Raw genomic sequence first — 142873 nt, 5'->3', positions numbered from 1 at the left:
CTCTACTCCCACTTCCACAGCAAGCAGTCACCTTAGCCCAGAGTCCAGGAGATGGCCTCAGGGTGCTGGGCCTGGGACTTGGCCCTGAGGAATAGGTTGTTGTTTTATTCCTTTTTGTTTCTTTCGGATCTTGTTTTATCTTAGAAGTCAAAGCATAAACCCTGGTAGTGGGCAGTCCCATGAACTGAGACTTCAGCGGTTGGATATGTGCGTGTGTGCACCACTCACTGTGCGCCTGCGGTACCCACAAGGGGCCCAATCGTGACTAATGCTTTCTGGAGTTCATCCTTACGTCTCGTCACCACTGCATGCTTCACGGATGTAGTTATTCATTCACTGGAGAACCAGCCAGATGCCATTCTAGGCAATGGGGACACAGTCATGAATAAGATGGGCAAGGTCCGTGGCCTCATGGAGCCCATGCGGAGGTGGAGAGAGACCCACGATAAACAGAGAGAAATGCGTGTTTAGGGTGTTTAGGCTGTGATGATTGCTGTGAGGAAAATAAATCACAGGCAAGGTCAGGAGGGACTTGGGGGCCAGGGCACTTCCTTGGGTGTGGTCAGGACAGGGCACATTCTGTTGAATGGGCAACTTGATGTGGCAGAGATGGTCCTAAGTCCTTTCTCTTTAATAGAAATACACTTCCACGTGTAGTAAGGACAGTAGTAACAATGAGCAGTGCCAGGTTTGCAAGAATCCACTCATCTAATCCCCTTAACAGTCCCACGAGGTGATATCATTATTACCCCCACTTTACAGATAAGGATACCGAGGTACAGAGATGTTAAGTAACTTTCCCAGCATTGCACAGCTAATAACGAGTGAAACAGAGATTTGAGGGTCCCAATGGATTTATGAAAATTATTGCTTTTGGGGCGATGGTAGAAGTATCTGAACTGTCACTTGAATAGTTACACTCGAGAAGGTATACTTCATTCAATTTGATCCATTTTCCAAATGCATTTAGTAATTTGTAGGTTTTTATTTCATCTTAGTGAAGAGAGCTTCCCTTGGGAAATGGGAAGCTGGTGGTTCAAGGTGATTTGCAGCTTTTAGGGCGGTAGAGAAATCACAAGGCCATGAGATAGGAAAGCCGCAAAGACCGCAGAGACAACCCGACCCAGGGCTCTCGCTGTGTAGATCAAGGAAGTGAGTCCAGAGAGGGCCATGAGATGCCCAAAGATGTGCGCATGCACACGCACGTGCACACACACACACACACACACACACACACACACACACACTCCCATATATTTCGGGTTGCCCTATCCCCAGCCTCCCATACATTTTGAGGAACTTGTCAGATTCTATTAAGAGTTTCCATGCGCAGTGTTCAAACATGGTTTCGGCCTATTTATCCAGGGACACCACAGCTTTGGAGGCAGCAAACATGCCCATTTGTTACTATTTGCAAAGATGGCATACACCAAACATGGGCTTTCTGTAAACAAATTAAAAAGTAATAAAGTGGCCCCATCTGCATACTGAAACACCACACTTCCATTTTAATGAAGCTTGCTATTGCAAAGCCATTTTGATGGCTTGTCCAACATGCTGAAGCCCATGGCTGAACATGGAAATGTGCTGTCTTCCCTTCCTGTGGGCCTTCCTCCCTCTAGTGGGCATAGGGCATCTGCTGCATGCGGATGGGGCTGTGAGGAGCTGGGCCTAGCCCTAGGCCTTCTGCTCTGCTACGGAGACATGATATGTACATGCAATATCATTAAATATCAAGGTTCGACATCACGAGATGGTCCACATAGGCCACCAGAGCAGTAACAATAGTAATGCTATCTAACCAGTGTTTTCCAGATGTCAGGGTGCTGGCTGTCTTCTGCCTGCTCCTCTAAATCCTCTGTCCACCCTCTTCTGCCCTGCACTGTGCCTCTGGGACGCTGACGTCCGGGAGGATGTGCATTGCACCCCCAGTGGCCGCCCTGTTGGCTATGCTCAGTGGGAGGTACCTCTAGGAGACGAGGGAGGGAGGGGAGCCAGGCTGAGGTCGGGATTTTGGAGGCAGTGGCTGCTTCCTCAGGGCTCAGGTGCCCTCCCCTACAGCAGGGTTCTCATGACTGCTGCCCCCCACTCCTCTTTAGGGGTTCTGTGCTACCCCTTGCTGCTGTCCTCAACTCTGCCCACATCTCTGCAAACCACTCTTTGGTGAACTCTCCTCAGCAGTTGGACTGAAGCATCTGTTTCCTGCCAGGATTTAGATTAACACGAACAGCCTGAGCTAAGCTTTTACGGATAAACTCTTCATCCTCCTCAAAGCAACTCTGTGAGGAGGTTGTTATTTGCCCCATTTACAGAGGAGGAAACTGAGGTTTAACTTGCCCAAGGCCAGGGAGGTGGTAGAATTTGAATCCAGTCAGTCATCAGAGATACACTCTTAATCCCTGCCTCACCTGGGGAGGGGTAGGCCGAGCCCTCCAGTCCTGTACCTTCAGGCCAGCTCCAGGAAGGGGATAGGACCACCAGTCATGCAATCATTTATTAAGGAACGTTTATTGGGCACCTACTATGAGGCAGGTACAGTGTTAGGCACTGGGATTATTAATAACAATAGCTCCCTCTTCCCTTGGAGGAGACCACCGCCTGCTCCCTTGATTCCTTGGTTCTCAATCTTGGCATCACCTGGGGAATTAACCAGAATCAATGCCCTGCTGCCCCACCCCAGCCAATTAAATCAGAATCCCTGGTGGTGGAGCTCAGACATTAGTGTTTTAGGAAACTCCCCTGGCGAGTCTATTGAGTGCCAAGGCTAAGGACTGGAGTCCAGGGCCATGCTTGTGTGCAACATCGGGTCAGAGAAGGTTGAGAGAATCTGGCCGGGCCGGTTGGGAACACAGGCTGGCCGGGGAGGATTTGCAAGGCAGGCTGGCCTGGTAGAGGTGAGCCACCTAGCCTGGGGGAATAACTGGCCAGCATGTTTTCATCTTTCGTTCATCAGACACTAGTTGAGCAGCAACTCAACTCAAGCAATTCATGTGATTCATGTGCAGGGACGGTCCTCTTGGCCCCCACAGGGTGGGGTCCCTCGGGGAGTCTGGGGAGGGCTGGGCACTGGGGGCCTCCCACACTCCTCCCTGACCCTGGAGTCTGAAGCTGGGGTCAGGCCCGTGAAAGCCGCTGGAGGAGCTGGCGGCAGGGCCAGGGAACAGGATGTGTCCCCAGCACGACCTCCATTAGCTCCACCGCCACCACGTGGACTCCGTGGCTCTCACTGGCCTTTCCACCTCCTACCAGGGCCTTTAATTCTCTATCTGCAGCCCGACCTCCCAGACAAGACGGCAGCATTCAGGAGTAAATGGGACACCAGTCCCCTTTCCTGGAAGTGCATGTGGGACCAAAGTCCTGTTCCAGGAGATGGTGAGTTGGCACCCTGGGAGGAGACACTGCTACAGGGACAGAACAGACCATTTCTTCAGGGAACTGGAGGTGTGAGTGGGGACACACCACACTTGAGGGAGCCCCCGGAAGGGTCCTACCAGGGCCCCTGCTGGGATCCCTCCTAAGCCAACAGCGCCTCCTGGTGTCCACTCAGCACTCTGCTTGTCCCTGTAGTGAAGAGGCCCTGTCCTGGTGGAGCCCTGGGCCAACCCGCTTGGAGGCACGACCCCAAAGGAATGAGGCCAGCTCTGCTGAGGGGGGCACCGGCCTGACAGCAGGTGAGCTCTGGCTGTGCCTCTCTCCCTCTGGAATGAAGCAGAAAGGCAGGAAGGGAAGAATGAAGGAGGGCGAGGTGGAAGCAGGCCAGGCGGCCTCAGCCCAGACTTCCAGTCCCTCCCCGAGAAGACCTCCCTGCCTTCTGCTGCTGCTCCTAGGGGACACCCTCTGCTCCTCCCCGCTACCACTGTGTGGCACTTCTCCCATTATCCCTGACTTATTACATGTCAGATGCTGGAAGCCTCATTTTTAATATCTAGATCCCTCCTCCCCAGTGCCCACAATGATGCCAGATGGGCCAGCAGCTGATAATGACAATTGAGCATTTACCATGTGCCTGGGAATGTTTGAAATCTTTATCACTGTTATTATTTAATTCTTACAACAGCACTGGGAGGTGGCTTCTATTATTATCTCCAGTTTATAGATGAGGAAACACATATAAAAGAAGCACAGAGAGGGTAAGCAACTTGTCCCAGGTTACAGGGCTGGTAAGCTCCGGAGGCCGGCAGGGCCCCTGCTCTTGCCGGCTCACCTTTCTGCCTCTCAGTAAAGTGGGCAGATAAATGAGGTGTAGGTGTGAGACGAGGCTCTGATAGATGAGCTCAAAGGAGCAGGCCTCACGTCTGAGCCCCTCTGGCTGACTGTCTGCAGGAAGAAGGGGATTCAAGTAGGAACCCATTCTGATTCTGCTCCCCTGTCCTCCTGCTGAGGGGCTGAGAGTTTGGGGCCTGAGGCCCCTCTGGCTCAGTATAAATGGGGAGCAGGGCAGGTTATAAATTTACCACCTTCTGAGACTGGTAGGTCCATCCAGCCCTGCACAGATGGCAGCCTGGGTGGGGGCAGGCACCTCTATTAGCAGCTCCAGCTTGGCTGCATCTGGAGGCACACCGGCCTCCTTCCTGCCCTCCTCTTGGAGGCGAAGGTGAGTCCTGCTGGCTTCAGGAGTGGGCCAGGAGGAGTGGCCTAGCTCTGAGGCAGCTTCTGGTCTGTGCACCGAGCCCCTGCGGGGGATCACCCATGGTAGGAGGCCCAACCACCACCCATCCAGGACCCTTTGGTGCTAGAGTGTGTGCATTAGCTTATTTAATCCTCACAACAGCCCTGTGCCGTGGGGATGGTTGTTATCCCAGTTTTTCTGTAGGTTCAGTGAGGCAGAGTCATGTGCTCAAGGTCACATAGCCCTGCTAACTGCAGAGCCAGTGTCCTTGACCGCTCAGCTGTGCCTGTCCTCTTTCCCTGCTGAGTCACCAGCCCTAGTGGAAACTGAGTCCTGACCCTTTTTACCCAGCTCTGTCCCCTGCTTCCCATTTTGCTCCCCCAAGGGATAGGTGTGGCCTCCTCAGGTAACCACACCTGGGTCTGCAGGTGCCTGAGACAGAGCCTAGTATGGTGGCTCAGAGCTTGAGCCCTACAGTCACGTTCTGGCTCTGCTTTGTGGTCCTAGGCAAGTTATTTAGCCTCTCTGGGGCTCAGTTTGCACCTCTGCCAAATGGGGATGATACTGTCTGAGTAGGGTGGTGTGTGTGTGTGTGTGTACCAGGAACCTGAACTTTAAAATTAGCTCTCCAGGGGGATCTGATGTCCACTAAAATCTGCAGCCTCTGCAGGGGGTGGGGAAGGGTTGGGTCATAGATCTGTTTGGATGGGTATCAGTCAGGGGAGATCAGATCTGCTAGCCCTCTCAGGTGATTTACTGGCCTCTCACCGTTTCACACTGAATTCCTGCTTAGGAAAACCATGGACTCCTCCTTCCCTTCACTGTAGTGGGGGCCTGTGGGTTGTATTTTCCATGATCACTCAAATCCCTCCTCTGTGACAAGAAGCCCCCAGGCAGCCCCGCCACAGCACTGAGTCTCTCTCCGCAGGAAGCAGGCACAATGGCTCCCTCTGATGTGCTGTGCAAGGGAGTAAGTTTGTGCATGTGAGTGTGCACATGCCCGTGTATGCATAAGTGTGCAGCCATGTGTATGTGTCTGTGGGGCTGTGTGTGTCTGTCTGCACATTGGCGTGTCTCCGGATCTGTGTGTGCACACGCTGCCCTGGTGTGCATCTCTCTGGTGATGACGGGGTTCAGGCTGGTGTTTTCTCCCTTGCATTTCCTTGTCTGAGTGGGAGCAGCTGCCCTCCACAGCTCAGTTCCCTCCCAGCCTCCTGGCATCCTGCATCCCAGAGGTCTGCAGACCTGGCTTCAGGCTTCCGTGGAGCTGAGAATACTTTTCCGTAACTATTTCCTGCCTGAACTCTGGAGTAGCATCTTTAATGACTTACTCCCAACAGGCCAGCACAGATCCACAGGCTGAGTTAGCAGAACTGGAGGCGCCTGGAGGTTCCTCAGGCTGAGGCCCTGCGAGCAAACTGTAAAGGCCACACAGCCCACTTTTGTGATCTACCTCTGGCTGGTACTGGCTGCGGTACTCTGGGGCAGGCAGTTGGTTAATCACTCTGAGCTTTAGTGTTGTCATCTATAAAATGGGGACAATAATAACTATGTCATGAGGTTGTTACGAGAATATGAGAAGTCCAAAGCCTGTGGTCTACTTGGGGACAGACTTATCATCGAATTATAATATAATATAGTAAGGGCCAAACTGGTCTTAGTAATAACAAAAAAACATTTACTGAGGGCTTACTAGTGTCACACATATGGCTAAGCACTTTACAAGCCTTATTTAATCCCCAAACTGATCCCATGAGGTGGCCTCTGTTATTATACCCATTTCAGCGGTGATGATGCTGAGTCTCTGAGAGGTAAAGTGAGATGCCCATGGTCGCACGGCCACTAAGTGGTTGAGCTAGGATTTGAACAGTCAGTCAATCCTAGCATCAGGGAAGATAGAGGAAGGAGCAGTTCTACCTGCCTAGGCAAGGGTGGAGGACAGCGAAGGTCAGGAAGCCCATTCTGGCCTTTGCTTTTTTGATGGGGGGTAGGATTATCCCCAAAAGGATCAGGCTGAGGAGCAAGGCCCCGCTGAGCCCCATTCAGCCCCCGACCTGTGACCAGAAGTGGGAGGAGGGCCACAACCCGGGGGCCTGGTGAGGCAGGCTCTGCTCCTTGCCCCCAGGATGGGCACCCCAGCTCCCAGTGTCTCTCTCTGCTGAGGGTGATAAACCTGCCTCCCCACCCTCTCCAAGGAAGTCCTTTTGCTACGCACTGGCTCTCCCGTCACCACAGCGCCAATAAGCCTCATCTTTATGACCGACCACAGACACATTGAGCTGGTTAGGAAAGCTCCCTTGCCTGGTGTTTGCCCAGCGTCTAAGAGGAGGCCTGGGCCCCATTCCCACTCCTCCATTGCAGAACTGAGTGGCTTCTTTCTTTTTTAATAGTTCCACTCCAGGAGCCGAGTCCCCTAATCTCTTTTCCAATCTTTGGTTACAACACTTTATTAATTCTAAGGCCATATGGTGTATAATAGGTCTCCTGGCTCCTGGGCATCTTGGCTGTGATGACAGACTCCTAGAAGGTACTGACTAGGTAGGAACTTGGGGTGGGACACTGATGCTTCTTGAGGGCCAGGCCTACTATGTGCAGGGCCTACCATGTGCTGGGCCCTGGGATATGCAGTGGACCTGGAATCCTTCCCAGTGACAACCCTGAGAAGTGCATGGCCTTGGGAAAGTTATTTGACTTCTGATCTGTGCACCCAGCCCCTGTGAGGGATCACCCATGGTAAGAGGCCCAACCACCACCCAGCCAGGACCCTCGGTGCTAGAGCCTCAGTTGCCTCACCTATAAATTGCGGATACTAAGAGACTTCACCTCCCAGGCTTGTCAGGAACAGATGAGTTCATCAAAGCAGAGCAACATAGAATATATAGTCTCCAGCCAGCGTGCTCTATAGAGAGCTGCTGTGATAATGGTGGTCTGAACCCCTCATGGTTCAAAAAAGGATAATTTTTATTACAGCTAAATTTATTGTGCTCTGCTATGTGTCAGATGCTGTTCTTAGCCCATTTATATGAAGTGATTTACTTAACCCTCACAAAATCCATGTACCATAGGTATGTATCATCATGAACCCCATTTCACAGATGAGGAACATGAGGCCTAACACCCCACAGCAAGACTGAGGCCCGGACGTGGAGCATGATTTGCCCAAACTGGCAATACAGTCTCCTGATGGGTTGTTCTTTGCTCTTTGCACAAAACTGTGCCTTAGCCAGGGCAGATGTTATCCTGGGGGCACTCCCTCTGGCCCTGCCCTTTGTGGGGGTAGAAGGAGGGAGAAGTGCCCCCACCACACTCTCTTTCCATTAGACAGCCTCCCCACCCATCTCTCCAGGCTCCTCCATTCTAATGGCTGGCAGGATCAAAAGAGCTGGTTAAAAGTGAAAAACCACAGCATTTTCTTCCTAGTTCCCTCTCTCTTGAGGAAGGAGGCATGTGTGATGGAGGAGTATTCAAGTTGTGGGAAACAGAAACGGGACCCTTGCGTGGCTCTTCCTCTGCATTTGAGGCAGCATACTATGCTTAGCATTGCCTTCACTATCTGCCAAACAGGCTTTTCCTCCAAGAAGCAATTACATGCATTATTTGGTACAAACTAAATGCATATATCTGCATTTGCAGCTCCAGACACGATCACATTCATTTTTGCAATTTTTACAGCTGGAAAGTCTTGTGGCTACATCCCATCTAAATAAGGCGATTAGCCCTGGGAGAGGACAGGATGCAGGGCAGAGGGCAGGCCCTGGTGAGGTCCTGGCAGGCAGTCAGGTGATGTGGTTGTTTATAGGTTTTAAGGCTGGTTATGAGGGCTGTTGGACAGCCGAAGGACTGGGGTGCCTGGGTTTGAGCCTGGCAGGCCAGGGCCATCCACCTTGGTGGCTGGGGAGGATAAGGATTAGAGGGTGTGGCCCCCAGCCCCCAGGGGCCTGGACCTTCCAGGGCACTTGGCCTCGGGCTCTGGTACTCTGCCTCCTCTGAGCTGAGGGATCTCCAGCAAGAAGCCTTTCTCTGAACCTTATCTACCAGAGTCATATCTTTTGGCCTCCATATCGAATGTTTCCTAGGCCTTCCGGTTTGATTTACTAGTAGTGTCAGATCCTTCTGCTTCTCTTACCACCCTCAGGGCTTTAGTGCAGATCCGAAAGGAGCAGAGGGCAGTGGTGAGCTGGGGTTTGAATGTGGACTCCACCATCACTTTGCTGGGTGACCTGGAACTAAAGTTGCCAGATTTTGCAGATCAAAAACCCAACATGCCCATATGAATTTGATATCCAACATTTGGGACATATTTATACTAAAAAAAAATTCCTTGTTTACCTGAAATTCAGATTTAACTGCTCATTCTGTATTTTATCTGGCAACTCTACCTTAAACAAACTCCTTAACTTCTTAGCTCCCTCCTCTATAAAGTGGGGATAATAATAGTACCTAGTGCAGAGGTGGTTCTGAGGGCTAAATGAGTTTAAAATGTAAAATGCTTAGAATAGGATGATAATAACCATCCACACTCAATTAATGTATTAGGAAGTCCTTCATACATTGAAAAATGCCTTGCAAACGCAGTTGATACGTTTTTTATTTTTGCTGTACCTCCCTCTCTCCTGACTTCATTAGAGCTAGAAAAGCAGTAAAGTCAGGGTGGGGGGGATGGAGGTTAGATCTAAGGGGAACTTCCAGGGAGGAGGAGGGTGGGCGACCTGCAACCGGGGTTAGGTAGCAGTCCCTACAGTCCCTTCCTGAGCCAGGGAATAGGCAGTTAGCAAGCATGGAGCGGTTCCTCTCACCCAGAGGGAAGGCCAGGGCCAGGGGTCTGCTGGCCTGCATTGTCTTGGAAAGAAATGCAAGTTCTGAGAGCAGGTGTGCCTGGCAGCTGGGATGAAGGGAAGAAGGGCTGGCCTTCTAGAAGCCTGGTTTGAGGGATGCTGGGAGGATGGTCATTCATTCACCCAGCAAACATCTGCTAGGCAACAATTAGGCACCAAATGCTATGTCAGGTTCGCTCCCCAGCTATTGGTGCCAGCGCCAGGTGCACCACCATTAGAACCTCTCTCAGTTGGGGCCAAAGTCCCTGTAGGCTCCCTGTTAGCAGGCAGCACTCTCAGAAGGGTAAGAGCCTGGGTGTGTGGCCCACAGGCTGGGGTTCAGTTCAGTCCCAGCTCTCTTCACGATGCATCTGGACGAGCCTGTCTGCACAGGCTGCAGAGACTCTGCAGGGCCAGGCCTCAGCAGGCCTCGAGGGGCAGCTGCTCCCCTGCTGTGCAGGAGGCCTGAAGCTCTAAGGTGCTGCAGCTGGTGAGGCCTGAGCTGGGGACAGACGTGGAGGGGCCTCGGCTCAAGGGCAATGACAAAGGCTCTATGACAATGAGAATGGATGAACTGTGACCACACCAGCCACACGGGAGTTACCGCACAAAGTCCACCAGGTGGGCTGAAAGAAGCCAGACCCCAAAAGAATCTGTAATACGGGATTCTATGCATGTGAAGTTTAGAAATAGGCACAACCCCAGATTGTTGAGGGAGCACACAAACCATAAAGAGAAGCAAGATGTGATGGCCTGGAACCTCGGGGGAAGGGGGAGGCGGATGGGAAGGTGTCCCTGAGCTTGCTGGTGCTGGCAGTGGTGGGGGTGGTGGCTACCCTGGTGTGTGCTTTAAAGTAATTTGTTAAATGGAGCATTTGTTTCATGCCCTTTTCTGGAGGTGAGGATTATTTTGCAATGGAAAAAAATGGTTATGGAAGAGACAGGAAGTATGAAGTGTCCCTGTGGGAGAGACCCAATGCTCACAGTCTACCTTCTTCCAAGGGCCTCCAGGGAAACGTTGGAAACTGACCTCTCCTTGACTCCAAAAGGTAGGAAATGAAATTGGCCCATCTCTCTGGTGTGGCACCCCCCACCAGAATCCTCTGGCCTGGGTCACACTTATTGTGATTCCTCCTCAATTCTGCCCTCAGGGTCCAGCAGGGCAAAGAGAAGCCCATGAACCATGCAGACAGCTGGGTGACAGAGATATTGGAAGAAAGGGGTAGGGAGAGGGAGGGATAGGGAGAGAGAGAGAAAGAGAGACAGAGACAGAGAGACAGAGACAGAAAGAGGAGGTGTGGTGGGGGGAGCTGACAACCCCAGGCCCAATGTGCCAGGTCTATATTCTTTGTTTATTGAGTCTAATGACAACCTTTCAAGTCTGTCCCCCACCTTCCCCACGACCAGGGCAGGGATAATTATTGGAGACAATGACAACCGGAGGGATCAGGGACACTTTTGTTAACCGCAGACCAAGCGTCCTACCACCCTTCCCGAGGAGACTGACCCCAACCCCATCAGCCCCCCCACGGGCTGTGCCAGCGGCAGATCCCTCTGCTTGTCTTCTCCTTAATTCCCCGGTAAATGACATTTAAGGGCAAGCTCTTCATTGGGCCATAACAATTTACAAGCTGTGCAGCGGCAGGTTGCTCTGGGGCCTGCAAAGGGGGAGCAGTCACCCTCTATCATAAGGGGGAGTGAGGGGGTCAAGTGATGCATGGTCCCTCATTAAAGTCCCCATGCAACAGTGATGATGCAGCCAGGGAAGTAAAACATTTGAGCACCCTATTCGCTTTTCATTCCCGCAGTCACCCTCTCTGTCCTGACCTAGGGCAGCTCGGAAATGGCATCTTTAAACCAGTCCACAGGCTGCTGTCCATATTGACGCTCTCTGGCAAATGTGTCTCTCAGAGCAGGCACCCCAGGACCACTTCATGTTGGCATTTGTAAAGCTCTGTGTCTCCTGCATCTTCATGGAGCCCACCAGTGGTCAAGATCTCATGCTGATACATGCAGAGTCAGGATTCAAATTCGGACCTGTGGGGACAGCCAAAGACAGAACCTTCCCTCAGAGGAGTGAGCCAAGCAGAGAAAGCCCACAGGGGATGTGGCGAAGAGGGCAGAGGCCCAGACCTACTTTCTCTGGGAGAACAGCTCCTTTTATGCAGGAGGAGGTGGGAGGGAGTGGGGGACCCCTGCACCCCTTCCCTAACCCCCACCAGGCCAGGGTTTCCTGGGATCTCCCCACAGCTTCTCCTCAAGCTTCCCTGCTTGCTCTCCTCCATGGGAATCTCACATTTTCACTTTTTATTTGTGCCCCTCTCTTTCTTGCCCTCTTGCCTTTTTCCATTACTTCTCCCCACTCCCCACTCCTTCCCTCCTGTTCGTCTGCCTCCAGATCTTGGTCCCTTTGTGGAGAGGAGTGGGCTGAGCTGGGAATAGTGAAGTCACCGGCCCTGACCTGCAAGCACCTGGCTCAGATCCAGGCTTTGCCACCTGGGGCTAAGCCCCTCCACCTCTCTGAGTGTCAGTGCCTCCTGCTACAAAATGGCCTCACAGTGTTTGGTTTTCAAGGGGCGTTGTGGAGACTGGAATAAGTCACACTGTGTAAAAGTCCTGGCCCAGAGTAGGTGTCCAACAAATGCTAGTTCTTGAGGCAGAGCTGGCAGGCAGTCCACCACAAATCCAGGACCCCCTTTCCCTGGCATGGAGCCTTTGGCTGAGAAGCAGTTGTCCAGCCAGGGAGGCCACATTTCTGTCTTCACCAGTGGGATGCATGCAGGGTGCTGTGTACCACTTCCAGGCAGAAGGATCAAGAGCTGGGTGCCCCTTCCTGAGTGTCTGTCCCTGTCTGCTGGCTGAGCAAGGAGTTAGAGATCTTACAGGGTGGCAGAGCCTCAGGAGGGAGGGAGCCTGGGCCCTAAGTGGTCACATAGCAGGGCACCCCAATGGTAACACTTGTGCTGGACTGTGATGGAGAGAGAAGTGGACTTTCGCAGGTCAGGCCACTGGGATGTGGTGGGTTGCCTGTTACGGCAGCTAGCACTGCCTTTCCTCTCCCTCCATCCCCTCAGCTCCTGGTCCCTGTCTCTGTCCTTGTCCAGCTGCTGTCTGGGCCTCATGCTCTGGAGAGAACTTGTGTCTCCTTCCCTGCAGATGCCACATCCCTCCATTCCCGCCCTCTGACCAGGGCTTACCGTGCCACCTCAGGCCTGCCTGCTCTGCAGAATGCAACTGTCTAAACTGCCAGGCTGAGGGCAGAGTGGGGCCTTCCTTCCAGGTGCCCAGGGCGGCCCCAGCCTCAGCAGGTGCTGGCAGGATGGTCTGGCCATTCAGGGGCCTTGCTTGGTTGCATGGTCCTCTGGGAACTTGTTTATCGGAATCCAAATCACGCTGGCCTTCAGAAATCCCTTTTCTCCCCAGTAGCTCTCAGGGAGAGAGTGGTTAGCCTCGGCTTCCAAATCTTCTCTCTCCTCAACTTCCTATCCTTCAGGGATAGGCCCTCCATGGCTCCCCTTCCTGCTGCGTCCCAGTGGTGCTGCACTGGGGACCTCATGAGCTCCCACCGTTTTCTGCACTATTTCCTTCTCGCTGCCCCGCCCCAGGCCCTGCCTTGCTTCTCCCGACCTCCCCGACCTTCCAGCTCTGTTCCCACCACCCACTGCAGGCCCTTCCCAGGGGGATGCTGCAGCACAGGCACCTGTGTGTTCCTTGAGACAGAAGCACTGTGGGAATCTCAGAGAGGTCATCTCCTAGGGACAGGCTTTCTCTTTGCCTCTGTCCTGGCAGCACATGGAGTCCCTGGAGGAGACGATGGCAAATTAGATAAAACTCTCTATATGGCAGATTCACTTCCCAGGGACTAGGCAGACGTTCATGCCAGCCCTCACAGCTGCAGCCTCGAGTCATTTGCACCTGCCGGCAGACTGGCCAGCACCTGCCCTCCCAACCTTCTCCCCAGGTCGTCCCTGACTCCACTGCCTGAGTCCTCAGCACAGCCCTGCTACGCGGCCCATCCCCTCTCCCAGCTTGGAGACCCTGACCTCCTACTGCCAAACCATGACCCTGCCCTTCCCTCTGAACTCTGACCCACAATCATTGCCTAAGAAAAAAAATTTTTTTAAGTTTAAAAAATTTTATGTACTAATTGCTAGCATCATTTCTGTTGTTGGATGGATGTCTCGCATGATCCATTCAAGGCAGATCCCTTAGCCCAATGTAATGAAGTGCATGTCCTTTGCATGCTGAGGGAAACACTGCAGGCACTCGCTGAGGCTGACTTCCCGATCAGACCCTTGGTTTGGGCAGATGCCAGCCAGAGCAAGAGCCCTGGCCGAGTTTTCTGGGGGGTATCCAGTGGAGCTACTGGTGACCCATCTTATTTTCACAGATGCAATGAGACAAAAGTCTTGAAAAATTTCTTAGGTGAATCTCCCAGACTCTGGTCCCTTTCTCTTCTCCCTACACACAAGCGTTCAGTGAGGTGGTGCTGAGAAGTGGAAACTGGAACAACCCCTTTGGACCAAGAGCTCTGCCTCTAAACAGCAGTGTGACCCCAGGTGGGTAGTTCACCAGGGATTCTGAGCTGATCCGCACAGCTCTGCTCTCGAGGACTCCATCCAGGAGTCAGACCCACAGACAGACCCAGGTGGTGAAGTGCTTCTGAGCCCCGGATGCTCCCCCACAAAGGGTAGGGTCAGTATCACCGGGGAGGAGGAGTATCACTGGGGAGGAGGCCGCCTCAGCAGAAGCTTCCCCCAGAGGAAGGAGACTGGGTGGAGCCTTGAAGGTTGGCTGGGAGTCAGGTGGGTGGAGGGAGAGAGCAGTGGGGAGGGGTTCCAGGCAGAACCCACAGCCTGGGCGTCAGCCTGGCAGGCAGAGGCAGCACTGAGTCAGAGGCAGAGGAATGGCAGGAGTGGAGAGGGGAGGAAGGGGGACAGGATAGGAAGGCCTTAGCTGGCCCTGCTGAGGAGTCTGGACTTTATTCTGAGGTGGTGGGAGGCTCTGAAGGGGGTTAGGGAGGAGTGACAAGAGGTGTGGGTTTCCTCTGGCGTCCCTGCCAGCTGCCTGCTGGGTCCCAGCCCCTAGCTCAGTGCTGACAGGTAGTGGCGGCAGTACAGGAATGGATGGATGGCACTGATCTCTCTCTTCTCATGTTGTCCTTAGAATAGAATCCAGACTCCATGGAAGACTTGCTGTGCAGGCTCCCGCCCCTGCTCACTGGCCCTCCGGTGTGGCGGTGCCGCCTCTGCTGGGGCTGGTCCCAGCTCCGGGCTGGTTCCTGCTCCCCGCACTGCGCCACACCCACTTTTCCTCCTGTTGGCTCCTCCTCCTCGGGAAGGTCTTGCTCACAGTATCACCACTTGCAGAGACTTTCTTGAGCACCCCACCACCGTCACGCTCTTGGTTATGGTACTGTTTTCCTTTGTAGCATTTAACCTGATTTGTCATTATATAATTGCAGTCTGTTTAGGGTCTGTGTGCTTTGTTAGACTAAAACCTATGCAGGGAGCATGTGGCTTTCATTTTCCAGCATGTCTCTTCCACAGAGCCTGACACCGGTTCCATAATCATGTGATGGAGTGAATGAGGCTTAAATTTCTACTCACATCCAGGGCTCCCCAAAGGTGGGCCTCTGACTTTCTTTCCCGCCTGGGACCCCTCCACCCCTGACAGAGTAGGGAGTGCATTCTCCTGTGTGTCCTCCCTCCAGGGTTGTCTTGCCCAGCCACACCTGCAGCAGGAGGCAAAGGTGGAGCAGAGGCAGCTGGGAATGTACTTACAGTTCAGAGCCCACAGGCTTCTCCAGCCAATGGAGCCAGCATGCCAGTGAGCCTGGCACTAGAATCTCCAAGGAAACCCCTGCCAGTCCCCTGAGCCTCACCTGGCCCAACCCTGATCACTTGTTTGAAATGGGCCACATATTCTTCCCATCTTTAAAGATATTTCAGTGCTCACTTTCATGGGCCCGTTTCCATGAATGACATGTGGCTTAAAAACCAGGGCTATATGGTAACACCCCCCCCCCCGCAGACACACCCCTCCTTCCCCCCTGGGGTTCAACAGTATCTGCTGACTCTGTGCCTTTCTGTGTTCATCTCTCTTGCCTGGTCTCTGTGTCTCTGTTTCCACCTACTTCTGTCATCTCTCTGTCTCTGTTTTTGTCTCTGCCAATCTCTGTCTCTTTCCATCTGCCTCTATCGCTTGCTGTTTCTGCTTCTCTCTTTGCCATATTTGACATCTCTTTTCAGCCTCGGTCCCTGTGTCTGTTTCTCTGGGATCTCAGGCCCCCTCAAGGTCTCTGTGTCCACCTGCTCTGCCTTCACCCCTGGGCCTTACCTCCCTGGCTCCCCAGCTCCGTGACAGGCTGCCTTTCTGTGTGCCACTAGCTCACACTTACTACGCTCTCGAGGCTGCCACAGAGAGAAGAGAGTGAGGGAGCAGGGAACTTGAAGTGTCAGCATCAAGTAGCGCTGAATAAACATGCAGTTGTCCCCTTTCTCTCTCCTTGGCAGGAGGGAAGAAGCATGGGGCAGGGGAGGCAAGGAAGAGTGGGTGCGGAGGAGAGGAGGGCGAGGGGGCCCGCGTGGGAGAGGGAGAGTTGGGGGCAGCAGACAGGGCCTGAAACAAAAGAGGATGGGAGTCTCCACAACCTCTAGCTTTTAGAGGGGACTTTGACCTGGACTGCTGGGAACAGGGAGTTATTAAGCATCTGAGATGCAAAGGACTGAAAGGAGAAATTCATGGGAAGAGCAGTGAGTGCATACCTGAGTTACATTGTGGTAGCCATTGGTGCCATTTGCTTAAAAGAGCTGGGTCTTGGCCTCTGTGGGTGGAGTCATATGACCAGTTCTGGCCAATGAACAGAAGAGAAAGTGTCATTCCAGGCATAGGAATTTAATCACAGGTGCAAAACCTGCCAAAGGTCCTTCTTTTCCTCTGCCACAGTGACCAGCAAGGCTGGCACCAATGGCTTCTCTGTTAGCCTGGGTCCTGGAGTGACGGCGATGAGCAGAGGCTGGGCTGGGCATGGAGTGTGAGCAAGAATGAAGCCTTCATGGTTTTAAGCCATTGAGATTTTGGAGTTCTTTGTTAATGAGGCATAACCTTGCCTATCCTGACTGATGCAGTATACATATCAACGACCGGACATATGTCTGAACGTGAGTGTAAGTGAGCAAGCGTGTTTGCAAAGGCAGTGTGTGTGCCTATATATATGTTTGTCATATATATATATATATATATACATATATATATATATATATATATATATTTGCAGGCATCTGTGCTTATGGGCTTGTGCAAGTACAAGTCTGTGTGTTTTTGGTACATGCCCAGCAGGCAAGGAAGGGAAGCTTCCTTGTGCTGCCTTCTTACCTCCTGTTTCATTAGAAACACAAAGGGCCATATGTGGGTCCCAGATTGTCTCCTCCGTACATGCCCAGCTTTAATCTACAAGTCTCTCCTCCCAGCTCAGGGGTGGTGACTGCTTTGGCTGCCCAGCACAATTTTCCTCTTCCCCACCCCAAGCATGTGACGTGGGCCAGACCATTCAAAATCCCCAAATCTCTGGAATTTTGCTGCTGGAACTAGCAGGTAAGAAAGACTTTTTCCTTTGGGGTGGTAGACCCAGGAAGGGGTTAGATGTGGGCTATCCCTGCCATGGAGGATGGGTGATCAGGTAGAAAGACAAGAACTGAGGGGCCTTGATATGGTGTCGTCCTTGTTGCTGCTTACGTGGCTTGCTCTCGGTCCCCAAGGCTGTGCAGCCTGGTGTTTAGACTGTGGCCAGACCTTTGGGTCAACCACAGCAGACCTTTACAGGCTACATGAGAGGGAGAGCAGGCTAGGGGAAGATGTCCAGTTTGGAGTGTATTGAAGTTAAGGTATGTGGGGGGTGCTCAGACTGACTTTCCAAGGGTAGTTGGATACTGGCTAGACCAGCCTCATGGTGAAAGCCCGACCAGAATGTTTGGGGCGGCTGAAGTCCCAGGGGGTAGAGGCGACTGCCAGGCGGAGGGACAGAGCAGGGGTCCAGGGCAGAAGGGACCAAGAAGGGACTGTCAGAGGAGAGAAGGAAGTGGGTAGAGACCTGTGATGGGGAGAGGGGCGTTGGTGAAGGAGGGAGGGAGGGAGTGGTGCCTAGTCAGATGCAGCAGAAAGCATGCCTGAGAAAAACACAGAGGTGCCCCACAGACTTGTCACTGGGCCTTCTATTCATAATCAAGGTTTTACAAGAAACGCAGGGTCCATTCAAACGGAGTAATTCGAAGAGAGTTTGATGAAGGTGTGGGCAAGATGCAAAGGTATGGAGAGGGTGTAGGGAAATCAAGAGGGATGGGGAAGCTCCAGGGCTGGAAACAGGGGAGCCAGGCCTGGGGAGACCTGGAGGGAGGGCCCGTTGGAGCAGCTGGTGGCTGGGAACTATAGCCTGGTTGGAGGGATGCGGCCAGCCCCCTACAGCTCACAGGGAGCAAGTCAGGAGGTTAAATGCCTCAGCCTCCCTCTCCTCCCTCCCTCCATCTTCTGTGGGGCTCCCCATAGATGAGGCCCAACTGGAAGCCTGAGGGCTGGGAGCCCCTCCCTGGCCATGCAGCCACAAAGATCAGCCCTGGAGCCCAAGCACTAGCCATGAGGCTTCACAGCCTTGGGGAGCAAGAGCAAGCAGATAATCAAGAGCAAGCACTGTCCCCCACAACCAGTAATATGGGGCCGTACCAGCTCCAGGCCCCGTGGGTCCAGGAGCACAGAGCTGGCTCTGCTCCCCTCACCCTCTGCCTTTGCTGTGCTCTTCCTTCTGCCTGGAATTCCCTCTCTGGCCCCTTTTAAGCTCTGGCCCATCCTGGACAACCCCCACTGTTTCTTCTTCTTATTATTATAATAGTATCATTGATATACAATCTTATAAATGTCTCACATGAACAACATAGTGGTTTCAACATTCATCTGTATTATCAAGTCCTCACCTCCCCCCACCCATTGCAGTCACTGTCCATCAGCGTAGTATGATGCTATAGAGTCAGTATTTGTCTTCTCTGTGCTGTACTGCCTTCCTTGTGACTTACCTATATTGTGATTGAGAATTATACTGCCCCCTAATGCCCTTCTCCCTCCCCACCCACCCACCCCTTTGCTAAGAACTAGTCCCTTCTTGGAGTCCCCCATTGCTTCTTGATGACTGTTTTGTTTCCTCTAATCAGAGGCAAAGTAGCCAGATTTTCTTTTTCTCTTTTTCTTTTTTATCTCAAGGGCAATGAACTGGAGGGGGGTATGTGAAGCAGAGGTAGGGACTTGGCCATTATTTGGAGGAGAAACCAGTACATGAAAAATGTGCCATGCTTTGACTGCTTTCTCTGCATGTCTCATATCCTTCCTTCCTTGCTGCTTTCCCTAACTCCAGGACTGAGAATTCCCTGGGTAGGATGCTGGCTACAACCCCGCAGCTTCCAGGCTGTGGTGCACTGAGCTAGTCACTTAACCTCTCTGTGCCCCCCAGGCTGGTTCTCCAAGGTTCTTTAGTTTCCGGGAGCCCTGGAATAAAGCAGTAAGTGGTTGCTGAAAAGAACTGTGAAGGCATGCCTTGGAGGGCTGCAGTCCATGCTTCCAGTTTCCAGTGGACACATTGAAATCATGTGTTTAGGTGCGGGGTCTTTGTTCCAGCAGTGACAGCTCTACCTCCGGGCCCTGAGCCCTCCCTGAGGCCACCGCTACTGGGGCTTGTGCTCCTCCTGTCTCCGCCTCTGCCGTTTTGTACCATCCAGGCTGAAGCCGGATCTGAGCTGCGCTGAGGGAGGGCCATCTGCAGCTGTCCATCCTGGCGGCATCTACCCCCCATCTGTGTGTCTGGCGGGCCCCAGGAGGAGCCGCTGAGCCATACTAGGCGGTGACAGCCCCTCACCCCAGCTAGGCTTCATCCTGGCGTGGACTGATAGAGGGTCTTATCTGCTCCAGTTCCAGTTCCTTACCCCCAATTCTCCCAGGAGTTCTCTTTGCCCTTTCCACAACAATAGCTCCCCTCACTTCCCTCTGCTCCGTACCAGCTGGCCCGGCAGGCGAGCTGGGCTGGGAAGGCCCTGAGGAGTAGGGGAGGGGAGGCAGGGTGGTGAGAGCGAAACGATTTAAAACAAGAGGGACACGCAGAGGGAGTGACGGCGAGAAGGAGCAAACTGATTCGGGCAGCTCTGGGAGGCAGGTGGGCTTCAAAGCCCAGCAAGCAGCCTTTCTCCTGCCCTTCCTCGGGGAGCGGTTTTCAACCAGGGACATTATTTATGAAGGGAAGGAGAGCGGGGAGCGGGGCTGGGTCACGTGGGCCCGGCAGTCATGGAAACAAACTGCGAAGGACCCGCTGCAGCCCCGCCTCGCCCCTCCGCGCGGGTACCCCGGCCGTGGGCGCCCCCGCGCGGTCACCAGCGGCTCAGTACCCCGCGGCCGGGGCGCACGCAGGGGCCTGGGAACCCAGCCCAGGGCTGAAGGAGGCCACAGGGAGAGGCCGGGGGCGCCCTGACCGGTGGGCCCGCCCATCTATTCATCATCTCTTGGCACATCCATCACCCGTCCAGGCGGCCAGGCTCCTTCAGCTCGTCCCTGGATCCTGCTACCTACCATGCACCCGTGGGCAGCTGCAGTGGCTGCCAGAGGAAGGCTCTGGGTGTCCATCCCTTGACATAGTCTTTTCTCTAGTCCCCTGTGCCTAGGAAGTCCCTCTCCGTGTATGTCCCTCTGTCTTGTCTCTCAGATACTGGTCCTGACTCCTCTCCCCACCTATCTAGTATCGGTGCATCTATCACTAGTCTCGGATCAGTCCTGCCAGCTGCCCCTGAGTCTCTGAAAGTGTCTCCCTCCATCAATCTCTATGTATCTACACATCTATTACTCGGGCAGCTGCCTATACATCATGCAGGCCCCATTATCCATCATTTATCTGCATATGTATCATTCATGCTTCCAGCCATCTATTATCCATCACCTCTCTTGCCGCGTCTTTGATGCCCTGCACTCTGCCATCAGGGGTTAACGCTGTCAGGCCTGCTTTCCCCGGCCCCAGAGAACAAAGGCACCAAAGGGACATGGAGGGAACAGACAGGCCACTGGGGGTTGTTAGGAGAGCTGGGGCTCAGAATTGAGAGGGGAGTGGCTGTTCGCTGGGAATTCTGTTCATTGTCTCATTGTCCCTCCTGCTTCCTAAAAGATCAAGAGGACATGGGTTTGATTTGCAACAAGAGGGCTCTTGGCTAGACACAAGCGGGACTTGTTGACTAAAAGGGTGGAGCTCTCGAGAGGAAAGGCTGCCTGTGAACAGAGCATCTGTAGATGGTCCGGGCTTGGCAAGTCACGGGGTCAGGTAGAGATGGAGAGGAAGCTGTAACTGAGGCCAAGAGGACCCCCACCAATACTCACACACACACATACACATGCACACAAATGCACACTTCTGGGATCACAGACTTTCACAGTCAGAGATGCTTTCCTTGGCCGAAGAATTCTTACTTAACCACTGCTGTGCAAACCCCTGTGGGGCTGGTGTCTCACGCTGGTTTTATAAGCGTCACTCCTCGTGTTGTTGATAATATTGCATCTTTTCCCCTGAGCGTGGTTTCCTGGAGGAACTGGTAGACTGTGGCTCCTTTGCGCCTCTGGTTTTCACACATCCTGTTTCCTCAGTGTAAACCTCTCTCCCTTCCCCTCTGCCTCCTTCCCTGCACCTCCTCACAGACAGAAGCTGCAGAAGGGGAAGCAGGAGGGCCCTGTGGACACCCTGGGCAGGGCTTTGTCACATCCATTTCTGTGTCCCCGGTTCTTAACGTTTGGTAGGAAAGAGGCCTCACACAAGGCAGCATAGGAGTGGAACTTCACTCATGTCGGCCCCCTCCCAAGGAGAACCGACAGGGACCAAGTGGCTCCCTTAGCACTATCTTAAGCTCACGACACCTTCCCCAGGCTGTGAACCTCCTGAGTTGGTTAGGAGCACCCTGCATATGCAGGCAGGTGACAGTGTCACTTTTATAATCTTCAGGGGGTTTTGGCATGGAGATATGCTGGGGCTGGGTTTCCAGGAGAGGAGGGTAGGAGAGCCAGGTATTCTGGGGACCACTTCTCAGCCCACCAACTTTGGACAGGAGGAGGACACACCTGTTCTTTTCACTGGGCAGGAAACCGAACACCTCACCTTCCTAAGTTGCTTTGGTCTGTGGGGTTTGCGGCATCTGAGTTTGCCAGGAGTGGGGGCCCTGGGGGCAGGAGAGGCAGGAATGGCCTCCCACAGACCTCCCTCCTCCCAGCTCCAAGGGTAAAAAAGCACTTAGCAGCAGTGCTTAATAAAGGCAAATCTAAGAGAAAGAATATCCTAAGGATTTAATAAACTGCAAACAAAATTATCACGATTCTTTTCCTAGCCAGTTGAGTTTTCAGTGATTAAGAAAATACAATTTCCTGTAATTAAATCTTAACAAGAAATGTTATTAAAAACACTCTGCCCCAGCTCCTGTAATAATTGCATGCTCCCCTAGAACAGTAAATAGAATTAGACTTTGCTGCGTACATGCTAATCCATGTGTCATTTCGATCAAATTTGTACTAATAATCTGTCTTCTTAGTGGACAGGGAAAGAAGGTATGAGGGGGCCAGGCCCAGAGGGCAAGAGTGAACCCCAGTGGGGCAGTGAGAGGTCAGGATGCTAGGTCTGGTCCCCACGGTGATGTGTTAAACTTATTGATCACATACTACATGCCATGCTCTGTGCTAAGCACATTACACGTATCGTTTCCCTTATGCCTCACAGAACCTGGAATTGTGGTTGTCCTCATTTACTGACAAGGAGACTGAGGCTCAGAGAGGTTTAGTAACTTGCCCAAGATCACTCAGAGCTGGGTTAGAACCTTCAGAGCCCAGACCCAAAGCCTCCGCTCTCACTGTGTAATACAGCTCTGGAGTGTGGCTTGGGTTTCCCTGGGACCCACACTGTGCCATCAGGGGAGAATATTCTCTATCTGTGAGGATAAGACTGGCGTGATTCTGCAGAAGATTGATGGCTTGGAGGAGGAACTTCCTTGTACTGAGACTTGCAGGCTGTGGGAGCAAGGGAGGCTGTGGCATCTGCTTTGAGAAATTTCTTTTCCTTTTGAAAAAGCCAAGGGGTGGGAAAGGACCTGTCAAGGGCTTCGGTGTGAGGGCAGAGGCTGGTGTTTGTATGGTGCAGGGTGCCAGATCTGCTAATGGCTCTGGGGCACAGCTGAGAACATTCTAGCACAGTTAAGAGGGATCTGGGTTGGGTGTGGAGCTGTGAGGGTCAAAACTACTCCTCCTATACAGGTATGTGTGCATGTGAGTGTCTGTGAATGTGTGTGAGTACAAGGGAGAGGTGTGTGTGTGGGGGGCAAGTGTGTGAATGTGTATGTTGTACTGTGAGAGTGTGAATGTGGGTGGATGGGTGTGTGAATGTGTGACTGTGAGCATGTGCATGAGTGTGTAATCGTGTAACATGGTTGTACACGAATGTACATATGAATGTTTTTGTGTGTCAGTGTATGAATTTCATGAGTGATCCATGTGTGAAGGTGCATGTGAATGTGAGCAGGTGCATGGCTTTGTGTGTGCAGATGTGTAGCTGTGTGTGTGCAAGCACATCCTCCTGGGGCCTGTCCCTGGGTGGGGGGATGGGCCCTGGCTCTCGGCTGACCACAGAAGCCTGGTCCCTGTGGCCTTATTCCCTGGGGAAGACAAGCCAGAGCTTATCCTCAGCTCCCACGTGTATGCGCGCACACGGATGCCAGTGCATCCACTAATTAGCTCTCCTAATTAAATTCCTGCTGGGATGGAAGGGAAGGCCTCCTCTTCCCCGATTCTCTGGGGACAGGTCCCACTGACCGGGAAGGCTCTCCTGCCTCCCGCATTCCCATCCCACAGCCCTTGCTCCTGCTCCACGGGGGTGAGGGGGGCGCTCACCACGTGTCGGACCTCCTTACAACCTACCTGCTCTGTGTCCAGCACTGTGCTGGGCATTGGTGGGGAGACGGTGGGGATGACAGTGAACTTGAATTGGGCTTCCCTATTTTGAGCTTTCTTCCTCAGTCCCTCTACCTCCAAACTTTAGTCCCATCCTCCATCCTGTCCCTCCCCCATCGCCAGCCAGCAACCTGCCTCTCGCATCTTACCTTTCATGCTTCTTTGCAGAGAGTTCCACTTTGCCAGAGGGCCCACCGCCGGAGCCCTGGCTCCTTTCTCAGGCCTCCTTCCTGCTTATGGAACTTTTAAACTGACAGGCGACTCCTCCAGGAAGCGCTTCCTGACTGCATCTCCCCTCTCTGCACACCTGCTAGAGTTGTCTGCTGGGGCCAAACACTGGGCCTTGGCATATGCTGCTTGCTATGACTGTTTCCCTTTTAATAGTATGTCTTATCTTGATGATTAGAATTTAAACCCTTTGAAATCAGAGACTGTATCTTGTGCCTCTTCTTCCAGAGCCCAGCGGCATGAAGAGCACATCATGCGTGTTCTAAGAATTTCTGTGCTGTGACTGTGGGGAGAGGAAGGTAGAGGAGACAGGGTCCCTGCTCACTGGTCTCTCCCCAGGGAGGCTTCATGAGATGGAGAACCGCAGGCCCATGAATCTCAGAGTGGAAGGGCTTTAGTCACAAAAGCCTCCCTGCCCCGGGCAGTCTTCCCTCTACATCTCATTGGCCAGAACACTGAGTCACATGCCCATCTTTGAACCAATCACTAGTAAAGGTGGACAGGATTACCTTGGTTGACTTAGACCAACTGTTTCATCTCCTGGGACTAAAAACTGGGTCCTGTCTAACTTTTCCCTGCAAGTAGAGCCTGAGCTGGGAATTCTTTGCAGCTTACTAACTGGGGAGTAGGAGAGGAAAGGCAGTCTAGGCCAGGGAAAACCCCGCAAGGGTGTGGTCTGACCCCACAGGAGACTCGAGCATGAACAGCACTGACTGGAGAGCTGGCCCCCGGGGGTGAGGAATCGGGGAGCCTCCTCAACATCCGGGAAAGGTGGCTGTTGGCTGAGAGAGATTCTCTGGAAGAGGGGGCCACTGTGGGCTCCTAGCAACTGGGGCTGGATGGGTCTGGTGAAAGGGATCTGGGTGGGCACCAAGCCTCCACTATGTCCTCCCAGAATGCCCTTCATAGCAGGAATAGTTTCTGAGCCTGTCTCAGAGGTGGGGCGAAGAGAGGAAGACGGGACACATCCCCAGTTGCCAGCCCCAGTGGGGGCACCATAAAAGTACCCCCATAAAAGTTATTCACATCTAGGTGAATTCTGTCCCATTACTTGGCTCTGGCTTCCCTTGCCCTCACCTGACCTCTGCGCAGGCTGTCATAAGGGGCACTGCCCCCACCCTAGCTCCTGCTGCCCGTATGCTGTTCAAACCCACGATCCCACCCTCTAGCTTAGCTACAGTAGGGCTTAGCCCTGCAACAGGCTGAGAGGGGCTGGGGAAGCTAAAGTTTCGGGGAGGAGAAGCCACAAGCAGGCAGAGGAACCTGTCAGAAAGAGGAGGGTAGAGCAGAGAACAGCAGTGCCCAGCTGGAGAGAGGAGACTGTGCAGTGCCGAGGTGGGCTGGGAGGAGCCGTGGCCCTTCCAGAACCTCAGCTGGTCCAAGTTTTCTGAGTACAGCTGTCTGAGATGCCTGGAACTTCCTGGGGGGAGAAAATAAAACAACCTGTGGCCAGTAAGGCTGATTCCCCATCGACACCATCCCTCCTTCCCTAGACAAGAGAACCCTGATTTTGCTGGTGAAGGGGTGGGGCGGGCAACATGCTTAAGGAAATGGACCCAGTCTTTAGTCCCAGGAGATGAAACATAGTCTTGGTCTAAGTCAACCGAGGTAATCCTGTCCACTTTTACTAGTGATTGGTCCAAAGATGGGCATGTGACTCAGTGTTCTGGCCAATGAGATGTAGAGGGAAGACTGCTGGGGGCAGGGAGGCTTTTGTGACTGACTCCCTGATTCAAAGAGATAGATAAGGAAGCATGTCCCTCCTTCTTGTCTTGAATGTTGTTAAGTAAAGGTGTAAAGCCTGAAGCTCTGGATGTCATCTTGTGATCATGAGGTAACAAGCCTAAGGATAAAAAGTCAACCATCCTGAAGATGACGAGGTAAAAAGATGGAGAGAGCCTGGGTCCTCAGTGACATCACTGAACCATATCACTGAGCCACTGCACAACACTGGGACTGCCTACAAACAGACATGTGACACAATTAAATGTCTATTTCTTAGGCCTCTGGTGTGTGTGTGTGTGTGTGTGTGTGTGTGCTTTGTCTGTGACAGATATTTTCCTGCCTGTCTACATCCACTCTAGATCGTATCTCCATTCTCCTCTTTGCCACAGGAGGCTTCTGATGGTGTTTGACCAATATGGAGCCCTGGCGACATATCAGAAAGAGGGAATATGGGGATATTGGGCTCTCTGCCTGCAAAGTGACCTTGGACTGGCTGAAGTTTACTGCCTCTCTAACTACTTCCTGTCAAGATCTTGACTAACACACATGCTTTTTAAGAATTCTTATTGATATGACTCTTTATTCTTGAGCTAACTTGAGTGAGTATTATAACCAGCAGATCCTGTCTAGAGCTGTCTCTACAACAAGTGGAACCGTTTAGGATCCACTGGAGCCTGTCCTATGCTGGCTGTTAGCAGGCATTGATGGTGGTGGGGGACACACTCTTTAGAGCTAGACGGATTTGGACATGAATCCCATTCTTGCTGGGTTTTAGTTGTGGGACTCTCTCTGAGCAAGATACACAACTTGCAGAATTGCTGTATGGTTTGGAGATATTGCTTATAATGTGCCTGTCTAGAAAAAGAGGAATTTTTCAATATAGTAATGAATATTTCAAAATATCAGTGGCAAGATCTTTAGGATATACTGTGGAGTTTTAAAATCACAATGTCTGGCATTCAGTAGAAAATTACTAGGCATGCCAGATCACCTAAGGAGGGAAAAAAGTGGATAATAGAAACAGACCTACAAGTGATCCAGATATTAAGGTCTTTAAAATAGCTGTGATTAATATGCTCAAGAAACCAGAAGAAAAGATGAAAAAAACCTTAAAAATGGAACATTTCATCAGATAATATTTCACTGACTCTATAGGAAAGAATCACATAGAAATTACAGGACTGAAAAATTTTTTTAAATTAAGAACTCAATATATGGGTTTAACATCAAATTAGATAGAACAGAAAAGAGGATTGTAACAGGCCCATGTGACTGTCTAGCCCTAAGAAAATATGTAGCTGTGTATTATATGTTACCTTTTGTGTAAAAGTTTGGGGGGCAGGCGGGAGTGAAATATATGTTTTTATTTGCATATGGAAGCTGTGTAAGGATGGAAAATGGTACATGTATGCATAAGGATGGGAATTGAAGAGGATAATCTGGGATAGGAATATGACTTTTCACTGTAAGTCTTATATTTTGCTCTGCTTTTTGAGCCATGTAAATGTATTGCCTATCCAAAATAAGCAAATCAAAATAAGTAACTTTCAGTTATTTTTCAATAAACTATAGCTAATAGAATTCCTTTTGAGGAAGTCCATTTTGATAACCAGTTTAGTTCCTTATGTTAAATCCAAACCTACCTCTTTATAACTTACATGAATGAGACTTGCTCATCCACAAAGAATGGCGTAGTCCAAATCTACTCAACCTTCCATATGACAGTTATATGGCTCCCAGCTATTTCTTATATGTTCCAGATAAATACAGTCAGGTATTTTTGTTGTTCTCATCTGACAGGGTTTCCGGACTCTTACATTCCTGGCCACTTTCTTCTGGACTGGTTAATGTTTGCCAGCATACCTCTTATGTGATGCTCAGAATAGAACACAACAGGTAAGCTGGGTTCTCACACACTGGGGCTTTGACCCCATGGTTTTACTTATTTTAATGGAACCTGTGATGGAGCGAGCTTTTATGGCTATCGGCATCAAACAGTTAGCAACTGCTGAACTTTTGGTCAACGAAAACCAGGTCTTTTTCACACAAATTTCTGTTAAGCTTAACACTCCCACTCTCTTCTGAATTTATGCAGATATTAAATACCAGATTACTTTTTTTCCCAATCTTTTTCATCTTTTTATATTTCAGCCTATCAAGGGCTTTTCAAAACTGGATTCTGGCAGCTCTCAGTCAGGTCAGGTTAGATAAGCACCTTAAACAAGATAGAATGTATCTAAGTGATGAAAAACACTGCAACTTAAAAAAAAAATGTATCCCACAGTCTCTTTCAAGTGTATTCAGTGGGGGTTATTTTCCCCTAACACAAATGAAAACACCAGCAGGTCCATGATTTTTCTGTTCTTTTGGCTAAGCGTTGCTTCTGAAATCACTTTTTAAAAAATAACAGCTTTATTGAGATATAATTCACACATCACAAAATTCACCCTTTTAAAGTGTACAATTCAATGCTTTTTGGTATATTCAAAGAGTTATGCAACCATCACCACAATCAATTCTAGAACATTTTCATCACCCCAAAAAGAGGCTCTGTCCCTGTTAGTAGTCACTTCCCTTTCCCCCTTCCCTACCCCATCCCAGCCCTAGGCAACTTTTAATCTATATTCTGTCCCAATGGGATTGGCCTACCAGGCATTTCAGGAAAAGGGACCGTACAATATGGTGACTTTTGTGGCTGCCTTCTTTCACTTAGTGTAAGGTTGTGAAGGTCCATCCATGTTGTAGCGTGGATCAGTACTCTGTTCCTGTTTATGACCGAATAATATTCCATTATATGGCTATACCATTAATTTTTTTAATCTATTCATTAGTGATGGACATTTGGGTTGTTTCCATTTTATTATGATAAATAATAATGAGTATAATGAATATTGATGCTATGAACATTTATGTACAAGCTTTTGTGTGCACATAGTTTTCATTTCTCTTAGGAATATACCTAGGAGCAGAATTCCTGGGTCAAATGGTAGCTCTCTTAGAGGACCTTCCAGACTGTTTTCCACAGCAGCTACACCATTTTTCATTTGCACCAGCAATGGATGAGGGCTCCAATTTCTCCACAGCATCACCAGCACTTGTTATTATCTGCCTTTCTGATTATAGCCATCCTAGCAGGTGTGAGATAGGATCTACAGCCTAGCAGGGCCTCTCTCCAAAGTAATTTTGTCACCAAATCCTCTCTTTTCTACTCCCTGTCCTCTTTATATGTCTTTGTCTTGGCTGAGGGTGCTACAAGTTTTGAACTGGTTCGTGAAATTTCCTTCACAAATTGTGGAATTTTACTTTCAGTGTACATTGGTGACTTCACTGAAAACTCAGTTTTGATACTTGGCATATGTATAGTGCCCAACACATGGCAGGCACTTTATGTGGTTCTCTTCTTCTCCCTAAGGTTTCCTCCAGGCACTGGGAAGAGATGTGAGTGGGACACTGTACGGCTGCATGTGGCCCACACGCCTGCCCTTCTCAACAGGTGGGACCTTGTGATAGACTGTGTTGGAGGCCTTGCCACAGACAGGATGGGCATGTCTCTGGCTTTGTCCTTATCTGCCCAGCTTATAACAGATGGTCCTGTGGGGGCATAATAAAATAGAATGGCATTAGGGACTCCATTCTGGCTCTGCCATTAGACCCTGAGAAAGCCACTTTTCCTCTCTTTGTGCTTTTGTTATCACATTTACAAGCTATAGGGAAATATAGGGGAAGGTTGGATTTGATGAGTGATGAAATTTTAGCCCTAAAATACATAAGATCCCAAAAGAAATAAGGATGAACTTGACCCTTGCTTCTAGGGAGTGACTGGACTTATCAGAAAGCCTGAACATAGATACGGGGCAGGAGTGGGGTAGTGGGGACAGAGAGCAGGGTGGCAGGAGCAGAGCATGGGGTCAGCCTTGGGGCAATCAACCATGTGGGAGGGAGGTGGACACCGGTGGAGGAACCTCCCAGGACCCCAGCACACGGCCCTCCTTGATCTCAGCTCCTCCACGGCTTCTGGGGCTCCTGGTCTCACCGCTCTCCACTGGGGGTGCCATCATGTCACCCAAAGGCAGGCTGCCCTCCCAGCTGAGGACCGGATTTTACAATCTGGAGCTGACTGTCAATGTTTCCTTGCCTGATGGTTATACTTGGCTGCTGGTAAAGCGTGGGAACCTGTGAGAAAGTGTGTGTGTGTGTGTGTGTGTGTGTGTGTCTGCCCTTCATCTCAGACAATCTTGTTCACCCTGGACCTCACCCTATTACCTTTTAGGAGATGTCCCAGTGGCCTCAGGACACCCCTTCTTATGTCCCCATAACCCCCACAAGTTTCTGTTCATCCCACTCAAAATTCTGCAGTGTCTGCTTAACTGCTGGGAGAGAATCTTGGGGCCCAAACTGTATCCAGAGAGGCAAGTGGGGTCACAAACAGACCACAGATGGGAGACTGAGAAGGAATGACTGTTTATTGTGCAACTACTATAAGCTGGCCACTACACAAGGAGCTCATTTTTATCTCATTTAAGCCTCACAGCAACCCCATAGAAAGAGATAACTCATCATTTCTCCCATTGGGGAAATTGGGCTGAGATAGCTCAGGATTTTTCCTGAGTTTTCGCACTAGGTCAGGAGTGAGGTCAGCTTTGAAACTGGGTCTCTAAAGCTTGTGGTCTTTTTCCTACGCTTCATCGGTTCACAGGTCTCTCCCAGATTAGCACATAAACCTGTATCTTCAACTGGGTTCTTCCAGCAGCTGGCCCTGCTATGCGGACTCATGCACAGGTGGGATATTATGGGAATGCTCACTTGAGAATCTGGTAAGAGGGGCTGGAGCAAGGTAGGAAAAACAAAGAAGCCAAACCTGGGGAGATTTCAGGCAAGGTCCTACCTCAGCCCGATCCCGCAGGGAACTCGAGTGTGAATCACACCTAGTGTTGGTCCTGCTTTAAGGCAAGCTTGCTGGTGTTTTTGCTCTCTCACCAGTCACTTGCTGCCTGGCTGTGTGTGGAAGGGAAGGAATGCAAACTCCAGACTCTTCTAGCGACCCTTACACATGAGGTGGCTCCAACAGCTCAAGGGTGACTGCTGGAAAAGGTCACAGTGCCAGACATTAGCTGCAAAACCCACCTGGAGATGAACACAGACCAGTTAAAGGGATAAAGGAGGTCACGGCAGGGCATCAGCAGTGTCTGCCACGCTTGGCTTTACCCAGCCTGGAGGGGCAGAAGGAACACTGAGCTGTGAATCTGGAATTGTTTGCTCTGGTCCTGCGTCCTGCGTGGATTTCCTCTGTGTGACTCAGGGACCCTGCCCCTCTCTCTAGGCCTTTGTTCCTCATCTGTGAAATGAGGGGCTGGACTAGGTTCATTCATCCATTTGACAAATATGTCCTGTGTACCTACCTTGTGCCAGGTATCAACCCTAGTGCTAGGAAGGCATCAGTGAACAAATATCCCTGCCTTCAAGGAGCTCACATTTTAGTGGAAAAAAGCTAATAAGGACAAAGGCAATAATTGTGTTATATCATACCTTAAGGTTTATGAGTTCTATAGAAAATAAAGCAGTGTGAGAAGGATAAACAATTCTGGACTGGGAAGGAGTGACAATTTTCAATAGGGTCATAGAGGGTGACATTGTGGCAAAGATCTGACAGATGTGAGGGAGCAAGTTCTGAAGACAGCTGGGGGAAGAGCTTTCCAGGCAGGGGGAACAGCCAGTGCAAAGGCCCTGTGCAGGAGAGTGCCCCTGTGTTTGAGGGACCATTAGGGAGGCCAGGGCAGCTGTAGTGGGGTGAATGAGGGGAAGAGCAGAAGCATGTGAGATCAGAGAGGTGATGGGGTGCCATACTGTACGGAGCTTCTAGCCTGTTGTGAGGCCTTGCACTTTTACACAGAGTGCAATGTAGAGGAAGACATGACCTAACTGATGTTTTTAAAGAACATCTCTAGCTGCTGTGTTAAGAGCTGACAATAGGAGGTCAAGGGCAGAAGCAGAGAGAGCAGTGAGGAGGCTTCTGGAGTCCTCCAGGGCAGAGTCTATGGGGCTGGACCAGGGGCGGCGTCAGCAGCGGAGGTATGAGAAGTGGGTGGATTCTGGATAGATGTTGAAGGTGGAGCCTCTAGGATTTGCTGATGGATTTTGGCAGGGGTAAGAGACAGAGTGGAGTCAAGGATGATGCCACAGTTTTTGCTATGAGCAATGGGAAGGATGCTGTTACCATTGACTGAGTAGGGAAGTACTCTGGGTGCAAGAGGTTTTGGCGGAAAAGCCCAGGGGCTCAGTTTTGGACATGCTGAGTTTGAAAGGCCCATTAGACATCCTACGGAGACGTCGAGTAGGCTGACACTATATGACCCTGGAGTTCAGAGAAGAGGTTGGAGGAGTGGCAATAAATTTAAGCATCGTTGACAAACAGACGGCATTTATAGCAGAAGAGGGCTGGGCCCACCAAGGGAACAGGTACAGACACAGCAGGGAAAGGCATAGGCGGTCGCCTGTGAGACCAGCACTGGCAAGTTCAGAGGTTCAGGATATGAGGGGAGGTGGCAAAGAATCTCAGACACATCCATGGCGTGGAGGGGAAGCCAAGGGGAGGGAGTAACACCTGCTGGATCCCTTGAAGCCATGACCTTCGGTTTCTAATTGGCTGTGGGCCTGGCTGTCTTCTCCTGCTCCTCCAGGGGTCAGGTCAGAACTGTCCCTCTTTAGATTCCATCTGGTGTCTGAGACCCTTTGGGTCCGGATTAGCCCTGCTGAAGTCCCTGTCTTCCTCTCATGCACCCCTTCCATGGCACCTATCCTGCCCCTCACCTAACATCATAGGCATAAGCCCTGGTTCTCTCAATTCAGGCCTCATCCTCTACCTCCTGGCGACCCTTAGGGCTCTGCTCAATAAAACACACTCACCCACACCCACTGACATTCAAACCCAGGCTCACACTCAGATTCCCATGTTCAAACTCCAATATTCACACATACACGCACACTCACATCAATCCCCCTACGGTACACACTCATCCAGATGTATGCTCTCACAATACCCAGACACACCCTCACAGAGCGTCTCCTTAGGCTGGCATGTCTTTGTGTGCTAGTAGCCTGTCCTTCTCTTGGTCCTGGCCTTTCTTAGCTCTTCTCCAGGAACCACTCACCCAGCCTGACCCTCCAAAGTGTTTGCATGAAGTTTGTGTTCACACAGTCTCAGCCCCCCTTTGGGGGTGCTCCCAGGGCTGGAAAGCAGAGTAAACCAGGCTTAACTCCTTCATGCTACATAGGGCCACTTAACCCCTTAGCTGTGCAACCGTGGGGAGACCAGCCCCTCACCTCTCAGGCTGGTGTATTCCAGTGAAATCAGTTAGACAGGAGGGTCTCATAAACTGGATCTGGGTGGGGAGAAGTTGGCCGGGGAGGCTGGGGTCTTGTGGGCACCCACTGACTTCCCAGTGCCCACCCTTCCAAGGCCCCCAGCCTCAGTGACCTGGAGCACCAGGAGATACCCCTCCTGTGAGGAGACCCCCACCGGCTGGAGCTGGACAATGGGCCAGGAGCCGGGCCTTGGGTCATGAGATCTGCCAGCAACAGGCCTGTCTGTACCTCCCTTCCGGGCCCCAGACCTCCCCACCTCCCTGGGGTGAGGGAATGAGGGGCAGAGCTGAGTCCTTACCCTCAGTCCTCACCTGTGTCTCCAAAATAGACTTGTGCACGTTTGCCGTCAGCCCAGACTCCAGATGCAAGAAAACACAGTGACAGCACAGTGCACGCAGGAATGGGAGACAGCCTTGCTCCAGGCCGCCCCTCCCCCAAGGTCTCTCCCACCTCCCCATCCCCCTACCACTGGGAGCTGGTGCTTCCCCTCCCCCCATCCCCCCCAAACTGCCCAGCATCCATTAGTGTGCTTTCCATCCAGAGCTGGGAGGCGCCTTAGAGGGGAGTGGCTCCATTCCTTCTACTCTGCTTATGGAAACTGAGGCTCAGAGAGGGAGCAGCTTGTACAAAACGGGGGGCTAGTCAGACTGCACCTCATCTAGGGAGGCCCCGGTGCCCATGCAGGGGTGTCCTACTGCACCTCAGCATCCCGTCACATTCCCGCTTCCTTATTCAAATGGGTCCCCTTCGTAGGAGCACTGGGGCCCAGTCCCCCTCTGCCATGACTGGCATGTGACTTCAGCCTCAGGGCCTCAGTTTTCTCAGCTCTAAAATGGGCTTCTAACTTTGTCCAGCAGTTGGGGAAAAACAGCTGCTATTTGAGAAAATATAGACTGTAAACCATCCCAAGCCCAAACCTCAGCTGGCTGCTAATGAATGACATGAAAATAAAAACATCCTTAAACAACATACCTATTCAATCAGTAAAAATAAACTAGCACAAGCTGATGTGGGTTGGGCTGGGAGGAAACAGGAGCACTGACTCATCAGTTCCCCAGGGCCCTACTGTTTGGGCTGATGTTGGGGGCCCCATCCAGCAAAATGTAGCAGCAGCTATTGCTGTAAAGAACAAGTCGCATCCTTCAATCTGACAGGTTATCGCACATTTGGAAATAAATCTCAAGGAAATAACACAAATGGAGAAAAGCAATTTGCACTGATAGGGTTATCTGGAATGTGAAAAAAATAAGAAAAGGTCCAAATTGGTCATTAAACCATGGAACTTGGATGTGAAGGGATACCATCCTATACTGTGGCAGCAGCTACTAGTTGCCTCCCTGGAGCCATCTCTCTTTATGCTTTCAATAAAAAATGAGCAGGGTACATAGCTGCCCACAATTAATATTTCATTTCCCAACATCCCTTGCAACTAGATGTGGCCTTGTGACCAAGTTCTAGCCAATGGGATGTAGACAGAACAATCATTTATGACATGTCATTATAGAGAGGCGCATTGCTCCAACCCTCACCCAGAGCAGTCCTCCTTCCCTCAGGCTGGAATGCAGATGTGATAGTTTGAGTTTCAGCAGCCATCTTATTCCAGGTGGGGGAAGTCATCTGTTGAGAATGGCAGAGAAACATGAAAAAAGGAGGCTGGATTTCTCATTATCATGGCATCACCATATCAGCCATGGACTGCCTATGCTTAGAGTTTTTACTTGAGAGATTGAAGTAATCTTGGGTGTTTAAGTCATTGTTAACTTGGGTTTTCTCTCATTTATAGCCAAACTGCTATCACAGATGTTTACACATAGGGAGAAAATATTAAGTGGAAAACTAGAACATAAGAGTAGATGATCTTCATGGATTATAGCCATGTAAACTATATGTTGGTGCAGAGTTCATGATCGAGTGGGGAATCATCACTAATAGTATGATGGTGTTGACTGGATTTATTTTTAAACCAGTTTAGTTGCTGAACCAATCATGCTGGTTATACTGGGTTATGCTGAGGTGACAATTAATTCCTAAACTGCAAGGTCTTAAAACAACCAAACTGAATTCTCACTTGCTTGTAGTGTTCGTCATGGGTGGGTCAGCAGGAGGCGCTGCTCATCACAGTCACTTGAGTCAGGCTGAAAGAGAAGCTGTGCCAGAGGGAGACAGGACCTGGGGGTCATGCACAAGCCTGGACGTGATACTTCCACTTCTGCCCATGACTCACAGGCCAGACCCACCCTCCCACAGAGGCCTCCACGTGCAATTCAAACATGCACCCAGAAGACGGAGAACTGAAAAGATTTGGCAAATTGCATAAATGACCATTACAGATGCATCATAAAGAAACTTTAACAGCATAAAAATTTTTAGAAGCTGTCCTTTCAAAGGGTAAGAAGTTCTATGTTTCTATAAGCCTTTGTACTCCCTATTAGATTATAAACTCCTTGGGGAAAAGCAGTGTTCCTTCCTTCCACAGTAGCTCCTGTGCTCCTATCACAGGGCTGGGTCCATCAGAAGCATGACAGTAGCAATTACAGTCCTAATGCTGGTGGCTGACATGCTCACCATGTGCCATGCACTGTACATTCTGATCACAGCACTTATCAACACACCAGGCATGATTCTCTGTACCTGGTATAAGATGAACACATTGAATCTGTACAAAAAATTCCTTTGAGGCTGGTACTGCTATCATCCCTACTTTACAGAAAAAGACACTGAGGCACAGAGAGGTTAGGTGACTTGCCCAGGATCACTGCTAAGAAGAGGCAGAGCCCAGAATGAATCCAGGTGGCTCCAGAGCCCATGCCGTAGTGTGATCCTGCATGAATTGTAGAGGGCAGGAGCAGCAGCCAGAAAAGACACCAGGGCCTCAGGGTCTTTTGCCTGCTGCAGGACACACCCTCTGTGGGGCCCTGTGGTAGGCTGAATGACAGCTCTCAAAGCTGCCCTCATCCTGATCCCTGTGAATGTGACTTTAGCTGGCAAAGGGACTTTGCAGACATGATAAAATTTTAGGGATCGCGAGAGAGGGACATTATCTTGGATTATCCAGAGGGGCCCAATATAATAATCATAAGAGTCCCTACAAATGAAAGAGAGGCAGGAGAGTCAGAGAGATGTGATGATGGAAGCAGGGGCTGCAGTGATGTGGCCACAAGCCAAGGAGTGCTGGCAGCCTCTAGCAGCTGCAGGAAGCAGGAATGGATCCTCCCTGGAGCCTTCCAGGAGGGCAGCCCTGCTGACACCTGGGTTTTAGTCCCTTAAGACTCATCTCATTCTTTCAACCTCCAGAATTATAAAGAAAAAATGTGTGTCAAGCCACTGAAGTTGTGCTAATTTGTTATGGCTGCTACAGGAGACTAGTACCCCCACCCCTCCATTTCTCTCTTCACAGACCCAGAAACTCCTGCACGCCCCTTTACTCCAGCCCTCCCATCTCCTTGGCATTGAGACTGAGAAAGAGCTAGGAGAGAGATGGGGAGGGTTGGCCCATCCCAGTTACCTTGGGACACAACCTGCTTTACCTCCCTTGTTCCAGGCTTCCTGGGAAAACCCTGACTCTGTCTCTAGACCAGGACTCCCTGCCCACAGCCTTCCCCACCTGTGGGGTGGCCTTTCTCTTGCACCCAGGCTGGGCCTCCCATCACTTCCCAGGGTGCTGAATTGCCGCACCTCTTGGGCAAGGCCTTCATCGTCTCTGCTGGGACACCAGGGGAAGGGGAGGGTGGGCTAGCCTGAAGGACAGAGCCTACAGAGACCTGGCAGACATCAGCTGAAAAGGTGGGCAGGGGCAGCAGGGGAGGTGGAACAGGCCAGGGAGGGGACGAGAAGAGTCGGAGGAGCCGGGGAGGAGGGAGGAGGAAGAGGAACCAGGAGCCCTGGCACATGGCCAGCATGTCTGTTTCCTTTATCCACAACAAACACAGGGCATGTGCAGGCAGAGTGTAAGCGGACAGCTGGTTTCCCCCAGTGGCCCAGGTCCAATCAGCTGTAGCAGTGGCAAGCGCTCCACACCACAGAACCCACGCTCATTTCTATGGCCTGCAAGGCCTGGCCTGCTCTGGGTCCTAGACCTGCTCAGACCTCCTTTCCTATCCCCTGCCACCCCCACCAGCAGGGTCTATCCATACTGGGCTCCGGGACAGGAGCATTCCTGTCTCCAGGCCTGGGCAGCTGCATACCCCTCTGCCTGGCATGCCCTTCCCTACATGACCCCATTGCTCTCTCCCTTCTTTTACTCAGGTCTTTGTGCTGGTCACCTCCTTAGAGGGGCCTTCCCTGACCACCCTTTCTAGAACAGCGGCCCACTACACCACTCGGTAACTCAATTTTCTTCCATAGCATTTGTCACAACCTGACACTAGACTACACAGGTATTTGTTTAATGTCTGTCTCCCCAGCTGGAATATAATGTCACCTATGAATCCCAGTGTCTCCACACTGCGCTTTCCAGTCCATAGCCAGGAGGCCCAGCTGACTATCTCCACTTAGATTTATATCAATTACAATTAAATAGAACCTAAAGCCCAGCTCCTCAGTCACACCAGCCATATTTCCAGCTCTCAGGAGCCACATGTGGCTAGTGGCTACCAGACTGAACAGCATAGACGGAGAACATTTCTATCATTGTAACTCTGTGTCAGGAGTCAGGTGGGAGCCTGTGTGAGGTGCTGAGTCAGCATGAGCAGCTTCCTACTGAACAGGTGTAATCAGGAGGCCTGCCCCCTCCTTCCCTCCCAGGTGCCCTTCCCTCCCCTCCTGCCTCTGCCCCACTCTTGCTGAGGTGGGTGTCCTCCCTGGACACTCCCAGCCGCTGTGCTCACCTTTACCAACTGCATTTACAGGACTCTAGTTGCTTCTGTGCCTTCTCACAAGTCGGGAACATACGAGGACCCTGGATGTTCCTTTTATCTGTGTTGCCAGAGATACCACAAAGGCCTCAGTGAGTGCGGTCCCCGTGGAGTTAGCACTCCCATCCATCTCCATTCCCCTGGTGCCTGCGGTTCCTGACTGCCCATCCATGCCCCCTCCTGGAGCTGGGGGAGCCAGGTGGTTGTGCCCTGTGGTTGCCAGGGCAGCAGGCCAGAGAAAGGCACCCCCTTTGACAGTAGGCTTTGTGTCTCCTGGTCTTATTGTCACATGGTTTTCTCCTGTAATCTTAACAACATGATAAATCAACATGTGACCTTTAAAACTGTGGAAAAGGCCCTGCTTTTTTGGGGGTGCACATGCTCAGGGGAAGCCCTATTCTGCCCCGTGGCACACCCTCCCACCTCCTGCCACATACAACAGGCCCCTTGGAGTGCTCCCGCCCCTCTCTCCCCATTCCCCTCCCTGGGGTCCTGGCCCCAGGCCATAGGGCTCCAGTAGGAGCAGGGAGAGAGCAGGGCGCAGGGCCATGTAAAGGCGGGAGAGGGGGTATGCGTCTTTTCACCCCCACCCAGCCTGCTCTATCAGGATTCTGGGCCATCTGGTCTGGTCTGGGATTGTCCAGGAAGCCACTCCTTACCTGGTCCTTAAACTCCCCAGACACGTGCCTCCAGAGCTACAGGGAGGTGGGCTCCCCACCCCCATGGGACCCCAGGATGGGCTGGGAGAGCAGCTCAAGGGGGGTGAGGAGCTTGGAAGCTCACTCAGGATGTCGGGGTTCGGGAGCCCCTCTGTCCCTGCTGCTCCCTGCACCAGTGCGAGAAGGCAGGACTTGATTTTTCCTGGACGGGCATCATCCACAAGGCTTCGGGAAGCTCCTGATTGGAAATCAGAGTTGCTTCCACCCCAGGCACAGGTGTGGCTGGTGGGCCAGGGGAGCACTGCTGAGGGAGAGTTGGGGGGCCTTTGGTCCCTGATTCCCTGAGATACTGAGAGTTGGAATGCGTGAAGCTCGGGCTGGGTTGTCCAAAGGCCCTTAAAGCCCTTCCACTCCCCTCTACTACCTTGAGGGCTGGGTCTCAGGGGACGCAACTGCCCTTGGGCCCAAGCCTGGGGAAGGCGTTGCAACACCCCCACCCAGGCTCCCCTGGGCACAGACGGCGCAGGAGTGCCAGCTCCTGGGACAGGCACTGCCCCACGCTGTGCCCCTATTGGCTGGAGTGGGGGGTGTCCTCCCTTTCACCACAGCCAAGGTCACACAGTAAGTTAGGCCCAAAGTCTCCTACTGACCTAACTAGTGATCTGGGTGCTTTGTAAACATGTTTGGGAGCCTGGATGTGTGTACTTGCCATGGCTTTCGCGTGCAGTGTGTGTGTGTGTGTGTGTGTGTGTGCTTATTTGAACCATTGACCAGGTCTCCTGGGCCCCTGGCTCAGAACCCTGCTCTCTCTGCCCTTCCAGAAGCTGCTGCTCTGACGGAAGTGAGACCTTTCGCTGTGGTCACATTTCCTCAGAAGCTCCCAAGCACCCAACTGCTCCTCCTAAGTGGACACCTGCCCATCTGCTGGCTGTCCAGCACCAAACTCCCTACTCTTCACGGAATCTTCCAGTGTGTGAGTCTGGCTGGGAGGCAGAGCCCCAACCCAGTCTAAGGGGTACAGGCAGACCCCCTCCCAGGCCCCAGCAGCTGGGCAGTGGGCACACAGGCCACCTTGGTTTGAGGGTATTTCCACCCAGATTTTATTTTTTACATTAACATACAGTAAAATTGATTTGTTTTTGGTGTACAGTTCTATGATGTTAATACATGTGTGGATTCATGTAACCACCAACATCAGGATACTGAACAGTTCTACCACCCAAAAAAACTCCCTCATACTATCCCTTTGCCCAGGATCTTGACCTGGAGGGAGTGACAAAGAGAAGTTAAAATTGCTTGCAACGTGCCAGTGTCCAGGTGTGCTGGTGTCCGTAGGTGGCCGGGGTCCTGAGGCAGCAGTGTTTTCCTTGCCCTGGCTGGGCTGTGTCTGGGTGTGATGCTGGCTGCCTGCCACCCCTCACCCCCAGTCTTTCTTGCTTCTGGCGGTTTTCTGAGCCTGCCTCTCCAGACTTCTCATCAATTCAAGAAGCTATGATGTGTCCTCCCAATAAATTCTCTCCTTACTTGAGTTGGACAGAATTGGGGTTTTTGTTCTATTCTGTTTTCTGTTTGCATTGTGGTCCCTGATGAATTCAGGTGGGACTAGGATCTGGGGAAGGAAACTCTTCACAGATGTGCAGAGCCAGAGAGAAATGGGATCTTTCAGGATTTCTTGGGAAGGAGAGATCCTGCCTTGGGGCCTTTCAGGGGGGTTGATGACCGAAGGGAGAGCTTGCCCTGGCCCCTACATCCCCCACCTCCAGCAGCCCCATTTCTCTCTTGCCTGGATCTTAGTGTCCCCACATCTCTGCCCAGATGCCAGAGATAAAACCAGCTGCCTTCCCCTCAGTGAAGAAGGGGAGCCCCTGCCGGGAAAATCTGGGGGAGGGGGATTATTTTCAACTTGGGGCCCCCCTGCAGGCTGGAGCAGGGGTGGTGGGGGTGGCGGGGGTGGGAGCGGCTGTCCAGCTCCTCCTTCTGGAGGTTGGCGGGGGAAGGTTTCCATGGAAACAGCAGCTCTGGCATCTCCAGAGATTTGGGGAAAACTGGCTCTAAAAAAATCACCATCTTCGTTTCTGGGGGGAGGGCAGCATAACTCTGCAGAAAGAAGAGGAGCTTGTGGGGAGAGGGTACTGGAAAAAGAGCTGGTGCCCCCACAGTCCCATGATCTACCGCTGTCAGTTCCTGAAGACCCCCCATGTCCCCTCCCCTTGCAGCCCCAGCTCCCCCTCCTCACACTGTGGAGATGTTCCTGCCCAGCCCCCAGCCCCCAGCACACCACCCCCGTTACAGGCTCAGGGGAGAGAAGGAGACACAGGTGTGGGGTCTCTTGCTGGGGAGTTAATCAAAGTGTCCGCAGCTTACTCATGTTCCTGTCCTCTCCCTGGGGAGAGTTGGGGGATGGGGTGGGGACCAATCTGCATGTAACCAACGGAGGGACAGCATCAAACATGCCAGGCATGTGCAGACATGAAATCAACTGGAATATTTGCTTTTAAAACGACGTTTCCAGCAGTTTTCCTCCAGGGCCAGGGTTCCCCATCTCTGTCAAGAATCTTCCTAAATTCCTGGCCTTTGCCAGCCTCTTCCCTGGAAAGGAACTCAGCCAGTCCTTTCTACAGCCAGGTCCCATCCCACACAAATAGTCATTCATTCAACAGTGATGAACTCTACTCTTACTTTGTGCCAGGCACTGTTCTGGGAGCTGCAGACACAGATGGGACATGGTGGAAGAGGAGAGAGGAGGAAGCAGATAAAAACCCCAGCCTTTGTGGAGCTTATAATTTGGAGAAAGAATAACAAATAATTAAAACACATCATATGTCAAATGTGATGACATGCTTTGGAAAAAGAAATAAAGCAGGAAGAGAGAGAGAGAATGTTCCGTATCAGGGGTGTTGGGTTGGGTGGGTTGCAATTTAAAATAAGGTACTCAGGGAGGGTTTTACTGAAAGGTGATACTTTAAAGCAATCTGTAGCAGGTGAGAGTGAGCCATGCAGATTTCTGAGGAAAGAGCACTCCAAGCAAAAGGAACAGTACATGCAAAGGCCCTGGGGCAGGAGGATGTCTGGCATCCTCAAGGAAACCAGTGTGGCTGGGGTAGAGTGAGCAATGGGGAGAGCAGTCAGAGATGAGGTGAGATGTAATGGGGTGGGGTCGGTGGGACAGATGCCCTGGGCTGTTCAGACCACTGTGAGGGCTTTTTGCAAGAGTATCAAAGACATTTTGTGCATGCTTTGGGGCTCCTAAGCTCAGGTGGGAAGGACTGTGAGGATGGTCTCAGCTTCCCCATATTCTGATCACCCCAGATGATGAAGCAGTGCCCTGTACCTGTGGTTTCAACCCTGCTTAATTCCCTGCATCACCTCCCCATTTGGAATTGAACTCTGAGAGCTTAATGTGGGTATGTCTGTTGATCACAATCCAGAGAGACCCAGGGGATGTCCCTAGGCCTCACAGCCAGGCCTCCCTCTCACCAGTGGGCCTCTGCCCTTTATTCCTTCCCTGCTTCCCCCACCCCTCCCAACCCCGGCACCTGCGGCTTGGTGATGCTGGATGGTGCGGCAGAGTCTGTATAATTACGGTGATGATTTCACAACATGCGGCTTTCCCTTCTCTTATCACCTCCCAGTGCGAAATAAACTGTTCAATAATTAATTGACAAAGATGAACTTGTTGTCCTCAGCCGGGCTGGGAGGGTGGGGTGGCCACAGCCTCCACAGACAAATGATGTGAGAAGTAATTGCCCTAGGAGAAGAGGGGAGAGGTATTAAGATCAGTATTACCAGGTCCCTTCAGAGAGAGCCCGTGGGCACCAGGCGCAGCAACTGCTGGGATTTACGTTGCTAATTCATCACTAATTAATGTTTCAAAATGGGCCTGACAGTAGGAGAAACAAGCGTGGAGACATGCGCAGAGATAGAGAGACAGAGGCTGGGAACAGAGACAAAGTGGGGAGAAGACACACAATGAAAACTCAAGAGGCAGAGCTTAGGAGCAGGGTGGCTAGATCAGATGCCAGCATGATGGCCTGAACTCCTAGCTGTGAGTGAGGCTCAGATAGGTCACTTCCCCTCTCTGAGCCTCAGTTTTGCAGTCTATGAAATGGGGCTGGGAAATGATCTCTGAAGTTGCTTCTAGATCTGGTAACACAGGCAGTCCTAACTTCAAAATAGATCCAAAATGATAAAGAGTGTGTGTGTGGTACACATGCTCCATGGCCACCGCTCTGGTCCAGGCCACCACTCTCTGGATTATTGTACTTGCCCTCCCTTATATGCCCCACACAGCAGCTGGAGGGATCTTCTAAAACAAGCCAGTTCAAGCCCCTCATTCAGTGCAAAATTTTCATCTCTCTCAGTGTAAAAACCAAAGCTGGGAGGACAGTCCAGAAGCCCTACACCATGTGGTCCCTGTTGCCTCACCCACTCCAGCCACACTGGCCTCCTCTGGGACATGCCAGCCTGTCCTGCCTCAGGACCTTTGCACTTGCTTCACTCTTGGCCTGGGAAGTTCTTTTTCTACTTGTCCACGTGGTCCTCTCCTCTTTGTTCAGGTCTCTGCTCATCTCCTCAGGGAGGCCTTCCTGGACCACTGAATTTAAATGATCAGCCCTCTTCCCTAGGTACCACAGCATTTATCTCTACCTGATGTCACTTGTCTCTCTCTATTGTCCATCTCTCAGCTCTGAATGTCAGCTCCATGAGCAAGGACACTGTTTCTTGCTCACAGCCGAATCCCCAGTACTCAGATCAGTGCTGGGTACCAGCTGAGAGAAGATAGCTGGAAGAATTCCAGGATTCTGTTTCAGAGAAGCTTGTAAGATCTAAGACACAGAGAAGATAAAGAGCAGGGGGTCAGAGCAGGATGGATGGAGTCCAGGTGGGCCACATGGGAGTTCTGTCCTTTGTTCCCTTGAAGAGGTCACAAAGGTGAGCAGGGAGTGAGGACCAGACTTGAGAGGGACACCTCCAGAGCTGAGGAAGGCCTAGACTTGTCCCCAAGCCTCTCCCCAGCTGGCTGTTGCTGTTAGAAATGTTCTTCCTAGGCCGGCTCCTTCAGAAGGCCCCACTGTCACAGCACAGGCATCCCTGGCGCCTCCCCCTAGTTTAGGAGGGGATGAGAAACCATCCAATTGCTACACAATAGGGGCCAGTTAAGTAAAATGGAGTCTGTCAATCGAGTGGAAAATTAGGCAGGCACTTAGCAGGCTGAGATGAGAATTCTGTCGATACTTGGAGCTGTGTATGAAATGTTGTTATGAGACGCAAAGAGGCTGCTCTGTTGGAGGCATGCATAGGTTTGCTCTTTCCACTGCATTTATGAAGCACCTGCTGTGTGCTCAGCACCGTCTTGGGCCCTGCCACCCACCCTCCCAGGCCAGGATGACCAGCTCCAGCCCTGGCAGGGTACACAGCAGGGGACAGACACTCACACACTGGTGCGGAGCTGCAGGGCGGTGTTTGTTTATAGGAGATAGAAGGCCCTACATCAAATCTGGGGCCTGCGACTTACTAGCCAGGAGCCTGGCAAACCCTTGAGGCTGCGGGAAGATTTCTTCCTCCCTCACAGGGCTGGGGGAGCCATCACGTAGAGTAATGCTGTGGGTCTTCCTGCAGTACTACTGCGAAGAATCACTACCTCGAGGCAGAAAGACTAGTGCTTAAAAACACAGTCCCCGGAGTCAGGTGGCCTGAGTGCCCTGGCTCTGCCATTGGCCCAGCTCTAAGCCTCAGTTTCCCAAAGTGTAAATGGGTATGCAGCACCCAGTTTGTAGCACCCCAGGAACGCCAGACCTCTGGTATGGGCCTGCACACATCGAGTGCCCAGGGAGTACTTCAGTGTCCTGGGGCTATGGTAACAAGTACCACACGCCAGGCGGCTTAAACAACAGGCATTTCCTCTCACTGTCCTAGAGGCTGGAAGTCTAAGCCCACAGGGCTGGCTCCTTCTGAGGGCTGCAAGGGAGAGTCTGGTCCAGGCCTCCGTCCTAGCTTCTGGGGTTTGCTGGCCTTCTGGGGCTTTCCTTGTCAATGGTATTTTCATCCCGTCTTCCCTATGTATATGGTCTTTCTCTACACATGGGCACTAGACATACAGGACTAGGGGCCTGCCCCACTCCGGTATGACCTCATCTTAACTTAATTGTATCTGCCATGGCCTTATTTCCAAATAAAGTCACATTCTGAGGTCCTGGGGTTAGGACTTCAGCATAGGAATTTGGAAGGGGACACAATTCAACCCACACCGCTGAGTTACGGAGGTCCAAGGGAGGGGGGACACTCCTCCGGAAGGCGAGGAGGCTTCCTGAAGGAGGCGGTGCCTGGTGAGGGTGGCAGGAGGGAGAGGCTGTGTGAAAGGCAGAAGAGCAGTGGAGACAGACGGCCATCCCAGGCTGTCAGGGTCCACAAGGAAGTCGGGCTGTTACAAGCGGCTCTAGGGGTGATTTTAGTGCATAAAGTTATTTTCATACCACTGAGGAATCAGGCAGACATTTGAGTAGCTTGGAAGAAATTAGATGTGGCTCTCAGGCTAGTCTGAATTACTTTCCGTCAGGGAGTCTGACAGTTTACACTGGCCTGAGGAGTTTAAGGGGTGGGAGAAGGTCCAGCAGGAAGAGGAAGGGCTGGCTCAGGCTGGGCGGTCCCACATCCCCAGCTGCCCCATCTATTAGGCATGTTTGTCCCGTAGTCCCCGTGCTTTCCCCAGATGAAGAGTACATCTCAGCATCCCCACGTCTGGTACAGACCAGGATGAGCCTGCCTGTCGTGCCAGCTCTGCCATCTTGAGCAGGCAGCCCCCTCCCAGAGCGTCCCAGCTGCGAAGCATCTGATTGTCTATCCTGCCCACTGCATAGAGGCCCTGGAAAATTTAAGACAGTTATTGCATGCCAGCTGTGTACATAGTCTTTCATTCTGTCTTTTGAAAATATGTTGAAATCTACCCAGATTATAGGTGCATGGGTCCTTCAATTCCCTAACTAAGAATTTATCCTACAAACAGAATTTTTGTCTTTGATTGGGTTTCCTGGAAACAGTCTCTGTGGCGGAGATTTTCACACAGGAGGTTAACTGGGAAATGTTCCTGGGAACAACACCTGCAGGGGAGGGAGGGAGGCAGGGTGGGCAGAGGGGGGAGTCGGACCGCTGGGCAGACCCCACAGGAGCTCTGGGCTGGGGTGGCCCTGCAGGGGTATCCCAGATTGGCAGTGGGACCCTTGGGATCAGTTTGTGGATGTTTATACCCCAGGGAGGGGCACAGCCATGGGTGAGGGGCAGCAGAGGGTGTGCCTGACGAGGCCTGTGGCACTGAGACATCAGCAGGAATGCTCCCCAGTCCTAAAGGAGGCTGTGCAGCCCCTTGCAGCATCTACTCTATCACTTACATGGGAAATGACACATGCACAGGGATGTTCATTGCAATTTATTTTGCAAAAGATCGGACAATGTCCATCAATAGGGACCTAGTTGAATAAATGGTGTACACAACAGAATACTATGCAGCCATAAAGAAAGCAGAAATTACTGGAGTGCTGATGTGGAGCAATCCCAAAGACACAGTCTGAAGTGACAAGAGTAATGTGTAGAACAGTATAAGGAGCATGCAAATATTTGCATAAAAATGGGGAGTGGAAACATCATGTGAACATATTTTTGTGTAAGGATAAAATATCTCTGGTAAGATTCATAAATACTGGTAACAGCAGGCATTTCCAGGTTGGGGAACCAGGTGGCTGGGGTTGGCATAGAAATGAGATTTCACTTTACCCTCTTGTATCTTCTGAATATTGAAACATGCAATTGTATTGTATTACCTATTTAAATAAGTTAAATTATATAACCTAATTAGTTATGTTCAGGTGAATACTGTTAAAGAAATACACTGAAGAAGTTTAGAAGAAATCAGGATGGGACCTTTCAGAACCCGGGTATCAGGGTGAGTGGGGTATTTTGGGGGTCAGTGGAGGCCCATTTGGGGACCTTCCCCTGCAGGGTGCAGGTAGGTCAATGGACCCAGTGAGGAGTGGCAGTGAGCATCTCTCTCTGAACCTGGGAAGGGCGAGAGGCTGCTGTGGAGGTTCTGACCAAGGTTCATACTGGCTCTTGACCTTGGGCAAGGTAATCTAGGCTCTCTGAGCCACAGTTGCCTCACCTGTGAAGTAGGGATACCATGGAATGCCACGATGCAATGAAAAACAACACTTTAAATGTACAGACAGATATAAAGATAGATATTAAAAATACAGTGTTGAATGGGAAAAAAACAGAATTAAGGTCTGTAATACAATATCATTTATGCAAATTAGAAACACATTCTCAGGCAAACCAACACTACATATTTAACAAGGATAGACATACATATTCAAGGTGCATTTATCATATATCAAGTGCATCAGAGCGTAGGCTGGTGTCAGTGCGAGAATGAGAGTGGCAGCCCTGGGTGAGGGAGAGGAAAGAAAGTTAAGGTAGACGGGGCCCTGCGCAGACCAACGGAAGTACACCACCAGCCAAGGGGTTGACTTTCTCATGACCTGAGGTCCCCTCCCCAACCACTTTGCAGGGGTGTTGCAAAGGCTCCCCAAAAAATGTGTGGGAATCATCTGAGCACACAGTGGCTACTTAAGCAAAAGATTTAAAAATCAGAATCCTTACATGGGTGTTTGTTATCTGGCTCTTCATTCTTATTAACTTCAACAATAACACCTAATACAATGACTTATGTGTGAGCATGGGTCCCAGGAAAACAAAAATGATCACTGGCAGTGAGTAGCAGGGCCAGAGTTTGTCACAAGCCTGCCTGCCTCCAAAGCCAGGACCTTTCCCATCATACTGCAACACACCCCTTGACCTTTTACCAGTGAAAAATCTGAGACTCAGAGGTTGATAATGTCCCCAAGGGCTCAGAGATGCTAAGGGCTTCAACCATAAGGGACTTCCAACTGGCTGGAGAGATTAGACATGCTCATTTGCAGGGGATTGACATTATAAGTGTACATGAAACTTCTCTCTGGCTCCTTTAGGGTTTTCTGTTTGATGTTCTGCCCAGTGTGTTTCTCTTAATAGCCAAGGGCCATCTTCAGGAAGCCAGTTAGGAACCCCTGTGCCCTGAACCCACCTGGCCAGGTGGTCTAGATGAGACCTTTTTCATTTGTCCTACTTTTCATTGTGCTTCCTGTCTCTATGAATCCACATTTTTTTATCAAAATGGGAAATTTCCAGCCATTGTAGTTTCAAATATTTCCTCTTCTCCATTTTTTCTCTTCTGAGATTCCAATTAGTTTTCCATACATTTTGACCCCCTTTTGTTTTTGATTTCCTTGACTTTAGCTCTACCCCCTCATCACTAATTCTTTCTTCAGCTATGTCTAATCTCCTATCAGACCCACCCATGGAGTTTGTTTTATTATGAGATCTATTCAGTCCTTTACAAAATACCTGCCTTGTCATTTTTCAGACTTTTGTTGCATGATTGTCTTTGCTGTTCTACTTTAAATTGAAAAAAATATTTTATGCATAATTATTTTGTAACTAGTGTGTATCCTAGTATCTGAACTTGGGAATTCACATCTGTTGTTTATGGTTTCTGCTGGCTCTCACTCATGGTGGCTCATTTTCACAAGTGTTTGATGAACTTAGTGAGTTTTCTGTTTTGTTTTGTTTTTGTTTTTCTTTGCATGATCCTAATCTGTGGGAATCCTGGGGGACTAAATTGGAATATTTTCCTCCAGAGAGGATTTGTAATACCTTTTACTGGAAGTCGGGGTATACTAGCCACCCAAGTCTGTGCCAAAAGCAGGAATGTCAGGTCAGTTTCTCTGCCTTCCCTGCAGTTATCCCACTGCAACTGATGCCAGCATGCTCCCTCAAAGCGGTCTTGAAGATCCCCCTGACTTCCCCAAGCTCTGTGTCTTTACATATGGTTTATTAAGGATTTGACTGTCTTATAGACAGAGGGCCCTTGACTGTCTTATAGACAGATGGAGTGTCTAGTCCATCATACTCCTGCATGTGATGTTCCTGCATGTGACGAGAGGTCCATATCCAGACGCTATAGGGTGTCAGAGCAGGACAGCTAGTTACCAAGGGCTGGGGCAGTGGAGCATGATGGGGTGGGGGTGAGAGTTGTTAAATCAGCTAAGTCCCAGAAGTCTCCCCCACAAGGGGTCTGGTCCAATAGGTCAGGGGTGGGGCCCATGAACCAGCATTTTAAAAAAAATTTTTATTAAGGTATGATTGATATACACTCTTATGAAGGTTTCACATGAAAAAAGAATGTGGTTACTACATTTACCCATATTATCAGGTCCCCACCCATACCCCAAGGCAGTCACTGTCCATCAGTGCAGCAAGTTGCCAGAGATCCACTATGTCCCTTCTCTGTGATACACTGTTCCCCCAGTGATCCTCCACACTATGTGTACTAAACATAATACCCCTCAGTCCCCTTCTCCCTCTCTCCCCACCTGCCCTCCCACACCCCTCCCCTTTGGTAACCACTAGCTCATTCTTGGAGTCTCTGAGTCTGCTGCCATTTTGTTCCTTCAGTTTTACTTCATTGTTATACTCCACAGATGAGGGAAATCATTTGGCATTTGTCTTTCTCTGCCTGGCTTATTTCACTGAGCATAATGTCCTCCAGCTCCATCCATGTTGTTGCAAATGGTAGGATTTGTTTTTTTCTTGTGGCTGAATAGTATTCCATTGTGTATATGTACCACATCTTCTTTATCCATTCATCTACCAATGGACTTAGGTTGCTTCCATTTCTTGGCTATTGTAAATAGTGCTGTGATAAACAGGGGATGCATCTGTCTTTTTCAAACTGGGCTGCTGCATTCTTAGGGTAAATTCCTAGGAGTGGAATTCCTGGGTCAAATGGTATTTCTATTTTTAGTTTTTTGAGGAACCTCCATATTGCTTTCCACAATGGTTGAACTAGCTTACATTCCCACCAGCAGTGCAGGAGGGTTCCCCTTTCTCTGCATCCTCACCAACATTTGTTGTTCTTAGTCTTTTCCATACTGGCCATCCTTACTGGTGTGAGGTGATATCTCATTGTGGTTTTAATTTGCATTTCCCTGATGATTAGTGATGTGAGCATCTTTTCATGTGTCTGTTGGCCATTTGAATTTCTTCTTTGGAGAATTGTCTCTTCATATCCTCTGCCCATTTGTTAATTGGGTTATTTGCTTTTTGGGTGTTGAGGTGTGTAAGTTCTTTATATATTGTGAATGTTAACCCCTTGTCAGATATGTCATTTACAAATATATTCTCCCATACTGTAGGATGCCTTTTTGTTTTGTTGATGATGTCCTTTGCTGTACAAAAACTTTTTAGTATGATGTAGTCCCATGAGTTCATTTTTGCTTTTGTTTCCCTTTCTCAAGGAGATGGGTTCGGGAAGAAGTTGCTCATACTTATATTCAGGCGATGTTTGCCTATGTTGTCTTCTAAGAGTTTTATGGTTTCATGACTTACATTCAAGTCTTTAATCCATTTCGAGTTTACTTTTGTATATGGGGTTAGACAATAATCCAGTTTCATTCTCTTGCATGTAGCTGTCCAGTTTTGCCAACACCAGCTGTTGAAGAGGCTGTCATTTCCCCATTGTATGTCCATGGCTCCTTTATCATATAAATATATATATATATTTTTTTTTTCCATAGAGATTTTTTTTTTTTGTAGATAATTATTTTTTATTGAAGGGTAGTTGACACACAGTATTACATTACATTAGTTTCAGGTGTACAACACAGTGATTAAACATTTATATACATGATAATTCTAGGTACCAGCTATCACCATACCAAGTTGTTACAATATTTTGACTATATTCCTTATGCAATACATTACATCCCGGTTATTTATTTATTTTACAATTGGAAGTGTGTACTATTTTTTTTTTGTGTGAGGGCATCTCTCATATTTATTGATCAAATGGTTGTTAACAACAATAAAATTCTGTATAGGGGAGTCAATGCTCAATGCACAATTATTAATCCACCCCAAGCCTAATTTTCATCAGTCTCCAATCTTCTGAGGCATAACGAACAAGTTCTTACATGGAGAACAAATTCTTACATAGTGAATAAGTTACATGGTGAACAGTACAAGGGCAGTCATCACAGAAACTTTTGGTTTTGCTCATGCATCATGAACTATAAACAGTCAGTTCAAATATGAATACTCATTTGATTTTTATACTTGATTTATATGTGGATACCACATTTCTCTCTTTATTATTATTATTTTTAATAAAATGCTGAAGTGGTAGGTAGATACAAGATAAAGGTAGAAAACATAGTTTAGTGTTGTAAGAGAGCACATGTAGATGATCAGGTGTGTGCCTGTAGACTATGTGTTAATCCAAGCTAGACAAGGGCAAAAAAACATCCACGTATGCAGAAGATTTCTCTCAGAATAGGGGGGGTGAGGTTCTAAGCCTCACCTCTGTTGATCCCCAATTTCTCACCTGATGGCCCCCCTGCAACTGTGCCTGTCTTAGGTTGTTCCTCCCTTGAGGAATCTTACCTGTCTCTGGCTAACCAGTCATCTTCCGGGGCCATACAGGGAAATGTAAAGTTGGTAAGTGAGAGAGAAGCCTTACTGTTTGAAAAGGTTAGCTTTTTACTTCTTTGCAGATTTATGCCCTGTGGCTTCTATGCCCAGCATTTGTCTTGAGCTATCTTTACCACTTGGAAGAAATATGATACTCGGTAAATTTGATATGAGGCACGAATTCTATTTAAGGGTTGTAATTAGGAAGGAAGAAGAAAAGCTATAAAAGTAGCAGGCGGAAGAAAACATGGGAAGATTGATTATTTCTTTGACATATCTTCTTGTAGAGTAACTTCAGCATGTATAGGTTTTAAGCTACTACTTAAATTGCGCACACACATTAACATAATAGGAGTATAGTTACCTAACCAAAGCATACCTGTAATTACCAGCCATCTCCAGTGAAACCAAGAAAACCAGTTAGGCACCTTAGGCATTTGTGAAAACTTATCTATGATATGGTGGATATTGTCCAACTGAGCTTGAACAGTCTGAGAGAAATCAGACAAATTAAAACAACCCATTCCTGGGGACTGTTCACATCCCATATGCTCTTTTAACAGTAAATAGTCTGTAGTTGTAAGATTTTGGAGCGCTACAATTTGCACTTCTCCTAATTCTTTTTGAGTTCCAACAGTATAGATCCAGTCAAATTTGTTGTTTTACTGTATGCACAGGCCAGCTTAGATATCTCCTTCATTCCCATGGCAAGTCCAGGAGCTGGTAGGATGAGTGCATCTACAGCTGTAGCAGTGCGTGGATCTTTGTTGGGGTTTTTTGATGATCATCTTCTGGCCTGAGTCTTCCTGAGAGTGCTGATGTTGGAAGTTCTTTTTCATATCGTATCTTAGTTCATTTTCGGGGTAGCCCAATTAGGCTTTGATCCTCTGTATAAACACAAACAGACCCTTTGCCTACACTTTTATATGCCCTTTATACCCTTGTGTAGGACTCATTGGAGGTCTCCATACAGGAACTGCTTTTTTTTTTTGGTATCATTAATCTACACTTACATGATGAATATTATGTTTACTAGGCTCTCCCCTATACCAGGTCCCCCCTATAAACCCCCTTACAGTCACTGTCCATCAGCATAGCAAATGTTGTAGAATCATTACTTGCCTTCTCTGTGTTGTACAGCCCTCCCCTTTCTCCCACCCCCCCATGCATGCTAATTTAATACCCCCCTACTTCTCCCCCCCCTTATCCCTCCCTACCCACCCATCCTCCCCAGTCCCTTTCCCTTTGGTACCTGTTAGTCCATTCTTGAGTTCTGTGATTCTGCTGCTGTTTTGTTCCTTCAGTTTTTCCTTTGTTCTTATATTCCACAGATGAGTGAAATCATTTGGTATGTCTCTTTCTCTGCTTGGCTTGTTTCACTGAGCATAATACCCTCCAGCTCCATCCATGTTGCTGCAAATGGTAGGATTTGCCCTTTTCTTATGGCTGAGTAGTATTCCATTGTGTATATGTACCACATCTTCTTTATCCATTCATCTATCGATGGACATTTAGGTTGCTTCCAATTCTTGGCTATTGTAAATAGTGCTGCGATAAACATAGGGGTGCACTGATCTTTCTCATACTTGATTGCTGCATTCTTAGGGTAAATTCCTAGGAGTGCAGTTCCTGGGTCAAATGGTAAGTCTGTTTTGAGCATTTTGATGTACCTCCATACTGCTTTCCACAATGGTTGAACTAATTTACATTCCCACCAGCAGTGTAGGAGGGTTCCCCTTTCTCCACAGCCTCACCAACATTTGTTGTTGTTTGTCTTTTGGATGGCAGCCACCCTTACTGGTGTGAGGTGATACCTCATTGTACTTTTAATTTGCATTTCTCTGATAATTAGCGATGTGGAGCATCTTTTCATGTGTCTGTTGCCCATCTGTATTTCTGTTTTGGAGAACTGTCTGTTCAGTTCCTCTGCCCATTTTTTAATTGGGTTATTTGTTTTTTGTTTGTTGAGGAGTGTGAGCTCTTTATATATTCTGGACGTCAAGTCTTTATCGGATGTATCATTTTCAAATATATTCTCCCATACTGTAGGGTTCCTTTTTGTTCTATTGATGGTGTCTTTTGCTGTACAGAAGCTTTTCAGCTTAATGTAGTCCCACTTGTTCATTTTTGCTGTTGTTTTCCTTGCCTGGGGAGATATGTTCAAGAAGAGGTCACTCATGTTTATGTCTAAGAGGTTTTTGCCTATGTTTTCTTCCAAGAGTTTAATGGTTTCATGACTTACATTCAGGTCTTTGATCCATATTGAGTTTACTTTTGTATATGGGGTTAGACAATGGTCCAGTTTCATTCTCCTACATGTAGCTGTCCAGTTTTGCCAGCACCACCTGTTGAAGAGACTGTCATTTCGCCATTGTATGTCCATGGCTCCTTTATCAAATATTAATTGACCATATATGTTTGGGTTAATGTCTGGATTCTCTAGTCTGTTCCATTGGTCTGTGGCTCTGCTCTTGTGCCAGTACCAAATTGTCTTGATTACTATGGCTTTATAGTAGAGCTTGAAGTTGGGGAGTGAGATCCCCCCTACTTTATTCTTCTTTCTCAGGATTGCTTTGGTTATTTGGAGTTTTTGGTGTTTCCATATGAATTTTTTAATTATTTGTTCCAGTTCATTGAAGAATGTTGCTGGTAGTTTCATAGGGATTGCATCAAATCTGTCTATTGCTTTGGGCAGGATGGCCATTTTGACGATATTAATTCTTCCTAGCCACGAGCATGGGATGAGTTTCCATCTGTTAGTGTCCCCTTTAATTTCTCTTAAGAGTGACTTGTAGTTTTCAGAGTATAAGTCTTTCACTTCTTTGGTTAGGTTTATTCCTAGGTATTTTGTTTTTTTTGATGCAATTGTGAATGGAGTTGTTTTCCTGATTTCTCTTTCTGTTGGTTCATTGTTAGTGTATAGGAAAGCCACAGATTTCTGTGTGTTGATTTTGTATCCTGCAACTTTGTTGTATTCCGATATCAGTTCTAGTAGTTTTGGGGTGGAGTCTTTAGGGTTTTTTATGTACAGTATCATGTCATCTGCAAATAGTGACAGTTTAACTTCTTCTTTACCAATCTAGATTCCTTGTATTTCTTTATTTTGTCTGATTGCCGTGGCTAGGACCTCCAGTACTATGTTAAATAACAGTGGGGAGAGTGGGCATCCCTGTCTAGTTCCCGATCTCAGAGGAAATGTTTTCAGCTTCTCACTGTTCAGTATAATATTGGCTGTGGGTTTGTCATATATGGCCTTTATTATGTTGAGGTACTTGCCCTCTATTCCCATTTTGCTGAGAGTTTTTATCATGAATGGATGTTGAACTTTGTCAAATGCTTTTTCAGCATCTATGGAGATGATCATGTGGTTTTTGTCTTTCTTTTTGTTGATGTGGTGGATGATGTTGATGGACTTTCGAATGTTGTGCCATCCTTGCATCCCTGGGATGAATCCCACTTGGTCATGGTGTATGATCCTTTTGATGTATTTTTGAATTCGGTTTGCTAATATTTTGTTGAGTATTTTTGCATCTACGTTCATCAGGGATATTGGTCTGTAGTTTTCTTTTTTGGTGGGGTCTTTGCCTGGTTTTGGTATTAGGGTGATGTTAGCTTCATAGAATGAGTTTGGGAGTATCCCCTCCTCCTCTATTTTTGGAAAACTTTAAGGAGAATGGGTATTATGTCTTCCCTGTATGTCTGATAAAATTCCGAGGTAAATCCATCTGGGCCGGGGGTTTTGTTCTTTGGTAGTTTTTTGATTACCGCTTCAATTTCGTTGCTGGTAATTGGTCTGTTTAGATTTTCTGTTTCTTTCTGGGTCAGTCTTGGAAGGTTGTATTTTTCTCGGAAGTTGTCCATTTCTCCTAGGTTTCCCAGCTTGTTAGCATATAGGTTTTCATAGTATTCTCTAATAATTCTTTGTATTTCTGTGGGGTCCGTAGTGATTTTTCCTTTCTCGTTTCTGATACTGTTGATTTGTGTTGACTCTCTTTTCCTCTTAATAAGTCTGGCCAGAGGCTTATCTATTTTGTTTGTTTTCTCGAAGAACCAGCTCTTGGTTTCATTGATTTTTGCTATTGTTTTATTCTTCTCAATTTTATTTATTTCTTCTCTGATCTTTATTATGTCCCTCCTTCTGCTGACCTTAGGCCTCATTTGTTCTTCTTTTTCCAATTTTGATAACTGTGACATTAGACCATTCGTTTGGGATTGTTCTTCCTTTTTTAAATATGCTTGGATTGCTATATACTTTCCTCTTAAGACTGCTTTTGCTGTGTCCCACAGAAGTTGGGGCTTAGTGTTGTTGTTGTCATTTGTTTCCATATATTGCTGGATCTCCATTTTGATTTGGTCATTGATCCATTGATTATTTAGGAGCATGTTGTTAAGCCTCCATGTGTTTGTGAGCCTCTTTATTTTCTTTGTACAGTTTATTTCTAGTTTTATGCCTTTGTGGTCTGAAAAGTTGGTTGGTAGGATTTCAATCTTTTGGTATTTTCTGAGGCTCTTTTTGTGGCCTAGTATGTGGTCTATTCTGGAGAATGTTCCATGTGCACTTGAGAAGAATGTATATTCTGTTGCTTTTGGATGTAGAGTTCTATAGATGTCTATTAGGTCCATCTGCTCTACTGTGTTGTTCAGTGCTTCCGTGTCCTTACTTATTTTCTGCCCAGTGGATCTATCCTTTGCGGTGAGTGGTGTGTTGAAGTCTCCTAGAATGAATGCATTGCAGTCTATCTCCCCCTTTAGTTCTGTTAGTATTTGTTTCACATATGCGGGTGCTCCTGTGTTGGGTGCATATATATTTAGAATGGTTATATTCTCTTGTTGGACTGAGTCCTTTATCATTATGTAGTGTCCTTCTTTATCTCTTCTTACTTTCTTTGTTTTGAAGTCTATTTTGTCTGATATTAGTACTGCAACCCCTGCTTTCTTCTCACTGTTGTTTGCTTGAAATATGTTTTTCCATCCCTTGACTTTTAGTCTGTACATGTCTTTGGGTTTGATGTGAGTTTCTTGTAAGCAGCATATAGATGGGTCTTGCTTTTTTATCCATTCTGTTACTCTGTGTCTTTTGATTGGTGCATTCAACCCATTAACATTTAGGGTGACTATTGAAAGATATGTACTTATTGCCATTGCAGGCTTTAAATTCGTGGTTACCAAAGGTTCAAGGTTAGCCTCTTTAGTATCTTACTGCCTAACTTAGCTCGCTTATTGAGCTGTTATATACACTGTCTGGAGATTCTTTTCTTCTCTCCCTTCTTGTTCCTCCTCCTCGATTCTTCATATGTTGGGTGTTTTGTGCTGTGCTCATTCAAGGAGTGCTCCCATCTAGAGCAGTCCCTGTAAGATGTTCTGTAGAGGTGGTTTGTGGAAAGCAAATTCCCTCAGCTTTTGTTTGTCTGGGAATTGTTTAATCCCACCGTCATATTTGAATGATAGTCGTGCTGGATACAGTATCCTTGGTTCAAGGCCCTTGTGTTTCATTGCATTTAATATATCATGCCATTCTCTTCTGGCCTGTAGGGTTTCTGTCGAGAAGTCTGATGTTAGCCTGATGGGTTTTCCTTTATAGGTGACCTTTTTCTCTCTAGCTGCCTTTAAAACTCTTTCCTTGTCCTTGATCTTTGCCATTTTAATTATTATGTGTCTTGGTGTTGTCCTTCTTGGATCCTTTCTGTTGGGGGTTCTGTGTATTTCCATGGTCTGTTCAATTATTTCCTCCCCCAGTTTGGGGAAGTTTTCAGCAATTATTTCTTCCAAGATACTTTCCATCCCTTTTCCTCTCTCTTCTTCTTCTGGTACCCCTATAATATGGATATTGTTCCTTTTGGATTGGTCACACAGTTCTCTTAACATTGTTTCATTCCTGTAGATCCTTTTATCTCTCTCTATGTCAGCTTCTATGCATTCCTGTTCTCTGGTTTCAGTTCCATCAATGGCCTCTTGCATCCCATCCATTCTGCTTATAAACCCTTCCAGAGTTTGTTTCATTTCTGTAACCTCCTTTCTGGCATCTGTGATCTCCCTCCGGACTTCATCCCATATCTTTTGCGTATTTCTCTGCATCTCTGTCAGCATGTTTATGATTCTTATTTTGAATTCTTTTTCAGGAAGACTGGTTAGGTCTGTCTCCTTCTCTGGTGTTGTCTCTGTGATCTTTGTCTGCCTGTAGCTTTGCCTTTTCATGGTGATAGGAATAGTCTGCAGAACTGGGACGAGTGACGGCTGGAAGAACTTCCCTTCTTGTTGGTCTGTGGCCCTCCTCTCCTGGGAGAACAGCGACCTCTAGTGGCTTGTGCTGGGCAGCTGCGCGCAGACAGGGTTTCTGCTTCCTGCCTGGCTGCTATGGAGTTAATCTCCGCTGTTGCTGTGGGCGTGGCCTGGCTCAGGCAGCTACTCCAAAATGGTGGAGTCGCGTTGGAGCAGGAGCTGCTGGGAGGCTATTTATCTCCGTAAGGGGCCTGCCTGCTCCCTGCAGCCCAGGGGTTAGGGTGCCCAGAGATCCCCGGATTCCCTACCTCTGGATTAAGTGTTGCACCCTGCCCCTTTAAGACTTCCAAAAAGCACCCGCCAAAACAAAACGACCACAAAAAAAAAAAGAAAAAAAATTTTTTTCAATTAAAAAAATAAAAAAATAAAAATAAAAATAAAAAATGGCCGCTCGTTTTTCTTTATTCTCCAGCGCCAGCCTCAGGCATCTGCTCACTGGTCTTGCTGCCCTGTTTCCCTAGTATTGGGGTCCCTATCCCTTTAAGACTTCCAAAAAGCGCTTGCCAAAACAAAACAGAAAAAAAAAAAATGGCCGTTCGCCCTTCTTATGTCCTCCGGCACCAGGCCTCCGGTACCCACTCACTGTTCCTGGCGCCCTGTTTCCCCAGCATCCAGGGCCCCCCACGCACGCACTGCATCTGCTCCCTGGCCCGGATGGCTGGGGCTGGGTGTTCGGCAGCCCTGGGCTCCGTCTCCCTCCCGCTCTGCCTGCTCTTCTCCCGCCGGGAGCTGGGGGGAGGGGCGCTCGGCTCCCGCGGGGCCAGGGCTTGTATCTTACCCCCTTCGCGAGGCGCTGGGTTCTCCCAGGTGCGGATGTGGTCTGGATATTGTCCTGTGTCCTCTGGTCTTTATTCCAGGAAGGGTTGTCTTTGTTATATTTTCATAGATATATGTTGTTTTGGGAGGAGATTTCCGCTGCTCTACTCACGCCGCCATCTTGGCTCCGCCCTCCTTTATCATATATTAATTGACCATATATGGTTGGGTTTATATCAGGGCTCTCTAGTCTGTTCCATTGGTCTATGGGTCTGTTCTTGTGCCAGTACCAAATTGTCTTGATTACTGTGGCTTTGTAGTAGAGCTTGAAGTTGGGGAATGTAATTCCCCCTGCTTTATTCTTCCTTTTCAGGATTGCTTTGGCTATTCAAAGTCTTTTGTGTGAACCAGCATTTTAACCCTCTGTCTCTGATACATTTCTTGTTATTCCGATGCTAATGGTGAAAGTTGACTTCAAGACACTCAGGGATACAGCAATCAAAGAAGGACTCATGGGGGAAGCTGGATTTGACCAGCATCTTCAAGGAGATCAGTCAAAGGAGGCAGAGACTAGGACAGGGAATAAGACTAGTTTGTCCAGAGTGAATAGCCCTGTCAGCAAGGTAGGAATGTAAGAAGGGTACAAATGGTGGAGGTCCCAAAATCTCAGACCTAGGATTTTGGGCCTAATCCTATGCAATCTTGGGAGCCATTGAAAGCTCTTGAGGGCATGAATGCAGCAACAAGTGCAAAGTGGGATTTTAGGAAATTCAGTTAGGCAGCAGGGAGCTGAATCAACTCCTATAGTTACCCGTTTACTGTGGAGAATAATTAACTAAATCATGCTGTTATTTTAATAGAGTTGTGTTTTTTTTAGGCAGAGGAACAGTGACTAGCTAATGCTCAGTGTTCTGGGCTTCCAGCAACTCAGGCTGAGGGAAGGGGCTGAGCAGGCAGGTTGACAAGGCTTCCACAGGCCCTGCAATCCACCTGGCAGGGCTGTATGCATTTTGGGTTATGGGACCCAGTGGGTCCCTGCTAGCTTCCTGTAGATGGGCTATGGAGAGGAACCTATGTAAGGCTGTGTTCCTGCCTTAGACTCTGCAACCCCAGAAGGCAGGTGGCTATCATGTCACCCTCATGGGGGAGCTGGGACACTGCCACCACAGTTAGGTGCCTAATAACAATTAAACTATAGCAATAGGCCCTTGTGCTTATGTGACGATTTAGAGCCCCCCAGCTGCTGTCGTGGACAGCATTGTATTTAATGCCACAACAATCCCAGGTGTTGGGCTCCCTTCTCAATGTGATGAATGAGACTCAGAGAGGTTCAGTGACTGCCAGGGCTCACACAGAAGCAAAGCTAAGACTTGAACCCAGGCCTCCTGATGGCAGCAGAGTTCTAGCCACTGTGCTGGTGGTGGCGGCAGAGACATGGGGTGGAGATGCCTTAAGCAGCACGCTGCTGAGCTCAGCTCTGCTCTGGGGTGTGGGGTGGGGCTCTGTTTCTCCTGAGCACCTGGGCGGGGGTTCCTTTGAGGTCCTGTTCATTTTCAAGGACAGCACTTTCTCAGAGTAAAGAAGCTTTGGAAGGTGGCCTGGCCTCCCACTGCCTCCACGCTGGGTGGCACCTGAGCCGCAAAGGATAAACACCAACCAGGATAGAGACTCTGAGGCAGGCAGTCCCTCCCTGCACCAGACCCCGCCTGGCCTGGTGCCTTCATTCATCCTGAGTGGGAATCCTTCCTGATGCCTGCCTCCAAACTGGGAGCTCCCTTCACCCTAGGACTGGCCTGACAGTAGGCGCTGTGCCTCCTCCCTCAGACTGCTGACTCCCCAGGAACAGGGACTCTGCCTCCCTGCTTTGCCCAGTGACTCCCTGAGGGCAGGGCTAGTGCACACCCCTCAGACAGGGGATTCCTGAGGGCAGGCGCTGTGCCTCCTCCCCTCAGACTGAGGGTCCCCCAGCATTCTCCCATCTGTCCCATCTCCAGGGGCTGGGTACCCTGACAGCACCTGGAGCGTAAAACTGTCTTGGCATTGTCCCTCGGCCCTGGGGCCTGGGCTTCATTTATCTTTTCCTATCTAAGCATTTAAACTATTGTGGGGCAGCTGGGCCAAGAGTGAATGCGTGGTGGGAGATGGCTGCTGTCAGCAAGGGGGCTGTGGAGGGATTTAATCATGGCAGGGTGTGTGTGCCCAGAGCAGGTGGGCTGAGACTGGGATGGAACAGGGGGCAGCAGGGGCTGAGAGGCCACCTCTAGCTACTTCATCCCTTCTCTGCATCAGACTGGGTGCCCCAGTGTGCAGAGAGCCCTGCCTCTCCTGTTCTGGATATGGGAAAAGGCTTCCCAACGCAGTGGGTCTCCTACCACCAGGCTGCCTCACCCCTACCAGCAAGCACTTGCTAGCATCCTCAGCTTGGCCACCCGCAGGGGTTCCCAGCATTTCCTCCTTGGTGTGGACAACCGGGCAGCAGTGCGGTGCCCACCCTGGGCTGTGCAGAGTCAGGGTAGGAGCGGGGCCCATCGTCTGATCTCTGGGTGGCCTCGAGCCCACTTGTTTACCTCCCTGGGCCCCAGACCTTAGAGCTGTGGATTTAAACCTTGTTCCTCAGATCGCAGCTCACCAGCCAGCAGCATCGACATCACCCAGAGACGGTAGGAGATGCAGAACCTCAGGCCTCCCCCCAGACCCCAGACTCTCAGGATCAGAATCTGCATTTTAACAAGATCCCAGGGGGCTTGTGCACACATCCAGGTAGGCAAAGCCCTGCATTCCAGAGTTTCAAGGTCCCTCCCGACTCTGCTGGTATAAGTTTCTGGAAGTTCGCTGAAAAGATTAGAATGGAAAAAGCTCCTGGACTTCTCCACCTGGCCTTAAATAACTCATTTTGTTTGGGAAAGGGCCCTAAGCTGGGAAAGTGCAATGGTGTGAGCCTCTTTATCTCCCCACCCACAGCATTCCAGAGGCAGGTGGTCTGCCAGGGAGTGGCTGTGTTTCTGGGATCCTGCAGCTGCCTTGCTCCCAGATGCTCACCAGCTTCCTTTCTTGGAGGCCTACTTTCCCGCTACCCGGTCCTGACCCAACTCCCTTCTGGGGGAGAAAAGGACCCTTCTGCCTGGCCTCAAGAAGACCCAGATGGACAGTGACCCAGATGGCCAGAGATGCTGTCCACGGACGGCCCAGGCCAGCTCAGAGTGCCCCAGCCTCCTTGTGGCAGCAGGAGGCTGAGATGTGTGTGTATAGAGGGATTGTGGCCTCCTGGGGGAGAGGCCATGATCCCCATCCCACAGCAGGCCTGTGGGCATCACTGCCAGCAACTGCAGCCTCTCTTCAAACCATGAAGCTTGCACTGCACCCCCTCCCCACCACCCTTAGCTCACCCCAGGAGACCAGGCTCCAGGAGAAGTCTGTAGGCTCAGAGATTTGTTTCTGCTCCCCTGGGGAAGACTGGAGCACCTGCATTCATGCTCTTCATCACCCACTGAGGCCCTATCCATTATGTTTGCCTGCCCTTCCCAGAAACCTATGGGAACCACTGGCATGCACAGAGAGGTGCCTTAGTAGGAGCACACAAAAGGCTATTTCCAAGAGCAGAGGGGTGGGAAGGCAGGTCCCCTCCTAGGTCCCCACAAGACCTTCCATTCCCCCATACCGATTCCTGCAATAAGCACACACTGAGTTCCTACTGTGTGTACACAACTCAGACACATAAGACGGGGCTGCAGCCATCCAGGAGATGGCACTGACTGAAGAAGAGAGCTAGATATCAGTGCAAGAGGAAATGAAACAATCTTAAGTTAGCATAAACAATGTGATGCTTACATGAAGTATGATTTGCCCATGTTCCCCTTACCTGCGCTGTGAAATAAACCTCGCTAGAGCTTAGTGGCTGGAGACAGCAGCAATCATTTATCTGTCCCATATATCGGCAGTTTGTGCAGGGCTCAGCAAGGCAGCTGGGTGCTCTATGTGGCCCCAGTTGGGACACCTCGATTCAGACTAAATGAGTCACTTAAAAGTGACTCCCTCACCTGGCTGGCAGATGGGAGCTCAGCGGTGTCTCAGGCCCTGGAGCCTCTGATCCTCTCCATGTGAACCTCTTCATGACCACATGGGCTTCCTCACAGCCTGGTGGCTGGTTCTGAAAGCCAGCATTCTGAGAGGACAAGGAGGAATTTTGATAATGAATCACAGTGTCTGGTGGTCAAGGCCATTATGAATGTCCACCCAGTTTCAGGGAGAGGGGACTCAGACTCCAGTTATTGATGAGGGAATGGCAGGTTCTAGAAGGGCTAGTGGGGTGGGAATACTGTTGCCTCACCCTTTGGAATATATAATATTTGGAAAACACAATCTGCCACAGCCCATGATATGCAATCATTAAGGGGTTTTTAATGTATATTATCAAATGAATAAAAACAAGCTATGAAACATTTATGCAAAAGAGAAATGCATGTGCATATTTATGAGAAAAAGTACTGGGAGGATAAATTCTGAAATGCTAGCAGTAGTTTTCCCTCTGCGCTTTTTACTGTTTTTGTGCAATGTATTATCTAACATTTTTTTCTCTTTTTTTGCAATTGGCATGCATTATTTTCCTAATTTAAAACATTGCAAACTATTTCTATGTTGTAAAACAAATTACAACACAAAAGACATAATTAGGAAGTAAATGACATGAAACAAGCCAGGGGTCCTAAAAAGAAGGAAGGGGGTTTCCTCCATGCTGGGCTTCTCAAAAGAAATTGCTATTCTGATGTGCACCAGGAGTCTACAAGGGAGGATCAGGGGAGAAAAACGTTTCCCACTCTTATTTGACCAAGAAAGAGTGCGAGCAGTGTGTGTGTGCATTGCACACACAGGGTATGTGTATGTGTTGTATGTGTATCTCTGCACAGGTGTCCGTGTGTTTATATACATGTGTGTCTATGTGCATGGTATGTGTGCTTGTGTATATGGCTGGGGGTGCTGTGAATGTATGTGTGTTGTGGGGCCTGAGATGCTCACATACACTTTGGGCAATGCTAGGCCAGGCAGAGTGCTGCTGAACTCTGCAGAAGAGGGCATTTTCCCCACCTGAGGGCCCTCTTTTCTCTGTTTCTGCTGCTGCTTTTCTTTCCCAGTGTTTTTGCACCCTTTCCTCAGCCTGTTTCCTTGGAAGATGCCCGCCCCTCACTCATGGTGGAGATTGGGAAAGGGGTTTTCTCTCCACTCCCCTCCTGCTCCCTAATGCCTCTCTTGAGCTCCTGACAGAAATTGCAGGACTTAGATAGGGGAAGTGAGTGAGAAAGAAGCTACGTGGATGAGATAGGAGTTGAGAGAGAGATTCCCTGGAATTTTGACAAACAGCATCCCCTTCCAATGGAGACACTCTATAAGTCCTTCAAGTGCTTGGTTCCGGTACAGACACCAGGCTTGGGGACTCAGGGTCATTGTCATTTATTGTCATGTAATGACACTTCCTCCTCAACTCCCCCCCACCACACACGACACTCATCTTGGATGGTAACCAACTCCTTATGGACTCTGGGAGAAGATCAAGCTTTTCCCCTCCCTAGAGAAATCCCCACACATTTACACACAAAGACATGTGCAAGAAGGTCCCCAACAACACCAGAAAAGCAAAAAAATTAGAAACAAATTAAATGTCATTAATAGAAGAATGGATAAGTAAATTGTGGCATAATCCTACAGTGGAATACTGCACAGCAGTAAGGATGAATGAACAAGATCTACGTACATATCATGGGTGAATCACAATGCCCTATTAGCAGAAGAATTGCATACAATGTGATATCACTTATATACATTTTTAAAACATGTAAAATATATCATGTATGATTTGGGGGTATATGCATACAGAGTAAAAATGTAAAGACACACATGGGAAAGATAAGCAATACATTCAGGTCAGTGGTTACCTACTGGTTACTAAAATATTTCTCTGGGGGTATGTGATGGGTGGGAGAAGAAATATGGGAGGAACAGAGGAGTTGTTAATATTAATTATCTATTGCTGAGTATCAAATCACAAAACTCAGCAACTTAAAATAACATATTTGTTATCTCAGTTTGCTGTGATCATGTGGATTTTCTTTTTTGGTCTGTTAATGTGATGTGTTACATTGATCAGTTTTTAAATTATTGAACCAGTCTGGCATTCCTGGGATAAACATCACCTATTCATGGTGTATTATTCTTTTCATATATATTGTTGTAGTCAACTTTCTTCTATCTTATTTAAGATTTTTGTTCTTATATTCACGAGAGGTATTTGTCAGTAGTTTTTTTCTTCTGTCATCTGGTTTAGACATTAGAGTAAGGCTAGCCTCATAAAATGAGTTGGGAAATTTTCACTTCTCTAATGTTTTCTGGAAAGGTTGTGTAGAATTGGCATTATTTCTTCTTTAAATGTTAGTTAGAATTCACTAAAGAAATCATCCAGACCAGATTTCTTTTTTGGAAGTTTTAAAACTATGAATTCAATTTCTTTAATAGATATAGAATTATTCTGGTTATTTATTTTTATTGGGTGTATTCTGGTAGTCTGTGGCTTTTAAAGACTTGGTCTATTTCATCTACATTAAAGGTCATCAAACCTTTTCTGTAAAAGGACAGATAGAAAATATTGCAGGCTTTTTGAGCTATACAGTCTCTGTCACAACTATTCAACTGCCATTGTAGTGTAAAAGCAGCTATAGGCAATACATACGTGAATGAGTATATGGCTGGTGCACTAGTTTCCTGGGGCTGACACAACAAAATACCACAAACTGGGTAGCTTCAAACAACAGAAATGTGTTCTCTCACAGTTAGAAGACTAGAAGTCCAAAATCAAGATGTTAGCAGGACTGTGCTTCCTCTGAAGGCTCAGGAAGAATACTTCCACGCCTCTTCCAGCCCCAGGCATTCCTTGGCACCATAACTCTATAATCTCTACCTCAGTACACGACCTTCATCCTGTGTCTCTCTATATCTCTGTCTCCAAATCTTCCACTTCTCTTCTTATAAAGACACCAGTCATAGTTGATCTATAGGCCCATCCTAACACATATGTCCTCTTCTTAGTTACACTTGCAAAAACCCTATTCTCAAATAAGGTCTGGGTTCTAGGTGGACAAGAATTTTTGGTGAGGGGACTCTTCAAACCAGTACAGCCATGTTCCAAAAAAACTTTAGTTACAAAAACAGGTGGTGGGCCAGATTTGATTCACGGGTCATAATTTGTTGACCTTTGACACAAGTTGTTATGTTTTAGACATAGACATATTTGCAGTATTCTCTAATTATTTTAATGTCTGTGGGGTTGATGGTGACATTCCCTCTTTTACTTCTGACACTGGTAATGTCTGTCTTTTCTCTTTTTTCTTTGTCAATCTAACTATAGGTTTATCAATTTTATTGATATTTTAAAAGGATCAGATTTTAATTTAATTGGTTCTTTTCTATTGGTCTCCTGGTTTCATTTTCATGGATTTCTGCTCTGCTTTTTACTATTTACTTCTCCTGCTTACTTTGAGTTTATTTCACACTTTTTTTTCCTGGTTTCTCAAGGAAGAAGCTTAGATTGTTGATTTGAGCCCTTTCTTATTTTTTAATGTAAGCATTTAATATTACTACTTTTCTTCTGAGCACTGCTTTAACTGCATACCACATATTTTGATATATTTTACTTTCATTTTCATTCAGTTAAAAATATTTTCTCTTTAAGATTTCCTCCTTGATCTATGAATTACTTAGAAGTGTGTTGTTTAATTTTCAAGTGTTTGGAGATTCTCCAATTATCTTTCTGTTACTGGTTTCTAGTTTAATTCACTATGGCCAGAAAGCACACTTTGAATTTGATTTTTAAAAATTTGTTAACACAAATGTTCAACTTTTAGTCTTGTCCATCAGATCCCTGAATTTCTGTTCATCTTTTAAAAAAAAAATCTCTTTTATGTCTGTTGTTCAAATTAAATAATTATTGATCACTCATGTACATTCACTCTTTCCTCTGTCATCTTCACTGTGCTATTGAGCTCACCCAGTGGATTTTTAATTCAGTTATTGCATTTTTCTGTTCTAAAATTTATTTAGTTCTTTTTATCTTCTATTTCTTTGCTGAGACTTTCTCAAATAACTTTCCATTTATTTCAAGAGTGTTCACCCTAACTGCCTGAGGCATGGTTATAATAGCTGTTTTATAATAGCTCTCTGTACAAACTGCAAATTGTAAAATAAGTTAGACATAGGAATGGAAGTACAACATAGAGAATTTAACCAATAATATTGTAATACGTTGGTATGATAATGGGGTAACATCTATTGTGGCAAGCATCTAGTGAAGTATACAATTATGTTGTAACCATGTTGTACATTTGAAATCAACATAATACTGTATATCAACTTTATTGCAATAAGTAAATGAACAAATAAGACTGTTCGGTTATCCAACATCTATGTCATCTTGGGGTTGGCAACTGTTGAGTTGCCTTTTCTTTTCTCTTGTGGGTTAAAATTTCCTCATTCTTCACATGCCAAACAAGTTTGAATTTTATCCTAGATATTTTGGGTCTTGTTTAAAAATCTAAGAAGTGTGTTGGAATTTTTTTTTGTCATCAGGTGATCAGTCAAATTAGGTTTAGGTTGCAAGTTCTGACCTGCCTTCTGTGGGCTGTGGTTACAGTATCAGTGTAGTTTCCAAGTATTTGCAAGTGCTTTGAGGGACAGTCCCATGTGTGTGCCACCCAGTGGCCAGTCTGGGACTTGGGTGGTGGTCTACACTGTAAGCGCAGTTCTTAAAGCCTAGATAAATTGTTTAGAATCAGTTTCAGGCATACAGAGTTCAGATGTGAGGTCTGAAATTTATGCGTAACTTTATGGCTTTACTCTCTTGAGCTCCCTCTTGTCCATGATCCACCTGACATTTTCCAGATCCCTGGAGCCTCCCTTCCCAGATCTGCAGCCAGAAATCTGGAGTCTCAGTTTCTCCACTACGCTGCATTCTTTCCAATACTGCCTCTGTGTTCAAGTCCAAGTAGTGGGAGGACAAAGAGGAAAAAAAAAACAATGGAGATTCACCCTGAGCTCTTGGGATCACAGCTGCTCCGGTGAGAGAGAAGAGTTTCCTCCTCTCAGAGACTCAAGTACCTGCCCTGCTGACTCTGCAGCCATCTCCACTGCCACCATTCTGGCGGGGGCCAGAGAAAGGGGAAAAAAATAAAGAAACAACAGGGGATTTTCCCTACTCTCAGCAGTTTGCTGAGTTCCCTTTCCCATTCCTTGGTCCAGAAAGAGAAAGCTTCCCATGGAGCTCTTTCTGTCCACACCCAATGTGTGCTTTTGAGTTTCAGGCTGCCTTTAAGTCCAGGATGGGCAATACCAGAGAGGCGATACTTTCTATTCTTTCTAATCCACCTGCCGCCATTTATTTTTCAGAGCCCTTTGATACCTGCTCCATGAATTCAGGCTATAAAGTTTCATGCAGTGGGAGAGATTGAGCAGGGTTCTGCTTACTCTGTCTCCCCAGAACCAGAGTGGGAGAGGAAAACTCCAACTCGTTTTGCTGATGCCTGAAATCGCACCATTAGGGACCCCGTCACAGTGCAAGCCATCTTGTCAATCTGCTTCTAAGGACCAAGTTGCCTATAAACTCACCCACCACCACCCAAGGCTCAGCTGCCACAGCCATACACTGACGCAAACAGCAGGGCCCCTCCCTTCCCCGCACGGCCCCGTCCCTCCCCCTCCGCTTTTTCAGAGGGAAGGTTTCCCTCAACCTGAGACAGAAAGGGAGAACTCTCCCTCGCTAATGACTCTCATCTCTCTGATTGAGGGCTGGCGGGGCCCTCGTGGCAGGAGCGGTGAACCCAAGACAGGAAAGTGGAGAGTGCCCACCCCTTTTCTGGGTAGGAGAAAGAGCTGGGAGCTATTAACCTGGCTGAGCCTCAGGGACAGGGCTCTCCGCCTGCCGTGATTTACTCGCCCGTCGGCTTGTCTGTCACTGTGGATGGGGAACTTCTTCAAAGGGGCCAGAGTCTTGTTTGCTGCTTATCTCCCGGGTCCAGCATTGTGCCTGTCTGTCAGTGAAGGGAGGATGAGTGGATGCCGAATGAACGAATGAATGACATTAAGTTCTAATCCCTTCCTCTTGGCCTCTCTTCTCTCATTCCTCCTTTCTTTACTCTTGGGGGCTAAATTAATTTACCGTTTATTGGGCATCCTCTATGTGCCACCCTTTAATATCTTATTTAATCCCCCCATCCCTGGGGAAGGCAGTGTCATTCCTCTTTAATTAAAAAGCTGAGGTTAAGAAACTTGACTACATCACATAGTTATTAAACCAGGGAACCCAGGATTTGGACCCAGAATGGTTTCAGTTTTCATCATTTTTGGATCTTTCTTTGCTCTCAGATCCCAGCACCATGCCTGAGGCCTAGGCAGCATCACCTCCATGGCTGAGACTGTTAATTATCCCCCCAAATCCATTCTTCTCATATTCCCAATTTCAGCTGGGCACCTGGGGCCATCTATAATAAAGACCAGATTTTCCAGCCTTCTTTGAAGCTGTACGTGATGAATATGTAAGTAGAACTGGTTTATGCAACCTTCCAGCGAAGTATCTTTCCAGGCAAGGCCGCTCCCTTCCTTTTCCCTTCCTTCTTCCTGTCGACTAGGTGTTCAAGCAGCCATCTGGACCATGGCACATAAGCCATCTATCGAAGATGGCAGAGCAACAGGGTGGAAGGGGCTGGCCATCAACCCTGGACTGATATGCTCAGACTTCATTTACGTGAGAGAAGTAAATGTTTGCTTTGAGTAAGCCACAGTTATCTGGGGTTTTCTGTCAGTCTGAACTTAATCCTATTTAACACCACCTCTTACCTACATGACCTCAAAAGCTTCTTTCATTGTGCCCTAAGCTATCCTCCTAGAAACCACCTCCCCTTTAAACACTAGTTTTTTGTTTCTTGTGTTTCCCCAACTTGTAAACCTGAAGTGGCTCCCTTTGTCCTAACAAAAATAATTCCAAATTCATAAGCCTGACATTCAAGGCCCCACTATAAGCTGGATTTATCTTGCCTCAAATGTCTCTACCCAACTCTACTCTCCAGACTGATTTCCACATCACCTATTATCTTAGTTGGGGCGTGCCAGCTGCTGTACTAAATAATCCCCAAATTTCTGTGGCTTATCGCAACCAAGGTTAATTGCCTGCTCATGTCACAATCTGATGTGGTCGGCAGTGGGGGAGGGTGGAGTTCCGTTCCAGTCATTCAGGGACTCAGGCTCTCTCCATCTGGGGACATCACATCTTCAAACTGCAGTCTCCAAGGTTATCATGCAAGGGGAGGAGAGAGTGTGCAGGAGCATGTGGGAAGATTTATGGGAAGCCTGGAAGCAATGCTCATTATTTTCATCCAAATTCTGTTGTCCAGAGCTCAGTCGCATGGCCCAACTGAGCTGCAAGGGATTCTAGGGAATTTAGTCTTCCTGCATACCCACAGGAGAAATGACATAGCTTTGTTGAAGATACAACATTGTCTCTGTCATACATGTCTTACTCTTCTCATCTCTGAGCCTTTGCATTTACTATCCCTCTGGCCTTGGAATGCTTCCCTTTAGTCCCTGCCAAATACACCCCATCAAGAAGGGGGAATATTCAGTCTCTTCCATGAAGCCCTCCTTGATTGCTCTCACTCCTGAATGAATAAACTATGGAATTGCCCCAAATGAGCAATTTACCACTGGGTTGCCTTGGTCTCAGTTTGTTTTATGTGGACAGGTATGGATAGCAGCCTTGAGACACTGAGAAGTCAAAGGCCACGACTTACATACATATGTTAAGAAATGTTCATTGGAAGTGAACTTTGCCAGACATGGCACATATTGAAACTTGATAGGTTGCAATAAAAAGAGCACAGCATCGCTTCTTTGATATTCTTGGCAAAGATGCATAACTTGAATCCAGTCATGAGGAAACAGACAAATTGAAATACAGGGACATTGTACCAAGTAACCAGCCTATAATCTTTAAATGTGTTGAAGTTACAAAAATCAGGGAAAGATCAAAGAACTATTTTGGAGCGAAGGAAGCATCACATGATGGAGACATGAGAACTAAATGCAATGTGTAATTTCTGACTGAACCTTTTTGCTATAAAAGACGTTATAGAGACAGTTGTCAAAACGTGGATAAGGTCTGAGGATCAGATGGTGGCAGTGCATCAGTTTTAATTTCCTGATTTTGATGGTTGTTATTGTGGTAATGCAGGAGACTCCCTTGTGTACAGGAAATACTTGCTAAAGTATTTGGAAGTGATAGGACATTAGGTCTGCAACTTATTCTCAAATGATTCAGAAAATAAACAGTTCTTTGTACCACAATTCCAATTCTTCTGTGAATTTGTCTCTGTCTCAAAGTGAAAAATAAAATGCTTTTTGGAGGAAAACTTCAATAATGTGCACCTCGAAGTCCAGGTAAAAAGGCACATTTTATAGGCAAGCCTCCTCAGTTAGCCCCTGTGCCCTGCCCTGGTAGTTTCGGCAATAATTACTACAGGGTTACTGGCTGTTGATGGCCCGCACTGCAGCCTCTCCCCTCCTCTCTTCTTAGAGAACCTTGATTCTGCTGGGGCTCAGCAGTGTGCCCAGCCTCGGGGGACGAGTCAGCAGCCAAAGCCAGGTAGGACACCTACTCTTTCTTGTCAGACACTAAAATTCCATTCCATACTATGTCTTTCAGATCAACCCTCCTAAAAACAAAGAAAGACATTGGACAAAATAAAAGAGGTTAACTTAAAAGCTTCAAAAAAGATAAAAAGATAAAAAACAAAGCTGATTAGGGGGTGAAAGCTTATAACCAGAGAGGGAAGCAACAAAGCTGCTTATCTTGAGGCTATCTGTAGATACCGCTAACTTCGTCTTTGGTTCTGGGGACACTGGAGACAAGAGGGACAGAAGTCCAGGTCCACCAAGGCCCGAGGTGGGGGACCTTCGAGGAGGGGTGCCAGAGACTGGCTTTCCCAAACTCCCTTGCAGCAAGGGGTGACTGTAGGATTCAGTTCTGGTCAATGAGACATACGGGATATCTGGGCAGTTTCTGGGGAAAGACTTTTCTCCCTGATAAAAGGAGACAGGATAGGAGGAGGACTCCCTTCTTCTCTCTCCTCCTCACCGCTCCACATGCTGTATCTTGGGATGCTATTATATAGTGCTCTGGCAGCCATTTCATGACCACGAGGCTGTGAACACTGAAGGTGGCAGAACAGAGGGATCTGCAAAGAGCCTGGGTCATTGACCAACCTTTGAAGTACCCAATTCCAGACATTTTGCTGGAAAAACCATTTAAAGCCACTTTGGGTATAATATGTGATTCCTTCTAGTAGAAGGCATCTCTCTTAATTGAGAAAACCACATGCATACCAGAATTGCATGGCAGGGGCTTCCCTACTCTCACCTCTGTCACTCACCCACCCTCAGAGGCACAGGGGCAGCCTGTGACCTCACTGGGCTCTCAGGAAGAACAAGGAAGGTGGGGGAAGAGTAAGAGCCCCAGCCCCTCAACCCCATAGGCTCTGAGAGCCCACAGGCATTTATACCCGTCCCTTGTCTCCTCTGCCTCAGGGCTGGTGGCGGTCTGCAGGGTCAAGAGGGGGGTCCCAGGCCCCGTCTCTGCTCCATCCATTGAAGGATGAGAAGACATCTTGGGGGCTCATCGGTTTGCTCCTTGAAGTGGGGAGATTGATCCCCGTTAGCCCTGTGTCTCAGGGTTCACATTAGGGTTGGCTGAGCAAACCCTTGATTCTGCTTAAGCTGGTGCCTTATGTATGACATGTCCTTTACTTTAATCCTCAGGACAACCACCCAGGTTACAGACAAGGCAATGGAGGCTCACTGAGCTTAAGGGGTTGGCCCAAATCACACAGCTTGTAGGTGATTTAATTTACTTAATTCAGATCTGTCCAACTCCAGATCATTGCCTTCTCCAACTGCCTCCCATTCCCTCTCCACCACCATGATGGACAGCTCAGGGCTGAAGCAATCAGGGAAGACTTTCTGGAAGAGACAGGGAAGGGCATGCTTTAAAGCCTGGAGAGGAATTAGAAACAGAAAGCAAGTCAGAGCTAGAGGGAATTGTCAGAGCCTCAGAGCTTGGGAGGGAGGGAGAGTCAGGGAGATGGTACTGGTGCCGGGAGGGTACCAGTAGGTGCAATTGTGGGGGAGAGAGTACAGTCTGGGGTTAAGCACCCAAACTCAAGAGCTAGAGAGTTGGATTGCCTCCCAGCTCTGCTATTTATCAAGTGTATGGCTTAGGGTATTTAAACTTCTCTGTGCCTTAGTTTTCCCATCTGTAAAATGAGTATGAAAACAGTACATACTCTATTGGTCTTAGCTATGACAAAGTCCAGTACTTGATAAGCATTATTGCCATAATGTTTCTTCTTTGTAGCTGCCCGCCATCCCAACCTCCAGGTGCCTTTGGCCACTCTGGGGTGTCTCAGAGAGCTCCTGGGTGTGCCCCAGCCCTTAAGGCCTTGGCGCTTCTGCTGAAGATGCCCACTGCGCCAAGAACTCTACCAAGCTGGGCTTCCTCTAACCCCAGCCCTCCTCCTCCCTCCCCTCTTCTGTGTGGGGAAATGAGAGAGATAAGAACCAGCAGCTTCAATTAAAACCGAGTCACTTGAACAATAATGGAAAAGTAATTGAGCTAAATTGAAATGTAATTGGAAAAAAAATCATGGCTTAACATGGATTTAGAAACCAGGCTGGGGTCAGGAGCATCTCCATTCTCCAGCTTCCAATCTCCTCATCTCTTCCCCACCCCTCAGGGGGCTCTCAGTCCAGAGTCCCCACAAGCTCCTCTCCATCTTCCCGAGGCTCCTCCACTCCGCCCCAAGTTATCCTAGTCAGTGCTTCTCAGTCAGGGGCAATTTTGCCCACACACAAACTCCAAGGGACATTCGACAATGTCTGGAGACAGTTTTGGTTGTCACAGCTGTCCAGGGGGAGTGCTGCTGGCATCTAGTGGGTGGAACTGCAGACACAAAGCCCAGGACAGCCTCCATGCAAAGGATATCCATCCCCAAAGGCTAATAGTGCTGAGGCTGAGAAATTGCCCCGCTCCAACTGTCCACTCTGCAGAGGCCCCCAGCCCTCAACTAAGAGGCCTCTGGTTTCCTCTCCCCACACTAGCGTCTGGGAGACTTCCCCCTCTTTTTGTGTCCCCTGCAAACTCCAAGACCTCGACCCTCAGCAGAGAGAAGGGCAGATGTCCTTACTTCCTGGGGGCCATCTATTCCCCTACCCACCAGGGGAATTCTCCTACCCCCAGGCCCAGGGCAGGGGAGGGTGTGCTCATGGCTGGTTGGTACAGAGCTGGGGCTACCCCAACCCGCACACCCCCAGCCTGTGCACTGGCCACTGTGCTAGCTGAACACCGGGGAGTGGGGAGGGGAGCCTTCTCCACACCCTCAGGCCCTTTTCCCCTCTGTCCATACCTGAAAGTGGGCTGCTGCCCACAGAAGCCATGCCTGGCCCCACTCTGCGTCTCCATCTCCTCCCATCTCCCCCTTCCCACCTCTGCTTCTGGGCTCCGGTGTGTGGCTCCAGTGAGGGGGAGGGGACCTGGCGGGGCCTGGGAGGTGAGCAGGAGATGCCTGTTTGGGATCCCGATAAACTCAGGAGTCAGCTGGCGTGAAATGAAGAAATATGGCTCCCGGTAAATATTTATTTTCTATCAGAAATTAGCAAACCAAATGTAATTAAAAACAACTCTGTGTGTGCCTTCTCCACGCCTACCCCCAACCCCAAGTCTAGAAAATGACATCTCAGAATAGTGACTCACAAAGGCTGTGCCCTAATTAGCAGGCTGCCCCTGCTGCTGAGGCCGCCTCCCTCAGCCTCCTCAGGAAGCCGCTGGTACTTGGCGCGGGCCCAGGCCACCGAGGCCTGTGCAGGTCCCCTCTGTCCTCTGGCCCCCTCCCAGGTCCGAAAAGCTAGAACCCTGCGCAGGGCCCAACGAGGGTGGAGGGATAGTGGAGCAGACCTCTCCTCACTGAATCTGATGGGGGAGGCACAACACAGACCTCCTCTCTGCTTGGCTGCTGCCCAGCCCCCAGGGAGGCAGCTGGGGTTGCTGGTTAGGAAAATGGCCTTGGGAAATCAGCAGAACCTGATTCCCTTGCTTTCTAGCTGTGTGACCTTGGATAAATTCCCTTAATTCTGAGCCTCAGTTTCCCCTTTTGTAAAAGGGGGATTGTGAGGCCTGCCTTGCAGATTCATCGGATATGTAATGAGTCCCACTATGTGCAGTGCCCTGTCTAGGCTGTGCGGATGGAGCAGTGACACAAACAGATCAAAGCTCTGCTCTCAGGACTCCACCTGTGCAGGGCACGGTAAAGTGTGTGGCACACGGTGGGTGCTCAGGAGTCGAGAGGGTTCTCTCCCACAGCCTCCATCAAACATCCCAGGCCAACAGAGGAGTCCTGGCAGCACTGTCACCACTTAGGCTGAGTAATAATCTCTCCTCTTTATTGGGCACCTACTGTGTGCCTGGCGCTGCACTAGCTGCTGCTCCTCTAGGGTGGCTTAGCTAGACAGAAGGCTTGCTTCCAAGTCTGAGCCCCATGCCGCCTTGGGATGGGGTGCACAGTGGGCAGAGACCCCAACTAACACCAGTTTGTCCTCCCCCTTAGCCCAGGCTGTGGGTTGCTGTGCTTATTAAGTATTTGAGACTGACCTTTCAGAAATGCTGTTTCCCTCCTGTCAGCAGCTCTATTTAAAAGTCTACAGTGGCCTAGTGCCAGCCCTGCTCATAGGTAATCTACAGCTGACCTTTCTGACCTGGGCTGCACAGCCCTCTGACTTGGCCGTTTGACTGAAGAAATTGCTGTCAAGCCCACCCATGTCTCTTCACCCTTACCAGCTGTAATGTACCAGCCCAGCTTCCAATTGCCAGCACCCGTGCGTCTTTGCCTTTGAGCTCTCTCTGGAGCAGCCCAAACCATCTTGCTATGCTAAAAAATGCCACCTCCTCTAGGAAGCCTACCCTGATTGCTGAAGCCTGCTCAACTCTGCCCCCTGGATTTGGCTTCCTTCACACTGCGTAAACTCTGCTTCACACACTTGGCACAGACTCCCTGATATGAGGGGTTCTACCTCACATATCCAAGCTTTAGCTCATCATATGGACTGTATCTCTTTCCCTCCCCAACTTGTGTCGCAAAAATTGGGGGTTCAAGTCTTGTTTCTCTCTCTTAAGAGCTGGGGAAAGTTAGTTAATTTCTCTGAGCCTGAGTTTCCTTGTCTGTACATCCAATAATAGAACCTTAGCTCATGCTTGTTTCAAGAAATAAAAGAGATGAGATAGATATTAACTATTTGATGGGATGCTGGGCACAGAGGGAAAGAGACAGCTGTCTTAGATGGTCTTCCCAGCCCTTGTCCTCCTTCTAGGATTGGTATCTCCCTTCTAGGGAACTGACCACACCTGCCCAGCTCTGTGATCCTAGTAGAGGGTGTTTATTATACCCCCTGCCCTCTCTTGACCACAGACGGACAATCAGTTGAGGAGTGAGCCCATGCTCGAAGCTAAGTCAATCAGAGTTCTTCCCTGGGATTCTTCAACTAGAGCTGGGAGAGAGGTTCATCTCCTTCCTGACAGAGACGCTATGGGACTTGAGGGAGGGCACCAGAGTGTCCTCCCTGTGGAGGAAGAGGGACTGGTCAATAGAGACCAAAGGGAAAATGAAAGAAAGTTGCTGCAGCATTTGAGTCCTAGGTCCCCAAGTCTCACCTGTCTGCTTGTCTCTCTTTTCCTTTGATTATAAGAAATATTCCAAATCCTTCCCACACTGCCTTCCCCCCTTTTTTGCCTCACTTTGGTCACTCAGGCAGGTTTTGGTCACACGCCCCCATCAAATCCTGGCCAGTGCAGAACTCCCAGGAAGCCACCTTTCCTTCATCTGCCGTTGACAGAAGGCACAGAACTTCCTGGGTGGAGAAGAGGAGGTGAGGGTGTCTCTGAGTCTCTCCCAATAGTGTTTCCTATTTTCCTTCCCCACAAAAGATATGGAAAGAAACTGCAGCCCCAAAGAGGGCAATTAGTGATCAGGAAGAATTTCACAGTGCCAGGAGCACGAGGCTCTTAGAAGCCGCGAGTGTTTATACCCACGTCAAGCTGGTGGAGTGCTGCATGAGGAAGGGGCTGCACGTGACACCCTCTGGAACCCTGAGGCCTCAGGTGGGGCTTGACTGCCCTTCTCTAGTCACCAGCCACAGCCAGGTTGGCTGGGGGGCTCCTAGGAGGCGAAAGAGCGGGCAGGGACCTCCATGGAGACAGCCCAGGTGGTGGGGCTGCTGGGTTCCTGTTTGACTGGCTATCATTTCACTCCATTCTTCAGACTGCTCAAGGAAAATTGCCTCCCTAATTGGCTCTTCTCTCCAACAAGCTGTAATGAGGCTAAACTTCATTCCAAGGGTGCTTAACCACCCTTTGGCTTCACTGGCTGCCATCTGCGGCCCCTGCCACAGTGCCTGCTCACATCACAGCGGGCAGGAGGCAGGGGGGAACATCCAAAAATCTTGCCCTGTACTTGGTCTCAGCTGCCCAAAGACATTACTCTGGGCCTGCGAACGCACAGGGAACAGGGAGCCCTGCTTTCAGGGGGTCCTGGTCTCAGCGGGGAGACATAGCCCTGCCCTCAGGGAGCCCTAGCCTGAGCAGGGAGACATATACCCTGTTCTTAGGGAAGCCCCCAGAATTACAAGGAAATACTGTTTCTTCCCTAGTTGAATCATAGGCAAGATCCAGTGGCATACATTGCCAGCCAACAATTCAAACTCATTCCCTTCGTGCATTCAACAAATAGGTTCACTCATCCAATCAACAAATGCTCGTTAGATCTATTATCTGTCTCACTGTTTCCAATACTGGATTGGAGACACAGCTGTGAGCAAAAAGAACAAATGTCCTTACTTTAGTGGGGCTCACATTCTACCAGGAAGGGACCACCACCCACCTGCCCCTGTCCCCCGGCCCCAGCCCAGGCTTCCATTCTGGAGACAAGATACGGGCTCCTGCAGGCTGCCTTGCAGGAGAGGCTGACTGAACTTAATAGGGTGAAACCAACTGAGAATCCAAAGTATAAACAAGCGGATTATGCTTCCTCAGTGTAGTCCGAGTTCCAGGGTGGAGAGTAGTTCTCCTCCAAATGGTGATGCAAAGACAGCCCCACTGACCTACAGGTTCTGGCCCAGAGTGGCCCCCAGCACCTCCTACACCCCATTAGAGAGAGCTTAGCCACATGGTACACCTCGAGGCAAAGGGGACTGAGAAACAAGGTGCCACTGGGCAGCCATGGGCCACAATCCCCTCGCCATGATGAAGGGAATGGATTTGGGCTGTCAGCTAGCAATCTACTCCAGGGTGAGACTTGACTTCCCCTATGATTCAACTAGGCAATCAGCTCTTGGAGCCAAGAATCCTGTCTCCTATATCCTCCCCAACACCTGGCCCAGCACAGGGCAATCAAAATCCCTCTGGTTCATATGTGGATTCAGAAATAGGAAGCTGATATTATCAGTTACCTATTGATGTGTAACAAACTCAGTGGCTTAAAACAAGAACCATTTATTTATTGCCAATCCTGGAGGTCAATAATTTGGGCCAGAGTTTTGCCTGGGATCCCTCATGCGGCTGATGGTTTAAGACAAACTCACTTCTCTGGAGGATGGTGCTGGCTGTCCACTGGACCTTGTGTCTCCAGCATCCAGCAGGCTAGCTCAAGCCCTTCACGTGGCAGTGTCAGGGCAGCAAGCCAGTGAGAATGGGAGTTGCAAGGTCTTTGAGGCCTGGGCTTGGCAGTAGAACAACCTCACTTCTGCTGTGTTCTGCTGGTCAAAGCCAGCCCACATCCAAGGGCTGGGGAAATAGACTCCAGCCCTGTGTGGGAGGAGTTGCAAATAATTTGTGGCTGTTTAAAGTCAACCATGTTGTTCTGGTTATATATCGCTGCATAACAAACCATTCCCAACACTTAGTGGCTTAAAACAATGACACTTACTTTGCTCATGAAACTTCAATTTGGGCAGGACTTGGTGGGAACAGATTATCTCTACTCCAGGATGGGGGCTACAATGATCTGAAGGTCACTCACTCATATGTCTAGGTACTGATCAGCTATTGGCTGAGACCCCACCTGGGGTTGCCATCCAGGACCCTACATGCAGCCTGTGCTTTCTCCCTGTGTGCAGGTGGCTTCCTGGGGTGAACATCCACACACACACACAGAGACCTGGGCAGATGTGTATCACATTCTATTGGTGAAGGCAGTCACCAATCTGCTCAATTTCAGGAAGAGAGAAAATAGTTCCACCTTCTGATGAGGAGTGGCCAGGTTCTGGAAGAGCTAATATAGGACCAGAAATATTGCTGAGGCCAATTTTGGAAAATGCAACCTACCATATCCTCCTTGGTTCTTCAGTCATCCATTTATCGAACTCCTGTCACACACTTACTGTGTGTCAGGCATGGGGTGAACAACATTCACGCACAACCTTCTGCTTCCCAAAGCAAATGAGCCACCTGGTACCCTGAGGGTGGGAGACTGACAGCCTTTTGTCAGAGGCATCACAAGGGGTCGAGGAGATGGTACCTATGCCCATCACACCCAAGAACAAAAAGAGGGTGTACAGTTCAGCAGGTGGGATTCTCATTAGAACCTAAGCTTTTTCTAAGCAAAGATTTGTCCTGAGGGACATGTGCTCACTGTTCTTCCTTCTTCCCAACCCCCGCAGGCTCAGTAGAGGTAGGAGACATGGGGTGGGGAGGGTTCATGTCCCACTGAATGTAATGCCTCCGGGGCCCTTTGCTTTCCAATTTGGATGCGCACATGGGCAGAGCAGGTGCTCACAAAAGCTTGTTGGATTTGAATATCTAGACTTATTCTCCCACAAGCAGCCTGAAGTCTGGGGCCTTGGCTTTCCACATAGTATGTATTTAAACATGTTTGGTGAATGAGTGAAAATGATCAATAAGACTGCCAATTGCACCCTATATCAGTTCAAAGTTTTTGTTTTTTTACAGCAAAAAAAAAAATTATAATTTATAGCTGGACACATAGCAACCTAGAGTAAAGCACGCATTTTCCAGCCTCTTCTGTAGCTAGGAGTGGCCGTATAAATAAGTTCTGGCCAATGAGATGTGAACAAAAGTGGCATATTTAACTTCCAGATTATATCTTTAAAATGAGAGAACCAGACCTCTCTTGCCTTCTCCCTTCCCCTCCAGCTGAAATCAATGTGGTGGGGACATTTTGGCGAATGTGGACAAGAGGACATCTCAGGTGATAAAGCAACAAGGTAAGGCTAGAAGGATCCTGGGTCTCTGGCATCTTGCAGCTGCCATCCCTGCCCTCGACTACTTACACTCAGACTGTTGTGTGAGAGAGAAACAAATTTATCTTGAATTTAGCCACTATTATGTGGGGTCTCTGTTAGAGCATCTAAACCTCTGTCCTAATCTATACAGCAAGGAAGTGAATATATGCATGAATGCATTCATGACTAAGTGAATGATCGATTGAGTGAATGTCTAATGGTTGCTGTTATGGTGACAGCAAAGAACCATAATACCTTATTTATAAAGCAATAGCTCTTTTTATGACATTTAGTTACTTAATGTGAAGTGTGCATCAGGGATGATTCAACAGCTCAACAGTCATCAAGGACCGCAGGCTCATTCCACCTTTTTGCTACACCATCTTCAGAGTGTTGGTTTTTATCCTTGGTAACTATGGTCACAAAATGGCAACCACTGTTCCAGGCATCATGACTTCACACAATCATGCCAGTGGGCAGGAAGCAGGGCAAGAGCTAGAGTGGCAAGATAGGCTTATTCCTCTGAGTTTCCTTCTTTAAACAGGGAGGAAAAACTTCCTCCCAAAGCCCCCAGTTGACTTCCTTTTATACCTTATAGGTCATAACTGGTCACACAGGACAGCTCTAGCTGTAAGTGAAGCTAAGAAATGAGTGCCTCTGTTCTTCAAGCTCCACAGTGGGAGGAGAGCAAAAAAGAAGAGAGTGACTGTGGCATTAGGAACCAACAGTGTCTGCCACAGTGATTAAGTGGGTGAATGAATAAATGAATGAATGAATGAACAAACACTATATGGTAAAAAATGAACTATGTTCTCTCCCGCCCGGGTAGTTGGGAGAACTCCTGGAGTCAGGATACAGGAAGGGAGAAGCAGACAATGGAAGAAAAGGGATGGAGATTCTCCTAGGGGTCAGAGGCAAGGAGGTCAGAGTTCCTGGAACTGGGTAGGTAGTGAGGGAAATAGGCTCAGAAGAGACTAGATGGATTTGGGATGGAGACCGCACCTGGAAGCTGGTCGGAGATGACAGGCAGGCAATAGGGGAGAAAGAGAAATCCACCCCTGGCCTGAAAAGGATGCAATTCCTGGAAAGGGAAATGGCTCAGTCAAGCTGGAGAACCTGGGCAGGGCCTATGGGGACAGGAGGGGTCACTGGGTTCCAGATGTGGGCAGTGACCATTGAATTAAATGTGCATTACAGGAATCCATCCTCTGCTAACCCAGAGATACAAACAAAAGACAATTTTGGCTAATAGTGATGGTTCCTATGCCAAATCCTTTACTGTAATAGCAAATAAAACACAGAACATTGGAAATTGGAGCTTTAGGGCCCCAAGGAAACCATTCACTTCTAACTCCTTCCATTTTGCAAGTGAGAAGGTGAAGGTCCAGACACAGGAACAAAAGAATGTTCATGGGCAGAGCCTGAACCAGAGCCCAGACTCTGGGACCAGTTTGCCCCTCCCACTGGGGATTACTCCATTTCTCCAGGCAGAGCTACAGCCTCCATGGAGTGACTCAAGGGAGACAGTGTGGGATTCCCAGCCCATTCTGGAATGTTGGGAGAGTAGAGCAGAGCCCTCACCCCCATTCTGGCGCAGCCTTACTCCCACCATCTCACAGGATACAGAAAGTTGGGAGAGGACAACAGCTGGCCATGGGGGATGACCCGCCTGCAAAGTGCTGTGCCCCTGCTCACTGGCACAGTTCAAGCACAGACAGGGAGTTACTATAGGGGGGACGCTGACTGGCCATTGGAGGGAGTGGCCAGAGGTTCCCTTCAAGGTTGAACCCCCTTGGCAATACCTCCAGACTGACTCACCAGCCAAGAGAGGCCCAGGTCCAGAGGCAACAGACGCCTCTGCCAGCCCTGGAGGCTGATCCCATGGTGACAGGCAGGTGAGAGAGAGGAAGAGAAATTCATGGAGGTCTTTAAAGGTGTGGCCCTGTGCTCTGCAGGCCAGCAGAGGGAGGGCACCACTTCCCTGGATCCAGGTGCACTCATCAGGCTGGGGGCTGGGGCTGAGGAAAGAGACCTGGACCCTCCATCCTCCATCCTCACCATCACCAGTCCACCGGCCAGAAGTCAGCAGGGTGCTGCACATCCCTCCCACCAGGACCCACAGGGGAATAGCACTGTGGGTAGTGGAGATTTGCTCATCCAGCAACTGCTCTGCTCAAGTTTTGGACAAAGAAAAGGCCTCAAATTTCCATATTAGGGGAAATGGGGACTTTCCACTCCCCTGCACCCCACTTTGTTCCCATCTCTGGACCCAGGGTGAAATGGGTAAAGGAACATCTCTGAGACCCGGTATAGACCCCACCTCCCACCACCTCAACCCTTTCTCCAGGAGAGGGTGACCCAGGCTCGCTAACGACCTCCTGGGATCCTTCTGGATTTTCTGGACTGCCCCCACCAAAGGTAGAAGGGCCGCATTGGCCTGTGGGGAGCCGTAGAGGGCAGCACTCTACTGCCCGTCCTGGCAGATGCCCCCTCCCCCCCCGCCACGCCCCCACCACCCCAGGTCCACCTGCAGCTCCCCGCCCCTGGCCCGCAGCCATTCTCCCTGAAGCCGTGCGTCTCTCCTCCTCTCCTAGGCTCAGCCTCCAGTGATCCTGACATCCACCCGCCCTGCCGAGACCCCTCTGCCTCAGGACTCAGCCAGACCCCCGCGGTCCCGCTCAAGTCCCAGGCCAGCGCTGCAGGCGCCCAGCAGGCAGCCCGCCCCTGGGCACGGAGCCCGGAGCCGGGTGCGGAGCGGGAGCCCGCCGTCCCATCGCCGTCCCATGGCCGTCCGCTCTGCCGCCGCTGTCTTGCTCCGCGCCCACGCCCAGCCCGGCTCCCGGCCAAGACTCGGTCTCGCTATGCCTGCCACCTGCCCGCCTCTTGGTGGGGGTGGGGCCCTGGGATGGGGGTGTGGAGCCGGAGCAGGCTGACCAGCTTCCGCCTAGGCCTGGGTAACAGAGGTCCCCGATGTTGGGGAGGGAGGGGAGACGGACAGTTGCTCAGTTCTGCAAACAGAAACTGGGCCGTCGCCGGGTTTCCTTTACCTTCTTTCTCTGCATTGCTTAGGAACACCCCACCCCCTCATTTCACTGGATCCCAGAGCGGAAGAACCTTCAGGTTCAAACCTCTCCTCCACCTCTTCCCCCAGTTTACAGGAGACCTGAGGCCCAGATGCAGTTGGCTTATTTGAAGTCACAAGCCACAGTCTGGGTCCAGAGGTCCTCGGCCTTCCTCACAGTGCTCTGTCCACTCTCCGGGCACAGTCTCCACCTCGCTCTACTTCTCCTCAGCCCCTCCCTCTTCCTCACGCAGGTCCTGAAATCAGGGCCTCTTCTCTGACCCTAGTCTTTTGAAGCAGAGATCAGCAGAGGTTTGGATGCTTCTAGTCCAGAGTCTGAGAGTTTCCAAGGCGGGTTTTGTGCCTACTGGTCCGGGAGGAGGCTGGTAAGGGCCCTACGGTAGTTCTGGTGCCCCCCTCCCCTGCGCCCCCGCCTCCAATCGTCCCCAGGCTGCATGCACTCACCTTAGCTGGGGTGAGGCCTCATTAAATGGCCCCACATTCATGAGGGAGGGAACTGCAGGTGCTGTTCAGAGGCCGCCAATGCCCTGGGTGTCCCCCAGAGGGCATGCACAGACACTGACATATGCACAAGCACCCTTTGCACTGGCACGCGCTCACACGTGCACGGGGGTCAGGCATATCTCAGACGGTAGTATTTGTTGCTGGAAATACTGTCACTCTCCTTGGGATTTCTCTTATTCACAACTTGTCTTGACACCCCCTCCTCCATCCCTGGTCAAAGCAACTCCATTCTTCTCCTTCTCCTCCCAACTGTCTGAGTATTTTTATTTGAATAAATCAGCAGGAAAAGATTTCAAGGCCTAAGTTCAAAGCTCTTTCCCAATGTCTGTGATGTATGGTTGTAAAAATAATGCTGAGAACAGAAAGTGACCTTTATTTCAAATCTATAGTCCTTGATGACTTCTGGCTTTTCTTTTCTTGAGAAAATAGATTTTTCCTGGTTATTAAAAATAATACATGTTCATGTAAAAGATATTCAGGCAATACAGAAAAGTCTAAAGATGGGAGTCAGAAGCATATGAAATTTCACCACTGGGATAACTACAGATAACCCATTGAATATTCTTCCAGGTAAAAAAAAACACGCACATACATAAATAGATTTTTATATTAAAAAATGAGAGTAATAGGCACGCTCTTTTCTTATCTGCCTTTCTCACAATATATTTTCAATGGCAGCAGAGACTCTGCTGTGGGCACATCGGGCACTCTCGGCCTCTTACTCTACTGTCACTGCCCTGCAGAAGAGAGCAAAATGGTGGGTGGTCCTGGGGAGGGATGGGGGCACTGAGAGGAGGGCGGCACACACAGATGGGAGGAGGCCTTGTGAAGTGCTGAGTCCACTCAGCTGAGTTCTGGCGGGCCTCATGGGGCCTGAGAGAAACGGGAAGCTCAAAACATTTTTAAAGAACAAAACTGCTGAAGAGACAGGGTGATGGATTCAGTGGTAGGATTTGCACTTGGGGGCCAGCCAAGTTGATCTCAGAGCAGGGAGACACGCTGGGCACTGACAGGGCTGCATGCCCAGGAAAGATGAATTTGGGAGCAGGGGGTTCCGAGAAGCATTATGGAGGGATGCCTCCACCTGGGTTGGGATGACTTCAAGGAGAAGAGTTTCGACTTTTTTCTTGGATTTATTTATACCCATCCTCTTTCTAAAAGAGTGTTTTAGTAGCTTTCCACAAAGGACATATGCAAAAAGGTCAGGCAGCTAGAAATAGAAAATCAGGACCAGGGACAATTTCCATCTGGAGTGGAGGGCTGCACAGGAAAGGCCCCCCCACCAGTCCCCAGGGATGAGCTGGTGAGAAAAGCAGAATGATCCCAAAGGCTAGAAAGACGAGGAGGGTTGCTGGCTGATGTGAATGAACACTGTACCCAAGTCAGATGTCTACATTTACCTCCAGGTTCCTCCCCTTCCTAATCTTATGAGCTTGGGTATCTACAGCACCTTTCTGAGCCTCAGTTTCCTCATCTGTAAACATGAAAATAAAAATATCCAAGTCATTGTGCATTATTATATGCATAATAACATGATACTCTGTTCCGGTAAGTAACCTGACCTACTTGTATGGTTTACACTGGGCCCTCGGATGGGGTCACTTGCATGGTACACAGCGCACAGTGTGCTCCCGGGAATGGTGGTCACTCGAGGAGGGATGAAAGAGGGGAGAACCAAGGGGGTATATTTATGTTGCCTGCCAGCTCCCTGCCCCTCCGAGGTAGCCCTCTCAGCCTTTCTAGCAGCCCCCTGGCAGCCACGTTTCATGTACATGACCCCTTCCTCCTGCCGAGCGGATTGGATCAGGGGTGATTTCTGACCCGAGGGTGGCCAGTCAGTAGGCTGCCCGATGCTGTATCTGTGACTGGGTACAAAGTGGTGGGCCAGTCCGGTCGGCCCTCTCTGTCTAGAGAGGCTAGTCAGTGAATGCTGGGGGCTACCCCTGGAAAGTCGAGAGGGAGAGTTGGACTGGACAGGCCACAATGCCCTCAAAGGAGCAGACACCATGAGTCAGGAGACAACCATATGGTCAAAGAGAAGCAGATGCTGGGAAGTGGCTGAATCACACCAGGGTGAGTATCTATTGCTGCTGTAACAAGCTACTCCCAACTTCAGGACTTAAAACAGTAAGTATTTTATTATAATCCATGACTTTGTGAGTCAAGAACCTGGACAGAGTGTGACTGGGCAAAGCTTCTATTCCATGGAGCATTGAAAAGGGTGGTCAGTTGGTGGGTGGGCTGCTCTGGACAGTCCAAGGCAGCTTCACTCCCACGTCTGGTGGGGGCATGGCCGGAAGGCTGAGCTCAGCTGTGAGGTCACCTGGAGCCCCTCACATGGCCTCTTTGGCATGGCAGTCTCAGGGGAGTTGGGCATCTCACATGGTGGCTCAGGAACCCCGGAGAGAACATTCCACGGGGCCTGAGTCAAAGCTTCACGGCATCTTCATCTCAGAACATCACAGTCTGTTGGCCTAACAAGTGACTCAGACCAACACAGATTTAAAGGGGGAAAAGGGTTAGACTCCTTCTCTCTTTAGGAAGGATAACAAAGGATTTGTGGCCACCTTTACCACTGAGGAGCCATGAACCAGAGCTACCTTGAGTTCAAAATACCATCTTGTCCAAGAAATCCATCCTAGTTACATGCCTAGTGTTTGGATTTCTGAGAGTGTCTGTTCCCTCATTACATATATCTTTACAATAATGCTCCTGTACTTGAGCGAGCCTGAGAGGGCCTACCTTCCTCGTATCCAATGAGCCAACCTAAGAGGGTCCAAGCTCTTAGAAGAGAAATCCCAGGAGTGGCAGCAAGAAGTTAGTTACCTGAAGTAAGAGCTGATAAAGCTGGGGTAGGGAGTTCCTAGTCTTGTCACCTTTCTGAGCCTGAGTGTCACCATCTGAATGTGGAAATGAAGCTATCTGCCCTACCTGAGTCGATCGAGTAACACGAAAGGTTTGTTTCCCATCATTTGCCTGATCTCTCTCTGTAGTTCATATCATAACACCTAAGCTTTGGTTTGTGGTCACTTCATGAGCATTCCATGGGGGGCGAATCTTCCTCACAACTGCCTGCCCCCATGACCTTGCAAGCTATTTCTCCTAAGGAAAACATAGTAGTAGATGGTTGAAATAAGTGACCTTAAAGGACCTTCCAGCTCTGAAATTCTAGGATTCTGAGAGGTCTGGGATAAAGGAAAATATTGGTACAAAATGAGTTTTGGGAAAGTGGGCAGCTAACTGGTGGCAATTAAAGGAAGGAGCCCCAAGTAGAGGCTGAGTGGGGTTTATGGGACCAGGACAGGAACACCGAGCTTGTGAGGGAAGCAGGAACAGGTAGGGGGGAGGGTGGGCTTCAGAGCCCAGAAGGGAAAGGACAAAGTCAGCACAGTACCTGCCTAACCTAATTCCTCCTCCTTTGCCCTTCTCTCTGCTCCTTGAGCCTCCCAAGTTTTTCACCCTTTAGGCCTTTGCATATTCTGTTCCCTCTGCTTGAAAGACTCCCTCTGTCCCAGATCAGTGATTCTTTAGGTCTGTCCTAAATGTCTCTCTTTAGAGCAGTCTTCCCCGAATCCCCAACTCCAATAAGGACCTGCTCGGACCTTCCTTCACAGCCCTAGTTGTATTCATAACAGTGAAATTATTAGCTTAGTGTCCATCTCCCCCGCTAGATAGGAGCTTCCAGGAAGGCAGTAGTTGACTAGTATTTGTTGAAGGAACAGCAGATGCCAACAAGAAGCAGGGTCCCCTGGGGCCTGAGAGGAAGCCCTAGCCTCTCACCTGCACCCTGTCCTGGCCTGCCTGCCTGCTCCACCCACCTGCCCCATGACACACACAGCTGACCCGGAGCTCTAGAACATTGCAGCTTTATTGATTGAAACAACCGTGTCCGCAACTAGAGGTTACATTTAGGAGAGTTGGGGGGTGAAAGGGGAACAAAGTGGGGTCAGAGGCTGAGGTGGAGATAGAAAGCAAGGCAAAGGGTGAGGATGGGGCCGTGTGACTAAGACAACCCCAATGTCCTTCACCCGTTAATGAGGGTCTCCTGTTGTGCTTTTACCTTGGTAGAGGGGTGGGCTGGACATGGGGGACTGGCTTCCTCCCAGATCTGTGAGTCCTCAGGGTGGGAGCAGCGCCCCCTGCTTCCCTGCCCTTTCTCCTGGGTTGGGGATAAAGGCCTTGGTGAGCCGACCACCTAGGGCAGGGAGGATGCTTGGAGAAGGCTGGCACAGGGGCCACTGGAGTTGGGCTGAGATGGTGATGATGTGGGCGGCTGGCAGGGGGCAGAGAGGTGCCACGAGGGAGGGAGATCCTAGTGAGGCCCTGGGAAGTGAACGCAGGCAACAGGAGGGAGGGGGGTGGTGGTGGGCAAGTGCCATCTCTCTGGACCTCAAGCTTTCTCACCTGTACAGTGGGGGCACTGGGTTAGATGGGCTCTAAGGTCCCTTCCAGCTCTGAGGGTCAAAGGATCCCCAGCAAAGAATGGTCCTTCTGCCCCAGCACACATACCCTCAATCCTCACACACACCTTCATACACACCCTCACATCCAACACAGACTCAACAAAGAGGGGGTGCTACCCTGTCTTTGAAAGTACAGAGAGCTCCTCTGAACCCAGAACCTAACCAGTGGCCTTATCCGGGCTCTCTAGAGCAGGTCTACCCACCGCATTACTGGGGACAGACCCTGGAAATACCTCCGGCCCCCCAGAGCTGTCCAGGGAGAGGAAAAAACCAAGATGGGCACACCCGCGCACCCGCAGCCCTCCCGGTCCTTAGTGGGGAGTCAGCAGGATGAGGACACGAGGATGTGCTGCCCTGCACTGCCAGCCCTGGCTCGAGTGGACACAGAGGGAGGGAAGGGGAGGCAACCCCTCTGTCCAGGAGCCTGGGCAGCAGCTACGGCCAGTGTGGGCAGAGAGAGGCAGCCTCCATGTGGCCACTGGCTTAGTCTTGGGTGGGCAGGGTGGTGGCCTGGGATGAGAGGCCAGAATTTGGGACTAGGAGACGGTGCTTCTCCCAGCGCAGGTGCTCAGAAACATCTGTAACATCTGTATAGCACCTGGAGAAAAGCAGCTTGACTAAGCCCCTTGTTGCTGCCCAGAAGGAGACCCCAGGGGCAGCTGCCAGCAGGGTGGTTTCCAAGTCTACCTCCACCCCAACTGGCTGTGTGGCTTTGGGCCAGTCCTTTCCCCTCTCTGGACTTTACCTTCCTCATTTACACCATGAGGGGTTCAGGCTTCTGAGGCCCATGCTGGCCCTGAGAGCCGAGCCAAGGGCTTACAGTGACTGCAGGGAGAAAGGAGAATGAATGGGAAAGGAGTGTCAGGGCCAGGCCAGGGAAGGCAGAGGCGGGAGGAGCGTCCCAGGGGAGGGCTGGGCTGCAGGCTCAGCTCGGCACCCCAGGTGGCTATGTGGTCACTGGGACAAGACAGCCAAACTGAGACTCCCCCTCTCCTCCCTGTACAGCACCTGGCCCCATGAGTCCCTTTGTCCCCCAGACACCAACTGGGAGGAGATGGGGTGGAGGACCCCAACACCCTGAGAGCTGACCCTGGGCTCCCTGTTTTAAGGCCACAAAATGCCTCAGCCACCCTGACCCAGAGAGTGAGGAAGCCACTGGGGAGATGCATCAGATCCAGCCAGCCTGGTCTCCACCAGGCTGGGGGTCTTCACAAGCCACCTTCCAACACATAGATGCTGATACTCACTAGCACACAAAGACACACACAGCACAGGCAACATTGCCACAGAGGTGCTGACTCAGAGGCACAACAGTCACACAGACACTGACCCATGAGTCACTCAGAGACACACAAAGACACATTCCCTGCAGACCTGGACATGCACACACATGCACAAACCAGACACACCCTCGGGGCTCACATTACTCTGCTAGCGTCAGCACACACTGACACCCGCATCCCCTGCACACCAGGAAACACACATGCCTGTGCTGGGCATGAGGTCAGGATGGGGCTGGGGTGGCGGTGGTGGAGGGGTCAAGGTTGGAAGGCTCAGAGGAGCTCACAGTCTAGTTGGGGCAACAGAACCTGCACATATGGGACAGTTAAGGAACAATACCCAGCAGACATGATGGAATTGTGTTCTGAGAACCTGGAGCCACTCATTTCGGTCAGAGGCCTTGATTGGGCCAGGAAGGCAGCCAGGCTGGTGAGGTATCAGGAGGCCTGGCTCCAGCCCTGGCCCAGCTGCCCACCAGCTGTTGGTGATGAGGAGAGCACAGGCCTGGCAGAGTGGGCAGCCCAGCAGCATTTGCTCTGGTTCCCTGCCCATCTCCGGGCATTGTGGGGCTGCCTCCCCTCTGCAGCTGTCCCCACCCAACGCTCCAGGGAAAGCCCTCTAACACCCCCCACCAACATTTCAGTAGGGTCATCTGTAAGCTCTTTGTCATCCATAGGAGAGGAAAGGTAAAAATTCAGGTGGTGGCAGGCAGCTTGGTACTAGAGGAAGCAGTATATTTGGCCAGCACCCTACATTCATGTCACTCACAACAACAGCCACGCACGCTCACATCTACAGGCACTCCCTGAGGAGGGCTACAGACCCGGCCTCAGACCAACATGTGTAACTGCACGTGCAGACTCACATTCACACACACCCCTGCCAAGAGAGGCACCCACAGTGCTACACAGACACAGAGGGGTCCACACATGTGCACACACCCACAGGCACACAGCTGTATGTACACTTGCATGAAGACTCATCCTGGAAGGGGCTGGGCCTCCTCTCTCCCATGGATGGCTGGATGAGGGGATCTAGTGTGCTGTTGAAGAGGAGAAGTCTGGGTCCCATCATGCCCATCTCAGGCTACCAACCCAGAACCCAAAGATGGGGGCCCATTCAGTTTGGGGTATAAGTGCAGCTCCTTGGGAAAATGGGGGCCAGCAACTGCTCCATCCCCTGCCTCCAGTTCTATAAACCTTTTGTCCTTCAGTGGCCCTGGGTAGGAAAGGAACAACCAACTAGACAGTGCTTTGCAATAGAACGGGGCAGGGGCACCCCCTGCACACACCTGCCTATCCAGGGTACCTAGTCATGCCAAGTATGCAAGAAACAGTGACTCCACTGTACTTCCAAATTCCATGTCTGATATGGGTGTGAAATCACAAAAGCAGGCTTTCTCCTCTACCCTTTCAAAGTCAAGTCTTACCCCAGACAATGGCCTGGCCTCCACTCCGTGCTCCTCAGAGATGCAGCTTGGGGCTGAGGTTAGGCCAACCCACTAGAGTGAGGACTTTGCTCCCAAAAACCCAGAAGCTTGTGGAATGGGGTGGGATGGGGTAGGGGGAAGGTCTCAGGCTTCAGACTGTCCAGGCCCAAGACCCTGTGCCGGGTCCCTTCAAAGGGGCACAGTGAGGGGAGAATGTGATGTCCCAGCAATGGGTCAGGGGATCTGGGTGACCTGGGGTCTCCACCTTGTAGCCCTCACCTGGGAACAGGGTCGTAGGCAGCAGGAGCCTCCCCTCCCTAGTTGTCCCCTGTACAGGGACATTCACAGAACTCACAAAGTCCTGCCCAGCCCCTTCGACCCCAGCCTCCCCCACCCCAGGGAGTCCCAGAGTCCAGTGGAGGGCGGGGCTCCTGGGTCTGCTCTCCGCCTGGTGCACTTCTGCAGAAGCCACCCACCGGAGCTCAGCCTTGAGTTAGGAATGGGGGAAGGTCAGAAACACACCACGGTGCAGCCAGGACAAGGCCTGTATGGCGCCAAGGTCCCTGGGGTGGCAGCTGCCATTCAGGTGAGTCCCCTGTCTCCGCAGTAAAGAAGGTGCTGGCAGGTCAGATAGAAACTTGTGCTTTAATATATCTCCGTGTATGTGAGTGTGGGTGTGTGAGTGTGTGTGTGTCAAACGACTGTCTCCAGGGCCGCAGCGCCGGGCCTCTGTCCTTATTCTCTGTTCATCCTCGCAGCCAACGCAGGCCCCTCCCTGGCAGGCCAGCCCTGCCCCTGGGCACCCCGGCCGGCGGGGGTCAGTCTTTGGTACAATGCAGACACTTTGGTGTGCCGGGGGCAGGGTGGGGGGCCACGCAGCTCTCATCGTCTCTGCAATGCCAAGAGGAAGATGGCCAGGGGTCCCCAGAGCTGTGGGTGGGGCTGGCAGGGGGCTCCACTGCCCGGCATTACCACCACTATGACAGGGGAGAGAAGGGAGACAGGCCAGGGTTCTGGTCAACTCGACAGGGCCAGCGGGTAGCAGGCAGGCAGCTAGTCTGTGGGAAAGCCCGTTACCCTGCCCCCTCTCTCTGTGGGGTCTGAAAGTGGACACTGCCCTCAGTGCACACAGACACCCTCATAGGCAGATGTGAGGTGGTGTGGTGCAGGCGTTAACTCAGCCTCCCAGATCCAAATCCTGGCTCTGGGGCTAAGACACAGAGCAATTCACTCAACCTCAGTGGGCTGGAATATTCTGGTATCTCTGCATGATACTTTGTTTCAAAACAATTCATTTTCTAATAACCTGTCAAAAGCATATTACCAGAATATTCTGGAAACTGAGAGTGCCTTCCTCAGACCTACCCTCACCTAACCTCTGATAAGTGGCAAGAAATAGACCATAGGAAGCAGAAGGTTAAACCCTCCTTAGAAGGGCTACCCCCGAGGACTGTTGTGAGGATTAAATGGGATCCTGCATATACAGGTTTTTTTGTGCCTTTTCTAGTACATAGTAATTGCTCAGCAAACTTGAGCTGCTATTATTGCAAACACCTGGCCTGGGTGGGGGGCACATGTTCACATCCAGACCCACACAGAGGCAGTGACATTCCCAGATGCAGGCAGACCCAGTCCCTCTCTGGGACTGTAAATAACTCACAGGAGGGCAGGGTCTGGCCCTCTCATTGTCCTACGTGTGCCCCAGAGCCTCAGCCATGGTGGGGCCCAAACACACTAGTACCTGTTCATAGTCATTGACACACATGTCCCATCAGCCGGGCACTGTGAGCCCCATTCAGACACAAACACCCTCTCCTGACACAGGCAGGTGCCCACCCACACAGCCCCCGCAGAGCTGGCTCCCCCACCCACTTCCCAGCTTGCACCTTTGTTGGGATCCATCTGCTTCCGGGGGCACTCTCCCTTCTTCAGTGTGACGTCATCTATGGCGATATCCCCCAGATAGCCCGAGCCTCGAACTCCCTCAAAAATAATCTGGAGTGGGGTCAGAGAGCAGGAAGCAGGGGTTAGGAGCTTTTGCCAGAGGGATCCCCAGCACCTTTCCCTCAATCCACCTGGATGTACTCCCACCCCCATATCCTGCCCGCTTTCCCAGAAAGAAGCACGGGGCCTTCCTAAGTGCTTCCTGGCTACAGCAACGGCCCACGGGCTGGGACAGCCTGTGAGGGGCCTCTGGGCCTGGCGGACTCACCTGGAAGGGCCCACTGGGGTTAATAGGCACATGGGCCTGCTGCCACACATTGCCCTTATTGCCACTGAGGGACCAGGCATGAGTGTCCAGGGCCCCTTTGTTCCGGGACCGCACCAGGAGGTTGAGGGAGCCTGTGGAGGGTATGAAGCAAGGAGGGCAGTGAGGTCTGGACGAGAGCGCTTGCCCTTCCACGTTCCCTGAGCCCAACCCTGTTGGATGGGACCTTTTCCCCATCCCAGACTGGTTCAGTGTCCTGTTATCCTGGTGGGGGTGGGGCCCTCAACATTGGAAAGAGAGAGGACAGTAGCAAGGCTTCCCTTCTTCGGAACAATTTGCAAATTTTTTCTCATTTCTTCCCTTCCTTGTCCCAGGGCAGTGGGGCATTGTCTGAGCACAAAGCAGGATCCCCAAAGCATGCCATGCATACCCCTGGTGGAACATGATACGTGGGATTATTTCTGGAGGTACAGGAATGGCCTTTACATTTTTCAATACTCATGTATGTTTCAAGAGGTGAATAAAGCTAGTCCTTCAAATCCATGATTTCTCTAATACTGATGCTTAGGATAAAGCTAGGAAAAAAGTGTGATTTGATTTAAAGAAAGATATTAGTTTTTGTGCTATATAGACATGGTAAAAAGAGAAGTGAAAGTGAAATTTTGAAGGTGTTATCCTATGGGTGCTGAGCCCATAGGCTAACCTCTGCCTACAGCCACAGGGGCCTGGAATTCTGGAGGTGCTGAGGGGCACAGGAAGAAAGGGAGGGGATCACGGCTGGGCTAACAGCACACAGGCAATGGCACGCCCCTTCCTTGGCTCTTGCAGCCAATCTTGAGCCCCCAGTGACATTAAAGACCTGGCTCAGAGGGCAGGGGAATCAATTTGGATGGCACCTGGTGGCTGGCATTTCTATGGCATTGCCCAGAGACAACGCCATACCATCTGTGACATCAGATAGACAGAGCGCTCGTGGTGGGGTAGCCACCGAGTGTTACCTGCCTGAGATGAAAGGAGTTGGCTTGGACCAAGGAGAGTCTGTGAGACACAAGGTCTGAGGACAGCTGGTGCCCAGAGTTGCCAGGTGGGGTGGGAAGGGAGGGAAGAGGAGAGACCAGCACAGCAAGAAGTACCCCCTTCCCCAGCAGCTGCCCCAGGCCTGGGCGGGGGACCCTCACCAGCATATGGGGCCATGAGGGACTGTAACCAGCACCTGGTGGGTCGGGAGGTGCCACACTGGCTTCAACAAGGTCCCACCCCAACGCTTTTCGGGGTCCCCACCAGGCCCACAGGGACTGCTCTCTCCTCCCCCTCCTGGAGCTCCTGCCCCTGTTCCTATCCCCCTGGGGTCTAGCCTCAATCCCTGTACCTTTTCTTCCTCCTCCACCATCCTGCCCACAGACTCTAATGGGGGAACTCCACCTTTTCACCACTCAAAGATTGAATTTTTGCCCCCCTCCCTGAGCACCCCATCAGCTCCAAGATCTCCCCTGATCAGGGCTTCCTGACAGCTTTCACAGGAGTCATCCCAGGCCCCCAGACCTTCGACCTCCCTTACGAGTGGGCCTGCTCACTACATTCTTCCCTTTCTTCCTCACTACCTCCAAAGCCAAACGGAACTACACGCTGGAGCCTGGACATGCTCCATTTGTCCAGCCTCTGGGCTTCTGCTCAGGCTGTTCTCACTGCTTGAGGTGTCTTCCCCTATCAAGCTCCCCTGGCCAAATCCTTGTGCTTCAAGGCGTCGCTGCTATGTCACCTCCTCCAAGAAGCTGTCCTACATTTGAGCCGGGAGTCCTATATGCCTCCTATGAACTCTGAGTCCTTAAACAGCAGCTCCCAGGCCTAGAGCACAATCTGCTCTGTGGTGTGGCAGTTACTGGGTTCACATCTTCTCCTTACTTGACTCCTTCAGGGAAAGTCTGCATCTGGTTGCTATCAGTTCACAATAACTGGATGCTGAAACTTTTCATGAAAGTCGTCAGGACTAAACAAGGACTTTCATAGAATCTCAGGGCTAGAAGTTATCTCAGGGTTCATCAAGCTCAGGCCTCCCTATTATTCATTCATTCACTTAACTAGTTGAGCACCACTATGTGCCAGACACTGTTCTAGGCACTAGAGATACATCAGTGGGTAAGATAAGACCTTGCCTTCTTGGCATTTATATTCTATTGGTGGTAAGCAAGACAAAGGAAATTAAGGCAGGGAAAGGAATAGAGAGGTATTTTAGATGAGGCTGTCAGGAACCTCTCAGAGGAGACCTGAATGAGGGGCAGGGGAGAACATTCCAGGCCAGGGGAATGTCACGAGCAAAGGCCTCTAAGGCGGAAGCTGCCTCAATTATTTAAGGAAAAGCAAGTGTACTGGAGCTGAGAGGGAGCCAGGTGGAGAGAGGCAGAAAATGAGGTCAGAGCAGCAGGCAGGGGCAGATCAGCTATGGGAAGCTTGGAGAGGACAGTAATGGAAGGAGACGGGCAGGGAGTAACCGGACTTACAATAGGGGTCTCTCCTTTACAGCCTCCCTGCAGGACAGTCCTCCTGGCCAGGGACAGGGTAGCCCATTCCTTTGCTGGGCAGATCTGACCATGGCCGGGTCTTCCTCAGGTAGAATCCAATCTGCCTCCAGGTAATTTTCACTGACTGTGTTTGTTCCACCTTCTGGGGAACACCAAGCCAGCTTGGGAGCAGTTACTGCTCCCCAGGGGCTTTCTCTGCTACCTGGATATCCCAGCTCATAAGGCTCAGTTTCCCAGGGCCACACTGGGTCCAGCATGCTCCCTGTGGCTGCCGGGTCACCAGTGCGCCTTCTGAGCCAGGCGGAAATGAGCAAACTGAGTGTTAGATCGGGAAAGTGGGAGGAAACCAGACTTGGTTTGAATTGGTTGCTAGGGAAACCAAATGCCCAAGCTGGGCAGGGCGGGGCAGTCCTGGTCACCTACCCCACCTACCCCACCCACCCCACCAGGGAACTTCTCACAAAGTCCAGACCCAGTCATGGGCAAACTGGTCTGTATGGATGGTCTGGGGGCCCCAGTGGATGCAGAGCCTTCCATCCCACCCCATTCTAGTTCATTAGTTCAGGTTGCCCCATCACTCCAGCAGTGAGATGTCTCCATAATAAGCCTTTATGTCTATTTTTGTTTCAAAGTCACTTCTACTGTGTAGCCAAGGAAAACAACGAGGCTTTCTGTGGCCTGATAAGGCATGGTCACTGAGATGTACGATTCAGAGACAAAGGCAAGACACAGAACAGTGTGTGTAGAATGGAGGGGGATATATGTATAATGGGGGGAGTGTGTAGAAGGTATATATTGGCTTCTACATGCATAAAGTATTTCTGGAAATTTGCCCCCAAATCTAGTATATCAGTTGCTTCTGGGGAGGGGCCCTAGATGGCAGAAGGACTGGGATGGGTGGGGGGACTCTGCTTATGCGCCCTTTTGTACCTCTTGAAAGTGTAATGCAAAATACATTACCTTTCCCATAAGTAAGTAAATAAATGAATAAAAGTTTTAAAAACTGTCATTTCTTCAGCAGAGTCTTCCACAACCAGGCCTCCAGGGTCAAACTGTTACCAGACGTCTTGGCCCCTGTCTGGAAGTGAGGGCTGAACTGATGAGCTGACTGATCAATGGGACACTCCCACCAGGGCCATATCTTCCCACAGGGCATTCTGTAGGTTCACACCCACACTTAGGAAGCAGGACTTCCTCTCACTGCTCACAAAGAAGCAGCCTTCCAGCCCTGTGTTTAGGGCTTTGAGGGGGTCAGACAGACTTGGGGTGCTGTGTGATCTCAGGGAACTACTTAACTTTTATGCTTTACATGGTAACACCTCCCTCAGTTGGTATCCGTGAGGGTAATGAGACCACAAATGCAGAGCCCCTGGGGGATGTCACCTGGCACCTGGCAGGAACTCAATACATGTAACCCCTTAGCTGTTTTCTCCATCTGCTTCAGGACTTGCATCTCATCCAGCCGGAGCCACTTCCTTTGCAGACTCAGGAAGCCTTGATCATCTCAAAATCTCAGCCAGGCTGGCTCTGGGCTTAATCCCTTGCCCAGATTCTGCCCATATCCCTCCCAAGGATGTGCAATTCAGCCAAGCTGGGAAGCCCAGGCTTGTGTGGGCCAGTACCTGTCATCCTGTGGACACCCACTCCCCTCCCAGCCCCGCACACATTCAGGCAGACTGCCTGGTCCCCGACTCACCGATGTGCTTCCCATACATGTGGTAGAAGAAGGAGACACAGTAGAACTTGGCGCTGGCATTGTACAAGGGACTCACCAACCGTGCTCTGTCCCCCAGCTCCCGGGGCCTTGATGTCTCAATGAACATGTAGTAGCCTGTGGGGGAAGGGGAGTGCGCCAACAGCCTCCCCATGCCCCACCATGCCTCCGTCCACCCGCCTCCTCTGCCTGAGCCTCACCTGCCTGCATCCCAGGTGTCTCATCCCATCCACCCTGTCCTCCCTGCCTCACAGCACAGCTCAGGGACTCAGACTGGGGCTCCTGGAGGGCAGGGCTGTGTCTCCCCTTAGACTGGGGCTCCCCGAGGGCCGGGCCATGTCTCCCCCTCAGACAGGGGCTCCCCGAGGGCAGGGCTGTGTTTCCCCTCAGACTGGGGCTCCATGAGGGCTAGACCTCCTCCTGAAGCAGTCCTCCATTCCTAGCAGCAGGCCATGTCCTTACCCTCAGGAGTGCCACTGATGTCAGTGGGGGGACCTGTGTTGGGGGAGCGCTTGGGGTTCTGAGTTAGTGCATTCTGCCGTGTCCAATCAAAGTTGTCTGTCAGGTCCTGGGTGTAGCCACAGATTTTCTCATCCTCAAAGTGGCAGGTGTTGTCTGTGTTGGGGTGGGGAGTGGAGGCGAGACAAAGAAGGTCAGCCTCCTCAGGCCCCTGGCTCAGCTTCACCCTCCCTGGCCACCCTGAGGCTGCTCCCAAGCATCCAAGCAGTGGGCCCAGAATTCCAGAACTTGAGAAACTAGGCATGGATCCCTGACAAATTTGTTCTGGAGAAGAACTTCTTAATGTTTTTATGCCACACACTCTTTGGCATCTAGTGAAGTTTAAGGACCCCATCTCAGAATAACGATTTTAGACACATGCAGTGAAATACACAGTTACAAAGGAAACCAATTGAGATACAGCTGTCAAAATATTTCAAAAACAAATTTGTGATATAATAATAAATGGGCTTCTTCATTATCTAATTAAATAACAAGATCTAGTGTTAGGTCTAATAATTGCCATGGTTTTGAAATACTAATGAATGTAAATGATATTTAGAGATAGCTGCAACAACTTTAAGGTGACGTGAAAACAACAGATTTCTACTCATGATAAAGTCACAGGTGGTGATCACACTGTGGCCTGTTGCCCGCATTCATCACTGGAGATGCTGAAGGGAACATCAAAAGTAATTGTCTGCCCTTCCAGAGTTCAGCTTAATGGGCCCCCTGAATTCTATACAGAGATCATTTAGGCGGGAGTGTCCATGGGTCCAGACTGAGGACCCTTGCCCCAGGGAACAGGCCATGGGGATCAGCCTGGTCTATTTTTTTTCAGGGACAATGAATGGTGCTGAGTGAGAACAAAAGTCCCTGAGTTCGAGATGTACCCTAACTCCATCCCTGAACCCCCACTCCCACCTTTAATCCTGGAATAAATCTGGATGCAAATATTTCTAAGCCCAGCCTTGTTTCTTTCTGCTTCTCCTTCCAACTGCTGGCCTCCACCCCATTTTCCCTCTGGGTATCTCTTGGGGTCCCTTTCTTCTACCAGGAGAGATTTTGTGTCATGCAGGGAAAGGGGAAGTAGGGGTAAGGGTGTCTCACCTGAAAGGTTGGGAGAGCTGATGGCTAAGAAAGCAAGCAGAAAAACTAAGTCAGAACTGAGGTGTGGGACTATGCAAAGGGTGTACAGGCTTGGCACCAGGGGACAGGGTTCCCAGGGCCAGAACTAGAGGCCTGGCCTGCAGTGGTGAAGTAGGAAGCTGACAGTGGGGAGCCCCATGTGAAGAGGGTGGAGGGGTCCCCTGGACATGAGAGGGGCCCACCCTCACTGCCCCCTGACTACCACCTACGTTCTGTGTAGTGGATGATGCGGGAGGCCATGTCACCAGCCCCGAAGGTGGTATAGGGGGTGAGGCGGACCTCGTAGCTATGGGGCACGCGGAGGTCGGTCAGGATGTACTCCAGCAGTTGCCCCTTCTCCACACGCCGCACGGGGATGGCCTTCACCATGGCATTGTGCTGATTCAACTGTAGATATAGGGAGTTCCCAGATGCCCAGCCAGCCATGCCCTCCACCAGAGCACCAGCCCAGGCCCTGGTGTGACTTGGAGTGAGGGGCAGTATCAGACAGCAGAAAGAACAAAGGACTAGGAAGCCAGCCCTCAGTTTCCTCATCTGTGAGGAAGGGCAATCACCTTTTCCATGCCATCTCCTGTCTTGCTAATAAGTCACAGCAGCATGTATTGAACAATAATTAAATGTGTGCTGGGCACTGTCCAAAGTGATTTGCCATTGTTAACTCATTCACTTCTCAAAATAACAATCCTATGAGGTAGAGTATTATAATTGCCCCCATTTTACAGATAAAGAAACTGAGGCCAAACAGATGCAGTTTGCTCAAGCTCACACAGAGCCACATTCTAGCCTAGGCAGTCTGCCCCAGAGCCACGCTCTTATCCTCCACACCAACTGTGTCTTGGGTTGGACAGAGCCGCATGGAATCGGGCTGGGCATGAGAACAGTAGTGGCTCTGGCCTTGCATTCTAGAGACCCTGGGGATGACACTGACTCCCCTGCCTTAAGTTCCTGACCCAAGAGTAGATTCTGTGTTTTGTGAGCAGAGCTGGCTCTGCCCCAACCCTCCACCCTCCTCTTATGCACCCTACAGACCCAGTGCAATTCTCAGGGCTGGACCCAGACCATACATCCAGAGGGGATGGGCCTAGGAGCCTCCCAGATATTGCTGCTGTGTCCCGAGCACTTTTTCTCTGGCTCGGAAGGGTTTCTGTAAGAGGGTCAGTGCGTCCAAGCCGCACCTCCAACCCCTTCCCCTGGCTTGATGAGCATTCCCAGTCTCAGCCTGCACCGGGCCCCATCCCATCCCCCTTGGCCCACCTGGCGGACACTGAGTCTGTAGTTGAGCACGGGGTCGACAGCATCGGGTTCCCTCTGGGTCCACTGCAGCACGTAGGAGTAGTTCTTGGACAGCTTGTGGCTGCGGGTGGGGTTGGGGGTGTCGAAGTAAAACTCCGGGCTGTAGGCTTTGGCTGAGAGGGTGGCGAGGGGGCACGGGGCCGTGGAGGGTGGGGGATGGGAGAGACACAGAAAGAGAAGGCCCGGGACAGGGAGACAGAAGAAGGGGGTGAAAGACAGAGGGTGTGGGGGACATAAGGAGAGGGGAATATTGTGAGGAGGGGAGATGGTGGGTAAAGAGAACATCGAGGATGAAGGTGGGGTAGGAGGGAAAGTGGGAAATGAAGAGAAGGGAGATGGAGAATTCCAAGGGGTGGTATTGGTGAGAACGGAGAGGAAAGGCCAAGGAAAAGACAGAAAAGAGAATTTGGGAAGACATAGAGGAGGGTATCAGAGAAGACGGTGTGTTGGGGGAAAAACACAAAGAAGGCCCAAGGACATTGAGGTAGAAAGAAGAGAAGTGAGAGGGAACGATAGAGAGAGGCAAAAAGGAGGGCAGACAGGGAAAGTGTGGGAGAACAGGGGAGAGGGGGAGGGGGTGGGAAATGTCACAGGGGCCTCTGGCTGGCAGGGCTTGGCGGGGGGAGGGCTGGAGAGGTGGCCCCTGGCCTGCTGTCCTCGCCCCCTGCTGTTACGTGCGGAGAGCCAAACAAGAGCTGAAGGGGCCCCCAGACAGTCGGGGGCTGTTGGGAGCGCGGGGGGTCAGGTGGACTGGGGGACAGGCACATCGGGGGCCTCCCCCAGGGCGCTGCCACCAGCTCTGACAGGGAGCCACTTCTCCCCTTGTTGGAAGAGGGAGGGCGTCGGCAACATGGTGGGCTTTTCTCCTCACCACGCCCCCCACCCCTTTCTGACCCACCCACGCCTGTCTGCAGCCCCAAACAGCCCACCTGGAAATGATGTGATGAAGAGATGGGACTGAGAGGGTTTTCTGGGCACAAAGGGGCCTGATTCTCTGGGTTGACAGTTCAGGGAAAGTGTGCGGGCGGACCCCGCACCACCCACGACCCGCCGGCGCAGGGCTCGTCTGGGCGGTTCTAAACTGGTGTGGGCGGGGCTGGAAGGGGCCCGCTACCCGAACGGCTGGGATTGGTGAAGCTAGAAGAGGTGGAGCTTACACCTCCTGTGGGCGGGGCCTAGGCTTGGGGTAGACGGCCTTCAAAGGGAAGGGCCCCTACGGGGAGCCTTGGGCTATAGGGGTGAGAGGTGAAGGCCGGGCTTGAAGGGGCGGGGGCTGTCAGAGCCCAAGTTAAAGGGCTGGGCTTAGGTATAGACGGGCTTCGAAAGGGGAGGCCTAGTCCTGGAGTGGGAGTGAGTAAAGAGGTCTTGACTGGATCCGGGCCTCGTGGGCTGGATCTAAGCCTGGCAGGCGGGTCTTGGAAGGGTAGGGGCCTAAACCTGGGGTAGGCAGGCTGGAGTTGGAGTGGGGCCTGGCCCTAGGTGGGCGCAGCTGGGTGGGGCGGGACCGACTGGGCGCTCACCCGAGACCTGGAAGAGGCAGGCAGCCGCGCCCACATCGTTGGAGACGCTGCACTCATAGTTGCCACTGCTGTCGCGGGTGACAGCGTCGAGGCGCAGCTCGGAATGGTCCAGGGCCTCTGCGGCGGCAGGGACAGCGGGCGGCAGAGGGAGCAGCTGCCCTTTGAAGCGCCATACGGCTGAGGCGATGCGCTGGGGGCTTCCTCTGAGCAGCGAGCAGCGCAGGAGCACCGGCCGGCCCAGCGCCTGGCGCACATCCTGGGAGCTGGGCTCCACCTCCGGCGGGACTGGAGGCGGGAGCGGTGGTGAGCAAGGCCGACTGGGGTCTGAGGAGCGGCCCCAAGGGGAGACAATGCACTCACCCCTACTCCAGTGCCCCCCAGCCTGGAGGTGATCTCAAAGCGGATATACACCAGCAACATACTCATACCACAGTCATGCTCATACCTCCCGTTCCAGTAGATAGATACCTGTATCACCTCCAGTCATTCCCTCCAGCCATGCTTCCCAGACTGGGCCTCTCTATTTAGGCCTCAAATGGTCCCCTCTTCCCCCATGTAATCAAAAGCAGCACAATGTCTACATTTGGAGCATGATCCCCGGTGCTAGATAGCTTAGGTTCAAATCCCACCCCTGCCAGTAACTACTGTAAGCCTTTACACAAATTAATCTCTCTTAAGACTCAGTTTCTCTATTTGTAAAAAACGGGGAAATGATAGAATCTATTTCATAGGGCAGTGGAGGCTTAAATGAGCGGATTAAAAGGTTCTTAGATGGGTGTTTGGCATGCAGAGAGTTACGTCTCATCAGTATACGATCAGACACAGTGGCTTCCCTTTAAGGTCCTTCCTCCTTCAATACCCCGCCCCCATTTCTACCTGTCAAAATCAGTTTTTTTGGCTCACTAGGTCCTTGGAAATGAAGATGGGGGGACACTTGATAATGGAAGTGTGGCAAGGGTCAGAGCTTCCATGCCTCAGAGGCCAGGGTTATCAAGGAGGGTTTAGGGGTATGGGCAGTAGGTGGAAAGGTCTGGTTGGACTGGGGTGGGTGACAGGATGTAAAGGCTGCAGGCCTGGCAACTGGGAGGGACAGCTAGGAAGGCAGTCCGGGTGGGGCAGTGGGACTCACACTGCACGTTCAGCTGCACTTGGGCCTCGCGGGGGCGCACGTTGAAGCCATTATAGCGAGCTGTTTGGCAGCGGTAGGTCCCACTCATGTCGCGGCTCACGCGCTCCAGCCGCAGCTTCCCGTCGGGGGTCTCCTCCAAAGGCAGCCCCGAGGGCAGCAGCGCAGCCTCCTTGTCCACGCGGGACCAGAGCACCGGTGGCCGCGGCTTGCCCCGCACCTCGCAATGCAGCTCAGCGGAAGAGCCCTCACGCACGGTCACCACGGCTCTGCCCTTGGGCACGCTGATGGCCGGCGGCACTGCAGGGGTAGTTGGAGGGTGGGTAGGAGCAGGGTTAGAGCTCCCCACTGGCCTCTCCTCTGCAGCTTTCTGCTTCCCTCCCCCTAGGTGCAAGCCTACCTTCCCCAGCCCAGACGTCCCACAGAACCCCGACATCACCAAAGCAGAACTCATCTCTCCAAATCCTCTCCGCCTCTTGTGTCTCTACCGCAGGGTCTCCCAATTTAGAGAACTGATGTGTCTTGGCCTATTCTTCTTTCCTCTTTGCTAAGTTTGGGGGATTCCTCCTTTTAAGAGGTTCTACTAAATATCTCCTCTCTGCTGCCCACTGGCCCTGCTCTCGTTAAAGCCTCAATCTTTTCTTTCCGAGTGTTGCCATAGATCGTTAATCTATCCCCCAACATCCTTACCCTTCTTCCAAAATAACAGAACATCTGGCTTTTAGCAGGGCACACGCCAGAATAAAAACTAGATCTCCCAGTCTGCCTTACGGCTAGCGGTGGCCACGTGACTAAATTCTGGCTAATGGGATGTGAAGGAAAATAAGGGACTTTAGAGAAAGAGGCCCCTCTTCTCTTGCTCTGTCCGCAGGCTGGAATGCAGATTTGATAGCTGCAGCCGGTACTGCCATCATGGACGAGGTGGTACATGCTAAGGATAACAGAATAGTAAGACGAGATGGAGTCTGGGTCTCTGAGAACTAGGAGCAGAGCTGCTATTCCAGCCTGGGCTGCTCACTTTTAAATGAAGAAGGGATACATAGCTAGCTCGTTTAAGCCACTATTATTTAGGGTTTTTCCGTTATTCACAGCCAAACCTAATCCAACCCAACACATCGCCCAAATGGAGGATCTTTTAAAGACTTCTATGGATCTCATCAAACAAATTAAAATGTTCTACACTAAATATAAATTGTAAATAATTCTACAAGGCAAACCGAGGTCCATTTATTTAGTTAGCATAATTTATACTCTGTAAACATTTATACATTTATTGGCTTTAATTTAGCAGTTTTCTTTCTGTATTTTAGAACCAACTAATTTCTTTCCCCAGGTCTAAACCATTTTCATAGGCCCTAAAGGAGCTTCCATGTCCTAAGCATCAGGCTTATGAGCCAAATGGAGGAAATGGCCCTGTGCCTCATTGACTTTCCTGTTTCTAAAACATCCAGGTCCCAACACTTCTGTGACCCCAGCCGTCTGCCAGTTCTGACGGCCCCACTGCCCTCAGGTTAAAGTTCAAACTCCTTGGCTCTACAAACAAGACCTTTGTGCTCTGGCCTCTGCCCCCAACCCAGTCTCATCTTCCCTCCTCCCATCCTGTGTCCCTGTTGTGCAATCTACTTGTAAGGAAAGTACTACCTGGACACAAAGTCTTGTACACCTTGGAGCCTCCCTGTCCCCTTCTCTCCTGGGCTTGTCCCCCCACGTAGCAAATGCTCTCATGGAGCATGGCACCTCTGAGACTTCCCAGGCATCCTGGCACTCCTTCTCCTGTGTCCCCAGGATGATCGCAGACCCGCCTTTGGCTCCTGTGTCCTACTTCTAAGGTTTGCACCTTCATTTACTGCCTTTCCCCACTCCTTCTCCCTGGCCAGGACACAGCTGTAGTGTTTGTGTCTGGGTCCCTAGCTCCTCACTCATGGCTGGGCACACAGTGACTTGCAGAATGTTCTGTGTGCCCTATGGAAGCCTGGTGCACTCCCAAAGCCCAGCTCAGGTCTGTGCCCATCCAGAAGCCTTTCCTGATCCCTCCAGCTTTACCTGGCAGATCCCTATGCAGATGTCAGGGTGGGAGGGACCTCCAAGACCGTCTGATTCAGTGTCTCACATTGAATGACTGAGGCCCAGAGAGTTAAAGAGGCCTAGCCAAACTCAGTCAGCAACTCAGTGTGAGGTGCTGAGGGCTGGAGATGAGATTCTCAAGACCGCTCCAAAATCATCCCCTCCAAATCCCCACAAATGTAAACCCTTCAGGGGTGGCTGACAGCAGCCTCTGAAGTCAGACTACCTGGGTTCAAATCCCAGCTCCACAACTTACTACTGTTATCTTAGTTAAGTTTCTTCAACTCTGAGCTTGTTTCTTCATCTCTAAAAATTGAATATAAACTATCCACCGCATAAGGTAAATCATGAAGGCAAATGAGATAAATATAAAACCATCAGAACACACAGTAAATACTCAATAAATGTTAGCCATTATTATTTCATTATTGCTATTTATCTCATCACATCTCTCATCTCACTCCATTCTGGCCACTGTCCTTCCTTCAGTGCCTCAAATGGCCCCTACACTTTCCTGCCTCAGTGCCTTTGCACATGCTGTTCCTTGGCTTGCCTTTCTCTGCCACCCTCCCTTGCTCTCCTTTGCTGAGTAAAATCCTACCTCTCCCTCAGATCTCAGATTAAACATTCTCTCTGAGCAAACTGCTGACTTTCAGATACCATAGTTTGCAATGATATATTTATTTGTGAGACTATCTGAAAAATGTTTGCCTTCCTTCTTAGTTCAATGAAGGCAGACCTATTTTGCCCACCACTGTACCCCAGTGCCTAGCACAGTGCCCAGCATATAATAGGTGCTTAATAAATGTGTGTAACATGAACAAATAAATGGTGTTCTCCTCACTCTAGCCTCCCTTTCCCAAGCTGCTGCCCCTACCTCCCCTCTGTGGATCTCTTCGGTTCCCTCACACCTCCCCAGTACCCCTCCAGCTGCCCACCTGTCTCAGAGGAGATGTTGACCTCGACGCTCAGGTCGGGGACTGGTGCCCCTGGGAAGGAAGCCATGCACAGGTAGGTGCCATAGTCACTGAAGTGCAGGTCAATGAGCTCTAGGCTGCTAGTGACGGCAGGCAACTCAGGGTCGTTTCGGGTCACCAGCAGCCTCTTGGACATGCGTGCAGGCTTGCCATTCTTGAACCACTGGTAGATCACCTTCTCCTGGGGCACTGCATCCACATGGCATGACAGTTTCAGGTCCTGGCCCAGCTGTATATTCTCACTCTCTTTGATCACATCTGGGGTGATCTGGAACGTGGCATTCTTCATGGCTGAAGGTGGACAGGGAGGGAAGGGTGGCTGGGGCTGCCCAAAGTCAGGAGTCTATGTCCCACCCCCATGCAGACCCAACTACTCCCCTCAAACCGGCCCTCCTGGAGGTTGGGGGCTAAGCCACTCCCCAAGCCTCCACCATAGATAACCCATCAGTTTGCTTAGAAATTGTTCTGCTCATTCAGATGCATTTTTAAAGTTAAAAAAAGCTCACTGTAGAAAACTAAATTTAGTAATCATTATAGCCACTGTTGATTGAACATACACCATGTGAGAGGCACTGTTCTAAGCACTTTATGTGGGTTTATTCTTTAACCCATCCCACAATCTTTGAGTGAGGCACTTTGTCCCCCTTTTACAAAGGAAGGAATTGAGGCTGAATTTAAGTAACTTTCCCAAAAAGGTATCTAACCTTGAATTTAGACTCAGAGCCTGTGCTCTTAACCACTACACTGCTTTATTTTATTTTTGTTTTAAACCTTGCATATGCAAAATATAAATTTTGGAAGGATGCACCAGAATGTAGGAGTGCTTCTATCTAAAGAGTGGGACTTAAGGGAACTGAGGGGAAATTTTAATTTGCACATTTTACCCCTTTGTGCTGATTAAGCCTTTGCAACAACTTTGTGAGATTTCATAATAGAAGCCCAATACAATCATTTTACATGCAGTTATGCAAAAATACAGAGTTTAAAAAGAAAAGGGTCTGGCCTCTTTAGAAATCTGAATATTGTTTGATATAAGCCAAGAGTTAGAATTGTTAATACTGGGTGCTAATTAGACAGGACCCTGGTACAACAGCCATAAAGAACAACTGGGCTGGGCAAGGCAGGCTGTGTGCTGCCCTTAGAGGCGACCATAAGGATTTGAAGTAAACTGCAATCTCATCAACTCAGCTTTTAAAGGCCAAATGGAATCAGGTAGCGAAAAATATAATTTTTCTGATGGGAAAAGTACCATCAAAGGAAAAAGTAGTCATCAAATAGTGACAATCTGGCTACTGTCTTTCTTGCTCTGATTAAATAAAAAGTCATAGAGAGCTAGCTTCTTTTTGTGAGAAGAGTGAGAGGGAGAGACTGCTCAGTAAGAGATGACCAAAAAGAGTCCCTTTCATCAGAAGACTCGATTAAATTTGACAGAAACTGTACTTTATTTCAAGTGCTAAAGAGCTGGAAACAAGCTTGGATCTTTAAATTTAAAATACAAACAAACAAACTAAAGCTTCACAAGCAGAAGAATTTAAGGTTTTCTCCTTAAAGCAGAGTAGCAAAATCAGGATCATATTAAGCAGCTAATGATAACTACCAAGGCTAAGGTTTAGTAAGGAAAGTGTACTTCTTTAATTGTGTTCCAAACTTTGTATCATTTTTACATTTAGTAATTACCTTCAGATACACTGAAATGCTTTGCTAATAAAGATTTACATATGAGGTATATGGAAATGTGTCTTATTTTCACTTTAATTCTATTAATCGTGTAGAAACATTGTACAGGAAGAAAGCCAGGAAATTCTCTTGAAGACTGCATCCAGTTAGCTTTTTGTAGCCTCAGCCTACCAATTAAAAAAAAAAATGTAGATAGTCAACACCAGCCCTAACTGCTTCTTGGACGGTTGAGGTTATAAATTAGAAATGTAGATGGTAAGCTGTAAATAAAACCTTATATAAATTTTAGTCCTGCCATCTGCTTGCAGACACCTGATTGCAGGGAAATCAGAGTGCCTGGAACGTGCCTCCTCAGCCCCTTTTTCATCTCACAGTTCCTGAAAGACAAGGACCCTGTGGGCCTCCTGAGCTCCCGCCCACCCCTCTGGACCCACGTACATCGCACCAGCAGGTTGACAGTCTTCTTGGCAGGGTTGCCCACATTGTTGGTGGCTGTGCAGTTGTAGTAGCCAGAGTCCCGGGCTTGCACTGAAGGGATGCTGAGGGTGCCACCCTGAGCCAGAGCACCCAGTGGCAGCAGGCCTGGCCCATGGGACCACTGCAGCTGGGGCAGGGGATCACCGCCTGTCAGCAGACACTGCACCGTCACATTCTCCCCAGGGTTCACCACCAGAGTTTCATTCACAGACAGCTTCAGGGCTGGTGGCACTAAGAAGACAAGGAGGTAGGGTCTTAGGGGACCATGAGGCAGGGCTGGATATGGGGAGATGAGGGGCTAGAAAAACCATGAGGTCGGGGACGGACTGGGGGAGAAGAGGTGGAAGAAGGCAGGGGGCAGGCAGCAGGAGGAGGGGACACACTAGTGTTGATGTGCCTGGAGTCCTGTGTGGGGGTGGGACACTCTCCCCTGGTCAGCCCAGGTGGGCAAGGGGTATGGGTGGGGAAGTGCTTGTACCTGTGGTGTTGGTGAGACGGAAGGTGATGGCCTTGTCTGGGATGCCACACACATTGCGCACAGACACCTGGCAGGTGTAGCTGGCGTAGTCCTGGGGCCGCAGGTTCTTCAGCTTCAGGACCTTCGTTTCCCCCTAGGCAGCAGGGGATCACTGGAGTGAAGGGCCTGCTTGGGTCTCCAGGGGTCCCACACACATTCACCCAGAACCAGGGGCTGAAGCAAAGCCCTATTTTAATCCCTATCCTTCTCAAACTACATACCACTTATCCTCAGGGAGCCTGAACCGTGGATGGGTACTGCATCCTCCTTCCCTGGGCTTCTCTGGGTCTGAGGTTGTCCTGCTGCACATGGGCCAGAAGCAGGCCACAGTTTCCCCACTCCAGGCTGGCCTTCAGGCCATGCCCACATGCGGAGCTCTGACTGCCACTGAGAATAGCCACCTCTGAAAGCCCTCCCTGGCAAGATGGCTTCATCGCTATCTCCTGGGACGCAGGGGACTTGTGGGAAGCAGGGTCGCCTCTCTGTCCCCAACTCCTGCTATGCCTGCCCATGGCTTCCCAATGCTATGCCAGTCAGCAGCAGGTAGGGATGACATGCCTGCTCCGAAAGGGTGCCCTTCCTCACTAGCAATGTTCCTGGAGGACACATCGCTTTAGGGACTCTCCTGTCCTTACCACCACTCCCTGACCTTTCTATCCCAATTTCAACTGCCCCAGGTTGTCTGAAACCCAACCAGAATGCATGCTTCTGGGGTCAGAACAAATTTCTGGAGTCAAGCAGTCCCGGGGACTCCAGATCAGAAGGGCCTTGGTCCCCAAGCCCCACTCCCTTGTTGGGTGCAGAAGGAAGAGTGTAGGTGAGCCACAAGGGGACCAGGCCAGCTGCTGCCTGTCCTGACCTGGGTGTAGAGGGGCTCATAGATATCGACCCCATTGTCCTGGCTGTGGGACAGGGTGTCGGAGCCCCGCTTCCAGATGAAGCGGGCAGGTGGGTTGGAGTTGACGGTACAGCGCAGGAACACAGTCTTCTCCTGGTAGAAGTTGCCTCGAACGTCGCTCACCGTCTGGTGCACCGTCAGCACTGGTTCATCCAGGTCTGTAAGGGCACAGCTCCAATGGAGTCAGGGCTGGGTGACCCCAAGGTGGGGGGCTTGGGCTCCTGGAAACCCCTAGGGAAACCTAAGCCACCCTTAGGGATGCTTCCCGAGAGCCTCTCTCCCAGCCCTGCAAGCTTGACCAAACCGTTACAGATGTGGGGCTGGACTTGATGGCTTCCCAGCTCTCCCTCCCCAGAGACCTGCAAGGGGATTATCTATCTTCACCCTCCCATCATGGGATGGAGGAAGCAGCTGTAGACTGGATATCAGGAAACCCAGGTTCGCTGTTAATTTGTAGTGTGACCTGTTTAAGTCCCTTCTCTTTGTGGGCTCGTTTCCTCACTGGTAAGCTGGACTTCATTGGTGATTCTCACCCGTTTGCCCAACAGAATCACACAGAGATTTTCTTTTTAAAACTGATGACAGGAAGAGCTTGTTGATGGTGTCAGAAGTCAGAAAAGTGATTACGTCTAAGGAGATTATTGACAGGAAGGGGGCACGAGGGAACTTTCTGGGGTCTTGGAAATCCTCTTGAACTAGATGGTGCTTACATACATGCACATACATATGTAAGAATTTATTGAACTGCACATTTAAGACTTAGTGCACTCTATTGGATGTAGGTTGATTCTCAATAAAAAAAAAGTTTAAGAAAAAAATCCCAATGCCGGGGACTCACCCCCAATCAATTATATCAGAAGGACTCAGGGATCAGTATTTTTTTTTTAACATCCCCTAGACACTCTAATGTACAGCCAGGATGTGAACCAAAGGCACCAACATTCCACATTCTAACACCCCACAACATGTTCTAACATGCCATCATTCTGCCCTCCTTCCAGTCTCCTTGGACGGAAGTCATAATCCAGACCACGGGTGGAGGTGGGCACTGGTGAAGCCCAGGCCATACCTGCCAGCCCCTTCCAGCACCAATAACTTGAAAAATGACCTTCAGCCCCAGAGTTCGGCAGGCCCCTGGGTGGCTGCTGGAGAAGAGAGGAGAGGGCCTGGGGTTCCATTGCTCACCACTTGGGGGTCTCAGTGGGGGGTGCGTGAGGATATTGAATGGATTAGTTCACCATAGACATTAAGATGGTGCCAAACAGACCCAACAGCTTCTGGATACCTAGGTCAGTTTGGATGTGCACAGAGGCAGGTGCCTAGTAGGGAAATAGCCTCTTTAGGTTAAGGGGCTATCCATGGAGGGTACGTAGGGACTGGGGCCTTCCCTTTCAACCAGTAGCAAGGACTAAGGGGGGCTTGCTTCTGCAGGTGGTGGGATAGCAAAGTTTCAGCATGCCCCTTGGACAAAAGCAGAGAGGAGATACTATGGGAAGGGCACTGGATTAGAGCCAAGAGACCTTTGTGCATGAACAAGTCACAGGCTCTTGGTACCTTAATTTCTTCATCTGTGGAATGGGTATAATCCAACCCATCCTGTCCTCTTTGACTACTTTGCTTGCAGGTTCCTATGGAACTACAGATGGGAGTGTGTGAGTGGTATAGGTGATACTCACTGCAGGAAGAGCAGTGCAGAAGATAGAAAGCCTCTATTGTCTTCCTCCACGGAGGCGTCACTTCTCCACCCACCCCATCCCCACTCCTTCCCAGCCTGAGCCCCCGGGGCCACTGGGACTCACACTGCACATCCACGCGGATGGACTTGATGGCGGGCACACCCACGCCATTCTCAGCCTTGCAGTAGTAGCGGCCACCCTGCGTGCGCGCGATTCGCTCAATGCGCAATGTTTCGTTGAACACCGACGTCTCCTGGAACTTGTCAGACGCGCTGCCTGCAGTCTTGGTCCACCGAACCTGGGCCAGGCCGGGTGTGGCAGTCAGACGTGCAGTGAGTGTGGCAGCTTCTAGCCGAGGGCCCTACCACAATGCCTACCCTGCCACCCCCCAAACTGCTCCTGAGCGCCTGTGGCGCATTCATAGGCCTACCAACCTAACTCAAACAGACTCGTGGGAACATGCAGACAGGGTAGGATGCCTTAGTGAAGAGCCTGGGGAATTGGGTCGGATGGAGGAGGCTTTAAACAAGGCAGCGTAGTACAGTGGTTAAGAGCACGGATTTGTGGGCAAGTTACCCAGCCTCTCCTGACTTCCTTTTGTCATCTGTAAATGGAGAATATTATTATTTCCCTCTAGAACACTGGGAGGATTAAATAAGTGTATATACTTACTGCCTGGAAGACTAAGAATTTGAAACATTCTTTGGTAGTTACTTATCTCTCAGCTTCAGGTTTCTCATGTATGAAAGTGGACAGGTTTAGGGTTACGGTCTTTCCCGGTGACTCTGTCTGCATACCCTGAAGCAGAATCTGCTTCTTGCTGGCACTCTGGGCTGTGGAACAGAGATCTTCTGGTCCCCACTCATAGGGGTGCCGCCCTTGTTGAGCTCCCAGCTTTAGGTAGAGTCCAGTTCCAGTTCCCAGCCATAGGGAACCTGTGTCCTCAACACCCCCCACCATGTGTGTATTAATGCCACTATCCCTGAGGTGAGTAGGCACTCCAGGTCCCTCTAACGACCAGGTTCTGCAGCCTCTCCCTGCCATTCGTCTAGGTTCCTTTTTCATTTTGGCCCCCGAGATTTCCTCTCTCTTGCCATTTGTTTGGAGTGGGGAATTCCATGCCCACTCAGTCCTCTATCCTGACCACAAAGTGGACCGGGAGATGCTACTTCCCTGCTCCCCTATCAGACTAGATGATCCATGATGACAGTATCCTCAGGACCCATCACTGTACTTGGCACATAGCAGGTGCTCAGTATTTGTTGCAATGAAATGAGCAAAAAAGCAAGTAGATGGCATTTCAGGAGAGGTGAGCAGCAGTGGCTAAAGCAGAAATGAACAGGGTGTCCTTGGGTAAGTTCAACTGGATGGCAGTGGGAGATCAGACAGGAAAGGCAGGCAGGGGCCAGACTGTTAGGAGATCTTCATTTCCCACCCCTAGGAGCCTGAACTGGTAGGCAACGAGGAGCCATCAAAGCTGATATGATGTAGCAGGTTTGAGGATGACGATTCTGGGAGCAGGGTACAGGAATGGACTAGAGGTGCAGATGTTGCATAATGGGGGGCCAGTTAGAGTCTCCTGCAGTGGTCCAGGGGGAGAGGACTAAAGATCTGACCTAGGGAGGTAATGAGGAATACAGGAAGACCCATGCAAAGAGACATGAAAAGAAAGGCCTCAGAGGCTGGCTAGGTGTGGGGAATGAGATGGGACAGAGCCCACAGATTTGAGCCTAGCTAGCAGGAAGGACAATGAAACCACAGATGGAGATAGAAAAATGGGTGCATGTACACGCAGTCACAGCCACAACAACTCATACATGTGTTGTACAAGGGGACATGCACAGATGGCCAGTACAGCCTTAGGGAGAGAGGGCCCAGCTGCCTCCTCAGCATCAGAGGACCATCCCTAATAAGCACCACCATCCTGAACACGGGCAGCATTGTTTCACTTCTAAACAAAACTTTGAGAAGGAGCAGCAGTGATCAGTTTCAGGTTGAAAGAGTCTTTAGGGATTTCCTTGTCCATCCACTTGCCTCAAGGCCAAACCTGCTAAAACCATCCCTATTCCCAAATTATACAAGGATTTTGTATTTTGCTGGCCTTTCTAGGATCCAGTTGAGACCGTGTCTGCTGTGTTTGAAGGTCACAGCAGCTCACTAGCAAATTCCCCCATCTCCCCACCCCCATCTCCAATTCCGGCTGCTTCTTCCCAGCAGCCCTCAGTCATAACTGGCCAGTACTCCTGCCTGAACCATATACTCATCTAAGGCAAAATTCACCCGGCTTTTCCAGTCTCATCTTCAGTTGCTTCCTAATTGCTTTGAATGGCTTTGAGTCTTTTTAACCTGAAGAGTGTGGGGCTGCCTACCTGAAGCCTCCTACAGTACAGCTTGTATTATATGTTGTTGGTAACTCTGGGATCCCCCAACTCAAAGGTGGATACACTAGGAGGATGTGAGCTAAGCTACAGAGAACACTGGTTCTGGATTCAAATTCAGAATTTGAATGCCCTTGGGCATTCAACAACCTCCCTGAGCCTCGCTGTCCTCAGCTGTAAGGTGGAGGCCCTAACGTTTTCCTCACAGCATGGTTGTGAGGATCTAAAGAGAAAACACTGGAGAAAGTGCCCAGCATGGTGTTGGCACAAAGGCCCAAACTCAAACAACAGTTGAAAGGGCAACTGAGGGAGACTCTGCTCATTGGATACGTGGAATGGAGTGGAGCTGAACAACTGACATTGACTTTTCCCCTCAGCTGTTAGCGTTCTCAGGGGAATGAGCCAAAGCCTCCAGCCCTTCCCCACAGAGTTCACCTTCCAGAGAGTTCCCCAGTCCCAGTCTCCTGTCTTCCGCTTCGTTGCTGTGTGGCCTCTTGACCCCAGCCCCTGCTGCCTCTTCCCCAGCTCTGATCCAGGAGTGGGGTGGGGACTGAGGAGGTCAGGGCAGGAGGGGCCAGCACAGGCTGGTGTGGGGCTCACCTGGGGCCGAGGGTGCCCGGTGACAAGGCACTGCAGCACAAGGGTGTCCCCCTCCCGGATGGTGTAGACGCGCTCGCTGATGTTGTCCTCTTTGACCACACACGCCTGGCCTGCATGTACGATCTGCGCCTGGGCTGGGGCTGGCAGGAGAGGTGGGTGGTTAGACAAGAGGCACCAAGGCCAGGGGAGTCTAAGGCTCTCTCCTGAGTGTGTCAGGGGGGAGGGACCAGCCCAGACCTCCCCAGGCCATTCCTCAGGGGCCTGACCCCCTTGAGCTCAGGAAAGAATCCTCCCAGGGTCCCAGGCCAGGGGTCAATAAAACAGCAATTCCTCCACGACCCACTCCCCTGGCAAGAGATCTGTGCTCTTCAGTGAGCTGCTGAGCATGGAGGGCTCTGTAATCTGTACAGACCGATTATGGCTCAGTGAGCACCACTGTCTTAGATGCTGTAGTGGGGGCTGCTTGGGCTGCACCCAGCTCCCCACAGCTGTCAGGTGCACCCATTGCCCAGCTGCTGTGAGGGTTAGCTGCTAGAGCATTAAGCACACCTTCCTCAAGGAATTGCTCTTAGCCAATGGGAGCTGCCTGGGCCATAAATGTCTAGGAGGTCACCCCCTTCCCCAGTACATATACACACACCCCAGTGACTGACAGAGCAGTGCAAACACCCAGCCCCTTGCCTCAAGGGCTGACGGCTGTGGTGCCATTCATGCTCCAGAGCCTGCTGCAAACAGGCTGAGGCCAAGCCAGCTGAACCACATGTTTGCTGGCTGCTTCCCCTTGTAGTTGCTCCCAAGAGCACCTGTTCAGCAGATCTCTTGCCTGAGCTGCACCTCCCTCAACTGTCCCATGCTCTACTCTTAGAGAGCCTAACCCAGACATCCCAACCCGTGACTGCACATGCCCCTCACTAAAGCCTGCGGCCTTCCCCTCACTGCTCCTGAGCCTGTTCCGGCTTCTCCAGGGAACAGAACCCCTCACCGGGGGCCTGGAGGCTCTCAGAAGACTGGGTCCTCCGACCTTTCTCACGATGCCCAGGGCTGGGCTCCAGCTGGCACTAGGGGACCGGAGCTAAGCTATGGCTGGGGGGACCCAAAGGGGAAATGGCTGAGCTGGAAAATTCACAGCCTCTACCTCAGTGTCCAGCCCCATTGTCCTAAAGGCAGAGCAGCTCCCGGCCCACCAATGCTTGGGCTCTGAGAAGGAGGGTGAGGTCCCAAGTTCACACCTGTCTGCTCACTGCTGAGGGTGGAGAAAGCAGAGGTGGGAGAGCTAATCCCAGGTAGAGGGGACACAAGAGGGTGAAAGAGAGTCCTTGCTCCAAAGAGGCACACAGAGGTGAGGTAAAAACCTGTACATAAAGGGTGTAGCTTTCTCCAGGAAGCATCCATGATTCACCTACACCCTCACTCCTTCTGTATCCCCCATCTCTCCCAGCAAAAAAACAAAGCGTCAAATTTCATGTTTATCGAATTCAGGATTCCTGTCTTTCACCTACCACACCGAGCTTCATCTTGGTATCCCCAGCACAAGGCCTTGAATAGAGCAGGCACTCAGCGAACACTGAATGAGTGAATTTACAAGAAAATCCATGTGAAGTTGCTAAGCTTTGTATAAGAGGTACAGAAAGCCCTAGGAGGTCAGGGGACAGAGACATCACAGTCGTGAGAGGAAGAATCACAGAAGGCTCTAGGGAAGACTATATGGAAGCTTTCAAACCAGGCTTCAAAGAATGGGGTTGACAGAGCAAGAGTTCTATATAGTATATTACCCAGGGTAAACCATTTGTGATCTTTGGACCTTCACTTTCCCATCTCTAAAATGGAGAGAATACTACCAAGCCTGAGAACTCACAAGGGCGGGTGTGACAATAACACAGGATAAATAAGAAGCACTTAGTAGTGCTCTAAGTTTGTCTAAAGTTGCCACAAGTAGTACCTTAACAGAGTCTCTCCAACCCACACTGATGGGACTGCCACAAACTAATTAGAGAGGTGAGTCCACAGAGGCAGACCAGCTGCAGGTCGAGAAGCCTGTTGGTCAGCAACCAGGAGTGACGCAGGCCATGCTTAACCATGAGGGTTTCTGCAAACAGCAGCAGGTTCTGCGAACAGTGGCAGCTGCCACCAGCCCAGAGTCTGAGTGTCCAGGTGATCACCCTGCCTGTTGGGTTGCCATGGATGAATGAACCTAGTCTAGTTGACAAAAGACAAGCTCTGTGACCTTGGGCAAATGAGACCTCATGGGCCTCAGTTTCCCTGCCTATAACAGAGGAATGGAATAGATGGCCTCTTGAGGTTTTTTTTCAACTCACACTTTCTATGAATTTTGCCATCTGCATATCCCCCCTGTATGAGATGCCCCCTAGAATCTGGGTAATGGGTCTGAAACTGTCTCCCCTGTGATGAAAATGCATGAATATCACCATAACATGGAAGAGATAACCATCTGTGCTCAAAGTCCCCAGGAAATCGCATCAGGAAACAACCCACCAATGCATGATGCACATGCCAGTTGCTGATAAGACCAGGAGGCCACACAGATATCTGCAAGAGGCCCAGGGTGCCTCTCAACAAGGAAGCCATTGATTTGACAGGCTCCAATGGAAGATAAGCTATAATCTTGGACTCTGTGGCTTGCCTGCAGCCAGACAGTATTGTAATGACAGAAGCTTTAGCGACTGATAAGGGATATTGAAAAGGAGATAGAAAACTGGATTTTTCTCAGGGCTCGGCCAGCACAGGCCAGGAAAGGTGGGGTCTCACCAGCAGACCCATGCCTCTGGCCACCTGACAGGTGCATTTCCTCATTGGAGATGGGGCTGGGAATGGGGCTAATAGATGATGACACCATTAAGACTAGCTAACTCCTCTTGATGACATTAACTATTAAGACTATCCAACACTAAAGTGATAGAACCACTGTGATAAATTCTGATATATTCATACAATGGAATATTATGAAATTAAAAAAAAGAGATACCGATAGACACAATGACATTGTTGAATCTCACAGGCACAATCTGAGTGAAAGAACTCAGACACAAAAGAGTAAATAGTGTATGATTTCATATATTTGAAATTCAAAACTGGAAAAACTGATTTTACAGTAACAGAGAGCTAAACAGTGGTTGCCCTTGGGCAGGTGTGGAAAATTATCAACTGGGAAGGGCACAAGATAAGTTTCCCAGGAGAAGGTGGGATCCCATCTAGGGATGGAAATGTTCTACACCTTAATCTGAGTGGTGGCTATATGGGTGGATGCATATGGAAAAATGCATTGTCATATGCTAAGTGACACCTCAATTTTTTTTTTTTTAAAGAGCACCCATCCTCCTTTGATGACATTGCTGGGTGAGAGGTTGTTGCTCCCTTTACTCTGACTTCTACTGGATAAGCGGCTTCCCATGGCTGACTTCTTCCAGATGTAGATTTTCCCTTCTGGAGCAGATGCATGGCCTTGGCATTTCAATCTGCCCACCATACACTACTGAGCTACGTTAACATAAGTCACCTCCCTGGCTCTGCTCAGCCCTGGAATAGTTAGAACTGTGTTTCTGATCCTGAACCAACAGAGACCCCACCAAGTCGAGGCCCCTAGAGGGGCTCCGTCTCACTTAACCTCTGCCTCCAGCTCCACACCCTTCAGGGAGGCACTGCCAGCAGCAGCTCTGATTGCAAACGCAGCCAGGCCAGGGCTTGTGCTGAGAGGCACCATGACATAATCCCTTCATTCAGTCTGTCAAACAACAAACGCTTCAAGGCAGCTGCTATGCTGGGTGCGGGACAGACTGTCATGAAAAGCAAATAAGGAAAGACCATTGCTGGGGAGATGCATAGCAAACAAGGAAACAGAAATAAACAAGATGGTTTCAGAGTGTGGTAAGTGCTAGGGCAACTCTAAAGCAGGGGGTGTGACAAGGAACACTGGGCAGAGGAGAGATCTGCTTTAGAGAGATGGAAAGAGTGGAGAATCTGGGACTAATTCTTGGCTCTGCTACCCACCAGCTGGATGACTTCAGGCAAGTTACTTAACCTCTCTGAGCCTCAGCCTCTTCATCTGTAAAATGGGAATAATAATGCTTCTCCCAGGGCTGGTGTGAGGGTTTAATACAATATATGTAAAACATCTGGCCACACAGTATGTGCTCTCTCAATAAATGAAAACCCCTGAGATGATTAAACAGGAGCAAGGGATGAGGACAGGGGCCTGCCCTCTGTGGCCCTCTCTATATCCCAGAGGCAGAGACACTCAAAGCAGACATTAAACTCATAGGGATGTTCCATGAATGTGTTAAAAATTCACATATTTGAGGGCCATGCAGGGTTTCAGAGGAGTTGGAAAACAGGGAGGAGGGATGGAGCCCTTCCCGGCACCCTCTTGCCATCCTAGCACACTTGGCTTCCAGTAACAGACTTTAGCCTTAGTTTTCTCATTTGTAACATGGGGCTGTCATGAGGAATAAATAAGTAAACTCACATAAAGGGTTTGAAACAATGCCCAGTACATAGTAAGCAATCTAAACATGTTAGAATTATTCTATAAATGATCCCCCACTCCTCTCAAGAGCCAACCCCCTTGGGGACCTGCAAGCCCTTTGCCTGAAAGGATGCTGCCTTATCTGCCACAGAGGATGAGGGTTGATACACTCCTGAGGCCCACTGTATATTTCTAAGCTCCCCACTTCAGTTCTGAGAGGCAGAAAGGGCAAGCTAAATATAGCTTCTTTTGGCAGAGAAGGAAACTGAGGCCCGGAGAAGGCAATCCAACCCAGACCTTCCACCTGCGAGCTTGGGTCTCAGCTCACTGTCCCAGTCCTCCATGGACTCCCCCACCCTGCCTTGTGTCACTAGGGTAGCCCATTGCAGTGCAGATTCCCAGGTCCAGGTGCCCTCCCCCCCCCCGCCCACACACACACCAGCTCTAACTCTCCAGGGCTGGGCCTCACAGTCTATATTTGTAACTAGCTCCCTAGGAATTTTGGAGGCACCACTGGACTTGATAACCTCTTTGACACCACACTGGTGGATAGAAAATAAGACAAGACTTTGGAACCACGTATGTTTCCCTGCCTCTGGCCTATGAGCCTTTTCCTACTTCACTTCCTGAGCTATATCAATAAAGCCCACGGAAAAGAAAATCTACCTCCCCCCTGTGTGCCATGTAGTGTTCATGGATAGTCTACCGCCAAATAAGGATGCTGCATCTTCTCTCTCTTTCTCAGAGTTTCAGAACCCAACAATATTATGTTAAGGGCTCTGAAAAGTCCTGCAGTAGACACAACCACGTAACTTGGTTTAATCGAGTGCTTTCCAAATCTATTTGACCATGAAGCTCTTTTCTTTACAGACTCTCTTAACATCTTGAGATCTAGAAGTGTTATGCAGAACGAGTGGAGAAATGCTGATCTGAAGTGCAAGACAAAACTAAGGGCTGTGGGGCCGAGTGGCATGCCCCTTGGCTGAGGACAGCTGAGCCTCGTGAGTGATGTCACCCACAGGGTGGCACTGCATGAGGACAGCTGAGGCAGAAATAATGAGGCCCTGGCAGAAGGCTTCTGGTCTATCAGCTCGTTCCATTCTTCCCCCAAAAGTATACACCCCAAATTATAGGTGGGAGTGGAGACCACCAGCACCCAGCAGGCTCAGTGAGGAACCCACAGGTTCTCAAGTACCATGTTAAGGCAAATTCCAGCTGGCCCATTAGGCTTCTGAAGAGAATTCTCCCTGGAACCTAGAAGGAGAATTTCATCAAGGGCCCCCACCCCACCAAGAGAATTTCCTTGGGCTACTAGCCAGGCAGGAGCAGTGCTGTCCATGCACAAGGGTGTGGCCTAGGATGTAGAGTCAAATAAGGCAGGTAGCCAGCAAAGTGAATGGGAGCCCTTAATTTAAAGGCCCACCAGCTTTCCTTCGGGTTTCCTCCCCACCTCACATTTAAAAAGGTTAGCCATAGCCAAGTGGGGGCTGTTGGTCTGCTTCCTGCTCCCGACTCAGGGCAAGTGTGTGTGTGTCTGCAAGCCAGGGCCACTGCCAAACAGAGCAGAGTGGGTAAGAGCAAGGGGAGGAGAAGGGGGCTGCAGACTTCCTTGCCTGGAGTTGGCTCAGTCTGCCCAGTTCCTAGATGGCAGGGCAAGTACAACCATCCTAACAGCCTCCCAAAGCATCACTGAATGAGTGTTGTGGGCCAGGCAGTATGGAATCAGGATCTATGTTCCTGTTCTGGCTTCCATCAGACAGTTGTTCAAAAAACCCTTATGAGTGTGAGGCTCTGAGGTTGGTGCTGGGGGTACTGGGAGCTGTGGTACCCAGGCCCTGAGCTAGGGAAGAATAATGCCTATGAAAGGCCTCTTGAGAGGCAGAAAGGAAGCAAGGAGGGACTGCTGGGAGCTGGAGCTATGTCGCGGTCTCCCCTCCATAATATGTTAACATAACATAACAATAACAACTTATTCTGTGCCAGTATTGTATTGAGTGTTTTTATGTCTATTATCATATTTATTGCTCATAACACACCTATTATTGTTCCCAATTGTCAGATAAGGAAGTTGAGGCTCAGAGCTTAAGTAAGTTGCCCAAGGACACCCTACTTGTTTGGAGTCTCTGCTTCCGACTTGTGCTGAGCCCCGGGCACTTCCAGCTCCGGAGTGGCTGGTGCAGGGTTGAGCACACAGGGCTCCCGGTGCAGGACACAGCCTCTCCATTGCTGGCTGGGCCAGTCCCATGCAGCATCCTCAGAAACTATCCCTCCCTCAGCCTCCCAGCTCCCAGTACGCACATGTTTATTGATCCTTTTATGCATGTAAATGCAAATGGACACTTAATAATTTAGTGGAGTTAACAGTGCTGAAATATTAACAGGCTTTTCTCTTTTAATTAGCTGCTCAGAGAATGGTGGCTGGGGTCGAGGAGGAGGCTCTTAGGGCAGGCACCTATCCAGCTCTGCTTAGGTCTCCTTCTGCCAGGGATGATGTCACACGCCTCTCCTGTGGACCATGGGCCACTGAACATGAACCTCTCAGGGAAAATTAACCCTGCCCTCTGGGTTCTCCGCAGTGGGGGTTTGCCCTGCCCTCCCTGCAGCCCCAGCTGTCTGAGGAGCTGGCTAAAGCCAGTCCTCTGTTCACTCCCAGCCAGCGGAGGGTGGACCAGGTGACTTCTTATGAGCACTCCAGAGTCTGGAAGAGGCACCAATTCCATATTGGGAGAACCCATTTGAAAACATGCCCAGCCATCCTGCACCATCTCCTTTGGCCATTCTCTCATGTCACAGACTTCGGTCCAAGCTGACTCCCACTGCATCCTCCCTCTTGCTGCCTGGCCTCCCAGCACTGCAGAGGGTGCACACAATCACCTGTTTCTTTGTCACTGATTTGTTCTGTAACATTTCCTGAGCACCTATTGTGGGGAAATGGCCTGCGCTCAGTGCCAGGATGCAGAGCCAAACAAGGCACAGCCCTCCTCAGGGGAAAACCTCTGCCTTCGCTCCACTGCAGACCACAGCAGACTCTGCTCTCCACCACAAGGTCTTTTTGGGTCATAAAAACCAAACCCATATTCAACCAACCTCCCCCTTGGCCGCAAAAATCTCTCCCCAACCACAGTGTAAGTGTCTCTGACCTCCAAGCACAAGGTGCTGTCACTGGCTATGGACAGCAGCCATTGCTGAAAGGATCAGGGCACAGGCAGCCACCCTATCACCAAGACTGAACAGAAAAACAAGCTCTGCCTTCAGTCAGATGCAGGGCCTGCTGCTGTTTGCAGAGCCTGCTACAGTTGGCAGAGCCTGATGCTTCTGGCAAGCCTGACACTCTTGACAACCCTCCTCGGCTGAACGTGGTGGCCAGTCCATCTGTGTGTCCCACTCCCTAGGAATGTTCGGCACCACTACACCCACATCCTGGCCTCTTCAGAAGGCCCATAGGTTTTGAGAGTGCCAGGTTCTTTTCATAGAATCTTCACTTTCTGTGAATCAGTGAAGTCTAATCTGCACACTACCTAAGGGACCCTGGAATGTCAGGATAGGCCACTGGGAAAGCCCTCTAAACGAAGACTCTGAGATCTCCTGGGGAACCTATAAAGAGACTTTAATCCTTGGTTGGCTCCAGAAGACCAGGATCAACACTGTCAGCAATGAGGGCCCAAGAGCAGCTCTAACCAGTGCAGGGAGGACATTCAGGGAAGAGAGCAGCAGGGCACATGCCTTAAATTGGGCATTCTTGATCTGAGGCTGTAAAGCTAGTCTGAGGAATTGCCCAGATGGTATGGAATTAGGCACAGAGGGTTAGGACTCTATCTCTCACCTAATGACTACATGATCTCAGGTAAGTTATTTAACCTCTTGAAGTCTCAGGTTCTTTATCTGTTAATAGGGATAATGCTACATCTCAGGCACTAGTAGAAATAACTCCAGGGTTGTGAACATGAGTGAGATAATGCATATTGGGTACATAGCACAATGACAAGCATCTAGTAGTTGTTTAATAAATTTCATTCCCTTTCCATCTGCTAATATAGACAGGGACCCCTTGGAAATCTGTTCAGAGGGCCTGCAAGAGGAAAATATATAACTGAATGAAGTCTTCTTTGGGGGGATGTCAAGAGCTGCAATTCCAAGAGGCCAGAACATCGAGATGGGCTGAAAGAGGTAATCACTAGAGAAGCCAGCTCCCCAAGAGAACATACAAGATGGTGGCAGAAGAGAGAGGCTCCCACCCGTGGGGCAGAGAATGGCCTCTGGAACCCAGGACTTGAGCCTGCTTGGCCCAGGGATGTGGGGGCTGTGGACACAGGGTTACTAATATAAAATTTTCCTGTCTGGGTCCAATCTACCCAGCCCCACCAAGCTCTGCTAGTCCTGCGGACACCATCACTGGCAGCTCCACTGACCCTGAGCCAAGGCAGCAGCCTGGACTCTAAATGTGACCCAGGCACCAAAGCAGGTCTATTGACTCAAGCCCATAGCAGGAGCAGGGCTGGAGCAGACGCAGCCCCAGGCAAGGAGTTCTCCTTCAGGCTTTGCAGTAATCACTGTGTGGCCTACAGTAAATCATTTAACACTCTAGTCTACAATCTCAGTTTCCTGACTGTAAAATGGGCAGCAGAGCACTCCCTATTGTGAGTGTTAAATATAATAAGAATGGTATTCAGTCCATGCTGCCTAGCAGATACTCCAGAAGTACAGTTAGAAGGGAGTGGAATAAAACCAAATTCATATACCTCAGACTGTGTCTGCCATGAGAAGCTGCCCCTAGTCTGAGAGTCGCAGCTTCTAATGTGGAGTCCAACAGCCCCGAGTGACCCTGTCCCTAGGAGCCTGAGGCTCAGTGTACCTGTGACCAGGCACATCCTGGGGGGCATGAGAGACACACAGTGCCAGGCCTAGACTCCATACCCAGAACTTAGAACCTGGGCCAGTCCTGGGCCCAGGAATGGAGGTGGCAGTGGCTCTGCTGAAGCAAAGAATCCCCAAGGTCCCACCTGACCCAAAGTCCAGGGCCCTATGTGACCCAAGCCCTGTGGAGCTGAGACCCAACCTGGAAGCACAGGGCATCTGCTGGGGCCTGGCACAGGCTGGCTGTGGGAGCAGAGGGGAGACCTTGGGGCTGAGACACTGGATTTGGCCTCACATGGGCAACTGGGGACCTGGGGCCCTCAGAACAAACAGGATGGTGGCAAGTGGGTAGGAGTCCTTTCCAACCTAACCAGGGAGAATTGTCTGGAGCATGCATTACAGCACTTGACTGAACCCCATTTCGCCATATCAGGCAGAGGCCAATAATACAAGGCTCACAGTGTCTTACTAAGTGAGATGACAAATCAGAGAACACTGTGCAAACTGTAAGGTTCTGCACAGATCAGGTCTTATTAGGCACTGAGAGACCCTAATATGGCCTCAGGAAGTGGAAACTGGAAGTTAAGAAACAAGCCATAATGCACCTATTAAACCAGTGAAAATAAATTAAGATGATAAAAATCCAAGTGGCTGGGCTCTGTGCAAGGCTTGCTCAAACTTTTTGTGGTACAACCCAGCAGTGTGAAATGAGCACCATAAAACTGTTGCTATCCTATGACCTATTAGGCAATCTCACTTTGGGGAATAGGCCCCAAGGAAATAATTTAAAATGAAAAAGTAATTCACATAAGGATATTCACAGCAGAGCTATTTAGAAGAAGGGGAAATTGGCACCTGCCCAAAGGCCCAGCAAAGGAGAAATGGTGGCCAAACTCCAGTACATCGATGCAGGGGGTGCCCTGTGGCCATTAAAGTGACAGGTCTGAGGGCTCAGTCAATACCAGGAGACGTGTTTAGGAGATAAAGTCAGCAGACAAAGCAGAACAGACCGCTGTTTACTGCTATGTAAAAATGTATTGACAGGTATGGGCAGGGAATTTAGAATAAATGCTTAATGTTTGATGGTCCTTGGGTTCCTCTTTTTTCCTATGAAGTTGTTTAAGTGGATAATAATAACAATAACAACTCTGAAAGCAAAATCAATCTAGCAGCTTGAGAGCAGGTAGGGCCTTAGACCCCAGGACAGAAGGGCATGGGAGGGAAGGACAGTGTTTCTGGAGAGCCTACCACCACCAGGTAGCACTCTGACCACCTACCCCAGGCCCCTGTGGCTTCCTGGACATCATCCCAACCTGCTGTGGGGTGGAAATATGCGTGGCCCAGCCTATCTGCTTGAAACCTCTTAAAGCTACCTCTGCATGGTTCTTCTAGGCCAGGCCTTTGCCCCTGCTCAGGAGGCAGGAGGAAGATTCGTTTTGAGGTCTAAAAACCAGGGAGCAGACATGTAGGGCCTGATTAGCTTTTGCCTCTCACCATATCCACTGATCTTAGGAGGTCAGCACTTAACTGCCGTGCAACACCCCCAAGGCCTGAGAGCCTTTCCTCACCCCCCTCCCCCTCCCCACCCCCATGAGTGAAAACACACTGTCCCCTGCTGACTAAGTGTCAGCCAGAAACCTGGGAGTTCTCCCTGACTTCTCTCCTTCTACACCCCACACTGAATCTTCCAGAAAACCCTCTCAGCTTGACCTTCAAAACTGATCCTGCATCCAATCCCTGCGATACCACCCTAGTTTTAGCCACTACCACTATGTCCTGCCTGGATTATTACAGCAGGTCTACCCTTCCTCGTCCCTTGCCTGGTACATTCTGTATCAGAGGGATCCCTTTACAACACTAGATCCTGTGCCTCCTCTGTTCAAAACTAACATGGTTCCCATCTTACTTGAAGCCAAGGCCAAGGCTTTTTCAACAGGCTGCCATGCCCTCTATCATTTGCTTGCAACCTCACTTCATGGTCTACTGCCCTCCTCCCTGTTGCAGCCACTCTGCTCTCTTCAGGGCTCTTCAAACAGACCAAATCCACTCCCAGCCTCAGGGCCTTTGCACTTGCAGCTCCCTCTGCTGGGTTGCTCTTCTCCAGATTTCCAGAGCTCCCTCCATCACTTCCTTCCCTGACCACCTTAGTCAAGACAGCATGCCTGCCCCACCTCCATCACTCTCAACCCCATTCCTGGCTTTGTATGTTCTTCATAACACTCATCAACACCCAGAATATTAAAGAGTCACTTGTTCATTCTCTTTCTGTGTCCCTTTCAAAAGGCAAAACTCATTGGAGGGAAAGCATGCTAAATCTCTGAAAGATGAACAATCTTTTGTTTCAAGAGTCAATTCAGGAAGCATAAAGTTTGGGAACACATTTTCTTTAGCATCAGGTATATTTATAAATTAGGAAATGCAATACCAGCCCCCCTGTTTAAGTATCCTCATTATTTTTTTCCTCCGTCACTGAAGAGTTTCTCTCCTTCTTTGGCTAAAATTTTAGAAACCACATAAGTGGCATGCACTGTAGGATCTGATTACAATGCTGAGCCTCTGAACAACTTGTAAATGACTTGGAACCCAGTAGGTTGGGGGAGAAAAGTGAAGGACTTGAGAATGGGGGAGGCCAATTGGACCAGAGTTTAATCACAGTCAGAGATGGAAAAGTCATTGCCATTAGGCTCCTAGGGGCTGAGGATGGGGGTGGAGGGGGACTGCCTTTTAGGAGGAAAGTGAGGTCTAGAATGGGCAGTGATGTGGGTGGCTGTAAAGTGCAAGGTGCAAAACACCTGTCTCCTAACCTGCAAAGAGGCCCAAGGGAATGTTCTTGCTATAAACTTCTCCAAAAGGAGAATGGGAGGAGGGCTGGAATTCTGTTGCCCTTTCTCCTGGGCCAGGGTCTCTGTCTACTTCCTCCTTCTCCAGTATCATGTCACATGCCTGTACACACAGCCTAACAAGCCATCTCCCTAGCAGCAGCCTCTGTGACTCATCAGCTCCCTGAGCCAGGCTGGGCACTGGAATCAGTCCCTTAGCAGGGTCTCCTCTGAACAACCAAGGCACTTACTGCCCGTGCCAGACATTGGGCTAAAAATGGCTTTCCATAAGCTCCCTACTTCCTGTTCACCACAGTCCCCTGAGGAAGGGGCATTCCTATCTCTGTCTTGTGTAGGGGGAAACCGAGGCACAGGGCATAGCCTGCCCCAGGTCACATAGCCAGTGAGTACTGAGGCAGAACTTGAACCCGGATCTGCTTCAGAAGACCCTGCTACTATCCTTCAGGCCACTCCGCTCCCCTACACTTCCACCTGAGCGAGAGAGATGATTATTCATCCACTTTGATATATTTAGTTGCTTGCTTCTGAAATTAGATCTTGGTGGTGTCATGGAACCTGGCAAGTCATGTGCTTGGCAGCTGACCTCAGAGCTGTTAGTCGCTGACACCTTGGTGTGAAGAGCTTCTCTGGTTACTACCCTCCCTGGGGGCACTGACACAGAGAGAAGGAGACAGCGAGGGGAGGGGCCAGCAGCAGAACCACTTGGCTGACCCTTCCCAGAATCCTCTTCTGTGGTTAACATGGTGCCACCTCTGCAGAGGCCTGGACCCTGGCAGGGAGGGTGAGGTGGGGCCGAAGGAAGTGACCTGGAAGAAAGGAAGCTAGCCTGTTTGTGCGGTCCTTCTGGAAAAGGAGATCTGCAGAGGCACCAGTTCTGAGATGGGCCATCCTCAGGTGGAAGGGAGAGGTGATTTCCAGGAGGAAGTGAGAGAGACGGAGCAGAGATGGGTGAGAGAAGTGACCCAAGTATGTGAAAGTGTGGGGAAACAGAGGCACACAGGACACTTGGACCCTGTAAGGACTGGGTACTTGACAGTACTAGCCCAGGGCTTGGCAAATAGTACATACTTAATAAATGTCAGCCAGAGCCTTCATTATTGTAGGTGCTCAAAGAGACTCTCTTGGGAAGACACCAGTGAGCCCCAGTTTGCCCAGATGAGGCATGGAGCTTGAGCAGTACCCCAGGGAAGTGCACGGGGGACCCTGGGTGGAGAGGCTCTCTGCCCTACACAGGAGCTTTGCAAAGTCGTTGGCTCCCCTCTGAGCCTGAGCAGCTCTGTCTGTGAGAGGCTGGCTGGGGAGGGCTTCAGGAAAAGAATAGGCCCCCTGCTGCTCGGCCCAGCTGGGGCCACTGTGCCCATGCACCCAGCCCAGCCCCCTCCCTGGCATGGACACAGCGGGTGAGCGCACGCCTGGCACAGGCCCCAGCGCCTGGGAGAGAGGCTCTGAGCAGGCGGCTTTGTATTTTGTAAAAACCAAACCCACAGCTGAGCTCTCCAGCCAAGCAGGGCCTGCTGGGAAGGCTGCTGGGGTCTCTCTTTCTGCCCCCTGTTGGGGTCCATCCTCCCCTCCTCAGCACCTCCCAGGAACCATGGGGAGCGCCAGCTGCCACCCCAGGCAGCATGGGGTGGGGGGGAGTTGAGGGGAGTGGTCCTGGGCCCAGCTCGGCCACACCAGGGTTTGCCCCCCTACCCTAAACCCCTTCCTGCCTGGAATAAATTGGAATACAAATCAGAGGGAACCACTTTCCTCTGTTTGAACAAATTGCTATGGATTCCTCCCTGTCTCAGGTCAGGGCTCGCGGTGGGGGATATTTTTACTCGCCGACTGCTAATAGACTCAGGAGAAGCTGCTGGATCGATGGAGGCCGGAGAAAATTAGCCAGGAGCTCCAGGCCAGCCTAGGCCTGCCCCTGCCCCCACTTCAGGTCTCCTAGAAGGGATGGGGGACAGCATAACCCAGACTGGACACAAGAACTGGGCTGATGGCCCAGAGTACTAGATGCTCGTTCCTGCCCCCGTGCCTGGGGACCGAGGCAAAGGTGACCAAGGGTACTTGGATAAAGGTGGACTCAGAGAAGTCCCCAAAGAGGACAGGCCACCCACACATACATGCATGATCCCCTGCACATATATACATATTTTACATGTGTTATCACACATATACACACCTTCAGCACATGCATGCCCATGTATATTTATTGTGCACAAAAAATACAGGTACAGTGCACATGTACATGGTAGGGACTTGGGGGAATGTATTTCAGCTTCACACGCACACGACAATCTCCACTGGCAGCCAAGGCTCCCCACCCAATCACCTTTCACCTCTCAGCCTGGCTCAATAATTCTGCAGTAGAGCCTGAAGGAGCCACTCCCTACACCTGCCCCAGCTCCCCCAGAAGGAAGGGGAGAATTCTCGGAGGAGGATGCAGCCCACCCTGACCCTGTACAGCCTCCCAGACCTTCTCCCTCATCTCCTGAGAAAGTGAGGGAGTGAGCCAGACAGGGAGGCCGATGCTTCAGGCTTATCAGGGCATCCCTCAGTATCAAACCCTCTCAGCACTGCCTGAGGCCACTAGTGAGCAATGCCAGGGGCCATGGCTACATGGGGGATGAGGGGGAGGCAGAAGGGAAGGGGAGAGCTCACTGCAGCCTCTGAGTGACTTGAAGGAGGTGGGATGGCTTGATCAAGGGAAAGCCACTCGTACTTCCTGCCTGCTGCCCTCGACGAAACTACACATGCATGTGTGTACACACACACTCCCTCAGTAAATCAGAGCTCAGATCTGACTTGGGGGACAGATGTAGGAGAGAAGGGTGTGATAACTGGCAAGCAGAGCAATGCCACTAGCTGGTGTGATCCTTCACCTCTGGCCTCTGGTTTCTGCCTCTAAAAACTGAGCAGTTAAGGCCAGGTGACCTCTAAGCTCCATTACCTCTGACCTTCCATGACTCTAAGCTGGGATCCCTATTTGCTGGGTGGCCTGAGGGTTTCTCTTGCCCTCTCGGTCTCAGTTTCCCTTCTAACAAATGATTAGATTTGCCCTAAGATCCCTCCTGGCTCTGACTCTACAGGCCTGTGATTCTATATCATCTCTTTGTCTTATTCTCTGCTGATCTTTAGCACCTAAATCTCTCTGGTGCTCAATAAATATTTGATTAACTCAGGTCCCAGTTGGTAGTGAAGAGACAGAAATTCACAGCAGGATGCTGGTGCCGCCCTGACCTGGACCCATAGGTCCAAGGATATTCAGGGGTGGCAGGCTAGCCCAGTTAAGGCCCACGGGAGAAGGTTTGGTTCCTGGAGAGGGAAGTGGACAGAACACAGCTGACCTTATTGCTCACACAGAATCCTGCCTGCAGAGAGAAAAGGAAATCTTCTAGTCTCAGAGCTTGCCCTTACCTCTTTCTTAGTTTTGAATTCGGCAGGCGGGGAGCTACTGCCATGCCTCTGGCGCCCAAAGGACTTGTGGACTGAGTCTGCCCTCAATCACCCACCCCTGCCCTCCCCAGATGCAAGGGCCCCTCGGCCCTTCAGGGAGAGCCCGCGTTCTATCAGGAAGGCCTTAGGGAAATTGATGTCCTGGGGTCCTGATCACCGAATCCAAGGAAGTAAATGAGCAGCTCACAGGTCTGTGGCCACAGGAGAGAGTTTTCAGTCTGGAATCGGGGCTTATACATGCAGCCCAGAAGACAAGACCTAAGAACAAAGAGCTCAGCAAAACAGGCTGGATCTGAAAAAGCAAGACTGATGGCTTACGCAGCATGTAGTACAGGCAGTCGGTGAGCCCCCCACCACACACACACGACCCCTCCCCTAGCCACTTCAACGCACACCTGCCAGCACCTGCTTCTCTCTGCCTGAGGCTACCTTCACAGCTTGAGCTCACACTTCCTGTGCAAGCAGTGGGCCACTGAGTACCAGGAAATGAAGACCCCCAGGGGCAGCCGTCAACCAACAACAGGTGGGAGTGGATGTATACATGCCCCAGCTTCCTGACCATGGGAGGGGAACTCTGAAGTGTGTGGTTTGCATGGTGTCAGGGGTCCCCTGGGACATGGTGGTGACTGGCTTAATGCTCCTTTTCTTGGTTCCCTTTGCTTCGCTGTCTCACATTCCCATTCCCCCACCAGAGCTGCCCAGCCTCACCTCCCAAATCAGCTCCCTGCTCTTGGCTCCTTATCTCAGGGTCGGCTTCTGGGGAACCCAAACTAAGGCCATGAGTCCAAACCACTTCCCATCATCGTTGTGTGCACTTTTAAATCTCTCATATGGCCCCAACTCAGGGCCCTCATATTGCTTAACAACCGCATATACAAACACCAAATACCCTATGCGGCTCCCCTGCCTCCACCATTACTTCCCTGGAAGCCTCCTTGTCTGAATGCTGACACTTCAAGATCCAACTCATCTGATCAACCAACCTGGGCCCGGGAAAAGGCCTGAGGACTGCTGGGTGTTCCCAGAGCAACCTTCTGGAAACAGCGCCATGCTTCTGCTGGTAACTTGTTAATAACTCTAGGGAGGAATGTGGGCAGTATGACAGAGATGTCGGATCTGGTGGAGGTGGGCAGCAACCTCAGGTCCACATTACCAAGCTGGCTGCCTCTTGCAGCCACAAGGGGGGCCTCCCAGGGCCTCCGTGACATTTCCATTAAGGACCTCTAACATCTAACCAGGAGTCCTAGACCCAGACGAGCGCCAGATCCTGTAGTCCTGGAGCACTGAGGCCTGGAAATAAGAAATAGGGTTCAGAGAGGTGGGGGGAGGAATATAGAGATGTGGGCATAAAATGAGCTTATAAATACCATGCAGACATGTTCTGGCTTCTCCTGACCTACAAAGTGATATAGGAGAATAAGATCCAGCTACAGAGTCCCTTGACGTGGCTTTTAATTTCAGCCTTGACACCTAACTGCTATGTGACCTCGACAAGCCACTTAACATCTCTGGTCTCAGTCTCTTTCTGCACTGAATCTCAAAGATCTGCTTCTGGGTTGCTTAAGACAACTGGCTGGCAGCTGAGCTCACTCCTTGTCATACCCTGGGATCCCATCTCATGGCCTTCTCTGTGTCTACCCTGTGCCCTTATTCCAGAAAGAAGAGTAAAGCCAGGCCTTGCCACCTTCTGCTTGCCCTGTGGGCTTAGGTATTTTGCTTGAAGATAAACTGACCTCTCCAAGATGCCCCTGTATTTTACTGGAACACCAGAACCAAACCCCGGTAGATGAGGCCACCAGAACCCAGTTCCCAACCTCTATCCTCCTGATGTCCCTTTTAGAGATAGGAAAACATGCTTCATTAAGGGTTTCTTAAGACTCACATAGGGAAAGTCTCAAGGCCAAGGAGATGTTCGAGTGCAGCTCAGAGGCCTCAGCTACAAGCTGTCTGGTAAGAGAATATGTTTTAGCAAAGTTGAAATAAGGTCAGACAAGGAGAAGAACTTCCCAAGAATGAAAGTCCAGAGACACTGAGCAAACAGAGTGGAGTTACCTGGGCTCAGGTGAGTGTGGGCTCGCCAGCAAGCAGAGAGATGACCCAGATCACCTCTTAGTACTCTGGCATAGCCCCTCAGGGTCTGTTTCTAAAAATCAGGAGTGTTCACAGAGCTCCCCTAATGACTGGGGCTGAAAGGAACCGCTTGCTAGTGGAAAAGGGTACCAACCAGCAGACATCAACAACCTCATGGAAGTGGAGAGGCGGAACAAGAGTGCTGGCAGATGGGAAGTCAGCCTCACATGAATGTCTAGGTGACTCCAAGCAAGTCTCTTCTCTGTTCTGAGTCTCAGTCTTCTCTAAGCCTTTTTCTAGGCATCCTCAGAGCATCCAGAGCCCCCCTCCACACCTAAGCTAGGCTGGTTGGGTGGAGCGAGGGTGGGGTGAGGGTGTTCACATCCATCTGAATCTTCCCTCATTTCAAGAAATGCCAGCTGACCCTGAGGTGGGGATTTGTGGTAAAGGCTGCTCGTTATCTACCCAATATCCATTCTCCCTTCTTTCTAATGAAACCCTGATATTTTCTATATTCACAGGCGAGAATATGCCCATCTAAAAGACTGTATTTCTCAGCCTCCCCTGCAGCTAGGAATGGCCAATGAGATGTAAGTAGAAGTCTTTGGGAGGAGGCTTCTGGAAAAGATCTTAAAGGAAACTGACTCAGCTGGTAAGCCTGCCCTTTTAAATGTTCCTCCCTTCTTGCTGCCTGGAATATGTCAAAGGCCCCTTGGTGACTGAGAGGCACAATTCTCTAAGGCAGGAGTTGCCAAACTTTGCTGCTCACTGGAATCACCTGGAGATCTTTAAGAAAAAAATGCTGATGCTTGTTTCTCACAGCCAAACATTCTGATTTAATTGGTATGAGGTATGACCTAGGCATCAGTATTTTTAAACACTCCCCAGGTGATTCTAACATGCAGCAAAGTTTGAGAAGCACCACTCTAAGGAGAGCAGAGCAACAAGATGAAAAGTGCCTGGATCTTTAGTGCCCCAGGATCTGTGACTGCAGCTGCTGCCAGCCTGCCCTAGACTTGAGCAAGTCAACTTTAATTTGCCAGAGCCTCTGCAAGTCAGGTCTTGGTTCCTAGCAAAAGAGCGTGATTCCTAACTGATGTGGGACGGGATTCCTCGTGCTGCTCCCATCAGCCTCCACAGAACAGGCTGGGGAGCAAAACATGGCCAGAGAGTGGGACCTCATACTTGGGGCAGTAGGCAGACACCAGATTTGACACTGGGCAGCTTTGAGTTCAAATTCTGATTCCACTACCTGCTAACTATAGAACCTTGGGCAAGGCACTCAAGCTGAGCCTCAGCTTCTCCATTTAGAAAATAAGGGCAGTGGAAAAGACAGCATTTTTCTCCACTGCAAGCACCTTGAGGGCAGGTGCCCCTCTCGTCTGTAGCTACAGCACTGTTTTGCCTGAGGGCTTCAGCTCCGGAAAAGTCCACTACGGATTCAGTGAGTCCAAGAAATGACAATGGAGCATTCTTGGAGTGTGGATAAAATGAAAGTTCCTGTGGCCAGGATTCTCACCTGGCCCTGGATGGCTAGCTCGCTACACACGTGTGGGCAATATAAAGAGCTCTGCCCAGTGCTCTGGGGAACTCGTTGGCACGACTACAAGGCTGCAGGAGAGCAGAGCAGAGGCTGGAGTGGTGGCAGTATCGAGGACAGAGGCCCAGAGGCAGAGACCAGCTTGCCGCATGCAGACTCGCTCTGAGTAAATGGAATTTTAGTGATTGGCCTGCCACCATAGGAATAAAATTGGGTATAAACCCTTTCACCCCAAGAATGTTCTACTGTCATTCCTTTAGTCACATTGAATCCACAGTGCACTTGCCCAGGGCTGAAACCCTTTGGCAAGACACAGGGTAAAAGGGTTTAATGATACCTGGCTTTATTCTCAGGGAGGTAGGTTGAGCACTAGAATCACAATGACAGGTCAGTAATCCACTTCCACCGGAACACTGGGAGGAGCTCTTTATATAGTGACTCAGTCCATAATAGCTCATTGCTAAAGGGTGTGGAAGCAGTAGCCTAGCAGGCCAATTACATCATCAAGTAGTTTAGGGTCAGGTGAGGATCCTGGCCGTAGGAATTTCTATTTCCCAAGCACCTACACCCCATCAGACATTTAGCAGGCACTCATTAAATATTTGCTTGGTTTTCATTGAACTACTGTGATGTGGTCCAGCTCTGAAATTTCCATTTTCTCTAAACCAAAAAGAGAATAAACAAAAGGGCCACATTTCAAAAAGGTAACAGAATTTACCTATTGAAAAATCAATGAAAACAACATTTTGGGGCTTTTTTTTTTTTTTTTTCAGTTTCCCTAGGTTCTGAACTGAAAATCCCCTGGTTAGAAGCAAGGAGATGAGCCAGTCTCCCAAACTCCTGGCCTGGACTTTCCAGTTAGAACTGTTAAGCTAGAAAGTCCCTGCTTATAATTTAAAAAATAAGTGTGTGTGTGTGTGTGTGTGTGTGTGTGTTTTCTTTTTTCAAGATGCCAGGGTCCAGACGAGCTTGGTTGACCTAGAAAACCCAGAAATGCCCTCAGAAAGCTCAAGGAAAGAAGACATCTGTTTGGGCCTGACTCATTCGGGTGCACCATCTACACCAGCTGTGCCCAGGAATCAACTGGAGAGCTCTTACAAGCATAGCTGCCTCGATGACACCTGCAGAGTTTCTGATCTGTTGCTGGATCAGGGAGCCAGGCATCTGTTGTTGGAAAAAGCTCTCCAGGTGGTCTGGCTTGCCCCCGGAGTTGAGAACCACTTCTCTGCACAGCTTCTAACCCTCCAGATAATCAGAGTAGCTCAGCTGAGTTTCTAGGACTGGAAAGGAACCAAGAAGAGCCTGGGGGGAAATCTTCAAAGCCAGACAAGCAGCGCCCTCACACCTGCCCAGTCCCATGAGGTCACCCACCCCGGCAGCCCCAGCTTGCCACAGGCAGGCGGGCCAGGCATGGGTATGGGGAACTGCCACACTTCTCAAAAGCGCAGCCTGCACCTCCTGCTTCCACACACCACCCACACCCAGGGCTTCCTACCATCTGCCTGCCACCCCTTCTGCTCTCCAGAGACAGAGTCCCCATAGTTTGGCTGAGACTTTACAAAATGCTATCACTGTCGGGCTTCTCTGTAAACCCAAGAGGTGGGTGTGCCTGAACCAGCCTTCCAGATAGGGAAACTGAGGTACAGAGAGGTGAGGCTATTGGGCTAAGGTCCTTCAGAGACAGGATGCCCGTTTGAGTCCAGCGTCTTTCCTGTATGGCCCCTGCTGTTCAAAAAGCCATCCTGGACCAGCAGCATCTGTGGAAAAAATGAAGGTTCCTGTGGCCAGGATTCTCACCTGGCCCTGGTTGGCTAACTCACTGCACACATATGGGCAATATGTTATTAACTCTATATAAAGAGCCCTGCTCAGTGCTCTGGGCACCCAGTGGCATGGCTGCAAGGCTGCAGGAGAGCAGAGCTGAGGACAGAGGCCCAGAGGCAGAGACGGGCTTGCTGCATGCAGACTGGCTCTGAGTGGATGAGATTTTAGTGATTGACCTGCCACCGTGGAAATAAAGTTGGGTATAACCCTTTCACCCCAAGAACATTCTACTGTCATTTCTTTGGTCACATTGAATCCATAGTGAACTTGCCGGGGGCTGAAACCCACTGACAAGGCACATGACAGCACCCAGGAGTTCATTAGAAATGCACAATATCAGCCCAGTCCCAGACCCATTGAAAAAAATCTGCCTTTTCACACACCCCCAGAGGATGCCTGCTGGACCTTGAGGAGCCCATTCTGTGTAGCAGCTGCCTCCCAGCCAACCTCCCAGTCCCCAGACAGCCCTTACTGCATCTCCTCCCCCACCTCAGATGGCCTTTCGTCCCACAGACTCCACATTCCTTGCCCTGTCTTTCCTGTCCCTGTCCCCTCTCGGGTCTCCTACCCCCTGATGCCAACTGCTCATGTCCTTCTCCCACTCCCAGGGCACTGGCTTCAGCCCAGTCTTCTCTCTCTTCCCTGGCAATTTTATTCTACCTCATTTCAACCCACACCGCTCTGCCCACATAAATTCAGATGTGTAAACCTGCCTCTTCCAGACCGGATCTCTCCTGAGTGCCAATACTCATGTCCACCTACCTCGTCAACATCTCTCCCAGACATCCCCCACACCAGAATCCCATGAGGCTCAAGACTGTGCTGGCACTGCCATTAAAGTAAAACTATTCATTGAAGCCTTGCTAAGTGCTGAGCATGGTGCTCAGGGCTTCCCAGGCACCGTCTCATTGCCTGCTACAAACCCATGTGGTAGGGGTGATCACTCCACCTGACAATGTGGAGAAGCCACGCCTTGGAAAGCAGATGTAACATCTCTAGCTCTCACAGCTGGTGCAGGGCTGAGCTGGGGTTCAGACCTGGTTTCTTACCCAGAAGCTCAAGTTCTTAACTACTTCTCTCTGATTTCCCATGGCCTTTGCTCTACCTCTTTACCAGTGTGTGCCAGGTCTCCCAACGCCAAACCTCAAAGCTGTTTTCAGCTCCTATTCCCTGCCTACACTCTTCCTAAAGCACTTTTAGGATCTAATGATCAGACAGTATCATTTCTGGCTTTTTGCAACAATCTCTATCTGGGTCCCTTCCCCCATACCCAATGCCCTATAGTCTACTCTTTACATGGTAGCCAGAGGATTGTATTAAAAAGGTGTTAGTTCATATCCCTCCTGTTCAAACCCCTTTCATGGCTCTCCACCTCCCTCAGAATAAAAGCAAAGGCCTTACATAGCCTTCAAGGCTGCAAAAACCAGGCCCCACTAACTCCCTAATCCCATCTCCTTCTCTCCTCTCCATCGTTCACTCTGCTCCAGCCATACCGGACGCCTTATTGTTAAACAAGCCAGGCATGCTCGTGCCCCAGGGCCTTTGCACTGGTTATTTTCCTACCTAAAATACACTTCCTGCAGATATCCAGTCGGCTTCCTCCCTCTTCCCTCAGCATCTTCAGGTCTGTACCCCAGAGAGACCTACTCAAGGAGGCCCCCAACCACTGTTAATGAACTTGAACTACAATCCACCAATCCTAAGCCCTTAGTTGCTTTACTTCTCATTGAACTCATCACCATAGCTTGCATTACATGCTTATTCATTAACTCCTTTTCTGCCTGTCTCCCATCAATTTGAATGTAAACTTCAGGGAACAAGAGTTTGTTTCTCTCACCAAACAGCTCAAGTGCTCCAAACAGAGACGTCATGCTGCCGCTCCTCCTTTCTGTTCTCACAGCTACCGTGTATCTTGTTCTCACTACGACTTTCTGGACAACTGCAGGACCTCCTGACCAGAACTCCCCCCGCAGACCAGAGCCTCCTCAAACACAGCTACATGACTACCCAGCCTGGAAGATGGCTCACATCAACTCATTTCCTTGCTCAAAACCCTCCTGACCGCTCCTCCCAAACCTAGGGTTCCAGCCTACTCCCACCAAGCACAGGCTTTGTAATCAGCAGATCTGGGTTTAAGCCTGGCTTTGACACTTAGACAAGTGGTTTCATCTTTTTGAGCTCTTAGTTTACTTATCAGTAAAATGGGCTGATGAACAACTTTTTCAAGGAGCGGTGGTAATGATTAAAGAAGACAGTACAAGTTTGTGGTCTCAGCCCGGGCAGTAAACACGTGATTTTTATTATTATTCCTTTCCTTTTCCAACTCTGCCTGCCCTGGTTTCCTTTCGGCCTATGCTCCAGCACAACTGGTGCCCTGGCCCACCCAGGTCCTTCGGCCAGCATGCCTCTGCCACGGAGAGCCCTTCCCGGGATGCCCTTCTCAGTCCATCCTTCTCTTTGTCAAGGCCACTCCCAATGTCCCCTCCTCCACAAGGCCTTGCAAGTAATTTCCTCCCCCTTTGAATTCCCACAGCCTTTATCTGCCCTTGCCACATGGCATTTATCAGGACCGCCCAGGAGCCACCATCTTGGGTATGACTCTCCTCGCCGTCTCCTCAAGGGCAGAACCTCTGTCTCATTTGGCTCGGTATCCCTGCCAGTGCTCAGAACAGGGCTTGCTCAAAGGGGGAACTTGGTAAATATTTCATGAAGAGTGAGGGGGGATGCCACACTGCTTTCCTACCCCCAAATCAGAAGAACCCCTGGGGCCAAATTTCAGAGCCACTTCTTATAAGGGATAAGACCTGGGGCAGGTCACTGAAACTCCTGGAATCTGTTTTCTCATCCATTCAATGGGGACAATAGAACGCACTAAGGTGACCTCTCAGAATGCCAGGGGAATCAGAGGAGGTAGAGGCATGGAGACGCTTGGGAAGGCACATGGCACTTACACACCTATAAGAGATTGTTATAACAATGGTTCTGCCTAAAAGATTTTCATTTTCACTGCCTGAACGAACCATCTCCAAATGCATGGAGGAATGTCAAGTGAATTAATTTTACTTTTTTCTTTATATTTTTATGCATTCTCTGATTGTTTTACAAAGAGCACGGGTTACTTATAGGCTTGGGGAAAGGGAGATGTCACTGTTTTACAAAAATCACTCCTTCCTGTTCAGCATTGATCTCACTTCCCATATCAACATTTAGATATAGTAGGGGCCCCTTAGCACCAGGTACCTGCCATCAGCAGGTGCGTGCCTAGAAGGCAGTCTCCTGGCAATAGAGAGGTAGCTGCCGCACCCTAGGTTCACAAAGGGGCAGCTGTGCAAGCGCAGGAGCCCCACCGCAGAGCTCTCCTATGGCCTAGGGTGCAGGAGGAGTATGGCTCCGGCCACAGGCGAGTGCCCTGGGACACAGGGTGGGGACATGGGAGCTGGAAAGGGCCTGGAGCTTCAGAAGGCCCTAAGGAGCCCCATGGGCTCCAGGCGGAGGAATTGGTGTAATTCATCCCACCGGGAGGTTAGGAGGCCTAGGGAGCCCAGGCTAGGCAAGGAGCAATGTGGTGGCCAAGCCCTCCCCCTGCTGGCCACATCTGGAGTGGCAGTGCCCAGTCGCAGTGGACAGAGTCCCCCAGGCAGCCCAGGCACCCGGAATTAGTCAGGCCCAGGAGTCCAGTGGCAGGGACCTGGCAGGGCTCTTCCAGGACTGAGAGTCCCAAGGTCCCATATCCCAGGCCCCCTGTCTTTGATGGGTGGGGTATCCCCTGGCCCAGCTCCCCAAGCTGCACTTCAAGGGGTTGAAGGTGGTGCGGGGGGGTAAGCAAGGTAGTTGGTCATGGGGAGGATGAAGGAAGGGGTGGTGGGGAAGGGCCCCCCACATTCCTGACTCTGTCTCATTCCTCCTAGACCTGCCCATGCCTCCTGGGCTATGGAAGAAGCCAGGGCGGCTACCACAGCCGGATTTCCACTCCCGCCCCCAGGTATTGATTTCCTGCATCATTCATTTGCCCAGCTTTGACGGCTGTGATTAGCTCCCTCCATGCTCCCTATGGAGCCCCCCCCACCCCCCGCCCATCTCTCCATGTTCCAGCAAAGCAGAGCTAATACCAGGCTCTAAATGAGGCTTTGCCACCCTGGCCCCAGCATCTCACAGCCAGGCCTGGCCAATAACAAGTGGACCTTTGGCATGTCCCCAGCTTGCACGCTCAAGGGTGCCTTCCTAGCTAATAAAATCCTCTCTAACCCCTCCCGGAGCCCCCATCTAGCCACAAAACACAGATGCCCCACCTGCAGTGTAGGCTAGGTTAGCATGCAGATCTAGACCCTAAGGGGGCTCTCCAGCATCACACCTGGCCTGGGGAGCTCTCAGGCTGGTGCAGGGGCCAACATGAACTTCGGGGTTGGGGAGAGGGAGAAGACAATGCCAGCAAAGCAAACAAAACGACCAGGATTTGCAGGTACAGGCCCTTTCTCTCCCTCACTCATGCAGTTTCTGTAACTGAGAAGGAAGAAGGGACAGAGGCATGGACCATCTTGAGAACATTTAGAAAACCCAGAGCCTTCTGCTAGCACTACAGGACCAGTTTTCAGATGCAATGCCTTCTCCAGGGGGAGAGTCAGAGGTGGACAGCAAATTTCAAGGCATGGGGTAGGAACTCTAGTGAAAAATCCCAAGAGTGCCCACACCCAAGTCAACACCCAGAAGATGCCACTGGGAGACACACTTCCTGCAATTCCTTCTCTGCACCCCTCAGAGAAGGGAAAAAACCTGACTTGGTGATAATTCTGTAAGCTATGTTGCTCTTGTCAAATTATTCAACATCTGTCTTCATGTTCCCACAAAAATTAGCATAGGATAGTAGTTTCTGATGACACCTTTGGTGAAATATTTTGACTTCCACCAGTAAGTTGCAAACAACCTGTCTTAAGGATAATGTCAATTCCCACTCCTGCATATTAAATAATCCAGGGGTTAGTTGTGTTTTTGTAAAGAAGAGGCATCCCACCAATCTGCCCTGGCTGGAAGTCCGAAAGCCACGGGAGGAGGAGAGGAAGCCAAGGTGGGGGCGGGGGTGTTCTCTGATGCTATCCACATGCAGGGCACTCCTCCGTCGCCTGGCTACAGCCTTTGCCTCAGAACTAGCCTTTGGGGCCAGCCCACCCCTTGGCCTGCCAGAAGGCAGACCACAGGATCCACCCCAGAGCACAACAAACTGGGCCAGAAGACTGGGAGGCCAGGAGGGAAAAGGGGACCAGCTCCAAGTGGACCATCTTGTCCAGTACTCGGCTGCTGTGGCATCTGTGCCCTAAAGAAGAGGGAAGCCACCTGGCCAGACTGAGAGCACCTCCCCAGCCCTATTGCAGACAGTGAACCTCAGAGCCGGCAAGAGGACCCTCAGAGGGGAAGCAGGGCATATAGGGCTCGGGGCACTTGCTTCCTACCAGCCCAGCAGAGACCCACAACCCAAGTGCGATCCTGACCGGTTTGCCCTCCACATCCTGTTCTTCCGTCATCTCCTCAGTTCAGCTTCTATGCTAATCTGCCCCTCCTTCAGCCACACAGGCATGGGGCGCAGGGGGAGGGGTTGGGTTTACCTCCCGTGGGGCACTTTTCTTTTGTGCCTTGAGTAAAACCTAACTCCCTTCTCACTGCCAGGGCAGCGCTCTGGCTGTCAGCTTCTCCTTTCTTCCCCTATCCCTGCTGGAAACCATCCTAGACAGACTTCCTGGAGAGAAAGAATTTCAAGAAGCAATTGAAATTTCAAGAAGAATTTCAACCTCCCGTAACTATGGTCCTCCATTCCCATGGCAAAAATTTGCCAAGGTTGGGTGCCAGGATGCAATGACAGACAAATGTGACCAACCTCACCTCTACAGTCTACTCATTCTCAAGCTGCTTCATCTGCTTTCGGTGTAGAGGGAAACTAAGGGGAAGAAGATGTAGCTCTCCATACTACTCCTTAACCCAGACCCAGGTCTGCAATTGTTCCCCCTTCTGGTGTACCTGGCTGAAGCTTCTAGCATCACAAGGAACTCAACAGCTCTTGCCGGCCCCCTCCTCCCAGGTCTTCCCTTCTCTCTGTCCACTCTGATACAGTCTTTCCACCTGCAATTCACCTGAGGCCCCAGCTTACCTGGAGCCATGCTCTAAAGGGAAGGTGAGAGAATGTCCAAGAGGCCAGAGTTGGTCCCAGGGCACCAACCCCCTTGATTTGCTCTAAGAGTAGCTGGAACCCAGGCATGTGAGAGAGGAGAGAAAATACAAAGAAAAGAGAGCAGATAAGCCAATGGCTAAATCTCAGCTCCAAAGGACTCTGAAGTCAAGATGTTCAGAGACCTCTGCTCCTCTCCCCCACCCCTGCCCTTACTGCTGGGGGTTCCACAGTAGGCTCAGAGGAGCTTCCTCAAGATGGATCCCATGCAGCCCTGGGTAAGGCTGGAGAAGCTGGAAGGGATGGAGGACAAGGATGGCCAGAAGATAGGCTTGCCAGATCTGCCCAAGGGCACTCGGAGGGAGGGGCACAGGGAAGGATGGCAGCAAAAAGGGAGGATTTTGTCACTCTCCAAAGCTCTGGGGTGTGGTGAAAAGGAGATAAAAATCTCAGTGAGTCCCTCCTTAGGCCTCTTCCTAAGGAGGCAGTAAAGCTGTAGGGAGAAGGAAGAAAAAGGACCCACAGACTCCTGGTGTCTTCCCTGACCTGGGGAGGCCTCTGGGGCCTGCTCAGTGGCCTCCTCCTGGCACCCCAGCCTCTCAGTCCTGCTGCATTCTCCCTTCTTCGTTCCTTGTCTAGCCTATGTAAAGGCCAGGCAGTAAGAGACACACAAACTAATTAAGCAGCAGAGTTTGGCCAGATGCCCCGGCCAGTCTCCCTAGGGAATTAAGCCCAAGCCAGCTAGCTCTGTAGGGCCAGGAGCATGTCACCTGCCAGACACCCCTCCCTCTTTTGAGGCACAGGGACCTCCAGAAGAAAGTACTTAGAATCTGTAACTGAGGCTGGCAGCCGGGGTGGAAATGCCTCTGCCGCCACCAAACCAACAGAGCTGGTCAAACTCTCCCCTGATCTAAAAACGAATTATTAGGCCCTTTGCCCCAAATAAAGAGGTTAAGGGAACCCTACCCACCCCAGCCACACATCATTAAAAAGCGACCTACACAGACACAGGACTGCAGTCAGAGGCGGCAAAGTAAGGGCACTGGGCCCCGAGACTGACTTCTTGCGCTGTGGGGTCAGGGCATCGCAGACTGCTAGAACTCAGAGGGAGGGTCTCTGAGAGAGGCGAGCCCTGGTGATCCTGAACGGATGATGTCCACTCTCAGGACCTTTCCCCGGAAAAACACGGGAGAGAAGGGAGAAGGAACCAGAGTACCCCTGGCGCGGGAGAACCAGGAATGGGAACGCTGGAGCAAGGCTGCGTGGCAGAAGGCAGAGTTTGGCCACGTAGCCCGAGGGGTGCGTGCCGTGTTTGCGTTTCCTGGGGACGGTGGCTGAATGTGTCTGTGTGTGCGCGCAGAGAGAAGGAAGGTGGGGCTGGGTTCTTGTAGCTGGGAACCGGGGACAGGAAGAACTGATTCAGGAGAGGTCCGAAAAGGGAGGCCGGGGTCTTAAGCGCCCAATCCAGGGGATGCTGGCATCCGCCCTGGCTGTCAAGAAGGAAGTAAAAGAAGCGAAGCCGCAGCAAGAGCGGGGAAGGCGAGCCCGCCGCCCGGTCGCGGTGCTGGCAGCCAGCTCGCCGGCAAGCCGTGCGCAACTCCGGATCGTGCATCGCTCGGCTTTCACTCCCGAGGCCCAGCCAGGGTAGGACAAGGTTTCGGTACCCAAAAGCCGCTGCCCCAGCCCACGGTTTCAGGTCTGTCGGGGTCTCCCGAGCAGACTGGGTGCTCTGAAGGGTTCCGATCCATCCCCGCCGCTGGCAGGGTTTGGGCAAGTGGGTACCTCCCCCTGGAATCCCCGGCTTCACGCCAGACCGTACTACCCGTCTCCGTGCTCCGAAGCAGCTAGCTCCATCTGCTCGCGCCGTGAAAAGGGCGGGGACCCGGGCATCCGCTCCAGAGTCCGAGCCGGGGTCCCCACCAAACCCAGATAGAGAGCGCTTTGCGCCTCTTGCAAAGTTTCCGCGCGGTGTTAAGCCGGCGTGGAGCGGGACGCGGGCTCTTACCGTAGACTCCTTGTCCCCGGCAGTGGAAGGGGATCAGCGCCAGAAGTAGAAGGCAGGTCACCTCCATCTTCACGGCCGGTGCTTCATCCCCGCGAGGCGGCGCAGCCCGAGAGGCGGCGGGGGGCGCATCCACAGGGGCCCCGCGATGCCCCCAGCGTCTCCCTCTTCCCTGAGGGGCGACGGAGGCGGCGGCGGCTGCGACGGAGACCGGGAGACTGAGGAGGCGGCAGTGGCGGTGGCAGCGGCGACCCGGGTTTCTTCTCCAGCGGGGCCGCTGTCCGCGTGGGGACGCAGGGGGCGCTGGCCCGGCCCCGGGTGCCTTGGCGCGCCCAGTGCAGCAGCCAGCGCCCCGGCCCGAGGAGCCCGGCCGCTGATACGCCGCTGGTCCCCAGGGCTGT

General features: G+C 50.4%; 1 protein-coding gene across 2 annotated transcripts; it reads right to left on the bottom strand.

Moving 5' to 3' along the window:
- Window positions 1-90650: 90650 nt before the first annotated feature.
- Window positions 90651-142608, bottom strand: MDGA1 (MAM domain containing glycosylphosphatidylinositol anchor 1). Of its 2 annotated transcripts, XM_036907134.2 has the most exons (17): window positions 142476-142608; window positions 113265-113404; window positions 110410-110584; window positions 108572-108768; window positions 107674-107806; window positions 107157-107426; window positions 105003-105332; window positions 102004-102300; window positions 100875-101159; window positions 99316-99467; window positions 98271-98448; window positions 98023-98046; window positions 96877-97029; window positions 96397-96531; window positions 92185-92315; window positions 91859-91967; window positions 90651-90949 (listed from the first exon to the last, which is right to left on the bottom strand). In XM_036907134.2, the coding sequence occupies exons 1-17, from the start codon at window positions 142540-142542 to the stop codon at window positions 90855-90857; spliced, it is 2871 nt and encodes a 956-aa protein (XP_036763029.2). In that variant the 5' UTR covers window positions 142543-142608; the 3' UTR covers window positions 90651-90854. The 2 variants fall into 2 exon arrangements, with proteins under 2 accessions (XP_036763029.2, XP_057349933.1); XM_057493950.1 differs by lacking the exon at window positions 98023-98046.
- Window positions 142609-142873: the final 265 nt, after the last annotated feature.

This window comes from Manis pentadactyla, chromosome 16 (assembly GCF_030020395.1).
Source record: "Manis pentadactyla isolate mManPen7 chromosome 16, mManPen7.hap1, whole genome shotgun sequence".
NCBI lineage: Eukaryota > Metazoa > Chordata > Mammalia > Pholidota > Manidae > Manis > Manis pentadactyla.
The sequence above is the reverse complement of the archived record's forward strand: the minus strand, read 5'-3'. Positions and strand labels throughout refer to the sequence as shown.

Coding starts and splice junctions, on each gene's coding strand:
- MDGA1 (XM_036907134.2), bottom strand. CDS start 142,542: ATGGAGGTGACCTGCCTTCTACTTCTGGCGCTGATCCCCTTCCACTGC. Junction 110,585..113,264: donor CCGGGCACCCTCGGCCCCAG/GTGAGCCCCACA, acceptor GGCCTGGCCCAG/GTTCGGTGGACCAAGACTGC. Junction 107,807..108,571: donor ATGAGCCCCTCTACACCCAG/GTCAGGACAGGC, acceptor CCTGCTGCCTAG/GGGGAAACGAAGGTCCTGAA.